This window comes from Myotis daubentonii, chromosome 16 (genome assembly GCF_963259705.1).
Source record: "Myotis daubentonii chromosome 16, mMyoDau2.1, whole genome shotgun sequence".
Classification (NCBI taxonomy): domain Eukaryota; kingdom Metazoa; phylum Chordata; class Mammalia; order Chiroptera; family Vespertilionidae; genus Myotis; species Myotis daubentonii.
The window spans coordinates 24,140,615-24,284,793 of record NC_081855.1 but is presented as its reverse complement, the minus strand read 5'-3'; the positions used below and the strand labels follow the sequence as shown (position 1 = coordinate 24,284,793).

Genomic DNA, 144,179 nt, shown 5'->3' with positions numbered 1-144,179 from the left:
TTTCAGTTACAGAGCTGTATACCCAAAACCATGCATATTGTTCCTTACGGGTCTCTGGCCAGAACTAGGTTACATGGTTACTCTGGTAGGTCCAAGAGAGCCTGGAAAAGCAAGTATATGACTTTCCATCTTAATCACTGAGTGGCAACAGCAAAAACGATGTTTGGAATGACTGTTATAAACTTTGTCTATCATAACAACTAATGAACTAAATTATTTAAAACTAGGGGCCCGGTGCACGAAATTCGTGCACTGGGTGTGTGTGTGGGGGGGGAGTGTCCCTCAGCCCAGCCTGCCCCCTCACACATACTGGGAGCCCTCAGGCGTTGACCCCCATCACTCTCCAATCGCAGGATCGGCCCCGTGCCCAGGCCTGACGCCTCTGACAGAGGTGTCAGGCTTGGACAGGGGACCCCCATCTCCCCCTGATCACTGGCTCTGGCCCTCGCCCAGGCCTGAGGCCTCTGGCCCAGGAATCATGCCTGGGCAGGGGACCCCCATCTCCCTCTGATTGCTTGCTCCACCCCCCGCCCAAGCCTGACGCCTCTGACCCAGGCTTCAGGCCTGGGCAAGGGGACCATCATATCCCCCCAATCCCTGGCTCAGCCCCCCGCCCAGGCCTGATGCCTCGGCCAGAGGAGTTGACCCTCATCACCCTCCGATCACCAATCACCGGATCGGCCCCTTGACCAGGCCTGAGGCCTCCAGCAGAGGTGTCCGGCCTGGGCAGGGGACCCCCAGCTGCAGCGGCCCGGCGATCGTGGGCTCCGCTTTAGGCCCAGGCTAGGGACCCCTAGCTCCCGGGACTGGCAGCTTCGACTGTGCCCAGCTCCCATCGCTGGCTCCACCCCTACTTCCTGCTATCACTGGCCAGGGCGGAAAAGGCACCTGATTCTCCAATCATGGCTGGGGGGCAGGGCAAAGGCGGCCCCAGGGCCGCCTTTGCCCTGCCCCCCAGCTCTTAGCTCCCCCCTGGGTTTCCAATCACTGTCAGTGGCAGGGGGCTTCTTCCTGCTTTCCCTTTCCCCTCCCTGCATTGTGCCTACATATGCAAATTAACCACCATCTTGTTGGCAGTTAACTGTCAATCTTAGTTGGCAGTTAATTTGCATATAGCCCTGATTAGCCAATGAAAAGGGTATCGTCGTACGCCAATTACCATTTTTCTCTTTTATTAGATAGGATATCACTCATTTGTGCCCACTGAGCATTAAATTTAGACTCATATGCTCAGTGCTAAAGTTCACTGCATCTTTACCTAAAAAGAACTTCAATAGCTTTAACGACCCTGTAGATAACCACAAACTAGTTTTCACTATCTTCAAATGTACTTCATCTCACATTATTTCATTACCATTCAAAGATGGTTATGCCCATTTCAATCCAGGGTGTACAACTACTCATAAAGCAACACATCTAAGCATAATACATATTTGACACAATTCAGTAAAGGCTCAAATATATCACCTATAATAAATATGCTTTGGAAGCCAACTGTCATAATTTTTTAAAATTAAGTATATAATACTGTGCAAGAATCAAAGAATTAAATCCACTTAACATTAGTAATTATTAGCAGATAATGAACGAACACTCACTATGCTAGAGTGCTAGACACTATGTTAAGCATTCATTTAGTTATTTCATGAAAGCTAACAATAATACTGTAAGAGAAGGAAAGTGAAGCTTAGAAAGGTGGTTTTCCAAAATCTACACCTACTAAGTGGTAGAGCTGGGATTTTAACTCTAGAATCTGGCTCCAGAACCTAAAGTCAATTTAACCACTATGCTAGATGCAGCCTATTTTCTTGAAAACAAGTACTTAAGACATAAAGTCATTATTAAATTATCCAGAGAGGGGAAACTGTCCTTTGGGTCTGGATTTGGCAGGGAAGAAAAGTACACTAGGGTCGTGTAGAAAATACTTTTTCTCTAGACGAATATAAGGCTTAGGATTTTAAATAATGAAAAAATTCATTATTTCAATATCACTGTCACATTGCTTGCTGATCTTAAAGAAATTGTGCTCTCAACTTCCAAAATGGTATTTTGGAAAGTCAGTAATAAATCAAGTGAAGTAGGCAAAAAGTAAAATGAAGAAAAAGAACTTTCTAATTTAAGTGGGGGGGGGGCGGGGGGGGGCGGGGGGCGTGGTGTTAAGAAATAACTATCCGAGGCCCTGGCCAGGTAGCTCAGTTGGTTAGAGCATCATCCCAGTACACCAAGGTTGTGGGTTCAATCCCAGGCAGGGGCACATACAAAAATCAATCAGTGAATGCATACATAAGTGGAACAACAAATGGAAGGTTCTCTCTCTCTCTTTCTCTCTCTAAAATCAATGAAAAAAAAACCCAAACAACTATCTGATAAGGCATTTTCTCAACTACTGACCCATACATTTTCAAAATATATTTTTGTGCATTCAAGTTTTTCCAAAGACATTGTCCATTTCAATATTTTTCCTTTCATCATTGAATTTAGGACCATATATGATCTAATCCTATACTATAAGGTTCCATTTTAGAGTTCACAGAACAATTACAGAAAAGTTTTTTCCTAAGAATCACTATTATGGTTACTTTAGAATGAAGAAAGAATAAAACACAGAACCTCATCATCCAGTTTTCTAAATCACATGCTCAGATAAGGCAACTTGTTTTAAAAAGAGCAGACTGTACTAGCAGTTTAAATGATATAAAGTCTTGTGCAGAGTACGGATTTAATAAATGTTTGCAAAATGAATGCAATCCAATTAAGTATGGGTGGGGATAGGAGAGTGGGGGAAGAATCTATGAAAAAAGCAAGTATAAGCCCTGGATCTGTTAAAACACAGTCTTCCTCTAAGTGCCTTAAATCACCTGAAAGAACAGATGGAAACAAATCAAAGACTAAGTTGGTGAGCAACATCTCTATTTCTAACTTTCAGCAGACTGGCATCTGAGCAAGCTCATGCAATACCGAGGTCTAGATCATCCTTGTGTCTTTAAAATTGTTCATTTTGCAACACAACTATTGTCTTCTATAAGACAATTTTAAGAACATAAGACTTTTTATTATTAGTTTGTTTAATAAAATTCTCTAATTTTTTTTAAGTCTTATAGATTAAAATCCTACAAAATGGTGCTTAAGTGGAAATTTCCAAAGACTATTTTCTTTCTACTAAAAGCCCTGTGTTTAATTATCAAGATGCCATATCCTGCAAGAATGTTTTGTAGCCAAGTGGAGGAATTCCTGGATTTTTCAGCCACACCTTGCCTAACCAGACTTCCTTTATAGTCTACAGTTCCTTTCAAGTTTAATTAATTGAAAACTACAGAATCAACATTAAAATGCTCAGAGTTGAGAAAGTTGCAGCTTGTATAAAACAGATCTAGAAGATGAATTAAAATATTGTACTCATAGAAAGTTTGGTGTATTTTTTTTTCAGTACTCTCTTTAAGAAGAAATAGTTTGTCTCTATTTTATGACAGCATTCAATAGTAAAAACTGTAATCAAAATGCAACCAAAGTCTGAACCAAAGGCCTCTTGTTACATGTGAGTTCATTCAGTTGCTTTGGAAATGCATCTTTTCAAAGCTGCATTCAATTTCAATTTCCAAATGCTTGGTATAGCTGGGTTACACAAATCATTCTTCTCACCTATTGTTTCTTTGTACAAAGATACATTTAAACCCATGAATACATTCAGCGTCCTCAGATTCTCTATAGTTAAAAAATATCTGTCGATTTCTATTTTGCCACATGATTTATAGTCTTGATCATTAAAAATGTCAACATACTCAGTCTGATTTGACTATAAAACTAAGGTGACCACTTGCAATGACCTGTCCTTCCATAGCAAAACATTCAATAGATTAATATCCTGCTAAGCATGACCTAGTAAATGGATAAGCTCTCAAGGAAAGGGGATTTTTAAAGATTACAGTTGCATTAATCATTCTGCATGGTGCTCCAGGGTCATTACAAAATTATACACAACAAACATACTTGGCATAGAGATTAACAACTAAAGCAGAAAGTCTCTAATTTAAAAAAATGAAGGTATTATTGAGTACAAAATTAAAAAAAGAGAAACTCCTGAAATAAGCTATTCATTTGAACTATATTGTCATAAAGCAAGTATCTTCCCCACCAAATCTGTATTATAATGAAAAATTGCTTAATAACCAAATAGCAACCCTAAATAACCATCATTATAAAAATGACTAATACTTCATAAGTGCATGTTTATTTAGTGCCAGGCATGGTACTAAGGCACTCTCTCATTTAATGCTCACTTCTATGAAAGTACTATTTATTACTTCTATTTTACAGATGGGCAAACTGAAGCATGGAGTAATTGAGTTGTCTGAGTCTAGTAAATTGTAAAGGCAGTATTCAGATTCAGGCAGAGAGTTCCCAAACCACCACTACGCAAGACTGCTTCACATTGCTATAGGTATTTTTGAAGGCCTACGAAGAAAGAAATGAAAATACTTTCAGGGCTTCAACCCCCATGTGGACTATACTAGAATCATTGGCAGACACTATTTTTATTCTAAACCACAACTGCTTTCTCAAACTCTAAAGAATAAATGAGCTTCCTTAATAGATTAAGATAATATGTTATGAGAAGCAAACATGTGGTTTAATTCTTGTCTGAGACATGCTAAATATTGTAATTGTGAAGAAAAGGCTCTCTCAAATTGTTGTTGTTTCTATAAAAGTGTCTAAAGCAACAAGTAGAGAATCACTACTCCAATGAGGAAGTTGCACAGAGATGTCTTCCCTTAAACTTCTATATACATAATTTCATACATTCCCCTCTCTGTCTGAATCAGTAAAAATGAGGTTGTTGGGTGTTTTTGTTTGTTTTTTCCCCTTTAAGCAGGGAAAGGTATGGAGGTGGGAGAGGTCAGGGGCAAGGTAATACCTACAAACACACACTTTCCAAAGAGAAGCTTCAGTATCTGGCTGCCATACCTTAGACAACACTATCTTACAACAATCACACCATAGATGAAGTTGGCTTCTGATTGTAAATGAAAATGAAAGGATTAATATTTAGAAGTAAATAACGTATCTTGCATTTTCTTAGCTGAAAAGATCTTTATTTCTCCATTTTTCCCAATTAGTCTGTTCCACATTCCCGGCCATTATTCTCTGTTGCACTCACATTTTAGGTTTGATTTTACATGCTTAGTTTATGGCTGTTTTTCCCCGCCAGACCTGTAAATTCCAAGGCAAAGATGATGCTTTATGTAATCCCACAGTGCTTGAGAGGCTCTCAACAAGCTTCTGTTGAACTGAGTTTATCAAGCACTAAGACAAAAGCAGCAAAATTACTCAAGTTGCAGTAATTTCAAATTAAAGCAGGACAAACATGAAGCAACATGGTTAATAAAATGGAAACAACTCAAACAGCACCTAGACATAGAGACTAATTCTAACAGCTGGAAGGTAATTTAGTCTTGGAGTGTGGCAACCAAAGCTTAAATCCCAGCTCTGATACTCCTAGCTGGGGAAGTCTAAACACCTCTCTGAAAATCAATTTCTTCATCTGTAAAATGGGAACAATAATAGTATTCCTTCAAATAGTTGTGATGCCTGTTTAATGCCAAACCCACTGTCTACAGCATAGCAAACATGCGAAACATTGTAGCTACTAGGACAGTTATACGTGCCCATAATCACAAATTTTAACAAATTCACTTTAAAGGAAAGCCAAGAGAACACATATACTGTATTTAAGGTAAAAGAAGTGCTTAAGTTACAATTCAGAAAAAAAATTTTTATTTCTACAGGCCCCTTTTCTGCACTTTACGTGGCATCAGCACTGTACTGTTTGTGGCTCCCAGCATACATCACGTCTAGCCCTGTGCCTTAAGCTCATGTTTCAGAAATGCTCTATTTTCAAACTAATACCACTCAATCTTTAAGGCTCAACTCAGAATCCTTGTTGACCTTCTTTCTCTTCCTCAAGGTTTATATAATTTGTGATTACTACAGTGTATTCTAACTACTCATTTAGTACTAATCTTTCTTCTCATATGCTAAGCTTTCTGAAGCCAGGGTCTAACTGACTGCTTGATCATCAATCCTGGTATGAATTAAATAAATAAATATCTTCAGAGTCAAGTGTAGCACGGGATACAAAAAGATACTAAATTATTATTTTTTAAATTGAATCACACAGCTCCATAAAATCTAGGCTGGACCACAGTACACTACTTGTCACCAATTATTTGTAAGCATAGCCTCTCCCACTCAGTAAGGGAAATATTTCCCGTCTCTCAGGAAATCTAGGGAACCATGAGACCTTTCAATACATTTCAGAGCCAAGATCACCTCACCAGACATTCTCTGGACAAACAGGAAAATAAGGGGCACTGTGAACAGCAGCTGTGTTGCTCAGCTGGGCAAGAAAATGCAGGGCAGTTTGTTAAAGTATTTGAAAAGGACTCAGTGCTGAGAACCAGTGGAAGAGAATGGATGAGATTACTGCACAAAATAGCACTCATTGAAGATTAACAAGAATCTTTAGATCTCGCCCATGTGCACCTGGCTTCTGGCATATTTTGAATTAGGTAAAGATTTTTATCAATAATCATTTTGTTTGGTTTTGTCTTTAAAAAAAAAAAAACTTTCCCTACTACTGCTAGGTTTTTTGAATGCATGAATGAATGAATGAATGAATAAGAAACATGCACCTGTGAATGCCTACAATGGGCCAGGCACTGTGTAGCCAATGACAGCAGGCATTTCATAGAAAAGCAGTAAAGCCCTAAGCTGCTGGAACCAGGAATAATATTTAATGGTGCTACATAGGAAAGAAGTGTGGGCTCTGCACAGTGGCTTTTTTTCAGACTGGGCATAATCTAGAACAGTGATGGCGAACCTTTTGAGCTCGGCGTGTCAGCATTTTGAAAAACCCTAACTTAACTCCGGTGCTGTGTCACATATAGAAATTTTTTGATATTTGCAACCATAGTAACACAAAGATTTATATTTTTGATATTTATTTTATATATTTAAATTCCATTTAACAAAGAAAAATCAACCAAAAAAATGAGTTCACGTGTCACCTCTGACACGCGTGTCATAGGTTCGCCATCACTGATCTAGAATCTGCTCCCTTTCACTGAAAGCAGATAGAAAGGAGGAGAGACCCGAAGATACCTTTTGAACACCAAAGGCCTGCTCTTCCTCTGTACTTCCCAGTCACTTGAGTCAAATTTTAAAATCTAAGCTATTTAGGTTTATTTCCTGGCCATGTCACTTAATTAATACTAAGTAGTACCTGCTAACCTAACTAAACTCCTGTGGAAATAGTAATGGAACTTCAATAGAACACACTCTGGCTTATACCGCAATTTAGTATTTCCCAGAGGTGGAATTGTACACCATTAGAAAAAGAAGTGACTATTTCATAAAATGAACTGGGACAAGTTGCTAACTATTTAGAACAAAATTAATTTAATATTTACCTCATACCATGCAATAAAATTAATTCTGGGTGATTAAAGTTAAATACAAAAATTAACCATAAGACAACTTCAGAAAATACAGGTGAATATTTCTCTACCCTATTGATGGAAAATTGAACTAAGAAAACAATGTGAAAATCAAACACACAAAAAAGACTTTGGAGTGATGGCATTAAATTTTTTAAAATATCTGTACATCAAAATAAATATGACAAAAGCAAACAAAAATAGCAAATGAAAAACTGAGGCAAAATGTGCAACAAAACAGAAAAAGGTTAATATTCTTAGTATATAATGAATATATACAAATCAATATGGCAAAAATATCCATGGAAAAAGTTGGGCTACTCACATCAATGACTTACAAAACAGGAAATATAAAACATATATAATAAACATTTGGAAAAATGTTTAACCTCTGATTTTAAAAATGTAAATTAAAACAGCAATAAAATACTAGTGGTTAAAAGAAAGGATTCTAGGGTCAGATACTATTCCTATAATCTTGGGCAATTCATTTTACTTCTCTGAGCCTCAATTTTCTTTGTAAAATAGATATAATAATAATACCTACATCATAGGAGTGATGTAAAAATTAAGTAATATAATGCATGTAAGGTACTCAGCACAGTGTCTGATGCACAGTAAATGTTCAATAAACAATGGCTCTTATGAGAAAGAAAGTGAGTGATGATGATGATGATGATGATACTCATGGCTGGTGAGGGTACAGTGAAGCGTACATTTTTATATATAGCTTGTCAACAAAACTTGATTCAACTTTTCTGGAGAACAATTTAGCAATACGTATCAAAAATCTTAAAGGGGCCCTGGCCAGGCAGTTCAGGTGGTTAGATCATCCTCCCAATATGCCAAGGTTGTGGGTTCAATCCTTGGTCAGGGCACACACAAGCATCAACTAATGAATGCCTAAATAGGTGGAATACAAATTGATGGTTCGTTCTGTCTCTCTCTCTCTCTCTCTCTCTCCCTCCCTCCCTCCCTCCCTCCCTCCCTCCCTCCCTCCCTCCCTCCCTCCCTCTCTTTCTTTCTTTCTTTCTTTCTTTCTTTCTTTCTTTCTTTCTTTCTTTCTTTCTTTCTTTCTTTCTTTCTTTCTTCCGTTCGTTCTCTCTCTCTCTCTCTCTCTCTCTCTCTCTCTCTCTCTCTCTCCCCCCTCTCTCTCCCCCTTTCTCTCTCTCTAAAACAAATTTTTAAAAGTCTTAAAGATGGTCATATTTTTGGGCTTCTGGAAACAGAACAATGCTTAAAAACAATGGAAGAACTCAAAATGGAAAAGATTGCTAAATATGGCATTATCCATCCATCCATTGATCCATGTGTCCAATACTTTTGGCCCCCTGGTGATACAAAAATATGCACAAATAAACCAAGTCCCTGGCTTAAAGGTTAGTTGGGGCGATAAGCAGTCACACAACCAAGTATAATAAAGAGATAGGAGCCACAATGGGTAAGTAAGGGTGCTATGGTGTGCATAGAAGGAGCACCTTCCATGGTCTGGGAATTGAGTCAGGGAAGCTTCCCAGAAGAAGTGACAGACCTGGGACCTGAAGGATGAGTAGGAATTAGTCATGTAAAGAGAAGAGGAAAATGTGTCCCAGGTAAAGGAAACAGTGTGTACAAAGCCTAGAGATAAAGGGGAGCATGACATGTCAGCTTGACTAAGCAGTGTGCAAGGCAGGGACTTGGGAAGAGACAAGGCTGAAGAGATAAGTAAGGTTGGCTCATTGGAAGTTTTGCTAGCAAAACTCTGTAGCATAGACTTTAGTCTAAGGGTAATACAAACAATTAAAAAGCAAATAGTTTTAGTAAATACAATAGAAGACTCATATTCATAATATATCAGGAGGGTATATAGATTGCCCCCGGCATGTGTGTGGCTCAGAGGTTGAACATCTACCCATACACCAAGAGGTCACCAGTTTCATTCCAGGTCAGTGCACACTGGGTTTCCAGTTCAATCCCCAGTGGGGGGGCGTACAGGAGGCAGCCAGTCAATGTTGATATTTCTCTCTCATTGATTTTTCTCTCTCTCCTTCTCCCTTTCTCTCTCTTAAAAAAAGAAAAGAGGGTATATAAATTGAAAAGAATAAACTCATAAAACGGAAATACAGGATTGCAGTGAAGATTGCAGTCCGTAAACTCTGTTTAGTAAACTCTGTAAGTTTACTAAAAATCAGCTGAATTATATACATTAAAGCAGTTTTATTTTAGGGTTTGTAGATTATATTCAATAAAACTATCTTCCAAAAATTTTTAATAGAAAGGCCTAATAAATATCTGAAAAACATTCCATCTATAATAATAAAAAGGTAATATGCTAATTAGACCAGACGTCTTCCAGACGTCATTCCGGACATCCTTCCTGACTAAGCGGGGGCTGGAAGGAAACCAGCCCGGGTCCCGGTGCCTGCGGGAGGCCTGAGGGAAGCCAGCCCGGGTCCTGCATGCCAGAGGGAAGCTGGTGAGGCAGCCTGGGTTCCAGGTGCTGGAGGGAAACCAGTGCTGGCAGCCAGGGAAAGGAAGGCCTGCTCTTGCACGAATTTCCGTGCATCAGGCCTCTAGTCTATAATAAAATACACCAAACCAACTATCTTTATCCTCAAAAATTACTAATGATTAAAAACAAAATGAGAATATCCAGTGTTAATACAGCTAGGAGAAATGAACAGTTTTATACTATGCTGGTTAGAATAAATGTTAATTGGAACAGCTTTTCTATAAGATATAAATATGTAATATAATAGAAGTTTTTAAAATTGTTTATACTCTATGATCCAGTAATTTTATTTCTTGAACTCTTAATAAATGTTCCAAAATGCACCAAACCGAAGTGGCTCAGTTAGTTGAGCATTGTCCAGTGCACTGAAAGGTTGCCAGTTTTTCAGTCAAGGCACATACCAGGGCACATTCCCAGTCTTGGAGCCTATGGAAGGCAACCAATTGATCTCCCCCCTCCCCTCCAACTAAGCATGTCCTCAGGTGAGGATTGAAAGAAAAAAGTTCTACAAACTCTCCAAAAATTTATCTGGAGTGAAAAAAAAACCCCGAATAGCTGCAGCAATCTTGAGAAAGAAAAACAAAATTGGAGGGATCACAATACCAGATATCAAGCTATACTACCAAGCCACTGTTCTCAAAACTGACTGGTACTGGCACAAGAACAGACATGTAGACCAATGGAACAGAACAGAGAACCCAGAGATCAACCCAAGCCATTATGCTCAATATTTGACAAAGAAGGCAAGAGCATAAAATGGAGTCAAGACAGTCTCTTCAATAAATGGTGTTGGGAAAATTGGACAGATACATGCAAAAAAATGAAACTAGACCACAAACTTACACCATACACAAAAATAAACTCAAAATGGATAAAGGACTTAAACGTAAGATGGGAAACCATAAAAATCCTAGAAGAAGCCATAGGCAGCGAAATCGCAGACGTTTGTCGTAGCAGTACCTTCACCTTTATCTCCTAGGACAGTGATGGTGAACCTTTTGAGCTCGGTGTGTCAGCATTTTGAAAAACCCTAACTTAACTCCGGTGCCGTGTCACATATAGAAATTTTTTGATATTTGCAACCATAGTAAAACAAAGACTTATATTTTTGATATTTATGTTATATATTTAAATGCCATTTAACAAAGAAAAATCAACCAAAAAAATGAGTTCGCGTGTCACCTCTGACACGCGCGTCATAGGTTCGCCATCACTGTCTAGGACAATGGAAACTAAGGAGAAAATAAACAAATGGGACTATATCAAAATAAAAAGCTTCTGCACAGCAAAAGAAACCATCAACAAAACAACAAGAAAGCCCACTGCATGGGAGAACATATTTACCAATGTTATCCCTGATAAGGGTTTAATCTCCAACATTTACAGGGAACTCATACAACTTAACAAAAGGAAGATAAACAATCCAATCAAAAAATGGGCAAAGGATCTAAATAGACACTTTTCGAAAGAGGACATACAGAAGGCCAAGAGACATATGAAAACATGCTCAAAGTCACTAATCATCTGAGAGATGCAAATCAAAACAACAATGAGGTACCACCTCACACCTGTCAGAATGGCTATCATCAACAAATCAACAAATGACAAGTGCTGGTGAGGATGTGGAGAAAAAGGGACCCTCTTGCACTGCTGGTGGGAATGCAGACTGGTACAGTCGTTATGGAAAACAATATGGCGTTTCCTCAAAAAATTAAAAATGGAACTTCCATTTGACCCAGTAATCCCACTTCTAGGAATATATCTGAAGAAAACAGAAACACCAATCAGAAAGGACATATGCACCCCTATGTTCATAGCGGCACAATCTATAAAAGCTAAGATTTGGAAACAGCCTAAGTGCCCGTTAGCAGATGAGTGGATTAGAAAAATGGTGGTACATCTACACAATGCAATACTATGCTGCTGTAAAAAAGAAGGAATTCTTACGATATGCAACAGCATGGATGGAACTGGAGAGCATTATGCTAAGTGAAATAAGCCGGTCAGAGAAGAGAAAGATAAATATCACAGGATCTCACTCATATGTGGAATACAATGAACAACATAAACTGATGAACAAAAATAGAACCAGAGTCACAGAAGCATCGAATAGACTGTCCAACCTATGAGGGAAGGTGGGGGGTTGGGGGGAGGAGTAAGGGGGTAAGAGATCAACGAAAGGACTTGTATGCATGCATATGAGCATAACCAATGGACACAGATGGGGGGAGGGGGGAGTGCCTGTGCTGGGGGTGGGGGTGGCCAATGGGGATAAAAGGAGACATATATAATACTATATGTAATACTTTTTTAAAAAAAGAATTTAAATTAAAAAAAGAAAAAAGTTCCAAAATGCAGTTAAATATTTATGCCCAATGATATTCATGTAATGGAATTTACAATAGTAAAACAAAAAAGTTGGAAAACACCAAGATGTTCATCAATAATGGAATGGTTAGAACAAGCTGTAATATAACTACTCAATGCAGCCATTGAGGTGATATGGCAATACATCTATGATATACATCAAACTTAAAAATGTAAATTTATATATACATCAGCAATTCAAATATGTAAAATATATACACAGCTTTATGGCACATATCTTTTATTCTCTTTTTTTAAAATTTTTTTATCGATTAAGTTATTATATATGTGTCCTTATCCCCACATTACCCCCCACCCCCCACTCTCTTTTATTCTCTTTATTGTACTTTTCTGTATTTTCCAAATTTCTATAATGGCCATGTATTATTTCTACAGTTTAAAAGAGTTTCTAAAGCTGTCTTCAAAAATTAAAAAGCATCACTTTTAAGTATTTATGCGTCATATAAATCAAATAGAGGTCCAGTGCACGACATTTTTGCACTGGGGGTGGGGGGGGTCCCTCAGCCCGGCCTGCATCCTCTCACAGTCTGGGACCCCTCAGGGAATGTCCGCCTGCCAGCTTAGGCCCACTCCCCCGGCAGTAGGACATCCCCTGAGGGGTCCTTAGTGCTGCTGCAGGAGCCCGCCACCGCCGCTGCACTTGCCAGCCCCCCTGTGGGAGCACACTGACCACCAGGGGACAGCTCCTGCATTGAGCGTCTGCCCCCTGGTGGTCAGTGTGCAGCACAGCAACTGGTTGTTCTGCTGTTCAGTCAATTTGCATATTAGCCTTTTATTATATAGGATTTCATATTTGCTATGATTTTATTTTCTCTGCTTAGGGAGAGAGGTGTGGGTCATACTTGAAATATATAATTCAACAATATCTTATTTATCCATCATAAACAGGAAATAAGATATATAGTAAATGAATTTCCCAATTAATTAAAATGTATATTTTAAACATCAAAATTTTGGTGAAACTTAGATGAACATCTATCTAAAAATATACTTTACTCAATCTTGACTGTTTAAATCAAGACAAAACAAGATTAAACCTTCTTATGATATTCAGGATCATCAATATGACCACATAATATTAGCTCTGAGGGGATACTGAATGCTAGGTGGGTAGTTGGCCTTACATTAAGTACTCCGTAACTGCTTTGTTTTTTCCTTAGGACAGCTATCTACAGGTTTTCTTCCTCCTCCCTTGCTGTAAAACCATCAGTTATCATTTCCCAGAACTATAAGGAGCCTGTCTTTAGCAGCAGTGCCACTTCTCATTCCTATTTTATAATCTTCTGAGAGTAAGGACATTAAATGCCCAAGGCTTTAAATAAGGGTATTACCTAAAAATGATCTGCACAGAGTTTAGGTATTCAAGATTACAATATAAATGAACTCCAAAGAGAGTGTGATTCTTGAGTGTATCTCAAGTCTTGGTTCCTTTACTATACTGGCAGTCAAGTTCTCGGGACCAGAAACTAATGCTGTTTCTCTTATCACACCATGGAAAGAGATGTGACCAAGAGCCAAGGGACTTAGTTCTAGTTCAGGTTCTTACACCAACCAGTTTTATAACCCTCAGCAAGTCTTTTAACCTTGGTAACCTGTCTTGCATAACTTACAAGGCTGCTCTAGAAAGTTTTAGATCATGATCACAAAAACATTCTGAGAAATATAAAGCACTACAGAAGACTAAAAGATTTTTGTAGCAGTTCACTGTGTCTGTATGGCAGCGGCTCTCAACCTGTGGATCACGACCCCTTTGGAGATCGAATGACCCTTTCACAGGGGTCGCCTAAATACATCCTGCATATCATATATTTATATTACGATTCATAACAGTAGCAACATTACAGTTATGAAGTAGCAACGAAAATAATGTTATGGTTGGGGGTCACCACAACATGAGGAACTGTATTAAAGGGTCGCGGCATTAGGAAGGTTGAGAACCACTGCCCTAGATCAGTATAGGTATCCATTCTGAAAATTCATAGCAGAAAGAACAGAGGGAAAGAGATAATTCTTAAATTGCCAATTAATTAGGACACACTTATGATCTAGGAATAACAATATATTCCTAGAGCTGGCATCTCTGATTCCTCCTTCCCTATACCCAATCAATCCCCAGGTCCTTTGTGTCTTTTCCACAATCCCTCAAATCTGCCCCTTCCTTTCCATTATCACTTCACATTCCCAATTCAGGCCTTTATTATCTCACACCTGGGCTACTGTAACATCCTCTAACTCAGTGGTTCTCAAACTTGGCTGCACATTAGAATCACCTGGGAATCTTTTTAAAATCCTGACTTCTGGGCCTCATCCTCCGGAAATTCTGTTTCTTTGTTATGGGGTGGGGCCACAACATTAGTAACAAAGAAACAGAATTTCTGGAGGATGAGGCCCAGAAATCAGGATTTTAAAAAGATTCCCAGGTGATTCTAATGTGCAGCCAAGGTTGAGAACCACTGCTCTAACTGGATCCACTCATGGCCTCTCCCTCTCTCCAATCCTCCTAGCCCACAGCTTCTAGATTGATTTTCTTAAAACACCAGTGATCATATCTGCTCAAAAACCCCTGCGGACGTTGCATTATCTTCTCCATCAAGTTCACACTCCTAAGCCCAGCAGTCCCTGTGCAGCCCTAGCTGCCTCTTCATCTTTATTGCCTATTACTCTTTCCAAATTCTTCTTCAAATGGGCCTAAGTCCTTCAGATATGCCTTGTACTTTTCTGCCTCTAAGTCTTGGTGTATATAGCTTTTCTCCACCTAGAATATTCTCTACTTTCCAGCTTCCAGCTCAACCTATAGAAATTCAGCCCATCCTTCAAGGGCTAATTCAAGAGCCAGATATTTTGTATACCTCCCTTTGATTACCACAAAGGAAAAAGATGGCAGATTCTAGTTGGACACATCTGGGTTTAAACTACAGATTCAACAGCGGAGTGTCGCTGAGCATATTCCTTATTTGCTCTTTGCCTCAGTTTCTTCCATCTGTAAGATGGGGATAATAGCAATTTCCCTTGGGCATATTGTGGAGTAAATGAGTCAGTCAATCCATGTGAAGCACTTGGCATGATGTCTGGCATAGAGAAAGACGCAAGAGATTTGGAGATTGATATTACTTTTGCCATTAGTGAATTTATCTTCATCTGAATCCAGACAATACTTATCATTACAAACTGACTATTCATGTACATACAGTATCATTTCCCTCACTCTCCTCTATCCTCTCCCCTTTTTTCTTCATCCTATCCCTGATTACATGATCCTGATAAAGTGTATCTCTTATAAATATTAGTATCTATAATAGTCATTCACACCCAGTAGGTGATCAATAGATTTGTTTAATCCCTAATGAAAGAATACTGAAAAACTGACACTATTAAAATTTTAAAATTCCTATAGTAAAAACATAATAAAATGCTTACTATAATTAATTTAAAAATATAAATTTCCAGCCTTACAAAATTAAGTTTCTCCTTTCATGACTCTCTAGATTCTTTTTGCTCATTTTTAAAAAACCAACAACTCAACCTATTCATACAGCAAAAGATGCAACAGGAAATATATGCAATTTAGACAGCATCCTGAAACACAGGCTAGAATACAGCGACCAGGAGACGACTCAGCTGAACTGAAATGGGAAGACAATTTAAAGGGAAAGGTAATTGGCTCATCAGTCATGTTAATAATGTTGATTGTTTCACACACACGCACATCAGTTCCAGGGTTCCTTTACATCCTGTGCCACATATAAACAACTGAAATAACCAGGCTAGTATAGAAAGTAGATGTAGAAATATCAGTCATTTAGCTCAGCAACTGAGCTTACCACATGACTAATTACTTATGTCAAAAGTGACTATTAACATACCTAAAGACTCTAAAATAACCAAGTTTGGCTAATTAAGTCATATCAAATGGCATGAATTTAATCATAGATGTGGTTTTAATGTATACTAATCATTCACCTCAAGAAAAATAGTATAAGTTGATGTACATATATTATGATAGCATAAATGTTTTCAACAATGACCAAGAAAAATTATGTCACTATAATACTGGTTTCTAGTTTATTTGCATGATTCTACTAAGCTTCAGTTGCTTTTTAAACAAAATCAATCCTGGCAACCACTATCCTCAAAGAGTTCACTAGTGGAGTGAATTAAGATGGTCTGATAGTATGTTAGTGACTTTCCAAAAACTGGCATAAAGTACCACATATAAGAATAAAGTATTGTATATTCAATTTCTATCCCTATGATACTTGTCTTCAGAGGACCTTAAGTTGTTGTCTACCTTTGAAGGGCAATTATTTTCAAATCACAGAACCTTTGAAAAAGCCTTAGAAGTCTCCCCATTTCAGGAATACTTTCTATCACCTCCTAGGCCAGTGGTTGACAAACTGCGGCTTGCGAGCCACATGCGGCTCTTTGGCCCCTTGAGTGTGGCTCTTCCTAAGCCTTAGGAGTACCCTAATTAAGTTAATAATAGTGTACCTACCTATATAGTTTAAGTTTAAAATATTTGGCTCTCAAAAGAAATTTCAATCGTTGTACTGTTGATATTTGGCTCTGTTGACTAATGAGTTTGCAAAAGGCCTCCAGACTTTGCTTGAATACTTTCAGCAATGGGCACTCACTATTTTGCAAGGCAGTCCACTTCATTGTCACAAAATTCTTGCTTACAATCATTGGAAATGAGCCTCCCTGAACTTCTACCCAAGGATCCTGCTCTCTGGAATAACACTAGGGAAATTAACCTATGAAATATAATCACTTCTAGAATTAGGATATATTTGTCAATTAGATCACACAAAAATGCAAAAGAAAGCTTAAGGGGGGAAAGAAAGAAACCACCACTGTATACAAAATTTTGCAATTCAGGAAACTATGTTAAAATTACAAGCCAGTCAACATATAAACATAACAGTAAGCCGATTTTTTACAGTGGAAGGTGGCACAGTGTTTATTGCCTATCTTTTTGCAACTTGAAACTACTAAATCCACCAGCACAGTTTAAAAAATTACAGTTCTGTAGGAAGTTCAAGACGGTTTTCCCAATTGCCCATAGTTTCATTCGGTCTGCTTCCCTCTGAAACATCTGGATTACTTTTCAATGAAAGATCCCATTTCGCCCAGCTGGTGCAATGTTTTATTTTGAAAAAAATAAGTATTTTCAAAAATAAAGCCTAAAAGAATAGTGTGCGCAGGCGTGGGGGTGGGGTGAGGAACGAAGGCAAAGAAGGGCCCAGCAGGAAAAGGCTGGTTGCTGGGTATTTTCCTGCTGGAAGCATGCCTCACTGGCATAGGCATCTGAACTAACGAGCCATACAAACGTGACCCAAGAATAAGAACGATCGTGAGCAGTGAGTGTAAGGCATAAATGTCTGCAAGATGTAGAGGAATTGGCATCGGTCATCCTGCAGCCCCAGATGCTTTGGGGATCTCCATAGAGGAAAAGAGGAGAAGTTCAAGAGGCAGAGACCACAGCCTGCTTCTTGCGGGAGGGAAGGAGGGAAAAGACCAAGGAGTAACTACCGCTCAGCAGTCCAAGGAAGCCGAACAGCACAGAACACGGGGAAGACGGCAAGTGGCTCGGGGAAGGCAGGCAGGGAGCGAGCCTGAAGGCGGGTGCGCGGTGCTCGAATACGGGTCCACGAAATGCGTGTGGGTACGCGGCCGTGGATGGATGTTAAGGAGCCACGCCGGAGTCCCACGGTCCTCTCCCTGCAGCAAAGCAACAGAGGGAAAAGGAAGGGGGAGGGTGAAGAGCCAGAATGACTCATTCCCGAAAGGAAGTGCTCAAGCCGTAGGAAAGCATGCCGCAGGGGGCTTCGGGCGATGGCGGTTAGAGCGCGGTGCCCAGAGTGACGGGGCCCCAAACCAACGTCCCGTCGCTCCTGCAGCTCGTCTCTAAGATGGGGGGTGTGGGGGGCTCGCGGCCGCCGAGTGCCAAGGCCTGGGAAGCGGCGCGGCGCGTGCGCAGTGGCGCTCGGCGGGACCCGTTGAGGCAAAGCGGAGCCGCAGTGACAGAAGCAAGCGGAGCAGCCGCGGGGCGAGACTCACCGAGGCGCAGGGGCTGGAGGTGGTGCTGGGGGTAGGCGATCGCTGGACCGTGACCAAAGCCATCTAGGCGCTGCTGGGTTGTTCCGGGCAGGGCATTCTCGTCCCGAGTGTGAGGGGCGGGAGGGTGTCGGAGCCGGAATGGGGAAAGGAGTGCGGGGTCGGGGAGAGGGGGACAGGGAGGAGGGGGAGGAGGAGGCCGCGGGAACGGCCGCAGGCTCCGCACCCACCGCCGGCCTCTCCCAGGCTAACGCACCGAACCGGCGGCTGGCGGGCGGACTGACGGGCACGGGCGGTTCGGCAGCTGCGGGGCACAATGAGCGCTCCCAGTGCGCAGGCGCCACCTGTCAGCAACCGCCTCTCCCCTCGGCGCGCGCCGCTGCCGCGCGCTAACCCTTGAGTTGCCGGAAGCCGCCGGGAGTGTGCGCCGCCGGCCGCCGCCCCCTCCCGGTTTCCTCCCTCGCGCTGGGCTCGCGTCCTCGGCCCGCGGCGGGGGATGGAGTCGGGTCGGGTGACGGGACCCGGGGCGGGGGCCGCTGGAGTCCCAACTCCCCACAGATAACCATTTTATGAGGTGGGCGCACAGCTTAACCGACCTGGGGGCCAAGAAACTGAAGGGAAACCCTGACGCCGGCACGCTTTCCGGTGGGAACGGGCTCCGCGGGACTCAGACCCCCGTTCTGAGTGGGGGTGCGACTTAGGAGCCGGACACCCTTCCGGCGGGAGCAGGGCTCGCGTTTGTCGTCCCCCTTGGGCCCGGGCTTGCGGGCTGTTTCTCAGCTTTCCCACCCTTCGGTCTCAGAGCCCGGGCATGTTGTCTGACGAGTCTTTTGGAAAGAAAGATGTTTGACTATTCCCTGGGACGCTTCGCGGCGCCCCCTCTCTCCCCCTCCCCCCATGTCCTCGCTCCCTCGGGCCCCTGTGTGAGGACTCATTCATTATTCCTGAGGTGCGGAGAGGCTGGGCTCAGTGCTGAGGGTCCAACCTGCCATTTACCTGCCGCCTGCTTCCTGCTGGGAAGACATTGAACAGGATGTGCTTCTGGAGGTTTCTTCGCCTCGTTTCTAGATTTCATTCTTTCGTGGACACGTGTGAAATGGAGATGAACTATTCTAAAGGAATCCGTTTCTAAAAGAGAAGCCGTCCGCAGCACCTTCAGCCAAGGAGATAATGGAACATCAAGATTAAAAAGGGGGGAAGAATGCACTGTGCAAATACCGTTGGTCACCCAGAGAGCACTGACAGAGGGGTTTCTCAGTGTGAGTGGATGCGCTGGTAGATACCAGCAGACACAGCAAAGCTGCAGAGAACGCATTCCGGAGTTTGCAGTCACTGAAGCCCACCCCCTCCCGTTTGCCACTCAAACTCTAGCAGCGGTTCTCAACCTTCTGGCCCTTTAAATACAGTTCCTCATGTTGTGACCCAACCATAAAATTTTCGTTGCTACTCCATAACTGTAATGTTGCTACTGTTATGAATCGTAATGTAAATATCTGATATGCAGGATGGTCTTAGGCGGCCCCTGTGAAAGGGTCGTTGGACTACCAAAGGGGTCGCGACCCACAGGTTGAGAACCGCTGCTAGGGTCTCGTTGTTGCTTTCACTCTGACGGGGCTGATGAGCGCTTTCTGGCTTCTGGATGGGGACGTGCCACGGGAGCCCCTGCGTGAGCCTTTGTTCTCTCCCCGGGGCCCTGCGCTTGACATAATTGGCAGGGAGGTTCCAGGAGAATCAGACCCCAGGGTCCCCTACTGCACTGTCCTATGGAGAGGAAGCGTGCTACAGAGAAGCCAGCTGGTCGGCTTTTGCCCCCTGGTGGTGGTCAAGGATGCCTGCGAGACAAAAGTGAAGATGTATGATTCACAGATTCTACTACCTTGACTTTTTCCCAGAGCTACCTGGTAAACAGGAAAAGAGTAGATAAAAGTTCAGAAGTAAGAACTCTGAATCAGAGCTTCGAAGACCAAACAGGCAGCTGTATGCAGAGCCAAGCGATATACATAGCTGGAAGCTGAATGAACTCAAATGAAACACATGTGGCTTATAAACCAAGGAATCATTCTAGAAAAAGTTACTCAAATCAGTAGGTCTTAGAAATGTGCTTATATGTTCACTTTCTTACTGTCTCAGAGACAGCAATACTACTTTTGTGTAGCAATATAGTCTTAAGGAATTCTTTTGGAAGATGAGAGAGACAATTTCATTAATCGTACAGTGGGAAAGAGCACTGCCATAGGCTTCTAATTCCAGCTCTAAAACCTTAAGCAAATGGCTGAAACTTTTTGAGTTTTCGTTTCTTCATTTCTACAATGAAGCTCTAACTCACAGGATTCTTGTGATCAAATGAGATGGTGTATGGTAAAGTGCAGTATAAACTGCAAAGCCTTATATGTAATTAAGATCATTAGTCTCTAATGTTTGTTCCAAGTTCAGTTAGCTTTTGCTGAGTGTACCCTATGTGTAGAAAATAGCATCTAACAAAAAGGGAACAAAAATAACTATAGAGATGATTCATGCCTTAATAGTAGGAGAAGTAGATTCGTGGTTAGGATGTCTCATCTGTAGGTAGGCATAGAATATTTTTATACAACATGTCTGAGGTGATACAACCTGATCAAAATTGGGATTATAAATTCACATTAAGTTTGTATCAGGAACTTAATTTATGAATTTACAGGGGAAGTATCTCTTCCTGGTATATGAGTTTTTAAGAAAACGAAGATTTAGAAATTATTGGTGCATATTCTTTAGCTTATTAACTCTTAATTGAGAAAAAATTGAATGTGTATTATATGTAGACACTTTTAAGAACAAAATAGGAGTCTCTCTACCTCTCTTAACAGCCCCATAGCCTGTTAGCTGGGGAAACCACATCAAATAATGACACTAGGGTTTAGTGGTAGTATGGCTTGTCACCACTGCTAGTCCCCAAGAGAGATATGAAATGTAGATATGTACAAAGTGTTTTAGACACACAGAGGAGAAGGTCTAGGCAAATGTGGGCTTCATGATACTGGATTTAAACTTTAAATTTTAAAGCTTTGGCTGCAGATCCCAATATAGTTGCTTTGTGAACTGAGCTGGATCACATGTGAGCATTGAAATCTATGCTCTCTGCCCCATTTATACCTATTTTTCCTTGGGCTCAACCCTGGTTCCTATTTGGTCTTCGGGTGATCTGAGAGAGAAGGTCTCTACTTCAAATAGAGAAAAAATCCTAGAATCCTCTTACTATACTGGTTGAATTCGAGAAGAGAAACCAAGAGCAATATTCCCACAAGCGTGTGCCAAAAAGATAAAAGTCCTCCTACTTCCATTAATAGTGCCTTTATTCTTCTCACCCATGATAATGACCTGTTTGTGCTGTTGGAGTTCAATTAATCCTTAATTTGTATCATTTCTTCTTTGGGGGTGAAATTATAGGGGAAGTTCTGAAATTCCTGAGACCAGCTGGTTCTTAAGCTTTGAAACCTGATGAAAACTATTCATCATCTCTCCAGAAAGATACACTTCCATATTTCATACATTTACTAAAATTAGTTGAGGTTAAGAATCCTGATCTGAAGTTTAAAGCAGTGCTTCTCAATCTTTTTTCATATCCTAACATCCATAGAAATGATATTTGTGTAGCACACTAGGGTAAATTAAAAAGGCAACTGTATGGGCTGGATGGAAAAAGTTGTTTTCTTTATATTATATAATGAGAAAAATAAGATAAACATATTAAGGATGATAAATATTAATTTTATATATGCTTCTAAATAAATTATTCTAAAAAATTTAGTGAAAAACCTGAGATTGTATCTGTAAACATAACTTTTTAAAAATATTTTTTTACTGATTTCAGATAGGAAGGGAGAGGGAGACAGAAATAGAAACATCAATGATGATAAAGAACCACCGATTGGCTGCCTTCTGCGCACCCCCACCGGGGATTAAGCCCACAACCTGGGCATATGCCAGGAGTGGGCAACCTTTTTATGAGTGTGTGCCCAAACCAGCAAAATCTCTGACTCAAAATTCTTCTGCGTGCCAACCCTAATTTTTTGAGAACATGTTATGCCTACTTGATATCTCTTAAGGTGTACGTATATGTGAAGAACCTTGAAGAAATAATAAAATTCATTCAAGCGACAAAAACACAGTATATGATGGTGAAAAATACATTTATTGTTATTTTTTAAAATTTCTTAAAAAAATAAAATTTCTTTATTGGTTAAGTATTACAAATGTGTCCTCATCTCCCCATTAACCTCCAACCTCACCCCCCCACACACACACACTCATGCTCTCATCCCCCTTTTGTCCTTGTCCATTGGTTTTGCTTGTATGCATACCATTTATTTTTTAATGTATACATGTACACTGATAGTCCAACAGAAAACTTTATGACTCCGTTTGATATTATCAGTGGGACTTTTGCTGCTGCATCACTGATGACAAAGATTTTACATCAGGTTTATATTTCGTGACCTTCAGAGATATGCACGAGCTACTACTTTCATCCATCAGGATACTCCTATTACGAGACTTAACAAAATTCATCACTGAGAACAAAGATTCACAAGCATATGTGGATGAAAACATGGAGAGTAACGCTGTTGCAAAGTTTTTTAAACAGAAAAAATTTTCTGGAATGGCATTCCGAGTCCTCAGTAGTTCGTTTTTGACACTTCTCTCTGGCACTCCGGTCTCTAATCACTTATTTTTTTCAATGTTTTCCAAGCCAACTCTAAGGTCAACAAATTTCTGCTTCCAAATTGAGCTACTCTGAAATTCAATCAACTGCATTTCAAAGTCAGCCATGTCTATCCATGAAAACATTTGTAAGTTTAGTTCCTCCAGTTTCATGCTGTCTGGAAACCTCATGAATTTTGCTGTCTCTTCTAGTTCTCTGAATTTCGCAAATCTTGAGACGAACTGCTCAATAGTTGACTCGATGATGTTTAAAAACAGCTTTTGAAGGCTTTGACAGTCTGTTCTGTCATCTTTTGGGAGGTCTTTGATGTGCCTCTTGAGGTTTGGGGAATATCTAAATCTCTCACCATCCACATCCCTCTTAAAGACTTCCAGTTTCTTTTCAAAAGCCTTTATGTAACCAAACATAACATCAAGTGTCTTGCCAGTTCCTTGTAATTTAACATTTAAGTCATTCAAATGTTCACAAAAATTGTAAATGGAAGATTATCAGAGAGGGTTTCGCGTGCCAGCAAAAGTTACTGGCATGCCATGTTTGGCATGCATGCCAGGGGTTGCCCACCCCTGGCATATGCCCTCTACTAGAATCAAACCTGGGACCCTTTAATCTGCAGGCTGACACTCTATACACTGAGCCAAACCAGCAAGGGCTGTAAACATAACTTTTTAATGTAAGGTTTTGTGATTGAAATAACTATGTAATTCCTCAAAAAGAGAATTTAACAATGACCACTCGGTAGTCATTATTATTATTTTATTTTTTATTGATATTTATGTATTAGAGAGAGAGAGAGAGAGAGGAAGAGGGAGTGAGGGATAGAAACAGCAATTGAGAGTAGTCATGTTGATGAGAACTTATTTTATATAAATAGGTGAGAAATTTAAAACACTTTTCACAATGATTCAAAATTTACAAGTATAAATTATATTTGACTCTGATAGTTCCTTTTTCCCATTTGCTACCTCCTGCTCCCCAGATCCAATTAGTATAATGTCTTCAATGTACTGGAGCAATTCAATGCTGATTGGAAGGCTGAGATACTCTATCTTTTTGGGGCTATAATATGGCAGAGAGTAGGAGAACTGATGTAATTGTAGGGCAAGACTGTGAAGTTATATTGTCAGCCCTGCCTAGTAAAAGCAAATTGCTTCTGGTGTTCCTTGCCAATTTGTATGGAGAAATAAGCATTTTCCAGTTCAATAGCTGCATACCAAATGGTAGGGGTTATGTTGATTTATTCCAGTAAAGATACTACCTATAGAAGAGCAGCTCTAACTGAAGGCATCACCTGATTAAATTTATAATAATTTACAGTCATTCTCCAAGATCCATCCACCTTCTTCACAGGCCAAACAGGAAAGTTAAATTGGCAAGAGATAGATTTCATCACCTCTGCTTCTTTCAGATCTTTATTGGTGTCATTAATCTCTGTAATCCCACATTCTGCTCTCCCAAGAAAGCAATAATTTTTGTTTACTCTCCCGGTATGTGTGTTTGTGTGGGAGGGAGATTTCTAAGGTCTTTAACTTGACCCTTCAGACTATAATGGCCCTTATTCCAGGATCAGAGAGCCAATATGGAAATTCTGCCAGTTATCAGCTATCTATTTTAATTATACATCCAGGAACTGATTAAATCACTACATAGTGGTTCTATGGACCCACTCAGCCCCCTGTGATTCAAACTTGAATTGTGACTCTATCTCTCAGGGGTTGATGGGGGAATAAGAGGGACATTATGTAATACTTTCAACAATAAAGATTTTTTTTAAAAAAAGACTCTGTCTCTCACCTGTCCACCACAAGCCCCCACTTAAACTGGTAGACTGCAGTGGCATTTTGGGCCCCCAGGAATTAACATCAGTTTAGTGCCAATGTTTAGAAATCTCTAAAAACCTGGACATTTCTTTTTCCCTAGCACACAATCATTTTACAAAATGCAGACGTCCCTTGTGGAGAAGACATAGAGGAAGATTTTCAGTGTATATTAATGGCAGTGCTGCAGAATTCTCATTTAAGGGGATCAAGCCTTCCTTTCAATTAAGAGGCTTAAGTTTGGAAACTGGGTAAAAGGTCTGAATTTTCTACTGTGGTGACTGAAGTAATATTTTTTCCACCATATGTGGATTTTTAATATGTGTAGATGATCAATGTTTTAGTAAACTGGCCATCTATTTTATTCCTAGGACCACCATGATAATTTAGCCACAAAGATCACTAAGGGTCAAAATACCTGATTACCACTATATCTATACTTCTCTTTATGGTAAATATACCCACCTTGTCTTTGGTGGTTAAACACTGACATTGACCTCTGATACTTTGAAATGGATCATCCCATCATGCCTAGCTTATGGATGAAAGCTACCATAGAGCTTTCCAAGGATGCAAGTACTCCCACTCTCTAATGTATTTTTCAGTGCCTTAGTAATGTCCCCAGAGTCCTCTAGGGGGATGTACTTGGGGTAGTAGATGTGCAGGTCATATGTGATAATCTATTTCAAAATTCCTATCTCCCTAAGCCTTTAGATCTCTTTATGTTATGTCAGGGAAGTTCTGGTATCTCAATTTGAATAAACATAGGCCACTGTGGAGTCTATGTTTTAGTGAACTCACCAAATGGTTAGTGTCACTCCCAGCTATAAATGCTAACACATTAAATCCTTACTTTCTGGTAAGTGTACCCATAACAAGAAATTCTAACCAAGCCAGTGTTATATTCTGTGCTCCTTGCTTTAACTCCCTTATAATATACTAGCGCACATTCCCTGGGTTTCTGCCACTATGTAAGCCAGTGATGGCGAAACTATGACACGCGTGTCAGAGGTGACACGCGAACTCATTTTTTTTGGTTGATTTTTCTTTGTTAAATGGCATGTAAATATATAAAATAAATATCAAAAATATAAGTCTTTGTTTTACTATGGTTGCAAATATCAAAAAATTTCTATATGTGACACGGCACCAGAGTTAAGTTAGGATTTTTCAAAATGCTGACATGCCAAGCTCAAAAGGTTCGCCATCACTGATGTAAGCAAATAGTGAAAATCTTTTGCTATAAAAGCCATTTCCTCCTGGTCAGACTTTGTATTTACCCTGTTGGAGCATTTTAAGATCTGATTTTAGCTATGATTTTACTAGAAATAAGAGGTGGTTGTTGTGAGTCTTGAGGAAAATGGGCATCCCCCTACAAGGCTATTGCCCAAGATGAGATTATTACAATGTTTTCAATTATGAGGAGGTCAGTCTCCACAAATATGGAGAAAAAACTGCTTCCATTGGCAAAAGAGGCTCAGAGTGATTCATGTGTTTGAGATTATCAGTCTCCTAGTCCAATTAAATGTCACCATTCCAAATTTCAGGGTCCCCCTTCTTACCAATCAGTGCCCCAATTTTCACATAAGTAACGTAGCTAGATTGTGAATTCAATTTATAAGTCTGCAACCCATAATTCTTGATGAACCCTTTATCATTAATTATAAAACCCTTTATCATTAACTAGAGGCCCGGTGCACAAAAATTTGTGCACTCGGGGGGGAGGGGGGTACCTCAGCCTGGCCTGTGCCCTCTCGCAGTCTGGGACCCCTTGGGAGATAACGACCTGCTGGCTTAGGCCTGCTCCCGGGTGGCAGAGGGCAGGCCCAATCCCTAGGTGCAGCCCCTGGTCAGGCTCAGAGCAGGGCCGATTGGGGAGTTGGGGCGCCGCCCCCTGTCATGCACAGAGCAGGGCGGATTGGGAGGTTGCAATGCCACCCTCAGTCACGCTCAGGGTAGGGCCGATTGGGGGGTTGGGGCACCGCCCCCTGTCACACTCAAGGCAGGGTCGATGGGGAGGTTGTGGCGCCACCCCATCATGCACAGAGGAGGGCCAATCAGGGGGTTGGGGCGCTGCCCCCTGTCATGCACAGAGCAGGGCCCATCAGGGGGGTTGGGGCTCCGTACCCTGTCATGCACAGAGCAGGGCCGATCAAGGGGTTGGGGCGCTGCCCCCTGTCACGCACAGAGCAGGGCCCATCAGGGTGTTGGGGAGCTCCCCCCTGTCATGCACAGAGCAGGGCCGATTAGGGGGTTGAGGAGCTCCCCCGTCACTCACAGAGTAGGGCCGATAGGGGAGTTGGGGCTCCGCCCCCTGTCACACACAGAGCAGGGCAGATCGGGGGTTGGGGCACCACCCTCTATCACCCACAGAGCAGGGCCGATCAGGGGGTTGGGGCACCGCCACTGTCACACTCAGGGCAGGGCTGATAGGGAGGTTATGGCTCTACCCCATCACACACAGAGCAGGGTCTGTGGCGGGGGGTGGGGGGGGGGGTTGGGGCGCCGCACCCTGTCACACACAGAGCCGCAGGGTGATCAGGGGGTTGGGGAGCTCCCCCCTATCAGGCACAGAGCAGGGCTGATCTGGGGGTTGGGGCGCCTTCCCCTGTCACAAACAGAACAGGGCCGATAGGGAGGTTGTGGCCCCGCCCCCTGTCACACACAGAGCCACAGGGCGATCAGGGGGTTTGGGCGCTGCCCCCTGTCACGCTGATCCCGGTGCTGGGAGGCCTCTTGGCTCCGCTGATCCTGGTGCTGGGAGGCCTCGCGGCTCCGCTGATCCCAGTGCTGGGAGGCATATTACCCTTTTACTATATAGGATAGAGGCCTGGTGCACGGGTGGGGGCCGGCTGGTTTGCCCTGAAGGGTGTCCTGGATCAGGGTGGGGGTCCCCACTGGGGTGCCTGGCCAGCCTGGGTGAGGGGATGATGGCTGTTTGCAGCTGGTCACACACCCTTCAGGGTGGGGGTCCCCACTGGGGTGCCTGGCCAGTCTGGGTGAGGGGCTGAGGGCCGTTTTCAGGCTGGCGGGTGACTGAAGCTCCCAACTACTCCTTTTTTTCTTTTTCTTTTTTATTCTGGGCCAGCTTTAGCTCTGGCTCCAGCTCTGAGGCCTCTGCTGCTGAAAGCAGGTATCTGGTTTGTTTGGGTTCTATAATCGAAACACTGTATCAACTCCAGCTCTGAGTTCCCGGCTCGCTGAAAGCAGGTTTCTGGGATTTTGTTTAGCTTCTATATTTGTAACAATGTTTCAAACTGCAAGCTCAGAGGCCGGCAAGACAGGCAGGGAACGTTGGAGTCCTCCATCACTGAAGCAAGCAAGCCTCATGTTAGCTTCAAGCTGCCTGGCTGCCATCTTGGCTGGCAATTAATGTGCATATTGCCCTGATTAGCCAATGGGAAGGGTAGCGGATGTACAGCTAATTACCATGTTTCTCTTTTATTAGCTAGGATTATATAATGAATTTGTTACAGTTTTTGGCTTATAGCCTATTTTGTCTCTTTTGGTTTCCATTTGCATGGAATCTCTTTTTACATCCCTTCACTTTTGCCTATATGTGTCCTTTAAGCTGATGTGAGTCTCTTGTAGTTATCATATAATGGGCCTTGTTTGTATAATCCACTGAGCAACTCTATGCATTTTGATGGAGAATTTAATTCGTTTAGAGTAATTATTTAGAATAATTATTAATAGGTTAGGACTTACTAATGTCATCTTATTGTTTTCTGAATGTTTTATAGTTCCTTTCTCCTTTTTGCCTTCCTTTGTGAACAGATAATTTTCCATAGTGGTATGTTTAGATTCCCTTCTCTTTATATTTTGTGTATCTACTATGGATTTTTGCTTTGTGGTTAACATGAGGCTTACATAAAACATCTAATAGATGCAAAATTTATTTTAAGCTGATAACCAATCACACACAAAAATTCTACCCTTTTACTCCCCTCCACACACACATATTTTATATTTTTGATGCCACAATTTACTTCTTTTTATATTGTATATATATTAGCAAATTATAGTAGCTATTTTGTTGTTGTTGTTAATCCTTATCAGAGGATATTTTTCCCATTGATTTTTTAAGACAAAGTAGAAGGGAGGAGGAGAGACAGACAGAGAGAGAAACATGATGTGAGATAGACATATTAATTGGTTGCCTCCCGCATATGCCCCAACCAGGACTAGGAATCAAGCCTGCAACTGAAGTACATGCCCTTGACCAGAATCAAACCTGAGACCCTTCAGTCCATGAACCAATGCTTTATCCACTGAGCTAAATCGGCTAGGGCCTTAGCTTTACTTTTAAGTGTTCATCAAGAAAGGGTTATGTTCAGCCTTTTTTCTTCTCTAGCTATTCTTACTGGATGAGCTACACTAGCAACCTCCTACAAAGACATTTTCTGTCAATACCCAGAGGATCAAGACTCATAACAAATCCAAGTAAATCATATATCTTTTAGTAGTCTGAGTAATCAGAATAATGTATGATTTCTTTTTTATACTATGAAACCCCTTCCTCAAGGATAATTGGCTGCTCTTTCATATATGACTGACAGTCTTGCCAACCAAGATGCCAAATGCTACAATTCACCAATTTACAAATCTATTGGGAGTGTGTGTGGAGAGTCCTAAACTAGATTTACAAAGGCTAGCTCACAGCCTACAACCTAAGTGGAATGACTCTAGAACAGCCGTGGGCAAACTATGGCCCGCGGGCCGGATCGGCCCGTTTGAAATGAATAAAACTAAAAAAAAAAAAAAAAAGACCGTACCCTTTTATGTAATGATGTTTACTTTGAATTTATATTAGTTCACACAAACACTCCATCCATGCTTTTGTTCCGGCCCTCCGGTCCAGTTTAAGAACCCATTGTGGCCCTCGAGTCAAAAAGTTTGCCCACCCCTGCTCTAGAATCTTACGGGTGGGAGTGTGAGGTGTGCAGAATGCTATACACTTTGAGTAATTCAAATGCAAACTAATGCTGGTTAGACTAGACAATGCTTCCATCATTTTCCAGTGGACTTGATTCTGCATAACTTCCTACAAATGAATCATAATACATTTCAGTGGCACTCAGATTCTTACTGGACACTTCTGTCAGGCTATCAAGCAGGTAGCTTAAATGTAATGCCTCCAAACTTAAATTTGTATCATTCCTCAAACCTGTTATTCTTTCCTTTCCTTATTTCAATAAATGCCATCACCATTCACCCTTCTAAACATGAAAAAAAAAAAAAACACTTAGTGAGCCTTAACTAACCTCTTATTTGACTCCTTAGATCCAATTATGCCCCAGTCCTGATCATTGTCTTTGTTTGGGTTCTCTCAGAACAGACCCTGATCTAAAATGTTGAGTATAAGTTCATTTGGGAGGTGGTTCCAAAAAAACAATGGTAAGGGTGTAGGGAAGAAATACAGGAAATGAAGGAAGCTTGCATTATTGAGTATCAAATGTAATATTGGGCAACTGAAGCTCAGTGCCATTGGGTAACTCTGGGAGACAGAATAGAACATACCTCAGAAATGCTCCACCTGTGAGACTATGCAGCTTCCTATTTATCAATGGCTGAGGGCTTCTCCTATCAGATATTAATTTCCAAGTTCTTCTGGCCTGTCCCACATTTGGACTGTCAGGAAGTCCTCTGAGAGAATTGCAGATGCTTGCAACCAGAAGCCATTCGCATGTTTTGTAAAGGTGAAGCTGAAGGGATATGGTTAGGGTACTGACAATGTCTGGCGGAGCCTAGAGTAGAGTGAGGGGTAGTGAGGCATTCATCTCAGGTGCAACATTTAAGGTGCAAAATTTACCTTGATTCTCTTTCCCCCACCCTATTCCTTCACACTTCCAGTCTTTGCTGGAGGAGTTAACTTTAAAAACACCGATTTGATCACATCTGTACTATGTTTAAAAAACACACATACAATAAAGTCTAAACTCCTTACTTTAGCATGAGTAACTATGCAGATTGAAAATTTACCTTTTGTGGACCCTGAGAAAGAGATACCTACTAAGAAGGGCTCCTGGTGGCTTAACTGGGCTTTAAAAAAACCAAACACAAACACACACCACCACCACCACCACCACCAACAACAACAACAACAACAAACAAACAAAACACATACAATAAAACGGAGCCCAGCAGCCATTTCTAACCAGGGACCTCTCATGCAAATAGCTCTTGAGGGAGAAGCCTGCACTAAGTTGCCTGCAGCCTGCACTGAACTGCCTTCCTGAACTGTGTTTCTGCTATCGGAGCCAGCCCTGATAGAGGATTTCCTGGAATCCTATTTCAACCAATAGAACTGAGGCTTCCTCTTCCTCCCCCTCAGTTGGTTGTGCAGCTATATCCCCATCAACATCTTCACCACTGAATCAGAGCAGCTTCATTCTGACCAACCAGGACAGTGTTTTTTGGACCAATCAAACTGTGAAGATTTGGAGTCCTCATTTGCATGCAGACAGACCAATCAGGAACCTTCTATAGAAGTCAGCTCCCCTTTGGCTCTGGGAGCACTTTCCCTTTCCACCAAAGACTGAAGACTATTTTCCTTTTTTGTGCTAAAACATGGAAGACATCCTGCGTGAGCAGAACAGACGAGCAGAGCAAGGCAGAGCAGTGTGGACCAGCGCAGATGGAGCTGACCTGAGCAGAGCAGAGCTGCCTCGCCCCAGGTCGCCTTTGTCCAGGGCCTCTTCTCAGCCATGCTGTTTCACAACTGTGCTGCTTCATAATTGAGCTATAACACTACTGAGCTGTTTTTCAGTGCTGTTTTCACAGCTGTACTGTATTACAATTGAGCTGTTTTGCACTGAATAAAGTCTCCTTCTTTACTGCACCCCAAATTAAAGCTTCCTGTTAGCATTGAATTGGCACCAATGACTATTGATTGACATCTTTTACTCTCATTTTCTGCCACTTTCTTTTATATAACTACTAGAGGCCTGGTGCATGAATTCGTGCATGATCGGCGCCGGGAAGGGACGCAGGAGGTTGGCCAGCTGGGGCGGTCTGGCTCGTCTTGCTCAGTCCCAATCGGCCAGACCCCAGCAGCAAGCTAACCTACTGGTTGGAGCATTTGCCCCATGGTGGTCAGTGCATGTCATAGCAAGCAGTTGAGCAGCCTTAGCATATCATTAGCATACTAGGGGCCCAGTTCATGAAATTCATGCACTGGAGGGAAGAGGGAGGTTGTCCCTCAGCCCAGCCTGCACCCTCTCCAATCTGGGACCCCTCACACAATCCGGGACTGCTGGCTCCCAACCACTCACCTGCCTGCCTGCCTGATTGCCCCTAACTGCTTCTGCCTGCCAGCCTGATCACCCCCTAATCACTCCCCTGCCAGCCTGATTTTCACCTAACTGCTCCCCTGCCAGCCCGATTGCCCCCAACTTCCCTCCCCTGCCAGCCCGTTTCCCCAACTGCCCTCTTCTGTCCCGGTCACCCCCAACTGCCCTCCCCTGCCGGCCATCTTGTGGTGGCCATCTTGTGCCCACATGGGGGCGGCAATCTTTTGACCACATGGGGTGGGCATCTTGTGCAAGGGTGTGATGGTCAATTTGCATATTACCTCTTTATTATATAGGATTATATTTTGATTGGTTGAACGGCTGAATAGCCTACTGGACACTTAGCATATTAGATTTTTATTTCATAGGACTAGAGGCCCGGTGCACAGATTCATGCACCAGTGGGATCCCTCAGTACGGCCTGCACCCTCTAGGTCTGCCAGTTTCAACCTGATCCCCACAGGCCAGGCCGAGGGACCCCACTGGTGCATGAATCCATGCACTGAGCCTCTAGTATGCATAGATCATCTTTGGTTAATCTCTTCCCACCCTCCCCCCTTTCCTTCTGAGATTCATCAGCCTGTTCCATGTTTCCATGCCTGTGTACTGAGCATCTTCTCCCTGGTGGTCAATGTGAGTCATAGCTACTGGTCAAACAGTCGAATGGTCAAACAGTCGCTTAGGCTTTTATATATATAGATGCTCTATTACATGAATGCTTCAAACACTTTTTGAACTTTCATATCCTCTTGTGTGTGTATTGTTCCTTCTGCCTCAAATAATCTTCCCCACACCTTTATACAAAAAGGTCTTACTAGTCCCTGAATACAGCTTGAAAATCTATTTTTCTGTGAAAAATTCCCCGATCTCTCTGGGAAAATATATTATTTATTCCTCTGTGTTTCTGAACATTTTGTATGTACCTCTACTTTTGCACTTTGCAAATTGAGTTGCATCTGTTTATTCACTAACCTGGGAACTCTTTAAAGGCAGGCCTGATTCATATTTTTAACCTCAGTGTCTACCTGCATATAGAAGGCACCCAAAAAAGGTTTATTGAGTTGCATTTATCTGGGTGTTTTCAAACAAAACAGATTTTTAAAGAAATGGAAGGATGCTTCTTAGCAATTTCAGGAGATGGGACACTATAAGCAAAGAAAGCAGTCTGTGAGAATATACAATTGGGACCTATCAAATAAATCTAGTTTATATATGAACTGCTTCAAAAAGGCTTCAAGGCAGCTATTTTTAAGTGTTGGAATCTGTTATCTCCAAAGGCAGTACTTTTGGTTTACTCAACTAAAACATGTGTTATGTTGATAAAAAGGTGAATACTCTAGTACATTATAAGCATAATATTTCAGATTAAAGAGTCCCTAGATTGTAACTGCCCTACAGACAGAGACCATCAATATAAAATTTACTTTCTACATAGCACAAAATAGACTAAACATACACAAACTCTTAAATGAATTTTGGCACAGAAGTCGTTTTGATAATCTGTGGTTGAATCTATAGTCATTTGCAATGAAGTAGGGACCCGGTAATTATCCAATTTAATTCCTTAATATGAATAAATAAAACCAATAAATCACATTCCTCTCAGAATGCCCCTTCAAAAAAAAATGCTCTTTAGTGAGATTATTATTCTGTCAGCCGTTCTCACATGAATTAGGTAGCCATCAAAGTTTTACTTCACCTCATCTTGATTGTTATTTCAAAAATTAATAAGGATGACAATGTTTTTAAAAATTCAATTGCATTACTGTTGCTGGTGGGTTTGTTTGTTTTTTTAATGATAATAGTGATGATTACTGGGGTGAGTTTTCCTGTCTCCCTGAGCACTAGCCTAGCATTAATCTAGCTTTGGTCAGTAATAACAGAAATAACAGTATTACAGTTTGAAAAATTTAACAGTTGAGAACTCATTACCATTCAATAGAATGGTGGGATGTGGTGGGGGTCAGGGGAGATTTTGATCTTTCAGAATACTTTGTGTTGTTTATTAATGTTGTCTTTCTCTCTTTTTGTTATTAATAATGGTCTGGTAATACTTTCCCCTACCATTTGATGATATTTTTTGCTGGTCCAGATGAGTAAGTCATCATCTCAAGAGGAACCCAAACCTGCTCAGGTACCTGGCCTAAATAGATGACTAACCATTTAACCATGAGAGGACTTGAGACTAGTTTTCTTAGAAGAATTGAGATGAAATATCATACTCTATCATTTAATTAATTCTCTTTTTAGTTGAAGTATTCTGCATCAGATTTTAATAAAAATGCAAAAAAAGGGATCAACTAAAAAGCAGTGGCCTGCTTCTAGTTAGTTGATATTCCTTATCCTATATAATAAAAGGCTAATATGCAAATTGTCCCCTTGCAAGTTTGACCGACTGGGAGTTTGACCGCTCATTATAACATGTGCTGACCAATAGGGGGTGGTGCAGAATGAAGGGAGACCCTGGCCGGCAACTGGCAGCCAGGGGAGGGAAGGCCAGCAGCCAAGAGGCCCCAGTCGGCCCTGATCGCTGGCCTGGGCTAGGGACCCTACCTGTGTACGAATTTCATGCACCGGGCTTCTAGTATATTAATGAGCCTGTTACTGTTTGAATTTGTTAATACACTACCTTGGTGTGATTTTATTTGGTATGATGTTTACTCATTATGTGAAAATTTTTAACATAAAAAGCTTGCTATACTAGAGTATAAGGTATTAGTTTATCGACAGTTCCTTCTGGATTACACTTATTAACACTGCTTCCATTTTAGGAAAATGGAGAAGAAAACAAAGAAAAGAAACAGGAAGCAACTAACAGGAATGAGCCTATTGAGGTAGAATTTTCATAAGAAGTCAGATATTAATGCTGGAGAGTAACTTGGACAAATTAATTTTCTTATAAAAGAAGAAAAAGAAAAGATGTGGGTATTCAGACAGATAAATAAAATGGCAAATGGAAAATTAAGCTGACTCCTTTGACTCAGTTGTAGGACGCTTCCATAGATAAATTATTTGTGAAGAGCTATTATGAATTATATATAAATAAAGATTGCTTTCTAAAATCAGAACTATTACCCTAAATACAATAACCACCAGTTTTTAGGGTAATTTCATGATCATTCTGTACTTTTAATGTTAATCATTTAAGTAACTTTGTGTTTAAATAAATACAAGACATATGAGAAAGCATTTTACAGTAAAGGGAGGCAACTGAAAATAGTTATATGGATTCACCATTAAGTTGATTAACATGAGTCTCTAAAATATTCTATTCTTCTTCTTTTAAAAGTACATTGTCAAAAGTACAAAAAGCTATTTTGCCACTATTTAAACTAACCTTTAATTTTCTCAATTAAGATGAAATGTTTTCTTTCACCCACAAACATGGAAGATGATTCCAATAGTAAAAGAAATATTTTCAAAAGTCTGATTTCACTATGCTGTGAATTATGTTTCTAGAAAGTATTGTATAATTGAAATGTTAATGTACATGTAGCATAATATTCTTAGCATATTACTTTGTTAGCAATAGGAATATGTGCTTACACATTGAGCCAATACGTTTTATCTTGTGAATTCAGTAAATAGACTGATTACTATGTTGCTTCTAATATATAGCATTAAATCCTAGCAAAATTAAGTAGGAATGTTTGGCAACTACAAGGTATTTATCTACATTCTTTAATTGGGAGAGTTGATGCAACTTTGAAGAAGAGCAACTCATTTTGAAAGGCTTCTTTTTCTTTTCAGAGTTCACAGAGTTCAACACTGAGTTCTGCATTAGATTTCGACAAAGATGGGGAAGAAGAAACAACAGATGAAATCAAATCTGAAGGTAGAGAACTAGCCATTCCCCTACAGCAGCAATTTTCAATTGGTATGCTGTGGCAGGCACACTAACTAGTGTGCCACAAGAATTTTTAAAACATGCAATACCTGACGATTTAGTTGGGGCACTGACCTCTTTTCCCTTAGATTGTCAAATTTAAAATTTAACAACATGACAATAGCCATCAGGTGTGAATGAATCAAATTGTACCTATATTTTTTTGTCAAATTGGCAAAAATACTTTTGGTGCACTGCAGAATTTTAGTAATTAGCTTATGTGTGTCATAAGATGAAAAAGATTAAAAATTGCTGCTCTGCACAACAGAATTTAAAACTATTATGTAGTTTTTATTAGGGATACATTTCTCAAGATTTTGCCCTTTAAAAATATAATCCTAGGAGTATTTTAAATGCAGTTTGGAAATAGTTTGAAATGTATTCCCTTTAACTTCTATTAATACTTTTAAGGCAATATTATGACTATTCATCTTATACTAAAAGAGGAAATTAGCTAAGATTGGGGACATACCAGAAAACCCATCAATCCTATCCTATCTAATAAAAGAGAAACATGGTAATTAGCGTATGACCGCTACCCTTCCCATTGGCTAATCAGGGCGATATGCAAATTAACTGCCAGCCAAGATGGCAGCCGGCAGCCAGGCAGCTGGAAGCGAACATGAGGCTTGCTTGCTTCAGTGACGGAGGACTCCAATGTTCCCCACCTGCTGCTGCCGGCCTCTGAGCTGCAACTCTAAGCAACTATGTTACAAATATAGAAGCTAAACAAAACCCCAGAAACCTGCTTTAGTCGCCGGGCTTCAGCCAGCAGGATCGCAACATTGTTTCAAATACAGAAGGTAAACAAAGACCAGAAACCTGCTTTCAGCAGCGGAGGCCTAAGAGCTGGAGCCTCAGAGCTAAAGCTGGCCCAGAATAAAAAGAAAAAAGAAAAAAAGGAGCGGTTGGGAGCTTCAGTCACCTGCCAGCCTGAAAACAGCCCTCAGCCCCTCACCCAGGCTGGCCAGGCACCCCAGTGGGGACCCCCACCCTGAAGGGTGTGTGACCAGCTGCAAACAGCCATCATCCCCTCACCCAGGCTGGCCAGGCACCCCAGTGGGGACCCCCACCCTGATCTAGGACACCCTTCAGGGCAAACCAGCCAACCCCCACCCGTGAACCAGGCCTCTACCCTATATAGTAAAAGGGTAATATGCCTCCCAGCATCAGGATCAGCGGAGCCGCAAGGCCTCCCAGCACCGGGATCAGCGTGACGGGGGCAGCGCCCAAACCCCCTGATCACCCTGCAGCTCTGTGTGTGACAGGGGAAGGTGCCCCAACCCCCTGATCAGCCCTGCTCTGTGCCTGATAGGGGGGAGCTCTCCAACCCCCTGATTGCCCTGCAGCTCTGTGTGTGACAGGCTGCAGTGCCCCAACCCCCTGATCGGCCCTGCTCTGTGTGTGACAGGGTGCGGCGCCCCAACCCCCTGATCAACCCTGCTCTGTGTGTGATGGTGCGGTGCCCCAACCCCCCCCCACACACACACACACATGGGCCCTGCTCTGTGTGTGACGGGGTAGAGCCATAACCTCCCCATCCACCCTGCCCTGAGTGTGACAGGGTGTGGCGCCCCAACCCCCTGATCCGCCCTGCTCTGTGTGTGACAGGGTGCGGCGCCCCAACCCCCTGATCAACCCTGCTCTGTGTGTGATGGTGCGGTGCCCCAACCCCCCCCCACACACACACACACACATGGGCCCTGCTCTGTGTGTGACGGGGTAGAGCCATAACCTCCCCATCCACCCTGCCCTGAGTGTGACAGGGTGTGGCGCCCCAACCCCCTGATCCGCCCTGCTCTGTGTGTGACAGGGGACAGTGCCCCAAGTCCCCTATCGGCCCTACTCTGTGAGTGACAGGGGGGAGCTCCCCAACCCCCTGATGGGCACTGCTCTGTGCGTGACAGGGGGGAGCTCCCCAACCCCCTGATGGGCCCTGCTCTGTGCATGACAGGGGAGAGCTCCCCAACCCCCTGATCGACCCTGCTCTGTGTGTGACAGGGTACGGAGCCCCAACCCCCCTGATGGGCCCTGCTCTGTGAGTGACAGGGGGCAGTGCCCCAACCCCCTGACTGGCCCTGCTCTGTGCGTGACTGGGGGTGGCACCGCAATCTCCCCATCGACCCTGCCTTGAGTGTGACAGGGGGCGGTGCCCCAATCCCCCAATCGGCCCTACCCTGAGCGTGACTGAGGGTGGCATCGCAACCTCCCGATCCACCCTGCTCTGTGCATGACAGGGGAAGGCACCCCAACTCCCCAATCGGCCCTGCTCTGAGCCCGACCAGGGGCTGCACCTAGGGATTGGGCCTGCCCTCTGCCACCCGGGAGCAGGCCTAATCCAGCAGGTCGTTATCTCCCGAGGGGTCCCAGACTGCGAGAGGGCACAGGCCGGGCTGAGGGACCCCCCCGTCCCCGCGAGTGCACAAATTTTTGTGCACCGGGCCTCTAGTATGTATAATAAAAGTGTAATATGCTAAGTGTCCGACCATTTGACCAGTCCACCAGTCACTATAATGCGCACTGACAACCAGGGAGCAGACACTTCAACCAGTAGGTTAGCTTGCTGCTGGGGTCTGGCTGATGAGACTGGGTGAGATGGGCCAGGCACACCCTGGAGCCCTCCCACAGTCCCTCCAGGCAGCCAACCTCCCGCGGTCTGTCCCCAGCAGGCTGACCCTCATTGGCCCTGCTCAGGACTGGGCAAGACAACCCGATCGCTGGTCAGGCTGAGGGACCCCACCAGTGCACGAATTCGTGCACTGGGCCTCTAGTACAAACATAAAGTGAGGAGCCATAGTGATTAGGTCTGCATATTGTTTTTCTGTTTTTTCTTTTTACCCCTGTACCTGACCACACATTTATTCTGTTTGACTTCTAGCCCCATACTTAACTGAAATCCCACATAATTATGCAGATTGAAAATGTATTATGATCCAGAAGGCAACAAATAAGTGGGCAAGACATTCATTCCTTTCACTAGTTTGTCTTTTTTTAAAATATATTTTTTATGTTTAATCATAAGTTAAAAAATGAGAAAACACCAAACCTACACATAATGCCAATAACTTTTAAAATCTTTATACCAAATGCTATTAATAATGTTAGTTCTGCCCTGGCCGGTTTTGCTCAGTGGATAGAGCGTCGGCCTGCAGACTGGAGGGTCCCAGGTTCAATTCTGGTCAAGGGCACATGCCTTGGTTGCGGGCACATCCCCAGTGGAGGATGTGCGGGAGGCAGCTAATCGATGTTTCTCTCTCATTGATGTTTCTCTCTATCTCTCTCCCTTCCTCTTTATGAAAAAACTATAAAACACATTTTTTAAAAATGTTAGTTCTTCTAATTTCAGATACATAGTGAAATCCTGTGTGACAGAAATTCTTTACAATATTTTCAATTTGACAATTTCAATTAATTGAAATTCCCTTCAATTCAGTTTACAAGTATTGAGTTTTTAGTATATGATACACTATGCAAGGCTGAATTATGATAATAATTATTGAAGTGTTTTCCAAACTATAAATTGCTATGTATATGCTAGTTATAACTTTTAGATGCTTACTTTTCTACAAAGCGTTTCTCTGTCTTTTTAACCAATTTAAGCAATGACTGACTTTTTCTTCTTATTAATACACATTTTAATATTTACACATTAAGAACCAAACTTTCGCCGAAACCGGTTTGGCTCAGTGGATGGAGTGTCGGCTGCGGACTGAGAGGTCCTGGGTTCGATTCCGGTCAGGGGCATGTGCCTGGGTTGTGGGCATATCCCTAGTGGGAGATGTGTGGGAGGCAGCTGATCGATGATTCTCTCTCATCGATGTTTCTAGCTCTCTATCTCTCTCCCTTCCTCTCTGTGAAAAATCAATAAAATATATATATAAAAAAAAGAACCAAACTTTCCAACATTTGTTCTGTTGTTATTGTAAACTTAGGACAATTTTCACAGCATCACTAACTTTTTAAAAAGTTTCTTTGCAAGTCCCTCTCCACCTGTCTTGCCCTCACCCCATACCAGTCTCTTGGTTTCACTTCCTTCTCACTCCCATACTCTACCACCACTATTTGCTACATATACTTTGCCTTTAATCACTTGGGCCATGTTTATAAATGAACTCTTTCCTTTTAAACATGCCAAACAAAACTGTGATCTAGGTAACTTGTTATAAATTTAATTAGGTGTTCACATTAATCAGTTATGGCCAAATTTGCACCTGCAAAAATTCAAATATGTATTCCTTTATGTAATTTATTGTCTCTCTAGAAAACATATTAATCAATAGTTTTTGGTCTTTCCTGTTCTTATACTTTCAATTTCTGTTATTGCTTTTCCACGTATAGTAGAAGCAGTGATTCTCAACCTTCCTAATGCCGCGACCCTTTAATACACTTCCTCATGTTGTGGTGACCCCCAACCATAAAATTATTTTCGTTGCTACTTCATAACTGTAATTTTGCTACTGTTATGAATCGTAATGTAAATATCTGATATGCTATATGTGTTTTCCGTTGGTCGTGACCCACAGGTTGAGAACCGCTGATTGTGTTTTGTTTGTGTAAGTCTATTCATCCCAGAACATGATATATACTGAAAACATTGCAGTTCCTTGTTGCAATATTAAATGCAATGAAATATACTTAATTTATTCAGTGATCAGTCATAATTTAATATTCTGAACCTCCCTTTGTGAGTGTGTGTATGTATGTGTGTGTGTGTGTATAAGTAAAACGTGGGAGGAGAAACTGTTACTGCAATTTTAACATGTTAAAGGAATGTTTTTATCCTTATTATATATTTGTCAAAATGATGGCATCTTGCCAGGCAGCTCCCAGAATGTGCTCAAATACATATCTTTGCATAGAAAATACTGTGGTTAAATATACCATATGAATTTTTCACTTCTTTGTCTTAATTGTTTTACTTTTTAGACTATGAGTTTAACTTGCATTTTGAGAAATCTTTTTTTAAAAAAAACTATCAATTTGCTCAGCTCTGTTCTCATTACAGAGCCTAAGATTAAACAAAGTTTTGTAGGAAAATGCCTTTTCCTGTAGCTATTGAATTTATTTCTAGTAGTATTAAGTAGTGTTTCTTTTCCTCTGCTTTCACAGTAGTCTTTCTACATTATGTGGAAATGTTAAGAAATCCTGATAAGACCAAGTCAGCTGAGTTTCAGACAGGGTCTGTGTTTAAAGAGAACATCACACACCTAGTTGAATAGCCCCGCTGGGTCAATTTTCACTAATTTAATCAGGAGCCAGACCCACTAATGTTACATGCCTTCTTGTGAAGAAAGAGTCTACTAAGGCTTATTATAATGTGGATTATAATTCATTCCTACTTATGTCCTTAAATAGGGTTGTACTGAGGCCATGCTCAGCAGTGGGCTATGCACTAAGTGCAGGAAATGATAAAAGTCACTTGTAAGGCTGGACCTTTCGACAATATGAATAAGGAATTATTTAGTTGAAAGCATTTATGCCCATAGTGCGTAAATGAATAGGTCTTTGTATGTTAAAAGGTGGATTAATACAAGGGTGAAGGTGTGTATGTTAGTGTGTATGAAAGGCTATTAATTCTATGAAGAGTTTTAGGAAGAAAATCCTGAAATAGAATTTCAGTGCCTAGCATAGTACTAGGCACAAAGTGAGACATCAATAATTATTTATTGAATGAATGTACACATGAATAGAAACATCTGTAAAAGGTTTAGGAATGTCCAAACACAGACCTGCTTTTCTTTTTTTAAAGTACCTGTTTGAAACTATATTCAAATGAATCTGAGTTAATTTTTCCTTGGGGCAGTGCTGTAATTTATGATCCTTGAATTCAGAGGTCACTCAAGCAAAAGACAGTTGTATGTAGGCTTAATCAGAATCCTGACTTATTGACCCTGCTATTGCTGTACCTCCTTTTCCTTTATTGGTTTTATGGCCCTATGAGAGAAGTGTTTGACTAGAGTTATAACCAAACACACATCTATTTCTCTTCTACGTATCAGTGGGGACAATGTAAGCACTAGGATTATTGCTTAGCAACTTATAATATCTAAGAATACTAGGGGAGCACTAATAGGCTGTAACGAAGATAGAGAATGCCCTAGTTCATGTGGGGGTTTATAATGGGTTGTGGCAGATGGGTAGGTATTAATTTGCTATACATCTGTAGCACTACTTTTATTTATTTTTTATTTTTTAAAATATATTTTATTGATTTTTTTACAGAGAGGAAGGGAGAGGGATAGAGAGTTAGAAACATCGATGAGAGAGAAACATTGATCAGCTGCTTCCTGCACACCCCCTACTGAGGATGTGCCCGCAACCAAGGTACATGCCCTTGACTGGAATTGAACCTGGGACCCTTCAGTCCACAGGCCGACGCTCTATGCACTGAGCCAAACCAGTCAGGCTGTAGCACTACTTTTAAAGCAGAAGGAATATATGTCTTGCATTATGCTGGAAAGGTTCGAAGCAGAGAGAATACATTAGAACCTGCACACTTTCAAGAACTGCTCTTACACACTTACTTAAAATCAAAATAGAAACAATATATATTAATGAGCAGTGTTACAAAACAGAATGGATTTCCTTTCCCCCAAAAAAGTGGTCAATTTGTTTCTAAATCCAACCAAGATGTAAAAGGAGAGCATTATACTACCTTCCACACTTCCCCATATTGAAATAAGAGAATTAGCCAAAAAGGAAATAAAAACTTGGGAGGGTGCCGGGAGCCGGTCCATGCTTGCTGTTTCAAGGGACCTGGCATATATGGCATACTGTTCTTAATATGTTTGCTCACCTTCTTGGCACTATGTGTTTTAACCAAGGTCTCTGAGAAAGGTTGTTTCCCCAGGTAGGGATTTTCCCCTGAAGTTAGGGAGGGAATAAAACCTCTTAACTAAGTGCCAGGCGGGTAATTAGTCACTTTAACTACGAACAATCATGCTTAAGCTACATAATCTTTACTCCCTGGAATGGAGATAAGAAATGCCCTAACCTTTGTAATAGAGATTGATAGGATTGGAATCAACTGGTATAAATACAGATGTAACAAGACAGAACTTAGAAGACAGAACCAAGAGACACAGAACTTAGAAGACAGAACCAAGGGAGACAGAACCTAGGCACAGAACCTACACAGAACGTTCTCTAGAGACAGAAGAACTTCGCTGGAGAGAACATGGCAAAAGATCCTGGACAGAAACTGGCCTCAGAACCTAGAGACAGAACCTAGTGAGAGAACATGGCAAAAGATCCTGGACTGAACCTGACTACAGAAATTGGCAAGAGAACCTGACTAGAACCTGGTGACTGAACCTGGTTGGAGATCCTGGACAGAACCTGGCTGGAGATCCTAACCAGAACTTTGCTGGAGATCCAGACCAGAACTTGGCTAGAGAACCTGGCTGGAGAACCTGGCTAGGCTGCTGATCAACTGAATGCTGCCTCCATGTCATTCCTTCTTCGCCGACTCCGTCTACGCCTTTGGGAACCCCTGGACCTGCTGGGGTTGGACCCCAGCAGGAGGGAGGTTCATAAATACTATCTACTATTGGGTATTGTTTAGATTAAATATTGGCTTTCCAAGGGTTTCTTTAGAGACTATTTAGACTTTTCTGACAGTCTCCCAGATGTCCTTATTTTTAGTGATCTTGACAGTGGTCAGGTTTGGATCATCATCCATCCGTGGATCTAAATGGGGAAGGTGCCCTAGCTGGTTTGGCTCAGTGGATGGAGCGTCAGCCTGCGGACTGAAGGGTCCGAGGTTCGATTCTGGTCAGGGCACATGCCCAGGTTGTGGGCTCAATCCCCAGGAGGAGGTAGGAAGGAGGCAGCCAATCGCTGATTCTCTCTCATCATTGATGTTTCTCTCTCTCTCTCCCTCTCCCTTCCTCTCTGAAATCAATAAAAATATATTTAAATAAATAAAAGAAAATAAAAAAATAAATGGGTGAGGTCAATATTATCTAAACCAAATGGGTTAAGAAATTTGGGCAGACAAAAATATCTATCATTAGAGGTCAGCTGGGTGGCTCAGTTGGTTGGAGCATCATTTGGTACATCGAAAGGGTTGTGGGTTCAATTCCAGTCAGGTCATACCTGGGTTGCATCATACCTGGGTTGCAGGTTCAATCCCCAGTTGGGGCGGCTGTGGGAGGTAGCTGATCAATATTTCTCTCTCACCTCAATGTTTCTCTCTTCTCTCTCTCTCCCCACCTTTTTTTCCCCTCTCTCTCTCCTTCTCCCTTCCTCTCTCCCTAAAATCAATAAACATATCCTGGGGTGAGGATTAATATATATATATTTCGGTGGAGAAGAAGTGATCAACTGTGCCACATGCTGCAGAGAAATAGAACATGTGTTAAGGAGTACTATCAAGTATTTTTATAGAATGTCCCTAATTGTGATTGGTCTGAAGGTTTTTTTAAAAACCATGATAAGGTTGGGATTATGGGTTTGGGGAAGGAAGACTACAGAGGCAAAATGCTATTCTCATCACATCCTATCAAGTATATCATATATGCTATTAGCATGACTTTGTACTGTTGATGTTAATTCTTCTCATCTGACTGAGATAGCTTTGTCACGTTTGTCCACTGTAAAGTTACTCATTTCCGTACCTTACTTTCAGGAAAAAGTCACTTATGCACAGCCCACACTTAAAGAGAAGAGCATTATACTCTACCTTTTTGAGGGCACACTTTTTAAAAAATATATATATTTTATTGATCTTTTTTATTAGTTAAATCTTTATTGTTCAGATTATTACATTTGTTCTTCTTTTTCCCCCCATAGCTCCCCTCCACCTAGTTCCCACCCCACCCTCCTCCCTCACTCCCCACCCACTGTCCTCATCCATAGGTGCTTGTTCTCAGTTCATTATCTTGGTCTAATATCTCCATAATACATTTTTAAAATGAAAACATGAAAGAGGCTAGAAATATGAAAGTGGGAAGAAATATATTTAAATATACATGTATGGTAGACTCTCTTCACTGTCCACTCAGCAGACATTTCCCTACCTTTTTGTCTGCCAACTAAACCTCAATATTACAGAAAATGGAAATATCTAATATCAGAAAACTTGACGTAAACCCTGACATGAAGGAATAAATTATGATCAGTCAAAACTAGTCATAGTAGTCCCTTTTCCCTTTACCAGCTATTGGTCTAGGCAGTGGTTGGCAAACTGTGGCTCGGAAAACCGCGGCTCACGAGCCACAGGCAGCTCTTTGGCCCCTTGAGTGTGGCTCTTCCACAAAATACCAACTTCTGCGCATGGGCCACGAAGTTTCAACCGCACTGTACCTGCGCGCCCGCATGTGCTATTTTGTGGAAGAGCCACACTCAAGGGGCCAAAGAGCCGCATGTGGCTCGCGAGCCGCAGTTTGCCAACCACTGCTCTAGGGGCAGACATGTAACCTGATTAGGGTCAATGAAATGTAAAGGAAAGTGTTGGAGCAAGGATCTGGGATCTTTTCTTCAAGGATAATAAAATAGAATCTCAAGAGGAGAAATCCTCTTTGTTCTCAACCCTTTTCTCCTGTAAAGAAGACGTGTCTGGAGCTGCAATAGCTGTTTTATGATCCTGAAGTATAAGCACAAGAAAATGAATAAAGAATAATGAAACAGGCGAGGCACTCCATGAAAAACAGAGTGGCTGAATGATTTCTGATCAAGTCAACAATAAATGTCCTTACGGTTATAGTCACTGTCGTCTGACTTCCTGTTACTTTCAACTGTGTTTGAATACACCATTTAAAGAGATATTTTCCCCTACTAATATTTTAAACTAGCATATATTAAAATCTACTTCTAATATTTCTTATATTTCACTTTTTCCCCCCCTCAGAATCAAAACTGGAGGAGCAGCCAGGGATCTCAACTGTAAAGGAATCTAACATTGAAATCTCAAAGAATGTTGTAATTAGAGAACCTGCAAGTGTGGTTTTCAATGCAGATCAAACTGTACTGGATTCAAAGCTCGATCTACCATGGAAGAAAAATCTCTTTGAACGAGTGGAGGCAAGAGCTCAAGCAATGCAGCAGAAAATATTAGATAAGGATAAACTGAAAAAAGAACTAGAAAAAAAAGCTGAGAAAAAAATCCCTAAGGAAACTTTGGCCAAAGAGTGGTTTAATATTGACAACATGACTCTGAATACTCGTGCATATTTGCTTGACAAACTTCTACCCACCTTAGTGGTTGGAATGGAAAATATGTTAATGCAAGTGGAAAAAAAGAAGCTTTTGTCAGAAGCTGATATTCCAACTAAGTTTGATCCAATTATTTATTTGGGGGAATATTTAATGAGAAATAATCCTCTTTATATCAAAGACTCAGGAATGTCTGGTTATCAGAGGGAGATGAAAAATGTCACAGAAAATCTGAAGATACATATTACCAACACCATCTGCAACAGGTACACCTTGTTATATTTTCAGTTAATGATATAGCTCCTTACACGGGAAAGTACATAGAACAATAATATACTCATACAAACTTAAAAGGACTTCAAATAAGGCAGTTCTCTCTATGGAGCATGCCTGAGCCTGCCTCTCTCTCTCTCTCTCTCTCTCTCTCTCTCTCTCTCTCTCTCTCTCTCTCTCTCCTAAATCCCAAAGGCCCTTCTTTTGTTGTAATTTGTTTCTTGAGCCCATTTCTTCTACAGCTCACTTCTATTTTTAAAAGTATTTATTGAGCTACTACTATGTGCCTCACTATGAGGCACTAATGAAGACTTACAAAGTGTATTTAATCAGTTTCTTGTATTCACAGATTTACTTATCTCACTAGGACCCCAAATGTCCTCCTCTCTTCTGTGGAAAGTAAACCACACGAGTTGAGAGTAGGGACTTTTTCAAATTTTAACTTTTCAGATAAGCAACATATTCACCTGGTTCAATAGCCAAAACATATAGTTATACAATGAAAAGTTTCCCATTCTTATCCTCCATGTACACAGTATTCTACCTCTGCCTTAAATAACTTCTTTTTTTTTAGTTTTCAATGGATCCTTCCAAAGTCCCTTTATACATACATAAGCAAATGCAAATGTGGATACTTGATTTTCTTTCTTTTATATATGAAAATATGTGAATAAGTTACATTTTCCTCTGTTTTTCACCTGCCATTTATCTTTCATCATGAAGATGAGTTTTTTATTTCTACATGGTTGAGTTTGCTTACTTTTATTTTATGGCTTTCATTTTTGAGTCACTGTTGTATTTCAGATATTAAAATAATTATCCTATCTTTTCTTATGAAATTATATTTTAATTTTAAATATTGACCCATTTGGAACTTATCTTAAGGTAAGATGTAAGATATGGATCCAACTTCATCATTTTCCAAATGGCTATGTAGTGATCCCAATAATAATTATTGAATAGTCTATCCTTGCCCCACTGTTTATAATGAAACTTTATTACTAAATTCCTATATATTTTGTAGTATTTTTGGACTTTTCTGTCCTATTCCATTGGTCTATCTCCCTTTTTATGCACCAGCACTCTGCTTTAGTTATTGAGACTTTTGAGTATATTTCAATGAGTCTGACTACTGGCCTCCATTATTTGTTATTTTTTCTGATCACTCCTGTCTGTTCTTGTGTGTGTTTACTTTTTAATATGAACTTTAGAATTGATTCATCTACTTAAAAGGGGGGGGAACACCAAAAAAAACGTTATAGGAATTTTTGTTGAAATCTGATTAAATTTATTTATTAACTTGGAAAAAATCGACACCTCTAATAATGACAAGTGTTTCTATTTGAGAACATATCTTTCCATTTGCTCATCATATTTTGTATCCATCAGTGTTGTCTTAAAATTTTTTATAAAGGTTTGCATCTTTTATTAGTTTTAATACTAGTTATTTTATAATTTTTTGTTGCCATTATGAGACTTTTCCTGTTACACTTCCTATCTAGATATACTTTGAATACACAAAAACTATTAATTTCTGTATATTTTTGTACTTTACTACCTCTTTGAGTTCTCTTATTGTTTATACTAATTTTTAATTGATTCCTTGGATTTTCTAGGGAGGCAACCATACTGTCTACAAGCAATAAGAGTTTTCTTCTTTCTTTTCAATTTTTGTATTTCTAGCATCTTTCTCTTGCCTAATTGCATTGGCTATTACCTCCAATATGAGAGTGGTGATATGGGCATACTTGTTTTGCTTATGACTTTAAGTAGAAATGACTCTTTTATTAATTACTGTTTCACCAAACACACACACATATATATAACCACCATAACTTGACTCCATTTGATCTGAAAAAGATATATTTTATCACATTAGGGAAAATTCACCTAATTTTTATCTTATAAAGTGATTTTTAAAAATCAAGAATGATTGTTGATTTTGTCAAATGCCTTTTCAACACCTATGTAGATGATCATTTGATTTTCAGCCTGGATTTATTCATCATGAACTTTATTAGGAGATTTACTAATTTTGAACTATCTTGTAATTCCTAAAACAAATCCTACTTTGTTGCTATATATTTGGTTACACTGAAACATACTTTCTACTGTTAAGACAGAATAAATGTTTAATTCTTTCCTTTTAATTACAGATTTTCATAATATTCTTTCTTTCTCTTTCTTTCTTTCTTTCTTTCTTTCTTTCTTTCTTTCTTTCTTTCTTCCTCTCATCAATAGTCACCTCCAGTGGCAACAAATAAAATGTTTTTCTTATGTGGGGGAAAGTTATTTTTAGTATCATTATGAACACATGGATTTTAATATATAGCCCAAGTATTTTAATATATTATACTCATTTTTTTCTTTTTGATGCTCAACTTGACCCAACTTTGGCACCTGTGTTTTTCTGACATTGTCTTTGAAAGCTTCATGCATTTTTTAAGGATTCTTAGTTCATTTTGGTGAAGGTCATTCATTGAAGAGCTAGAAACGCTCATAAGTATTGTATTGTCATTGTTTCTAGGCTCTTTCGTGACTAAAATATAATTTTAAAATATTAATAATTTCATGTCAAATATGTTTCAGGGTTTTTACCTAATTCCTTGATTTTATATTTGTATCTCTTTTTTTCCCCTCACACTAAAAATCTTGGTTCCTAACAAGATTGACAGAACTACTTGTTTGCTTTATCTTATAATTTATATAAAATAGCTTCAAAATAATAATACCAATAAGCCTACTAATAATAGAATTAGATTTTATATTTATTTTCAGCCTTGTGGGCCAAAGAATATATCCTAGTAAGTATGTGTATGTAAAAAATAAAACTATTAAAAAACTAGAAGAAACCAGGGATTAAATTCCTGTATAGCCAGAGAAAAGCCTTTGAATCATGAAAATATTGATAAATTTGATTACATAAAAATTAAAAGCTTTTTGATGGAAAATTGAGTCGACTACTCAATTCTGCTTTTAGTCTACAAAAATAGCCATACAATATTTAAATGAATAAGCATGGCTGTGTTCTAATAAAGCTTTATTTATGGACCAGGCTGGTGTTGCTCAGTGGTAGAGCATCAGCTGCACAATTCAGGTCGTGGGTTTGATTCCTGATCAAGGGCATGTGCCTGAGGTGCAGGTCTCACCTCTCTCTCTATCTGTCTGTCTCTCTCTTTCTCTCTCTATCTCCCTTCCACTCTCTCAAAAAATCAATGGAAAAAATATCCTTGGGTGAGGATTAACATAAAACACCAAAGTCTATTTATGGATACTAAAATGTTAATGTCTTGAATTTCTATATGCCACAATATATTATTATTATTGTTATTTAAAAAAATACTTTAAAATATAACAATCTTGGCTTCTGAGTTGTGCAAAACAAGACAGCAGGCCGGATTTGGCCCCCAAGTTGTAGTTTGCTGATCCTTGGTCTAGTTAATATCTTTTAAATTTCTTCCAAATCTAAAAAAGACCCCCAAAACCAATTAAGACACTTGTAATCTCTTCCTGAATCTCCACATTTACCTTTGAATGTATTCTGGCATGGTTACTTATACTTAAATTTATAAAGAAACCTAAAATTCTTTGTGACTTGTTTTGTGTCCTTCCTGTGGTAAGCAACAAATTAGAAACTTTATAATGATAATTTTTTTTGGAATTAGGTACATCTGTTCCTCTGGAATGAAATAAGAGATATTTACAGACCTCTTGTTTTACTTTATGTAGAGACATGACATTTTTGTTTTCAGCCGAAACAGTCTTTCTCAGAGAATGGTTGCCTACCAAAGACATCAGAATTATCTGGGTGATTGGTTAAAAGTAAAGATTTCCATCGTCTTCCTCAAATCTTCTGAATCAGAAACCCTAGGAATGCATTTAAAACAAGTTCTACTGGAGATTATATGAACACTAAATTTTCAAGATCAATCATTTGGCAAAACAAGTTAAGGGAGTTTTAGTACTAGTGAAAAGTTCCAACAACAGCAGGAAGCAGTATCATCAAATTTAATAAACAGCTTAAAGAACACTTGTGTTCACCATCTGTTCTTGCAGAACAATCGATTAGATTTGTATTTAGTTCTGTTTCCATTAAAAAAAAACTTTAAATTTGGGAATTGGTGTCAAGGTTGTAAATCAATATATTAACAAATCCTTTGTCCTGTTAGCGCTGTGTAAATCTCATTCAGTACATAAAACTAGGCATTTTTCAACATTTATAGTAAGGGTAGTAATAGGCATAGTAGGACTTTGGTCTTGACTCGATTGCCAATCAATAGCATGACACAAGAAAATTAGTTCATTTCATTGGTGTTTCTTGAACGAGGAATTTGATATTTAGGGTCATTTGAGGTTTGAAAGAGCCCTAGTTTCTATTGAGCACTATGTTGTAGGAATTTCATGAAAGAGTTAAAATAATCAAAGATCCTCTTTTTTTTTTTTTTCTTTTTTTTTGCCTGGATTGTCAGGATCAGGGCTTCATCTCTCTCTGGTAAAAATCCAAGATCTATAGGTCAAAATGTGACAAAAGCAAAATGAGTGTCAGGCATTGGTAGACTATCCAGAAATCCTAGGGATGCCTTACACCAGCACTATGTCTACTGACTTGAAGCTCGGATACCCAACATCTTTGCAAAAACAGTCCTGCTTTAAAATTCTCCAAACTATATCACTGTTTGTGTTGTTCTCAACCCATTAGAGAGCTTCGGAGAAGTCCATTTTGGAAATGAGAGCTTTCCTTATTTATTTTCAAGAACAAAGACAAAAATTTTACTTGCTTTTTTAAGACTTTATCTTCTGGTGATTATGTTAAAATGTTCACTTTCCTCAGCCTGAGCTAAAGTTTTCATGTGCCTGTTTCCCAGAACAAAAAGGGATTCATCTCTGTTTGGTGTCTAAGGACAATAGATAGAAAAGACACTCTTTACTGATTTGGAACAATTTTTATAGTGGCAGCCACTTTCTGAAAAATAAAATATTATTGCTGTTTGTAAGTTTTACGTATACAATCTTTTTATTGCTTTTCATTAGGGTTCCTGGAAGAGAGGTATAGAATTAAAGTGGACTTTAATCCTTACATGTAATTTTGCAAAACCAGTAAGGAGGCTATGTTTGTCTCATTTTGCTTTTCTTCATATTTTTTTTAGCATCTTTCCCCTCTGATTGTTGGTTCCTCCAGTGCTTGAGAATACATATTCTGAAAGTCACTACTGCCTTGTGAATTGATAATGAAAAAAACCTTGCTCTTAAAATAGGATTACAAACTTTCAATAGCCTGATTATGGTGATGGTTAGACATATTTACACGTGTTGAAATTTGTACAACTATGCACCAAAAAGGTCAATTTTACTGTATGATATATTATTCAAAAGCAAAAAAATTTAAACAGTAGAAATAAGGATTATAGAGGACAATTATTAATGTTAGAATGTCACACTGCTCCAGAAAAGTGGGACCTATTATACTATCATTGTTCTCTCTCTTCTCCACCAAATCATGATACACAGTCCTGATCCTAGAATGGGAGTTTAAATGAACCAGGAAGTAGATCTAAGGGATCCAGGGCAAAAACTTGGATCTTCTTGTGTAGTAGTTAATAGTGATGTGTATCCAGTTCTGGCTTGGTAATGACCTCTGGTCCCTACATCTGTTGCTTATTTCATAATCACTATGTATCTATGATAAACCTTCAGATACCTTCTGGACATTTTCCCTATGAGTCCTCTTTATAAGCCTTTTAACTAATAATGGAACACTTAATCCAGGAAGAGAAAGAACCACTAAGAAACATTCCATAGAAATTACTTTCTCGACCACAGCTACATAAAGGAGATAAATAAGCCAGTAAAAATGCATTAAGCATTAAGGAAACACAAACCAAGTGAAAACTAAAAGGGAAAGAGACACATGCCTTTATTTTGCTTAAATAATTCCCTGCAAATTAACTCATCTGCAGTGTTCAAGGAGCTTACGCAGATTATGTGACAAATATGTTGTGTATGTTTCTGTTGGAATGTGGTATCTGCAAAGGGTCTGAAGGTTTACTTCAAAGGACGTACTTTTTGTGTTTAAAAACACACATACAGACACCAAAATGTCTAACTCATCCTTACAAGATGCCAGCACTAGGGACTTGGCAAGACTGAGGGAATGTTTCATCCTTGATATAGGGCTTTCTTAGTTGCCAGGAGACAGTGACTTCCTAGGCAGATGTCTGTCTGCTCATACTCCACACCAGCTGCCACCTCTTTCCTGAGCCAAACCCTTGTGCTTACATTATGCTAGGAAATCCCATAGATGCTTCTCCTGAAGTAATATTATTAATATTAATCATCTTGACAATCTGTATTGAATATCATATTTTATCAATCCAGTAAAATAGATTATGCCAAAAGTGAGTGGATAGATAAGGAAATGCTTTTTTAAAATATAGTATTTGAATAACTATTATACCCAAATGTATGTGATAGGACTTTTTCCAAACAGGTTCTATGTTTGTTTAACCTTAAGCATAATAATAATATATATAGATTGAGTAGTTCATATTAATTTAGAAACTATACTCTGTTGTATATGTATATATCCCAATATTAAGTACTTAGAAATTCAAGTACTTATACACTAAGAATTTACCACACACACAAGACTAATACCGCCCCCCCCCCCCCACACACACACCTGCAACTTGATGTTGGATGAATTTATAGTTCTTCTTCAGTGGCATAAAACATGATTAATGTTAAAAAGACTAAGGTAGAGCTCCTGAATCAAGGTCTCCCCAGCTAGGGCTGGATATCTGGGATAATGCCGGACAAGCTTTGTTAGTACAGTAGAGACATCTAAGACTACCTAGGATGTTTAGAAATTCCTAGTATTTGCCAACTGTTCTGTTGATTCATTTTAAACTATCCAGTAACTGATATCCTCAAAAGAAGATAGGATTTTTTTCTGTTCAGAGAATAGACTGAAAACCTTATGTGCAACTGACTTGGTTTTTAATGGCTGAAGATCTTATGTGCAACTAACTGCCTTGGGTTATATATCCTCTGCCTTGCTCAGTCCTACACCAGCAAAACAGATGCTTCCTAGTCCTCCAGGGGGGAATATTCTTACTCCTTCCAATACTGAATTGAAACTCAACCACCTCATTAGGAAACAGGAAATCATCACCATCAAGGCTAGTTTCAAAGTTTGGAGGCACTAGATCAGAGGTATCCAGCATACTATGCTTCTTTCCACCTCAGGGTCTTAACATATGTCATCTCCTCTGCCTGTTATCATTCTTCTTCCTCTTTAGCTATCTTACCAATCCTTTAGAGTTCAGCTTAGTTCAAATACTATGTCATTTTAAATTAATTTACCTATTCTAATCTTGCTCTCATTATGTAAGTTTGTAAGTTTTTTGTGTTATTTTTCTTGTGCTTGTTTTGTTTTTTACATACACAAGATTATTAATTTTGGGTAATTGACAGAAACCCAATTTTGTTAATCCCTCTTTGTGTTGCAGTATCAATACACCTAAGGATCTGGAGACACCCAGTACTTATTACACAATATTGTTTACTTAACTGTTCTGCATTGTACCCTAAGCTTTATAATAGCAAAAACATAGTAGGAGCTCAATACATGTTTGTCTTTGAGTGAATAAATGACTGACTTAGGGAGTAAATTGGAAAAAGCTAGAAGAAAGACACAGAATAGAGAGTCAGGCAGAAAAGAAGACAGAAATTTAGGAGAATGCTTTATAGAGAGGGGAAAGAGAGAGAAGTGGAGAGAGGGAAGCAGAGAAAGAGACAGATAAAGTGGCAGAGGGAGAAAGAGAAGTGGAAGAGCAGGAGAGCCAGCAGAGGAAAGGACTGGGGGCTCCGAGATAAGTGGTAGAGGTTTGGCTGCTTAGCAGTTGTATCACAGGAACTTAGCACTTCCTTTAAAATACTAATGAATCTTCCAGCACTTTTAAATCATTACAGAACCTTCTACACTATTAAACCACATTGAAATTTTGGGTTTCAAACCTCAAAGTTTATTTTTGAAGGCTTATTTTCCTAGAGAATTTTGAAGATCTTATCTGGGCACAAAGAAATTACTTAGATTTTAGGGATTGTTTTTTTGTTTTGTTTTGTCTTGTTTTTTAGTATTATGGGTATCCAAATGACCAGTTCTCTCTGAAAAGTCTTTTGCCTTTTAAAGTATATCAGATTACCTTCGTCTTTCTTCTTTAAAAGATGAAGACCTGCCTCAAACATTATTGCAAAACTGTACTTGAAACCAGCACCTATTTTTATTATTTTGAACTATTTTGGTATTTCAATCAAAACCAATTTGGGGGTTTTGAAGTCCTAGTCAGGATGATGAACATAGGAACAATTAAAATCACAATGCTTCCCCCATTTTCTACCTGGGTAATACAGCTCTGTCTGAAAACAAGGATAACTATTGTGCTCAGGGGCTGTCAAAGTAACTCTGGCCAGATAAAGGAATCTGGCAACATACATTCCTAGACAGAAATCAAAAGTTTGGTCCAAGGCATCAGAATTACTTGAGATGCTTGTTGTAAATGCATCTTTCAGGCTCCCATTTTAGACCTTGAATCAGAGTCATTCCACATGATTTCTGCATCAAGGAAAGAGAGACACCCCACCACCTTAAAGCCTTAGTACATTCAACCTTGATTTTACTGTATACTGTATGTGGCAGCTTCTAGGGCTATTCTTAGTATTTCTTAAGTATAGTATTTAGTTGGGTAAAATAAGGCCTATCTCCATAAAAAGTCAAATAATAGAAGACAGCCTATAATTAATGTACTGCAGGCTTGAATCAAGGATAATTTCATGAAGAAAATACAGGTTAAAAGTTTCTATGAGGCTCTGAACTCTTGTGTTCTGCCATTTGAACAATCTGAATCAAATTCAATGGTCTTAACTCAACATGTCTTCTATTTCTACATCCCTCAGAGTATCCAGGATGAAGGAGAAGATTAAAGAGAAACAAGAACAAAGAGAAACCATAAGCCAAGTCAAAGTCCAGGTGGCCAACCTACGGAAACAGGCTCTGCAGGAGCAGTTCAATGAATGGATTCTAGACCCTAAGGGAACGATTCCTATGAAAGTGGTAAGAAAGGGGGTATCTGTGAAGGGTAGGTGGGTTAGGAAATAAGAAGGTGATACTGAGTGGAGTACTAAAATCCTCCCTCTAAATTTTCAGTCCTGCTGACATAAGTCAATTCATGACACTAGTCCATGAGGGTAGATTTCTTTAATTTTCTCTTGAGTGTTTTTTAAAATTTTAGCTAGAGTTCTAAAAATACATTGACTCTGGCTGAGGTTCCTAAAATCTTCATTACAGTCAGGTATAGCTTCCATTTGTTTTTTTGTATATATGTAACTAATTACTTCTGTGGGCTAAGAGACTATCTTAGCTCCAGATGACATCTGTACTCTAAGAGTTAAATATTTTCTTTTAGGTATGTATATACAGATATGAGAATACTTACTGGTTAAATAAAATGATAAGCATATTTTTGGTTCAAAGTGAATTTTTTATTGGATTTATTGGGGTGATATTGGTTAATAAATTTATATAGATTTCAGGTGTACAGTTCTATAATACATGTATATTGTATTGTGTGTTCACCACCCCAAGTCTCCTTCCATCACCATTTATTTATCTCCCTTTTCCCTCTAGTAATCACCATAGTGTTGTCTGTGTCTATGAGTTGTTTTGTTTTGTTTTTTTATATTTTCTTTATTGATTTCAGAGAGGAAGGGAGAGGGAGAGAGACAGAATCATCAAGGATGAGAATCATTGATCCGCTGCCTCTTGCACAGCCCCACTGGGGGTGGAGCCTGAAACCTTGAATTGAATCTTGACCTCCTGGTTCATAGGTCAATGCTCAATCACTGAACCACACCGGCTTGGCTGAACAAGTTTTTTAAAAATTATTATTAATCCCTTCACCTTTTTCATCCAGCCTCTCTACCACTACCCCCCACAGTGAATTATTAAAAAATAGACGAAGGAAGATAAGCCCCAGACTGGGAGAAAATATTTGCAAAAGATATATCTGATAAAGGACTATTATCTAAAATATACAAAGAACTGTTAAAACTTAACAATAAGAAAACAAACAATCTATTAAAAAATGGGTAAAAGACCTAAACTGACAATTCCCCAGAGATATCCAGATGGCAGATAAGCATATTAAAAAATGCTCCACAGCTCTAGCCAGTTTGGCTCAGTGAATAGAACGCTGGTCCATGGATTGAAAGGTCCTAAGATCAATTCTGATCAAGGACACATACCGCTGGGGATTGAGCCTGATCCCAGGTGCTAGGCAGGGCTAGTGTGGGAGGCAACCAATTGATGTGTCTTTTTCACTGTCTCCCACCCTTCCTTCCACTCTTGCTAAAAATCAGTGGAAAAATATCCTCGGGTGAGGATTAACAACAACAACAAAAATGCTCCACATATGTTATCAGGGAAATGCAAAGTAAAACAACAATAAGGCCCAGCCAGCATGGCTCAGTGGTTGAGTGTTGACTTATGAACCAGGAGGTCAGGGTTTGATTCCCAGTCAGGCCATATGCCCGGGTTGCAGGCTCTATCCCCAGTGGAAGTTATTCAGGAGACAGCCAATCAATGATTCTTTCTCATCATAGATGTTTCTATCTCTCCCTTTCACTTCCTCTCTGAAATCAATAAACATATATTTAAAACAAACATATATTTAAAACAAACAAACAAAAAACCAATGAGATACCACAACTCACCTATCAGAATGCCCAAATTCAAGAATACTGAGAACACTAAATACTAAGATGTGCAGCTATAGGAACTTTCATTCATTGTTGTGGAAATGCAAAATGCTACAGCCACTTTGGAAGACAGTTTGGCAGTTTCTTAGAAAACTGAACATAATCTTACCATATGATCCAGCCATCATATTCCTTGGTATATACCCAAAGGAGTTAAAAACATATGTCCATGCAAAAATATGCACATAGATGATTACAGCAGCTTTATGTATAATTGCCAAAATTTGGGAGCAACCAAGATGTCCTTTAGTAGGTGAGTGGATAAATAAACTGTGGTATATCCACAAAATGGAATGTTATTCAGTACTAGAAAGAAATGAGCTATTACACCATGAAAGACATGGAGTAACCTTAAATGCATATTATTAGCTGAAAGAAGCCAACCTGAAAAGGCTACAAAACTGTATGATTCCAACTCTATGACAGTCTGGAAAAGTTAAAACTGCAGGGGTAGTAAAAAGAGCAGTTTCCAGGAGTGAGAGGGGGAGGGAGGGATAAATAGGCAGAGCACAGAGGGTTTATAGGGTGGTAAAACAATTCTGTATGATGCCATAATGATGGATACATGTCATTATACATTTGTCAAAACCCATAGAATGTACAACACCAAGAATGATCACAAATGTAAATGAAGAACTTAGGGTTATGATGTTTTCAATGAAGGTTTATTGATTGTAACAAATGGACCACTGTGGTAGGGGATGTTGATAATGGGGGAAGCTGTATACTATGTGGTAGCAGGCAGAGAGTATATGGGACTTCTCTATACTTTTTGCTCAATTGTTATGAACCTACAAATGCTCTAAAGAATAAAGTCTACTTTTAGGAGAAACCAAGATGGCGGCATAGGTAAACACTGAAAATTGCTGCCTCGCACAACCACTTCAAAAATACAACTAAAAGACAAAACGGACATCATCCAGAACCACAGGAAGGCCGGCTGAGTGGAAATTCTACAACTAGAAGGAAAGAGAAAAGCACACTGAGACTCAGAGGAGGTGCGGAAGTAAAGTGCATAGGTACAGAGGCGCACGTGGAAAGGGCTGGCAACTGAGGACGCGGTTGTCTTTTTCAATCGGGAGGGAGTCTCAAGCTCCTGACTGCTCTGAACTCCAGTTCCGGGTGAGTCTCTGGGGACCCAGACTCATAATACGGGGAGAAACTGGATTGTTTGGCATCGGTCGGAACTGGAGGGCAGCTTTCTCTCAGAGGTGCTTGCAGCGATTATGGGGACACTGAGACATGGCCTATTAGGGTAGGACTGAGGAGCAGCCATAGCTGCTTGCTCTGCCCTGTTGAGACCCGGCCCCACCCAGCTGTGAGCAGAAGCTTTTGAATATGAAAGGCCCTGGCCCTTTGCAACCTGAAAATTACCTAACAAATTGCAGCTGGGTCAGAAAGACCCAGAACTTCCAAAAGAAGGCCCAAGGCCACACAGCAGCTTGCACTGCTTCACAGCTGGGCTTCATCTGGGCACCCCCAAACCTCAAACAAAGAAGAGGAATTTGCAGATCTCTCCTTAGCTCCTGCTGGGTAGCCTCAGACAGAGGCTAAATTAGCACCTCCTTAGAGATCCAAGAGCCAGTGTACCCAGTGGTCTGAGTGGGACCATCCAGATTACAACTCCTCAGATCCATAAGGGCCATACTCAGGAGGCAGACTCAGTGAGCACCAAAGCCCCACTGAAGCAAGTCTTGCCCCAGAAGAATGTCTCCAGCACAGAAGTTCTCCCACTGCAGACACAGCTGATTCTCACAGCCAATTGGCCTGGAGGTCAATTTCTCCCAGTGATACCTACAACAGTCAAGGCTTAACTACAACAAGACTGTGCACAAAGCCCACAAAGGGGTGCACCAAGAGTGTCCACCTCAGGTAATTGGGGAGGCTGAGCCACTGGGCCCATAGCACAGAAAGCCACTCCATCAACACAGGGAAGCATAAAAAATGTGGAGACAAAGACACAGGTCACAAATGACAGAAATGGAGGAAAGCAAACTACTGGATATAGAGTTCAAAACCACAGTTATAAGGTTTTTCAAGAATTTTCTAGAAACCACCAATAAATTTAGTGAGACTCTCAAGAAATCTAGTGAGACCCTCAAGGTTTTGAAAAAGGACCAACTAGAAATTAAGCATACACTGACTGAAATAAAGAATATTATACAGAGTTCCAACAGCAGACTAGAGGATCGCAAGAATCAAGTCAAGATTTGAAATACGAAGAAGCAAAAAACACCCAACCAGAAAAACAAAAAGAAAAAAGAATCCGAAAATATGAAGATAGTGTAAGGAGCCTCTAGGACAACTTCAAGCATACCAACATACGAATTATAGGGGTGCCAGAAGAAGAGAGAGAGCAAGATATTGAAAACCTATTTGAAGAAATAATGACAGAAAACTTCCCCTACCTGGTGAAAGAAACAGACTTACAAGTCCAGGAAGCGCAGAGAACCCCAAACAAAAGGAATCCAAAGAGGGCCACACCAAGACACATCATAATTAAAATGCCAAGAGCAAAAGACAAAGAGAGAATCTTAAAAGCAGCAAGAGAAAAACAGTCAGTTACCTACAAGGGAGTACCCATATGACTGTCAGCTGATTTCTCAACAGAAACTATGCAGGCCAGAAGGGAGTGGCAAGAAATATTCATAGTGATGAACAGCAAGAACCTACAACCAAGATTACTTTACCCAGCAAAGCTATCATTCAGAATTGAAGGTCAAATAAAGAGCTTCACAGATAAGGAAAAGCTAAAGGAGTTCATCACCACCAAACCAGTATTATATGAAATGATGAAAGGTATCCTTTGAGAAAGAAGAAAAAGGTAAAGATACAAATTGTGAACAACAAATACACATCTATCAACAAGTGAATCTAAAAATCAAGTGAATAAATATTTCTGATGAACAGAATAAACTGGTGAATATAATAGAATCAGGGGCATAGAAAGGGAGTGGACTGACTATTCTCGGTGGGGGGAAGGGGTGTGAGGAGTGCGGGAAGAGACGACAAAAATCGTACACCTATGGATGAGGACAGTGGGGCGGGGGGGTAAGGGCAGAGGCTGGGGTGGGAACCGGGTGGAAGGGAGCTATGGGGGGGGAAAAGAGGAACAACTGTAATAATCTGAACAATAAAGATTTAATTTAAAAAAATAAAAATAAATAAAGAGAAAAAAGAATAAAGTCTACTTTTAATAAATGGACCAAGAAGAAGTCTGAAATTTTTTGTGTGTAATTGAAGAATAAGAAATTTTAGAGGATTCTGTGGATTGCCAAATTGTTTGCCAAAGGTGCCTTAGCTCCATCATCCCCCATATCTAAGGGTTGATAGAAATGGCCCTGGAAGGGGCAAAATGGGATCGTCCTCAGCATCCTAATTTTTACACAAAAAGGATGGGAATCATTGAGTACATATATGTGAACTAATTTTACATATCTATAAACTAAGTGTTAATTATTACTATTCCTGTCCCTGGGTGTAAACTGAAAAATTACAGATGGTTTTAGTCTGAAATACTAAGTATATGGTAATTGAGAAGTAATACATGATCTTTTTGATTTATAGATTCAGAATGCTCTTCATGATTTTTTTCAAAATCCAGATTTCAAGCTTGGTAAGCATGCCAATTACTACAGTATTTGTGTTTTTTCCTCTTTTGGGGAGAAGGGAAGGGATGCTGAATTAAGATGAAGAGTCAATATTGAGATGAATATTACTCAAAGCTCTTACAGAAGTATTTGAGCTTTTTTCTGCTCTTTCAATTTTTTTTTTAAATCCTCACCTGAGGATATTTTTCCATTGATTTTTAGAGAGAGTGTAAGAGAGAGGGAAAGATAGAGAGAAATATCGATGTGAGAGAAACACATCGATTGGTTGCCTCCTGCACAAGCCCCAACCAGGGCCCAGGCCAGGGAGGAGCCTGCAATTGAGGTATGTGCCCTTGACTGGAATCAAACCTGCGACCCTTCAGTTGCAGGGTGGTGCTCTATCCACTGAGCCAAACTGGCTAGAGTTTTTTTTCTCTTTCCAGATGGAGAATGTAGAAAAGCAGAGAAGCAATCAGTGATTTTCAATTCTTTTAGTCCAGTGCCCCATTTTATTACAAATATTCTGTAATACCCCTTTAATTATCCTGTCAAATTCCTAGAAAACATTACTTACATACACAGAATTTTTTAAAAAAGGTATGTCATAAATGTGATACAAAGAAATAAAAGATATAAAAATTATATGCACTGTATTTCAATACATAAATGCTAGGTTATAACTTCATTATAAGATATAACAGAGTGGTAACATTTGTACCTCCTTATAATTAATGTTTACATGTAAGAAAAGTAGCCCGGCCAGCATTGCTCAGTGGCAAGCGTTGACCTATGAACCAGGAGGTCACAGGTTGGTTCCCGGTCAGGCACATGCCGGGTTGTGGGCTCAACTGGGCGTGCAGAAGGCAGCCAATGATTCTCTCTCATAATTGATGTTTCTATCTCTCTCTCTCTCTCTTTCCCTCCTCTCTGAAATCAATAAAAATATATATTAAAAATAAATATAAGAAAAGTAAAAATTATATCCAATCAACCATTTCTTTGTATTTGAAATTTTGAAATAGGAGCCAAATGAATGTACTTGTATACATTCCATGGGTAGTAAAATGGGAGAGCTATAAAACGCAGACTGACAGGTGTGTTATATTGGAATTCAGATACAATGTATGATATTACCTCCCATTACATAATTTTCTGAATAGTGAATAGCTCTTGGCAAAATTCCAGAATGAAGTAGAGTATACTAGCAATCCTCTCTCACATTTTCACAGTAGTTACATTCTTTAAAAATTCAACAGCAAATATATGTTCTCTGTTTATATGCAGTAAAATGGAGTTAGGTTCTAGACTTCAAATAATTCTAAGCAGAATTTTCACCTACTTGCATTTCTAGCAGGAGGGAGGGAGTCTTTTCTTTGCAGGAATTGCAGGAGTTCTGCCCCTACTCCTAATCCTCATCAACAAAAACTCACCTACACATTTCCTCCATGCTCACTGGGGAGGAAGGAGACAGTACTATACCTATGGAATTTTTAAAAATCTTTTTTTATTGATTTCAGAGAGGAAGGGAGAGGGAGAGAGAAACATCAATGATAAGAGAGAATAAATGATTGGCTGCCTTCTGCACGCCCCCTACTGGAGGTCAAGCCCACAACCCAGACATGTGCCCTTGAACCCAGGACCCTTCAATCTGCAGGCCGACACTCTATCCACTGAGCCAAACCAGCTAGGGCTACACCTATGGATTTTGATGCTTTTGCTTTCAGAAAGGTATCCTTATATGAGTTTGTGTCCTGACATTTACATAATTTATGTAAATCAATATGTAATTGATTGATTTTTGACCACTTTATTACATTAATAACAATAGATTGTCTGACATCTGTTCATACTTTTTAAAACAAAATATGCTTTACAACCTCCCAATCACTGTTCCCCAAACATGATTTGGACGTTGTTGACAGCCTTTTCTCTTTCTACCTTTTCATCCTATCCAAAAACTATAATTATTCAGTCAGCACAACCTCAAGTCCCCTTTCAAAAAAAATTTAAATGACTTGTTTTATTTAGTTGGTTTTTGAAGGGGCACAAAAGGAACGAGTTAAGAGAGCTGTATTTGAGATTGTGATAAAATGAGAGAAATTTAGAACGCTCTAGTTGGCATTGATGGTTTCTTCTCTCACCTCCTATACTACATAGTATTAATTTTCTGTGCCATTTATTCACTCAATATTTACTGAGTCCTCACTTAGTTCCAGATACTATGATGGGGTAGAGAATACCAAGAGGACTAAGATATGTTCCCACTGCCGTTAAATTGCTCAAAGTCCAGCCAGCGGACTGACACATATACTTAATAACAACTGTTACTAGTAGAAACCTGTCTGGCTTGTGTAATATTCCAGAGCTGTGGGAAGATCTGGGATGGAGATAGCAGCATTTAATACATACGCTTTACTAAAGCATATACAGTCCTTTTATGATAATAACTGAGATATGTGTGTATATATATATATATATATATATATATATATATATAATATGCAAAGTGTCTCCTTGGGAGTTTGACCAACCGGGAGTTTGATCGCTTGCTATGACATGTGCTGACCACCAGGGAGTGGTGCGGAATGAAAGAAGGCCCTGTCAGGCAGCTGGCAGCTGGGGAAGGAAGGCCCCGGCTGGCAGCTGGCAGCTGCTAGGGACCCTCCTCATGTATGAATTTCATGTACTGGGCCTCTAGTCTTATAATAAGCAGTTAAACAATCAATAGTGACTAAAGAATATTTTTATGCATCAGCCCATGATTGGCAGGAGGAACTACTGTTAGAAGTAGGAGAGGAAGCCAGTGTATTGATTTTTTCACCTTAAGCTTTCACACAATTTTCACTTTTGTGTCTTGGTAAGGTCAATAAAGATCACATAATTGTCACATTAAATGGAAGTTTAAAAAATCTTTATTTAAACTAACTGCTACATTCACCATTATTTAGCACTCTGTTATTCATGAAAATTTTTTTCTTTGCTTTTGTGATATTATTCTCTCTTGATTTTTACATCTATCTGTGATCACCCTTTAGCCGATGTTTCTGGTTCTTCTTTTCTTTGCTTTAAATGTTGTTTTCCAGAGTTTCTTTTTTGGCTTTATTATCACTTTACACATTATACACACTTTTCTTATTCAAACCCATGACTTCTGTTAATGATTCTCATCCATGTTTCCATCCCAAACCTTCCCCCTGAGTTCCAGATTCTATTTGAAAAGATTTGCAAGGTAAGTGGTTAAGTGTGCAAGTTGCAGATCAATATGATCATATTTATATACAGAAAACAAAAGATATGTGTATGTGTAGTCTTTTATACTATCAGTGTGCATATTTGTTTCTGCTTTATTTCAACCTCGTCATTAAAAAGGTAGGCACATTCTTTTCAGTTTTGGGGTTGTTTGGTTAAATAAAATAATAATTTTATAGTAATTGGAATGTTACCCAACTATATATCTTTTACTTTATTGCAAATATTGATGAACATTAATTAAGAAATACTTTTATGTTCTTTTAAAGCACTATGATATGAATAAAAAATATGAATGTATTGTAACCACACTAACTAGCAAATAACCTTTATTCCATAATAGAAATACTTTGCAAACAGTTGGATATTGCTGACTCAATGGAGCAAAGATTGAACAAAATGGAATTTATAGAAGTAAGAAGTTAAAGTATTCATTATTTGACTCAAATTATTTTGCCAGTTTTGGTGAATGTCACATATACATTAACTTAGAATTAAATTAAATGGAAACATAATAACTTGTTTTATTGATTCTAAGATGCACATTTTGAATATTTTAATGCCTCTGAAATTATGGTTATGTCTTATAATCAAAGGCATCTTACAATTTCTTTCAATCAGTGGTATTCATGATGTGAAAGTGTGAAAAATTCCATTGACACCTTTGGGTAAGATAAAGAAAACCCATCTTCTTGTATTCAGTGAAATCTGGTTATACAAATAACAATGAGATCTAAAACTTACCTATGGGCCAGGCACATTTTTTAAAATTAGGAGAATTACTTATTATCAGAGCAATGTGGTAAAAATGAACACCTGGTCTTCCCAATTGGCAGAGAGGGAAGTCTTCTTTAGCAATGTCTGTTAAAATGTAACTTCTCTGATTCTTCCATGTTATTGGAGACCTCTTCATATTTCATATTTACTTAATTGTAAGATAACTTTTCTTTTTGCACTTCTAAAATCAAAATTCATCTTACAGGTGATGGAGATGTCTATGGCCTTGGTGATGATGATTTTGGTTTATATTTATTTTCCATAAGAGGGAAAACACTTTATTTTGAGGTATGGTTGACATGTAAACAGCTGTACATATTTACATAGACACACTTGAATTGAATATGTATAGCTTTTAATATGTCAACTATACCCCAATAAAGTTTTTTAAAAGATGTATCTTATAATCAATGTAGATATTTAATAAAATAATATTTTCCTCTCTTCTCCAACCTTCCAAATCTGTTCTTAAATCAATAGTCTATCTTATAATTGGTGATTTTTTTGGTAATTGAAAAAAATGCTATTTGTACTTGATAAATAAAGCACCTAATATAAAATGACAAAAAGATGGAATACTACGCTGCTGTAAAAAAGAAAGAACTCTTACCATTTGCAACAGCATGGATGGACCTGGAGAGCATTATGCTAAGCAAAATAAGCCAGTCAGCATATCACATGACTTCATTCATTTGTGGACTGTAATGAATATTATAAACTAATGAACAAAAATAGATACAGAGACAAAGAAACATTGAACAGACTGTCAAACTTCAGTGGGAAGGCAGGGGAGGAGTAGGGGATGGGGGAAAGAGATCATATAAACATAATCAATGGACATGGACACTAAGGGGGTGAGGGCATGTGTCAGGGGGTAGGGGTGGCTGTGGGGAAGTCAATGGGGGAAAAGGGAGACATATGTAATACTATATATAGTACTTTAAACAATAAAATAAAACTTTAAAAAAAAGATGAAATTAAGAGAATTTTTAAAGAATATCTGATAATGAAAGTAAGCAATAAACAAACAAAACTGAGCAGATTTCAAGATTAAAAATAATCTAGTAGAACCAAGACTTTTTTATATTTGTAAGTGTTAAAGCTTTCTATTTGTAAATTGTAAAATTAATATAAAGGTGATAGGACACTTTAAAGCTTTATGAGTTTATAGAAAATTATAATCCTATATAATAAAAGTATAATATGCAAATCAACTGAATGGGGGAACTACCAGTCGGCAGGGGGCGGGACTGGCAAGCAGGTGGCGCCAGGCCAGCCAAGGCACGTGCCAGCAGGTAGAGGGAGGGGACGGTGATGGGGGAGGGGCGGCAGTGACCAGTGGTGGCAGAGGGGCAATGGGGCGGATGGGGCCAGCTGCCATCCCCTGATGACGCACAGAGGGAGGCCAAACTGCAGCTTAGGCCCACTCCCTCAGGGAGCTGTCAGTTGGACATCCCCTGAGGGCTCCCAGACTACAAGAGGGTGCAGGCCAGGCTGAGGGACCCCACAAGTGCATGAATTTTTGTGCACCGGGCCTCTAGTAGAATATATAAAAACTAGTTGCCTGGTGCACGAAATTCATGCACATTAAAAGGGAATTAATTAGTGCTCGCTTTGGCAGCACATATACTAAAATTGGAACGATACAGAGAAGATTAGCATAGCCCCTGCGCAAGGATGACACACAAATTCGTGAAGCGTTCCATATTTTTTTTAAAAAAGGGAATTAATTAGAGGAAATATTTTAATATTGCTATTTGCCCTTTCTCTATAATAGAAGTGTCAGAGATGAAAGAAAATTAGTAAAATGTAAGTGAAAATCTCCCTCCTGTCAGAGTCTGGGCACGCCGCAGGACCCAGAGTCAAGTCCCCGCCCACCCGCATGCACCTTGAAATTGCGTGAGACCCAGACCCAGCCGGTCCCACCCTGTCAAGCCCCGCAGGGCAGGGGGCATGACCTCAGGTCCCCCCGTCCGGGCACCAGGGTGGGGGGCACAGCCTCAGGTCCCCCGGACGAGGCGCGAGGGCGCAAGGGCGTGAGAGTGTGACAACCATTTGCATGTTAGCTCTTTGTTATATAGGATACATTAGAAATATAAAGTAAATGAACAAAAATTTGACAATAATTGTGGCAATATTAAAACTGTTTTTGATAACAGCTCTATCTATAATAATAAAAGCATAATATGCTAATTAGACTGGATGTAATAATACTTGATACAAACTCATTAGCATTCTACATAATTCCTTTGTGGATATCTATTCATCTATCTATATAATTTTGTTTTAATGGGTGGGTTGGGCTATTACTATTAATTTTACTGATATTGCTCAACTTCTCTTCCTGAAATGAAAACAGCACATGTTCAGGTACTTTCATTATAGAGAAGAGCTGTTACTTCAACTAGAAACCAAGAAAGTATTTCTTATATATAAATATTTATTGAACATATTTGATTATCTAATCAGTAAATTATTGAGCCATCTTATATGATATGACCTAGAAGTAATATTTGGGACAATTGGTTTTTTTTAAGGGACAGTTGCTTTTAAAAAGATTTGTTTTAAGGTTATTTTGTCAGAACTCGTTCAATGAAACGAAGAAAATGAAATAAATGGCAGGCTTAAAGTCAGTATGTTGTGCACAGGTGCCACCCAGTGGAGAAACTATGCCATGCAATTGCTCCGCTGATAGTCTGCAGTAGTTTCTGATTCAGTAAGCCGGAGTAGGGCCCCCAAATTCACATTTCTAACAAGCTCTCAGGTGATGTGGTCAAGGGATCCCACTTTAAGAGCCATTGATCTCATTGGGTTTTCCTTCTAAATATGTAAGTCAGCTGAAAAGACTTTTATCCTATAAAGAAAACTTTCTTGGTCGATTTTTTTAACCTAGCTCCAAAGGAAATAAGAGCATTGGCTACAGAAAACTATTACATGAAATATCTAAGCTCTGCAAAACAGCATCCTCTTTGTGACTCAGTAAGGGAGCTACTATAATACCCATTTCACAAATGAAGAAACTGGGAAGTTCAATGATTCATCTCAGGTTACTCAGCCAGTAAATATGGGAACTGGGATTTGAACCCAAACAGGCTCCACATATGAGTTCTTAACTACTATTCTTACTTCCCAAGGTAGCAGATGACCTAAACTGTGCTCATTGATCCATCAACAATAATGATAATTAGGTGGTTTGGTCAGCTAAGTAAACTAAATATTTAGAAGAGCTATTTTGCTCTGCTTCAAATTTTCCTCTTTTAATCTCTAAGCCAGTTGAATAATGGTTTATGATTCATTAGCATAGATTAAAGCCTATGTACCCCTTACATAATGCACTCTAAATTTGCCTGATAATACTGAGGAAGTAAAATATCAACTATTCCCTTCATTTCAAAAATCGTCAGGGAAATATATCAACATAATGTTTCATTTAAACAAACTGTATTAGTTACTATTCTTTAATTGCATGAAACAGAAACCAACCTGAGCTAATTTAGCTGAAAATGAAATGTGCAGAATCCGAGGGCAGGAATATGATCTGGCCTCATGAAGAGACTCGAACAGGGACTTGGAAAACTTTTCTCTCTGCTTTCTGATTTACCCATCTCTGTGTACAGACTTCCTTGGTATTTCCAGTTCACATGGAGTAATCTGGCCATCTACAAATTCTTAAGCTTAATTTATAGATCCAACCTCTCTCAGAGACCAACTGGCCATTCCCCACTCCAAATTCCAGAAACTGAATGGCTTTGTTTCGGTGAAGTACCCTCCCCTGGTCCAAACATGTATGGCTAAGGAAGTAGGATAATTCGGTACAAATTTGGCTACTGTTGTGCTTGGGTCAGAGGAGGGAATCATTGACTGTGAATTGGGCTAAAACTTCAAGAGGAGTCCAGTCAGAAACTCTTCCAGTGCTTAATCCATTTCTCTCTATCACGAAATATTACACTCAGGTGTAGATCAAGAATGTAATGTTCTTGACCCATCAAATTAGCAAAGATCTGGAAGGCAATACACACTAATGGTGAGGCTGAGGAGAAACAGTCACGCATCTGTTCGTGGTGGGAGCACAAAAGGGTAGTTACAAGCCTGACCAACATGAAAACCTACCAAAAATACAGATGCATTTACCTTCTAAGTTAGCAATCCCACTTCCAGGAATCTATTCAACAGGCGTTAAGAAAAATGGCCCAGGTCATAGGACCTGAACAGACACCTCTCCCAAGAAGACACACAAACAGCCAGCAGATATATGAAATGATGTTCAACCTCACTAGCAATTAGGGAAATACAATTCAAAACTACAGCGAGATACCACCTCATACCTGTTGGAATAGTTATTATCAACAAGACAAGTAATAACAAGTGTTGAAAGGTTGTAGAGAAAAGGGAACTGCTAGTGGGAATGTAGACTGGTATAGCCACCGTGGAAAAGTAGTCTGGCAATTCCTCAAAAATTAGAGCTACCATTTGACCCAGCAATCCCTCTCCTGGGTATATACCTGAAGAACTCGAAAACATGTACTCAAAAAGATCTATGCACCCCATGTTCATTGCAACATTATTCATTGTGGCCAAGACATGGAGACAACCAAGATGTCCTTCAATAGAAGATTAAATAAAGCAGATGTGGTACATATACACAATGGAATACTACTCAGCCATAAGAAAAGACAAAATAGTGCCATTTGCAACAACATGGATGGACCTTCAGAATGTTTGTTAAGTAAAATAAGTCAGGCAGAAAAAGCTAAGAACCATATGATTTCATTCATATGTGGACACAAACAGCAGTGTGGTGGTTGCCAGAGGGAAGAGGGTGGCGGTGGGGTGAAAGGGGCCTAATAGATGGTGATGCAAGATGATTTGACTTTGGGTGGTGGGCACATGGTGTAATATACAGATTTTTTAACATAGAAATCCACACCTGAAACCTACATGATCCTATTAACCAATGACAATCCAGAAATTTAATAATAAAATAAATAACTATTATGAACAAAGAAAAATGGCTCAAGATCATATGAGTTTGGAATAGTGGTGGTAGAAATGTGGATTCCTCAAGATAAAACAATGTGCCCACTACATTTAAGCTGGGTCTATATAATCTCAAAACAAGTCAACCATGGACTGGTTACCCGAACACCAAATATTGATCCTTCAACTTTTATATCTGCATCCTTTTCCATCTTGCTAAGAATTTAGTGTTTAAATTGAACATGATAAGAAAAGGGGCATTTGTCCCTGGACTGGAAATTTATATAGTTTTTTAAAATGGCCCAGTATCATAGCTGTTTCAGACTCTACACTTTCAAAAGGAACAGAAAATCATAGACAAAGAATACCTTATTGCAATATCAAAAAAAAAACCCAAACAAAACAAACACCCCACCTACAATCTCCATCCCTTACACTCTAATAATTAAATGTAGTCAGTTTTGGAAAACAGACACTCTTATATGCCATACATCAAAAGAAAAGCTGCATTCAATTTTTAGAGCTAGTAATTTACAGGCAACATTCCATGACTGCTGCTATTTCAAACAGTAAGGTAAAAATTGTGTCCTATATAGTGCTGATGTGAGCTAAAGGGAAATTGCTTCCAAAATATCTAGTCCCACTGGTGTGTGGTGTTGGGGACTGTATTGATCAGCTCCCTCTGCTGCACTGCCTGTAGACTAGCACTAACATGAAATGCTTTATCTAAATGACAAGCAAATGAGATGGGGGAAATGGCAGCCATTAATTTCATGCACTTCAACTGAATCCTAAGAAAAACCCAAGGAAAGAGCACAGTTTTAAATCGATCACTTTTCCTCTTTCTCTCTGCAGTACATCTCTTCGCACATTGCAGACTTGAAAAGTGAAATATTTGAAGAACTCCTTAAGCACCTTTGCCACAGTGCAGATGAATTCCGGGAGGTCATAAGAACGGATATGCGGAGGCAGATGTTTGTTGAACTCTTCCTGCACTGTGACAGTGGGAAGGTAGGGTAAGACCCTTAAAGCCATGTTTCTTAAACTATTTGTTATAAAGGACCAGTTTTTAGTTTGTTGTTAATGGTGATGTTTTTAATTTCCAATTTGCTGTGGAATGGTACTCAATGAAAACGGATTACTAAGCAGGGAAAAGGACATACAAAATACAACTCGTTTTTATTGTCAGGTTCAACTCTGATTTAGCATCTGTTACTTTCTCAAATTTGCTAGATGCTATTTTCAATTTATGTATACTTCTCACCACAGACTTGTACCAGCTTACAGACCACACGTTGCATGGCACAGCATTCCACAGCATATAACTTATCTCTAAATCTCTTTCCCATTCTCAAGAATGGTTGCTTAAGATTGTTTTTGCTTGCTCTCTTTTCTGGTGGCTTCTTATCAAAAAAAGCTGCTGGGAACAGGGAGTCTACTACATCTTATTATATTACTTCTGTAAAAGAAAAGTTTATATCAAAAAGTATTTCTAAGAGTGGTACGTGGGAGGATATTGGTGTGCTAGGATACCAAATGGATTTGCAGAATAGATACTAATTTTACTGATATATATTTGTTTATGAACTTTGTTTGATCCCCATGTTCCAGAAAAGATTGCAACAAAGGAACACGTATTAAAAGTAGGATGAAAGAAGTAAAAAATAAGAGAGATGACAGTAACTGAAGCTAGGAATAAAGCCCCAAATGCATATTTTACTGGCATAAATATTTGTTCTAGGTTGCCTACAAGTTTGAATCTAAGCTTCCTAGCCGTGAATGTGAAAAGGGAAACATGAGCAAACATTCTATCGGCGTGTTTAAGATAAATGCAAACTGATATTAAGAAGAAGTACAGAAAATTGGGGTTCAAAGTCAGCAGTTCCTCCCACAAGTACTCACAAAGGGACTTTATGTGTTGAAGTGAAGGTCCATTATGCCAGACGTATAATAAATGAAACAATGATTTTCTTGGGGAAATTTCTTATAACCACCTTAAGTGTAGGTAAATGATACCACACCTGACTGCAATTCAGAAAAAGCAAGTCTTGAAGGAGCCAATATATTGCAGTCTAGGCTCTCAGATCCCTGCTAATTTGGCTTAGGTCAGGAATATATATATTAAAATATATTTTTATTGATTTCAGAGAGGAAGGGAGAGGGAGAGAGAGATAGAAACATCATCAATGATGAGAGAGAATCATTGATTGGCTGCCTCCTGCACACCCCACACTGGGGATTGAGCTTGCAACTGGGCATACACCCTGACCGGGAATCGAACCGGTGACCTCTTGGTTCCTGGGTTGACTTAAACAACTGAGCCATACCCGGCTGGGCAGAAATCTGTATATATAAAAGCCTAAGCGACTGTTCGACCAGTAGCTATGATGCGCACTGACCACCAGGGGGCAGATGCTCAACACACAGGCATGGAAACATGGAACAGACTGATAAATCTCAGAGGGAAGGGGGGAGGGGGGAGGGTGGGAAGAGATTAACCAAAGATCTTATATGCATACTAGAGGCCCGGTGCATGGAGTTGTGTACCAGTGGGGTTCCTCAGCCTGGCCTGCAAGGATCGGGCCGAAACCAGCAGTCCAACATCCCCTAAGGGGTCCCAGATTGTGAGAGGGTGCAAGCCAGGCCGAGGGACAGCCCCCCCTCCCCGAGTGCATGAATCTGTGCACCAGGCCACTAATCTATAATAATGAAAGTGTAATATACTAATTAGACCGGACATCCTTCCAGACAACCTTCTGGATGAAGCTGGGGCTGCAAGGGAAGCCCAGGTCCTGGGCACCTGCCAGCGGCCGGAGGGAAGCCCGGTCCTGTGTGCCAGAGGGAAGCCGGTGCTGGTAGCAGGGGGAAGGAAGGCCTACTCTTGCATGAAGTTCATGCATTGAGCCTCTAGTATATTTTATAAAATCTGAAATGTCTATGTGTCCTGTTGAATATTGCTTCTTTTAACGGAACTTATAATAAGTATTGGTGACATGGAGGTCAAGATTTTACTCTCCAATAAATGCCTGGATACCAACTATTCATAGTTGGCTGGTTTAATACCAATTCATGTGCTATAACAAACATAGCAGGATCATATTTAGAGACATGAACTCTTGCATTTCTTCCCAGTATTCAAATAGAAGTTATGTGCTGATCTTGTAGGTAAGACAGATACAGTTTAGAATAAAGCAGTTTCTGAATATTTTAACCAGTAGCTGAGACAAGAGTTCAAAAGCCTGTACTTTCACTTGAAAATCCTGGGCTCCTGGAAAAAAAAAGAGAGAGAGAGAGAGAGAGAGAGAGAGAGAGAGAGAGAGAGAGAGAGAGAGAGAGAGAGAGAGAAAGGAAGAATGCAAAATATGACATCAAAGCACTTTTTCTATCACTGGGAAATTGTGACCAGCTGATGGAAGGAGGAGGTAGTAGAGGGGATGTGACTAGGGGTTTGAGGTTGTCTGGGTCCCTAAGTCAGAGTTAGTATCTGATCCCCCACCCTCGAGCCCCAATCAGGGCTGAAGGTAATATTATAGACACTTAGAAATTCTAAGTAGGTTGAGGAGAAATTTAAGAGCAGCAGGGCTTATGCTTCTTTTCCTGGGTTTAGCTCAGAGACTGCAAGCTTCATAGAGAAGTCCTGAATCCAACATGATACTAAAGAGGGAGGGTAAGTGCTGCAGAAGAGTCTAGGTAGGTGGGCCTGAGGTTAGTCCCACTCCTGTGGCTAGAGGAAAGGTGATGAGTATTCCCAAATACCTGTGTGTGAAGGGGAGTGGGTGTGCAAAGGTGGCAGTAAAAGTTCTCTGTGTACCTCCAAGAAGACACCCTGGCCGGTTAGCGCATTGTCCTGATATGCCAAGGTTGTGGGTTTGATCCCTGGTCAGGGCACATATAAGAATCAGCCAATGAAGGCATAAATAAGTGGAACAACAAATTAATGTTTCTTTCTCTCCCCCCTTCTCCCACTTCCTTTCTCTCTCTAAAATCAATAAATAAAAAGTAAAAAGAAAAGATAATGCACATAGTATACAATTCATTAATTGTCTTTCTATTTATTTATCCTAGGGAAATGTTTATACATGTACACAGGAGATGTGTATAAGGACATCCATTATACACATTATTTTTGGTATCAAAATACTGGAAATAATCTAAATGCCCATCAAAAGAAGGATTTTTGTTTTTAAAATTGCAGTTTTCATATTATAGAATACCATACAGTTAAAAGAAATAAAATAATATTTCTTTATATACATGAATCAGATCTCAATGTTGTGTAAATAAGAGCAATTTTAAGGATAATTTAAATGCTTATAAAAAGGTTCTGCCGAAACTAGTTTGGCTCAGTGGATAGAGTGTTGGCCTGCGGACTGAAAGGTCCCGGGTTCGATTCCGGTCAAGGGCATGTACCTGGGTTGCGGGCACTTCCCCAGTGGGGGATGTGCAGGAGGCAGCTGATCGATGTTCCTCTCTCATCGATGTTTCTAACTCTCTATCTCTCTCCCTTCCTCTCTGTAAAAAAATCAATAAAATATATTTAAAAAAATAAAAATAAAAAGACTTTCCTAGTATTGTGAACTGGCCTGCACAACTAGGAAATTCTTTCTTAAAAAAATAATAAAAATAAATAAATAAATAAATACTTATAAAAACGTTTTTTTAAGCAGGGGAGCATTTGAGATCTTGTTTCCTAGCATGTCATCAGTTTGGCTCAAATTAACTCTTTATAAAAAAAATTTTTTTAAATGTAAAAAAGGATACATGTACTATGATATCAGTTATATATATCTGTTTGTTTGGTTGGTTGGTTGGTTGGTTTTGTTTTGTTTGTTAATCCTCCCCCAAGGACATTTTTTCCATTGTTTTCTAGAGAGAGTAAAAGGGAATGAGGGAGAGAAACATTGATGTGAGAGAAACACATCGATTGGTTGCCTCCCGCATATGCTCTGGGGGCCAGGGATAGAATCTGCAACCCTTTGGTCTGCAGGCCGATGCTTTAACCACTGAGCAACACCAGCCAAGGCTCAGTTATAGATTTTTAAAGTACATACAAAAAATGTTAACAATCATCATTTCTGGATGCAGGGAATACAAAGTGTTAGTTTTATCATTTTCTTATTTTTTCTGTAATTAACTTTTTCCCAAAACAAAAATGTGAAAAAAGAACAAGTAGGGAGCAGTTAATTGTCCTAAGTGTCATACTTAGATCAGATTAGATGAGAATTGAACATTGTACATTGGATTAAACAATTACGTCAGTAACAAACATTTGTTAAGCATGTGTTAAGTGAAAGGCATTTTGACATGTCACAAAATGGGAAATAGAGTATAAGCCTAAAGAGGTAAGGTATAGCTTTCCCAACTTTGACTTTGCAGATTTTATTTATATGACGATGGTAGTGATGAATGTTTCAATAAGCCATATTCTGTCTACATAAAAATCTCAAATCTCTTATAACACCTAATTGCCAACTTTCTGCTTAGGTAGGGTTTTTGGATCGGCAGAGGACATTGGCCTTGCTGGAAACATTCTATGACCAAAGTCCAAAAATGCTTAGACGTTTACTCCGAAACCCAAGACAATGTAAGTGCCACTCAGAGGGAGTATGCTCACACTGAAATGATGAAGTACACTAATCCTATCTAATAAAAGAGAAAAATGGTAATTGGCGTACGACGATACCCTTTTCATTGGCTAATCAGGGCTATATGCAAATTAACTGCCAACTATGATTGGCAGTTAACTGACAACAAGATGGCGGTTAATTTGCATACGTAGGCTCAATGCAGGGAGGCGAAAGGGAAAGCAGGAAGAAGCCCCCTGCCACTGACAGTGATCGGAAACCCAGGGGGGAGCTAAGAGCTGGGGGGCAGGGCAAAGGCGGCCCTGGGGCCGCCTTTGCCCTGCCCCCCAGCCATGATCGGAGAATCAGGCGCCTTTTCCACCCTGGCCAGTGATAGCAGGAAGTAGGGGTGGAGCCGGCGATGGGAGCTGGGCACGGTCGAAGCTGGCAGTCCCAGGAGCTAGGGGTCCCTTGCCTGGGCCTAAAGTGTAGCCCACGATCGCGGGGCCGCTGCAGCTGCGGGTCCCCGCTGCCCGGGCCGGACGCCTAGGCCAGAGGCCTCAGGCCTGGTCAAGGGGCCGATCCAGTGATTGGTGATCGGAGGGTGATGAGGGTCAACTCCTCTGGCCCAGGCATCAGGCCTGGGTGGGGGGCGGAGCCGGGGATTGGGGGGATATGATGGTCCCCTTGCCCAGGCCTGAAGCCTGGGTCAGAGGCGTCAGGCTTGGGCGGGGGGTGGAGCAAGCGATCAGAGGGAGATGGGGGTCCCCTGCCCAGGCATGATTCCTGGGCCAGAGGCCTCAGGCCTGGGCGGGGGCCAGAGCCAGTGATCAGGGGGAGATGGGGGTCCCCTGTCCAAGCCTGACACCTCTGGCGCAGGCGTCAGGCCTGGGCAAGGGGCCGATCAGGCGATCGGAGGGTGATGGGGGTCAACGCCTGAGGGCTCCCAGTATGTGAGAGGGGGCAGGCTGGGCTGAGGGACACTCCCCCACACACACACCCAGTGCACGAATTTCATGCACCGGGCCCCTAGTCTATATGTATAAAAGCCTAAGTGATTGGCCAACTGGCGGGTAGCTATGATGCACAATGACCACCAGGGGGCAGACTCAATGCAGGAGCTGCTAAGCTTTGGTGACTTGGCAGCTACGGTTCTCGGCAGAGAGCAGGAAGCCCGATTCCAGGGTGTGTCACCCAAGAACTGCCCTCTTGCAATCCGGGACCCCTCGGGGGGTGTCAGAGAGTCGGTTTCAGCCCAATTCCCGCAGGCCAGGCCGAGGGACCCCACCGGTGCACGAATCTGTGTACTGGGCCTCTAGTATGATAATTCAAGGCCATTCTATCCCTGTGGAATTTCTTCACATGTCTCTCTTAGATCATGATAGCTATATCTAGTTGTTCTTCCCTACAAAATTCACTCTTTATCATGACTAGATGTATTTTTCACTACAGTTCAGTACTAAAAGTTGTCAATCCAGAACTCAATTTTAAATGTATTCAAATGCAGAAATGTTTTAGTAACAATCTGAATGTTGCAGAAATTTAGTTGGTAATGGTAATTCCAGTTTTAATGTCCAATTTAGAATTCTAAGATTTTGAAGAAAAATGTCCCCTTCTCTCAAGCATTTTTACTTGTACAACTTTATTGTACACATACAGTGAAATTTTTATATTACCAACCAAAACAAATAGGAGTAGCAGTTTTATTTTTATTTTTTAAAGAGAAAGTCATTGAATGGATGGGTTTTCCAAAGAATGTCAGTATCTTATTTCTGTATGATAATTTCTTACTTGGATACCTAAAAATCTGTGGATGATGTACATAGACTATTCCCTTAAACCCATGGGAGTCACAATTTTATAGCTTAAATACTAAATGTTTTAGAAGGGAGAGGCGATCTCTGGCATGGTCCCACTCTTTGTAGTCCGGGTCACCAGTGTTGTTTTGGTGTGGTGTTCTTTTTTAACAGTGGGATTCTGCTGAATGCTATTCAATCTTTCCCTAGAATTCTGAGCCAAGTATCCACATAAGTTGTTGAGGAAAAGAATCAAGGAAGGAAGAAAGAAAGGTAGAGAAAAAGGAAAGGAGAGAAAATGAATATTGGAAAAAATAGCACAGTGAAAAATTGTCATGGATAGAGACATGCTTTTATTTTGATATTGCAGATATTTAAAAGGCATCTGAGGTGGAAGACATGTGTCCCCTTCCTCATTCCATGCTAGCCTCATTGTGGGAGGACTGAAAGTAGAGAATAAGTTGTATTTGTCTTGGCAGTTTAAGCAACCCCCGCAACTAGCAAAAGAGGAATCACGTTCATTTTCAAACCACAACTTTTAGGAAGGGATACTTTCTAATATATAGTAGTGAGCATCTTTTATGTTCAGTTGGATACCTTTTTGGTTTTTATTGTGTTGCAGGGAAAGGTAACTGACATTTATTTAAAGTAATAGGCCTATATTATAATCACTGTGCTCAATGCTTTTTTGCATTAACTTACTAGTTCTGATTCTGTATTATAAGATCAATTGTTTAGGTAAATGCTTTGTTCTTTTGCATTAGGGCCACTCATTGAATTTGAAGAGATAGAGTTGCCTGAGTTCTGGGGAGACATGGATAATCAGAAACACATTTATGAAGACTTTGACAATGTGTTCTTAGAGATGAATGCATCATTGTCTGAAAAAAATGCTAGTAAAAAACAAAGTAAATTGCTCAAAAAACCAGAAGAGCTACATAAATATGATAAACATAAAAAATCAACACTATTGCCGAGCCTACCAGAACAGCAGAGGGGAACAATTGCAGGACAAGACCCAAACAAAATTTTAAGTGAAGATCTAAACTCAGAGTCAATAACAGCACAAGGACAGCAGAAAGGGGCAACAGTGCGACCAGGATCACGCAGAGGGTCACGCAGAATGTCAGTAATAGAAGAACCACAAAAAGATTCACCTGCAGAACGAGGATCACGCAGAGGATCACGCAGAATGTCAGTAATAGAAGAACCACAGAAAGGGTCAAAAGAAGAGCCAAGCAGAGAGCCAGTAGCAGAACAAGGAGTACCTAGAGAGGCAATTGTAGAAGAAGAATCACTCAGAGAGTCGGGAATAGAAGGATCCAGCAGAGAGTCAGAAGCAGAACAAGGAGTACAGAGAGGGGCAATTGCAGAAGAAGGGTTTAGAGAGTCACGAAGAGGATCACGCAAAGGATCACGCAGAATGTCAGTAATAGAACCATATAAATTGCCCACTGAAAGACTAGAATCACCCGGAGAGTCAGTAGCAGAACTAGGATCACAAAGAGGGTCAAGTGATGAAGAATCTCTTAAAGAGCCAATAACACGAAGAGGATCACGCAGAGGATCACGCAGAATGTCAGTAATAGAAGAGCCATATAAATGGCTCGCTGAAAGACAAGAATCACCCGGAGAGTCAGTAGCAGAACCAGGACTGCAAAGAGGGTCAACTGCAGAAGAAGCATCTTCCAGAGAGTCACTAACATCAAAAGGGTCACGGAGAGGATCGCACAGAATGTCCTTAACAGAACCGCATAAAGCGTCAACTGAAGAACTAGAATCACTCAGAGAGACAATTCCAGAGGAACAGGACATAGCCTCAACTTCACAAACAAGGGAAGGTAATATCTTAAAAGAAAGTGAAAACATCTAGGGAGGTTAATTCCTTTGTGCACACTTAAATCCTTCCACAAGAATAGAATACTCAGGAGCAAATATATGAAGGGAAACTATTCATGATTTCTGAACTGCAAGAAAAAGATTAGTATGAAGTAGAAGAGATAATCAGTTCTCTGTTTTGTGGAGTGGTTTTTATTTTTTAAAATATATTTTTATTGATTTCAGAGAGGAAGAGAGAGAGAGAGAAACATCAATGATGAGAATCATTGATCTGCTGCCTTCTGCATGCCTCACGCTGGGGGTCGAGCCCACTGGGGATTGAGCCTGCAACCTGGGCATGTGCCCTGACTGGGATAGAACCATGACCTCCTGGTTCATAGGTCTATGCTCAATCACTGAGCCACACTGGGCAGGCTGTGGAGTGGTTTTTAAAGTCTTCAGAAAATACTCATTTCAATTGGGATCTTTTCTGATATATCAGATCATGCAAATCTCAGACATATTTTGCTACTCGGCATGAGTCTAGACCAGCCGTGGGCAAACTACGGCCCGCGGGCTGGATCCGGCCCGTTTGAAATGAATAAAACTTAAAAAAAAAGACCATACCCTTTTATGTAATGATGTTTACTTTGAATTTATATTAGTTCACACAAACACTCCATCCATGCTTTTGTTCTGGCCCTCCGGTCCAGTTTAAGAACCCACTGTGGCCCTCGAGTCAAAAAGTTTGCCCACCCCTGGTCTAGACCTTGACCAAGCAATTAAATGCAAACCATAAAGACTCTATTATCAGACATATGTAATACCTTAATCAATAAAAATTAAAATTAAAAATAAAAAAAATAAAAATAAGACTCTATTATCCATTTACCTTTTATTCTTGTGGGGTTTTTTTATTTTATTTTTTTTTATTTTTTATTGCTTAAAGTATTACAAAGGGTATTACATATGTATCCATTTTATCCCCCCGCCCTAGACAATCCCCTAGCCTCCCCTATCCCCCAGTGTCTTATGTCCATTGGTTATGCTTATATGCATGCATACAAGTCCTTTAGTTGATCTCTTACCCCCCTACCTCCTGCCCCCCAACCCTCCCCGGCCTTCCCGCTGCAGTTTGACAGTCTGTTTGAGGCAGCTCTGCCTCTGTATCTATTATTGTTCAAAAGTTTATAATGGTCTCTATTGTCCATGAATGAGTGAGATCATGTGGTATTTTTCCTTTATTGACTGGCTTATTTCACTTAGCATAATGCTCTCCAGTTCCATCCATGCCGTTGCAAATGGTAAGAGTTCCTTCCTTTTTACAGCAGCATAGTATTCCATCGTGTAGATGTACCACAGTTTTCTAATCCATTCATCTACTGATGGGCACTTAGGCTGTTTCCAGATCTTAGCTATGGTGAATTGTGCTGCTATGAACATAGGGGTGCATATATCCTTTCTGATTGGTGTTTCTGGTTTCTTGGGATATATTCCTAGAAGTGGGATCACAGGGTCAAATGGGAGTTCCATTTTCAGTTTTTTAAGGAAACTCCATACTGTCTTCCATAGTGGCTGCACTTGTGGGGTTTTTTTAGAAAGTGGATGGGAGGGGGCAGAGACAGAGTGAGAGAAACATGATGTGAGAGAGACACATAGATTGGTTGCCTCCTGCATGCACCCCGACAAGGGCTGGGGATCAAGCCTGCAACAAGGTATGTGTCTGTGTCCTAGTTTGGAATCAAACCTGGGACCCTTCAGTCTGCTCTATCCACTGAGCAAAACTAGGAACCCACTTGTAAGGAAGAAATCTGGTAATGTTGCACATAGAAATTTACGTTGGACCTCTGAAATGGCGGTAGAAGCCATTTTGTTTTAAATGTGGGGTCTGATATTAGAAACCACTTTAAAATTTTTCTTTTATTTCACCTATAAAATGGATCTTGATTTTTCAGTTGTATATAAGATATATTTCTAGAAAAGTTTCTGAAAGCCATATTTAAGACAAAGGGCACCCTGCAGTTCAAATTTTATTCTGCAGAAGACATTTTTCCTCTGAATTGCCAATTTATGACCTTTTCTTTTAAAAAAATTGTAACCTTTTAAAAAGCCAGTCTCAATACCACTGAAGACCTCTGTTAGGCATAATTTTTTAAAAAATTCTGCTCTTTAATTCTACAGTCCCAAAGAAAACTTGTAAGAAATGGGTAATTTGAGTTTTAGATTCTACACTATCATCAACTAATTTGAAATCTTTTTTTTTTTTTAGTATTATGCTTATTTCTCCATAAAACAGAGCTACTAATTTCTGGCTCTCCTTACATAAGGATGTAGCATTTAAAAAGTAGTGAGGTTACTATTCAACCAGATGTTATGTTAGTGAGGTCTTAATTTTGGCTATGTGTAACAGTGTTCCAAAATGAGTGTCGGAAAAACAAAACAAATAAGTGTCTAAACAAGAAAGGGGTGTCTTTCTTTCTCACATAAAAGTCAAAAGTTCTATGACAGCTCAGTCCCATGAAATCAGCAGTGGCTCAAGCTCCTTCTATTTCGTGTCTCCTCCAACCACATGGATCAAGATGGTTCACTGCCATGTCTACATTCTGACCAGCAGGTGAGGGAAAGGAAAATGGATAAGCATCACATCACTTCCCTGAACATATCATTGGTCAGTATATAGGGATAGAGTGAGGGAGGTTAGGAAATGTAGGCCTCATTTTGTGTGGCCAAATTGGGGTAAATAAATAGCTTTTGTCAAAGAGCTGCTCTCAACAACTAGAGTTATTAAGTTCTATCACTATGGTTGATTATGACACAGCATATATGGGAAAGTACCTGAAAGAAAGTTTTTGGTGGTCTATATGCAAGGCATTTCGCTTATTCATGAACTTAAGAATATGTAATGTCCAACTCATAGGCATTTTCTTTTGTACCTTTTAGAAACTGCAAAGAAGAAAGTTGAGAAAGACAAAGCCTGTGAACCCAAGTCCCAAAACATAGAAGGAAAGCCATGGCCAGGTAACTCACTTACCCCTCCTTTCATGTAGAACAAAAACATTGTGACAGTGAAGTTAAATTGCCTATGTTATGTGGAATGTGTATTTTATAGGTGAACTTTTGACTTGTGACTTGAAGAAGTATGTAAAATGCGAAGATGAGGAACAGGCAAAATTAATCTATGGTAACTCCAGATTCACAGGTACATATCAACAACAAAATTAGAAAGAATAGATCCAAGTCTGATTGATGAATTTAACTTATTGTGGTGCCCCATGATAAAGACTGGACTTAGATAAGACACAACACCAGGTGAACCTGCATTGTTTTGTCCCTGAGCTGATGGATCTAATTATTTACAAGATGGCCCAGCCGGCATGGCTCAGTGGTTGAGTGTCGACCTATGAACCAGGAGGTCACGGTTCAATTCCCAATCAGGGCATATGCCTGGGTTGCAGGGTTGATCCTCAGTGTGGGGCATGTAGGATCAATAATTCTCTCTCATCACTGATGTTTCTATCTCTCCTTCTTCCTTCTTTTCTGAAACCAATAAAAATATTTTTTTAAAAATAAAGATTTACAAGATGAGTATTTTAGCGGTAGTATGCATGTGTTATTGGTGAATGTTCTTCTACTTAAAAACAAATGCATTAGTATACAGTTTTTTAAATCATTAAATGGCCCAACAGCTGCTTTTAAGCTATGATCAAGGTATACAAAAGGAATCAGATATTAGATATTACTACTCAATAGAAATAATTTCAGCTTTCCTCTCCCTGGTAGTTTCACATCCAAACATGTGAAACAGGTGAGAATATAGATTGTTTTTGAAGACTTACAAAGAAAGATCTATTCAACAGAGAGAGCAAAGAGTAGCTGTTATTTAACAGTGAGTGTTCCAACAATTACTCATATTTTACTACAATGCTATTTTATCATTTTTACCTTTCATCAACATATAGTAGGACTAATTAGATCAGCATTATTTTCTTTCTTTTTTATCTTTATTGTTGAGAGCATTACAGATGTCCTCCTTGCTCCCCACCACCCAGTTCCTACCCTACCCTAGGCCTTCACCACCCTATTGTCTGTATTCATGAAAACAACAACAACAACTATGGGAACCTAAGACAGCCACTAGACGCTGAAAGATTATTTTCTTCCTATCTGAATTTAAAAAATTCAAGTCTGGGTCAAATAATAAGCTTTTTATCCTCAAAATATTTTGGTGGAAATGTATGGCATTAGTCAAGCTCTTATACCCTGCTAGTTCATGTTCTTGTTCTCCTTGTCTTATTTCAATTTTGCTTTACTATTTGGAAAATAAACTGCATGAATGAGTATTTTTTAAGTTATATCAAATCTCTTATCGAAGTCATAAGGGCATGAATGATTAACTCAATGAATAAATTAAACATAAGTCATTGGGTTAAAATTTTATGAAATGTGCCTCATGTTAGAACATTGAACTTCATGATAAATATAGTAAAGACTCACTGGGGGAGGGGTTGTAATGGTGGTATTTACAGACTTATTTAACTGGCAAGTCCAGATTGCAGCTGGCTTCAGGCACAATTGAATCCAAGGCCTCAACAATAGCAGCAGGGCACTGTCTTTCTGCCTCTCGGCCCTGTTCTCTGTGTATGACTTTCAGTTCTAGGTTGTTTTTTCCATACTATGACAAAGATGTCCGTGAGAGTATCTCTAAGCCTACATCCTACCAGTTCAGGAATCAAGAGTACAAAAAGAGAGGTCCTTCTCCCAATTGTTCCCCCGAAAGTTCTGGGTTTAAATTCTCATTGGTCTATACTGGATTACATTGCTGTTATACATAGATCATTGGCCAGACCTATGTCACATGGTAATCCTTAGGGCATGGTTGGGGGAGGTTAAGTACCACTTGACTTAACTAAACATTTTACTGGGGAAGAGATGTTTTGTCAAATAAAAAGGAAATGGTGCTGTCCTCATGAAGGGAACATGGATTTCTGACAGGAAAATAGTAGCAGATGGCCATTATAATACATACTCATATATTTTCCTTAATCTTTGAGAAAATTGTCCATTTTACTGTATGTTTCCCGCTTTATAGACCTACATTCAATTATCAGAAATATTCAGTCTTACAAAGAAGTGAAAGGAAGGAGTGCCTTCAATGGAGTTTCCCTTAATCTGCTCCAGTTTGTGCAACTCCTAGAGACATTTGTTGGTGAAGATGCCCCCTTGAGTACCAGTGAGACCCTCACCTCCTTTTTCAAGTGGGGCTATGCTGAAACAAAAGAAGAGAAAATGAGTGACTTGGAAGAGGTGAGTAATACTGTTTATCAATGAAACAAGTGAGGTCACTATTATTAAATTTGTCAACCTCAGTAGTTCCTAGTGTGGCTCTTCTTTAGAAATTTACAACTACATGTGCCACTATTTCAACAATCATGGCCATTAAATATTTTATTTTATTGTCAAATAAAATGAGTTCACACTCCAGAGAACTCATTCCCCTAATAATATCATGATTGATGATGGCAGGAGATGGTTAATTAGACAGCTTTGTGTGGTTTTTTTCACTGAAGCTTGAATAGCAGCCTTAATGGAGCAAATATGTGTATGAACAAAGATATAACAAAGGTATCGCATGCATGTGTATCTGTGTGAGTGCATTTACAAATGCACATACCTAGGGTTCAATTACAGCTTGAATATATATTTTTGTTCATGTGCACTGCATCAGGTAGTACATATTTTGTAAGAACTTACTACTTATTTAGGCATAGGTAAATGCACACACATTAGCTGATATAAACAATTTATGTGCTCGTATATGAGATATGTAAATTAGATTCACCAGGCATATACAGTAATCTCAGCAGCCTTATGAATCTTCTCAACTTAATTCTAGAGGTGATATCCCTTTTGCCTCAACTGCAGTTCTCCCATTTAACCAAAAGGTATATATTCACTTTGTTTCAGAAATTAAATATATCTAGATATTACTGTCAAATTGATATAATTAATCTAATAAAAAGTATAAAACGTAATTAATGCCAGGTTAGGTCAATGTTAAATACAAAAAAATATTTTTTGAACACAGTCATTTTTTATTGTTTGAACACTGCCGTTTATCCCCCTTCACTACAAAACAAATGCCACCAAGAAGCAGGCAGAGTACCCCATGTGTTTATCATATTACTGAACAAGCAGCGAGGGAGTGGAAAGGAATGAATTAAAGATTCTTAAAGAGTGTAGTCTTCTTTCTATATTAATGTGTTTTAATCCAATGCAGAAACAGAGAAGTGGTAGTGAGAGGATTAAAATTAAATGATTCATTTTCCCATTAATATCATGCTTAGTCCCAAAGTAAAGCTGTTTTTATAAAAAGTGCTGCACTTTTTTGGGAAGAAACATAGGATGCCAGCTAGCAGAATAAACAGCAAGTCTTCTGTGCTTTGTTATCTGATTTGTATCCTAGGCTATACAAAACACTTCCCAAATTCGACGGGGACTTCTCCTAGAAGCCCTCTTTCAGTTGTGGGACAGTGATGGCTCAGGCTTCCTAGATCTGAATGAAGTTGATGAACTCTTGTATACATACAAGGAGGGAATGGAAAAAGAAGCTATGAAGACAGGTAAAAGTATAATAATTTTCTTATTTAGGCTAACAACTTGGTTTCAAGTTTCCTGGTAGTATGACATATATACAATTAAACACTGGTTGTTCTAAAACCATGAGATATTACCTTCTCACTTGCTAGTATGGTGACTAATTGCTCAGGTTTATTAAGAGATAACTGACTTATAACACTGTATAAATTTAAGATGTACAACATGTTGATTTGATACACTTATATATTGTGAAATTATTCCCATAGTAGTATTAACACCTCCATCGCCTCCCATAATTACTATATCTTTTTTGTTGTGAGAACATTTAAGATCTTAGCAATTTTCAAGTGTATAATACAGTATTGTTAATTATAGTGACTATGCTGCACATTAGATCCCCAGAATTTATTCATCTTATAATGAAACTAGAGGTCTGGTGCACAAAATTCGTGCACAGGTAAGGTCCTTAGGCCTGGCCAGCGATTGGGACCAATCAGGGCCTTCCTTCCCCCAGCTGACGGCTGCTGGCCAGGGTCTTCATTTCTTGACACCCCCTGGTAGTCAGCACACATCATAGCGAGTAGTCAAACTCCCAGTCAGTCGAACGCCCAAGGAGACAATTTGCATATTAGCTTTTTATTATATAGGATTTTGTACCCTTTGACCAACATCTCTCCATTTTCCCTACCCCTAGCTCCTGGCAACTACCATTATACACTCTGTTTTCATGAGTTTGCCTTTTTTAAATTCCACATGTAAGTGAGACTGTACAGTATTTGTCTTTCTCTGTCTGACTTATTTCACTTAATATAATGCCTTCACAATCCATCCATGTTGTTGCAAATAGTAACATGGCATCTTCTTTACCCATTCATCTGTTGATGGATACTTGGGCTGTTTCCATGTCTTGACTATTGTGAATAATTATGTAGTTAACATGGAAGCACAGATATTTCTTTGAAATAGTGATTTTGGATATATACCCAGAAGTGGAATTACTGGATCATATGGGTACTTCTATTTTTAGTTTTTTTAGAAACCTCAATCTGTTTTCCATAGTGACTATACCAATTTACATTACCATCAACATTGCAAAAGGGTTCCTTTTCCTCCACAACTTTACCAAAACTTGTCTTTTATATGATGGCTGTTTGAACAGATCTGAGGTGATATCTCATTGTGATTTTGATTTGCATTCCCTGATTATTGATATGTAATATCTTTTAATCACCATTTGGTCATTTTCATGTCTTTGGAAAAATGTCTTTTTCGTTCTTCGGCCCATTTTTAATCAGATTATTTTTTTTGCTATTGAGTTGTATACATCCCTTATATTTTTTTTGGATATTAAACCCCTTATTAGATATACTAGAGGCCCAATTCACAAAGATTCGTGCAAGAATGGGCCTTACTTCCCCTGGCTGAAAGCACCACCTTCACTCCTGCTGGCCAGAGCTGCCTTTCCGCCTTTGCTCCAGCCCAGAACTGCCTTTCTGCCTTCGTTCTCACCTGGAGCTGCCTTTCCACCTTCCCATGCTGCTGAGAGGCTGGAGTGGCTGAGGCAGTGCGGAATGCCTGCGTTGTTGTCCTGCCCTGCCCCCAGCCACTCAGCACCTGTGTATGCAAATTAACCCACCATCTTTGTTGGGTTAATTTGCATACTTACTCCTGATTGGATGGTGGGTGTTTGCGAAGGTATGGTCAATTTGCATCTTTCTCTTTTATTAGCGTAGATGATTTGAAAATATTTTCTCCTATTCTGTAGGTTGTCTTTTCATTTTATTGTTTCTTTTGCTGTACAGAACCTTTTTAGTTTGATATTGTGTCACTTATTTATTTTTGCTTTTATTGCTTGCATAGTATGGCATTTAAAAATTGAAATAATTAAATTTTAATGGAAAATAACAATTGTTGGCAAGGATGTGGAGAGACTGGAACCCTTGTGCCTGGCTAGTGAGAAAGTAGAAAGTGTCAGAGCAATCAGGAGTGGAATATGTTGTAGAGTGTTTTGCCCAAACCTTAGCTCTAATGGTTAGATTCTTTCTGTGTACTTGAGTACGCTCAGTCTTGGGGTTAAAAGAAAAAAATCCAAACAATTCCACAGTTCTGCTTATTTTCTCTTTTTGTTGTATCTCTCTGCCTTGACAAAGTCTGATTCACTTCACAAATCTGGCTGGCTTGCAAGTGTCTCCTGAATTTACTAACTCAACTTACTCTTCTAAATGACTTTCCTCTTCTATATTATACTTTTCTCTTCTGATCAATTCTTCCCAATCAAGAGCTGCTAAAATTCCTATTCTAGTATAATTCCCTCCTTCATTTGATTAGATCCTAGTAGAAATGTTTATACTCCTCCCTGGGTTTAAGGATTTGTCTAATTTCTTTGGCATACCAGATTTCTAACTCTTAAAGTATATAGTGCACAGCAGAAGGAATGATTAGAATTAACATTCTTCTGCCCTAAGTTTATCCATTGTTATGTGTTTTTAATTAACTATGTCTTTTGCAAACTTTACATTACACTACACTACTTTCTTAAACTGCAACCAAAAAGGATTTACTTAATGAAGTTTTGAAAGGCATAATGAGGTGATTTTATAATATGGGCAAATTTCCTAACACAGAACCATGTTCTACAGAGGAAAGAACATTACGCAATGGTCAGGAGTGCTAGGTTCCAATACTGGATCTTTCACTAAATGGTCATGTGAGCAAAGGCAAATTATTGAATCTCTGTAGATCCAGGTGTCCTCATTTGTAAAATGAAGGAGTTAGACACTATGAATTCTGGAATTTCAGAAACCTCAGGATAATTTTATAAGGATGTTCCAATATATATGATTGAAGTACAGCAATAGGGATAGGTAGAAAGCAAAAATGTAATGGGTTAAGCCAAGCAAATAAAAATGAAGAAAATAATGAGGAGACAGAATCTGCTGCCAGAAGAAAATGTCTGCAAGCAGGAAGAACAAATTATTCTCTCCAAGGGTAGACTCATACAAAATGACTCTCTCTGAACTCATCTTGGTAGCCACCAAGCCTATGGAGATAACTACTGAACTGATGGTCATATGGAAGCTGAAAGGCAGATTTTGTTTCTTAAAAAAGGAAAAATTGTAAAATTCAAACATTAGCTAATAACAGATTGGAAAACCTTTAGACAGCTCTTTTTTTATTTGTTTGTTTTTTCTCTGCCCTTCTTATACAATTCTGTGTCCAAGATTAAAAATTGGGGTTTAAATAGGATAATGTCACAGAATTAGAAATTCCTAGAAATGTTTCTGCTGGTGTCCTCAAAATGGAAGTTTTCTATATGGAAAGGGCAACTTGAAACTTTTACACTGTAATTTTCCCTTTTTATTCCCATGTAATATAGCCTAATCTTTTGAGCAGAAATATCATATATAAAAATCTGTAGAACATTTGACCTGTCTACACTGTAGAATTTAAGAGAAAAAATTATCTTCCTCCATTACTTCCCATGAAATAGCTACTAACATTTGTTGGATATGCCCTTTAGTTTTCTATTAAATGATAAAATTTGCTTTAATATATACATTGCTATTTAAGTAGGGCATTTAACTCTCTTAAAATTATAACATTTTGGTGAGTCATTCTGTCACCAAATTCTCACATTTATTTAGAAAGTCTCATTGAAATACTCAGTGTTCCTTAAAGAAACTGAAATCTGGACAAGTGATTAGTGTAAAATTATTACTGTTTCTTCACCCTGGAACGAGGAATCTTTAAGAAACTCCGCAGTCTTTTCTTGCTTTCTATACCTTGCCATTTATTCAGATTGCAGGCAGATTTGTTTGTAATTTTTACTTCTTTTAGGTTTGTCTAGTATTTCCTCATGATTACATTTAGATTGTTCATTTTTGGCAGGAATGTCATGTAAGTGATGCTGCGTTCTTCTCATTGAATGCTATCAGAAATCTCATGAGAAGATATCAGTCAGGCTCCTCCATTTTAAAGTTACTCTTCTTTTCCTTTGTAATTAATAATTATTTTGCAACTATATAAACACTCCATTTCTTGTCAAACTTTTTGTTTATTCATTCATAACAGTATATATTCAGTTTTTCCTATTTTATACAGTAAATTATAATCCAACACTACCATTATAACGCTTATATATTTTTATATTTAACCCATTGGAGTCCTTTCAAACTGTCTCCTATGTCCTCCTCGCCCCTCCAATATTTTATTATGAAAAATTTAAAACATACAGCAAAGCTGGAAGAATTTTACAGTGAGTATCTATATATCTACTACCTAGATTTCTATCATTAACATTTTACTAAACTTTTTTATTATCTATCTATTCATCTCTCCATCTTTCTGTCCTTCCATCTACTTATTTTTGATGCATTACACGTAAATTACAGACATCCATATACTCCTCCCTAAATATTTCAGCATGCATATCATTAATTAGAGTTCAATATATGCTAACAGTTTCTTTTTCTTAACAAAGTGGTTTGACAAAAATGGACATTAGTGGTTCATGTGATGGAAAAGTCCAGGGCTAGTTCAGGACACACCAGATTTGGGAGTTCAAATAATGACTTCAGGGCAGGTATCTGCTTCTTTCTCTTCCTCTCTCTTTCAGTCTGGTCCTGTTCTCTTCTATGTGTTGACTCCACTTTCACACACTCTTTCCCCTCATGGTGATCAGATTCAATCTCACATCCCAACAGGTTTATTCAAATTAAGTGAGAATAAGAAGGAAAATGTCCTCTTCCTAATAATTCAAGTAAAGGGTCTGGCATTAGTCTGGACTAACCCAACTACTCTGGTGAGGGAAATATGATGTCCTGACTGGCTTAGAGCTGAGATGCATGCTCCACCTCTAGGACCTCTACCAAGTGGAACCTCACTCAAACATATGACCTGAGGTTGGAGTGGACCAGTTTCCCTAAAGCAAAATCTGGAATACAATTGCTAGGAGAAAGATGAGTGGATGCTAAAGAGCAAAAATCATATAATAAGGTGACTAAAAGAGGCAGTATTTGTTAACTGTCAAATAATTAATATAGTATGAATGTTATTATCTTTCAGGTGGAAGCCTTCTTGAATTTTAAAGAGGAAAGGTGCATACTCTATGACTTATTAATTTATAATAAATATCAAATAAACTTACACATGTGCACCAAGAGACATGTACAAAAATGCTCATAGCACTGTTCATAAGAGCAAAATATTAGAGACAACCTAAATGCCCATTGATAGAATAAATAAATTGATGATGGTATACTTACAAAATGACATATTATATAATAGGGAAAATGAGTAAGTCACAGCCACAGGAACAACATAGATGTATATGGTAGCATAATGTTGAATTAAAAAGCAAGCCCCAGAAAAGTACATATAGTATGATGTCCTTTTTCTAAAGTATACAAAAAGATAAAATGAAACCACATATGGTTAGAAGTACACGTGTGTGTGTGTGTGTGTGTGTGTGCACGCGCGTGCGCGCGCGCGCGCACACACACACACACACACTAACACTATTGGGAAAAGAAAAGGAAGAAAAAGATAAAGCAAAAGCAAATTTTCAGAATACTAGTGCGGGGTTGTGTATAGGCAGGGAGTGGAACAATGGCAAGGGCATAAAAGAAGATGTAGGTTATTAGTAATGTTTAGGTTTGGTAGTAGATCGTGATTGTATGCTAAAAAAAAATAAAAGATAGATGTGGGTGCAGAAGTGTGCAAAGCATAGTCAGGGATCGTGAATAGAATGGGGATACTGAAATAAATAATTCCTATATGGTATTATGGGCAAATATTCTTGGAAAATGGACTGGATCCAAATATACTTTGAACCAAGAAATTGCATAATTCAAGTTGTGTTTTAATTTAATTTCATAAATATGTATTGAGCCTTACCATTGGTAATCCACTTATAAAGTGATTAATACTGGTTTAGTATTTTGGAAGCAGGAATGGTGAGGACGATACATTGTCAATGACTGACAGGAGAGAGTTAAGTAGTCTATTGGAAATGGATGGGAAAAGGTAGGGTGGAATGAAAGTTGACCCTGGAATTTTGCCTAAGTGGTAGACTTAAATAAACAAAACAAAAACAGGAAAGATGACACAGGACTCGTCTTGAGTTTATCATAGTAATTCACTGTGACATGTTTCGTTGGGCTTAGATGCCTTTAATATACCTGATTTTCCATTGGGGGAAGGGGCGACAGTTGTCAAGAGACTTCAGTTTGCTGTAAGAGGAGAATGAAAATTTCTTCCACAGGTAAATGAGCTTTTGGTTAGTCCTTGAGTTTTGTGTTTATGTCTTTTAGCTAAATTACACATCCAATTTCCAAAGCCACACCCTGGTCAAGAAGTGAGGTTGTCTTCAAAACAGTTTCAGAAATACATAGAATTGGTTGTATCTGAACTCAGGGGCAATGAATACCAGGTTCTGGAAAGCCTGGTGGAGTTTCTGATGACCAGTTTAGAAAGAAGCCATTTTGAGGGTCTGAGGAACAGTGCCAGACGGAAGTGGCTGCACCAAATTCAACATGCTGCAGAAACAAGTGGGGTATCCCTGGAGCCAGTGTACACTGAGACTTTTAAGGCCCTCACACAGGTATGTTTTCTAAAATGATACATAAAAAGAAAAACGTCCTCACAGTAGGTGATATTCAATGGTTGTAAAGGAGGAGCGCACTAAATTCTCTTAAAATTTGATGGGTATTGCTATAGATGTTTTCTCTCTCTCTCTCTCTCTCTCTCTCTCTCTCTCTCTCTCTCTCTCTCTCTCTCTCTCTCATACATTACAATGACCCAAAGCCTAGGGAAGATGCAACTGGAATGACTGCAGGTTGGCAAGGCAGACTCAGAGAGGAAACACATAAAAGACAGAGTTATGTCTTGGGATTTCTAATTTCATTTGTGCTGAGACTCAAATAAACCTAGAACAGAAAATAGACTGATATCAAAAAATACCAATAGGGAGATGTGGAAGGAGGTCAAACTATATCTCCCTTGCATGATGTTTTGAGAGTCAGTTCAAAAAGGAACTATTTAAAACAAAGTTATTATAAAGTGGAATCCAACACCACACAATTTTTCATAACACTGCCTAGAAACCAGCTGAGACTATCACAGAATCCTGTCACTTAAAACACATGACCATCATGGGCCACTGTCCACAGCTTTGGCACCCCCTCAAAACCTCCAGCTTGCTGCTCCTCCCAGATAGAAATAATAACATAGCTATCTTCTGCATATATCACAGATTCCTTTGATCCAGGGAACCTGTGTTATTCGGCTCAGCTAAATAGCAACACTCGATTATTGGAATCATGTCCTGAATGGCTGAAGTTTCCAATGTAGTCTGAAATGGTATAACTAGGAATAGGAGACCAATCAAGAAAAATAACTATTATTCCAACTTGCTTCAGAGATCTACAGTATCCCAAGAGAAACCTCACTATATTTTTGTTACTCTATAGATTTTTATGTAGAAAAGGAGAAATAAAGGCAGAAAAAAAGGCATGAAAAGTAAACCTAAATATATAGAAAGATGAGACAAATATCAAGGAATGTGTCTCTCATATCCCCCAACTAATGGATGTGTTCAGTATATGTATTAACACATAATATTCTTGGTAACATAATATTTTAGGTATAGAGAATTTTCAGTTATTTCAATAGAAATAGTAACTGCATATAGTCTGCAAAATGAGGCCCCAAAAAAATCCTTTCCTAAAATGGCATAAATCAAATGTCATAGCCAATCTATGTTAAGAATTCCTTCAGAGTGTTTTTCCACGTTCACATAATAGTAGATTAAGGTTAAGAAATGAGTAAAATGAAGCCATTTTCTTGCCCCAGCTCTCTAAAATAAATACTTTTAATGGAATACCAAACAATCTGACTATAGTTCAAAGGGGTATAAGTTTTTAAAAATATGTATATTGGTTTGAAAGAGAGAGAGAGAGGAAGGGAGAGAGAAAAAAACACACATCGGTTTTGTTGTTCCACTTATTTATTCATTGGCTGATTCTTGCATGTGCACTGACCATGGGTTGAACCCACAACCTTGGCATATCAGGACAACACTCTAACCCAAGCATGTCAAACTCGCAGCCAGAGGGTCGGCTGCAGGCATGTGGCCCACCGGCCACGAGTTTGACATGCTTGCCTGAGCTACCTACCAGGGTCAAAGGGATCCAAGTAGTATTTTTATTTTATTTTATTTTTTATTGACTTCGGAGAGGAAGGGAGAGGGAGAAAGGGATGAGAGAGAATCATTGATCCGCTGCCTCCTGCATACCCCACACTAAGGACTGAGCCTGCAACCCGGGCATGTGCCCTGACTGGGAATCAAACCATGACCACTTGGTTCATAAGTCAACGCTCAACCACTGAGCCACGCCAGCTGGGTGGGATCCAAGTTTTAAACCTCTAAATTTGAGTAGACTTTGAGATTTATTTATTTACTTACTTACTTACTTACTTACTTATTTTTAGTAAACCAGTCTAATTGGCATAAAGTAAATCCATTACACTCACTAAAATTCAGGTTTGGGGGACAGCTGTGGAGTCAGTGTACACTTTTCTTCACTGCCCATAAATAGTAATATCTTCATTATTTATTCATGAAAATGAAATTATTGGGGTCAAAGGCACAAACTGGCTAATGAAGGAAGATGTGATTAAGAGAATGGCTATTGGCAAATACATCATCAGCAACATTTTGCCATAGGATGCTCAAGTCCATGGAAATAAGAAGATCAGTGCTCATATTTCCCTCTTAGAAGAAAACCGACTACTGCCTCATAGAGGGGCTGTTCTATTAAGGAATGTAGCTTGTACTTTAGATGATGCTCCATTTGTACTGAACAAAGTGCTCTACAGGGACATGAAGGGAATCAGGTAAGAATTTCTTGAAAAAGTTGATTTTACCCTCCTTTTTTAAAAATATGTTTTGATTGATTTTTAGAGAGAGGAAGGGGGATGAATAGAGAGAGAGAAACATTGACGAGAAAGGAACATCATCTACCAGCTGGCTCCTGCATGCCCCCTACTGGGACTTGAGCCCACAACTTTGGCATGTGCCCTAACCAGGAATCGAACCAGGGACCTCTTGTTTCCTGGGTCGACACTCAACTGCTGAGCCACACCAGCCCGGCAATTTCACCCTTCTTTAAAAAAATAATACAGTGGGGCCTTGACTTACGAGTTTAATTCGTTCGGAGACCAAGCTCATTAAGGAGCTCGTTAACTCAAATTACTCTGTCAACTCAATGCAAAAAATCAGCCGAGAGACAGCTGGTATCTCAAAAAACTCCTTAGCCGGGACACTCGTAAGTCGAGTCCCCACTGTAATTCCCTTTCTGAAGTAAATTAGCATTGAAATCCTAGCTAGCTGCCCAAGAGAGAAATGCCTCAGGTCACCAATGCTTCTAGAGTGGAGATGACTGGTTTCCAGTCTCAGGTGATTTCACTTGATCATTTCTAGAGTTTACTTAGGCATTGATTGGCCATGTAGGGATTCTGCTTTACAATATCAGCTCAATTATTTCTGCCTGCTCTTTAAAGTATGTCTCCTGCATCCTGATTACATATGTTTTCTCTGTTATGATCTAAGCTTGTTTTTTAAATCTTTCTTTCAAGTCAGACTCTCCAAACTGGTAATTTTATGAGTCCACTTCTCTGACATGTAATGCCAATGACTATGAATGGAGAGTTGATCTAGTTTCTACATGGTTTAACCGAAAGCTCCTCCTGTGCCTTTCTCTCATCCTCCTATTGCTATTCCTTAGCTTTACAGTAATAGATAAAGGGAAGCCAGTTCATGTCCCTCAAGTTCAGCACCACGGGAACATTTTCTTCTGGAACGATTCCCGCAAGGAGAATGATAAAAATGGATCATTCTTGGCTCTGCCTCTTCAGAATGCATATATGAGGATCTTTGGGGTCCTGGCTGTTGACACACTAAGAGATCCCCAGAAAATAAACATCTTCTTGCCTCATGAGATCAAATTCTATCAGGTAAGTCAGAGAAGGATTCTTCCATAGCAATGGTAGGATGGCTTCTCCTTTTTATACTTTTTACAAAGCAAAACCTGAAACTAGATGAGGGTAGAGCTATATCTGTAGATAGGGTTGTCATATGGTTCCAGTTCCCTGTGTGTATGTGTCAGTATTTTGAGAGGTCCCGCATTACACATGGAAGAACTGTCAGCTTCAGTTGCACAACTATGCTTCAGAATCTCTGGGAAGATTATTAATGTGTCCCATTGCATAAATCACAGAAACAGAATTTTATACTTTAGAACCAAATTCCAACTATTAGACCATTACGACCCACATAGTCAGAATGAACTTTTAGAAAGAACATATTTATGTTTTATGAATAGTGGAACCTAGAAATCCTTTGCTTTTTCTACAAATGGTGCTAAATATGATATGTGATCCCATAGCTCTTGATATCAGTATTATAATTTTTGAGGATAAAGAATGAAGAAAAATGCTTAAGTTTTAGGCACTTTTAAAACTATACAATAACTGGATCATTTCTACAAACATTTAAATTTATGAATGGAAATTGCAATGGAGGAAGACTGAAAGCCTTTATAGAGGCAATAGACTATATACTATAGCGGCAATTGGGAACTTGCTCTGCCCTTATCATTTGTTTCCCTGTAAGCCCCTGGCTCTTCATATTTATTTGCCATTATTTTAAAATTTCTCTTCCCACTTACTGGGTAACTGGAAAGTGGTAGAATCTTTTTTCTCTGGACATCTTTTAAAGAATAAGATTCATTCTCATCTGACATAATGATTAGAAGATATTTAGAAGCAAAATGGAGGAGTATGGAGTTATCAGTTGGTGAACTAATACACAGCCTTGTTAGAGAACATGTCAAAATGAATTATAAATAGATTCTCTAGTCCTTGGAGGTAAAGGCTCCTTATTACTTTAGATGCCTTGGGTCCTAATATAAAGTACATATATACATATTTTAAAACTATTTTTATCGATTTCAGAGAGAAGGGGGAGGGAGAGAGAGATAGAAACATCAATGATGAGAGAGAATCATTGATTAGATGCCTCCTGCACGCCCCACACTAGGGATCAAGCAGACAACCCAGGCATGTGCCCTGACTGGGAATCAAACCGTGACCTCGTTTCGTGGATTGACACTCAACCACTGAGCCACACCATCTGGGCTACATATATTTTTGAAGACTTTGTGGTTCCTAGAGTTTCTTGACAAGACCACAGATGAGTACTAAGGACTTCCCATTGCTTCTCTATGGAACAGGATCATTTTGTGTCCATAAGAAGACTGTACACGTTGCAAACTTTGGAACCCAGCACATCCTGTTCTGCTGATCTGATGACAGTAGCCATGTAAAGATACAGACATTAATACTGCATCAGATCAGGGCACTCCTACCCATCTGCCCAAGGCTGGCATACATCTTGGCTTTTAAACATTTTTTCTCATTTCAAATTTTATTTTGTTCTTCTGACACTATTTTCTGATTGCATATATCACAAATTTCACTGGATGATTATCAGGAAACATATAAGTTATGTGGATATTATGGTAGATTTCTTTTTACAGCTCTGACTTCTTGATGATTCTTTTTTTCATAGTAGAAGCCAGAGCACTGCCTTTTGAGAAGTAATTTGTAGGAAATAGATTATCATTAGTGAAAAACATAACCCAATGGATACATTACTAATTATTTTGCTATTTTAAAAAGAAAAAGCAATTAAAATATTCTGTCTCTACAGGGTGTTGCCAATGTCTTCAGCACTGCCTATCACTATGTCCACAGCCGGGAGCACATCCTGCACGTTGTGATCACTGGCATCAGCTGGCTCTACGACAACATACCAGACATTAACGCCATCTCTACATACTTTATTGAGCCTAGCCCAGAGCAGGTGGGCAAGGCTGGGCAGTGTTAGCCCTTCCCAGGACAACAGAGTTTCTAGATGTTATTGTCTTGCTGATATTTTAAAACCAAATTTAGTGAGCTATTAGGCTAACTGGGGACATAGTTCCCATGGCACAAACTCAAACTGTCCACAGTTGAGTGGCAGGAATCCATCCCATACTGCCTTAGGCAAAAAGGGGAATTCCTTGACTCATGTGACCGAAATGAAGAAAGGACAGACAGCAAGGTGGCTTCCGAGATGACCAGATCCAGGGATTCAATGCCATCAGGGCTCTCTCGGGTTCTTCTCTCCCCAGTTCTCGTGTGGCTTCCCTCTGCACTTTGGCTTTATACTTCCAGCTAAAGATGGGCTTTTTCCACAAGGCAAAGCCAGCTGCTTAGTAGCTTGAAAAGAATCTTTCCTTTCTGTTCCAATTTGGAAAACCCAAGAAAGCAAACTCATTTTGACCTATCCTGAGATGTGCCTGGGATAGGGAACTTTTCTACAGTGCACTTGTAACATCAGAAAAATAATATAAACACGGCATTTTATCACAATTATTTTTAAAAATATGCTTTTGGATTTAAATAAGTCTCATATTTTGACATTTTTCTCTTGGGAACACCTCATTCCTTAATGGTACTGAGTAAGTAAAATGTCACTGTACTGAAAACTAAAAATCATCTAAGCTTTTCTAATTTTTTCCTACGTATCTGTCCCCAAAAGCTTTAATGAGAATATGAAGTCTAATTGTTCTTCTCCATAATGAAATATCTTCCTCTTTTCAAGGGTTCAGACTATGTTTTACGCAATATGATGGTCACAGGGCCCCTAGGTCTAACAGAAATCCACAAAAATCCCCCTACCGTCTTCAGGAAGACATGCATCTTCAGGTATGAGAGGCATCTTCATGTCTGTTTTGTTTGCTTGCCAGAGCACACAGCCGGGTGTGATAGATCTGAAGACACAGCTTTTGCCTCCTATTAGTATACAATGACTCTCATTCTGATTGGATTTTAGAGACAATCTCCTGACTGCATGGGTCATATGAACTCCTTTCCCCCTCAAGTCCTTTTTAAAACAAATCTCATTGGTGTTTTATATTAAAATTGCATGTTGTTAAGCATGATAGTCTTTTATTTTCTATGATTTTCTTGTAAACAAGGAATTAAATAAAACCCACTATGATTATGACAAATACATCTACACCACTTATCAAAATTCCTCATCTTAATATTAGCCAGCTTGTGAACAAGTATATTTTATTTAAAGAAGACAGGCTGGGCAAAAGAGGACAGGAGTCAAAGAATGTTATCTTCAATAAATACCCAGTTCGGGGTTACTTCAACTGCCTCTCACCTGTGGAATACAGGAACACTATTAAACTGTGGACAGATGCAAAACATCTTTACTGAGAACACTCCTATTGCAAGAGGGGGCTGACTGCTTCTTGGGGAGGGTCAGTGTAGCTGAGCAGCCAATAACCTATCTAGCCTGAAGGCTAAGTTGATATTTAAGTACCTATTTAATTAAATTTTAGTACCAGAATGTTCATTAAGTTAGAAACTCTTTTTCTATTATTATTTCTATTTCTATTCACATAATTATTCCTTGTGGTGTTCAAGAGCTTTAGGGGAGTCTTTGTAATACCCAGACTCATTTAATGATGCATCAGTTTAGCATGATGCATCATTACTATTGTTATAAAGTCACACAGTGGTGGGAGTAGCAAAAGACAGAATCTTACCTGTCATTATAGGGTTGGTATTATAAACTGTAAGTGTGCTTTTTTTTTTTTTTTTTTGAGGCAATGCAAAGCACCAACATTTTTACAAATACCTCAAAAGAATGACATCCCAGTGTAGATGGGGAAAGAGGAAAGGAGATAAAAAGAGATGTGTCCATACCTTACTTTGCCACTGCATTTCTGTGAAAACCTCTGGTCTCTCACTGAAGCAGATGCTGTTGATGCCCAGCCCAGATCCCCCATGTATCTTTCGCCAGCTGCTGCAAGTGCTACTGCTAATGACTCACACTGTAGCTTCCTCAGGAGAAGTGCCCTTGAGAAATGGGAGCTTCTCACCAGGAGGTGCCTACCAGTTATGTAAACACTCTTCCCCACCCACAGAGCAACTTAGAGCCAACCACTGACAAAGACCTCTTCCTTGCATCCAGGTGGGACAGACTTTGCTTCCCAGAGCTCCCCTTGGGATCAGGCCGAGGATAGACTTTACCTGAAATCACATTCTTATGTAGCTTTTTCCCCTTCCCTCTCCTGCTTTCCTTAGACCCTCACAGGTTTCTCCTGAGAGCGTTCCCTTAACAAATCATTTCCCTGTCTCGGGTGCTGCTTCTAGAGAACCTAACATGCATCATTCCTTCAGGCATTCCTCCAATACTTCCTGGACAGCATGTAAACAAACAAAAAAATGAATACCTTTCAGATAAGTATGAGTCCAGTAAAGACAATAAAGCAGAACAACATGAGGGAGCGTGACTCAGGCGCTACTACTTTAGATTACACGGGTGGGGAAGGCTTCTCTAAGAGGAGATGAGTGAGTGAGCTGAGGGAGAGCTCTGTGGAATCAAGAGATGAAGTGGTCCAGGCAGATGAAATAGCAACAAGAGCTGGTAGGCTGAAGTGTAGTAGGCACAAAAGAGAGTGATTCAGTATGTTTGGGTGGAATGTGATGAACAGGCTGATCTTCGATACCCTTATGCTTATTTGGTTTTGATTTCAGGGATTTCCTTTTTAAGTGTACAGACAGTTCAGAAGTTCTTTTGGCCTCTGTCTGTGGAGAAAACCACATTGCAATTCCACTTCGTGAGAGAACAGGAGAGGCTCTGGGGGCTCTCGATTTTAACATTGGCAAGAGGAAGATGTTGTTTTATCGAGAATTTAAAGATCTACAGAAAATGGTGAAGGTGACCCAAGCGGCCTGCTATGAAATACTGGACGAGTTATCTGGAGAAAAAGAGAAAAATCGTATCTTAGGTATTGTGAATGTGGTGACAGCCTAAATTTATGGGTTTAATTAGTTTTGGGGAAATCACAGGCAATGCAATGAAGGATGTTTTCTAAAATGAGTTGTTGCAATATACAGATTTTCCTCATGAAAGAAATACCCTCATGCAGTCTTGGACTGATGAGTATGAGCGATAAATTAAAGGGTAAGGAATTGCATTTTCTTGGCTATAATCACATGGTTTTAGAATTAGAAAGCCTCCTAAAGGCAATATAGAACTAGCATTTATTAAATGCCCCATCATATACCAAGCACTTTAAATATGCTATTTCAATTAGTCCTGACCATAACTCTATGAGGTGAATGGTGATGCCTCATCTTATAGGTGAGAAAGGCAAAGTTTAAAGAAACAAAACTACTTGCACCAAATCACAGATAGCAAGTGGTGGAGACTGGATTTACACTCAAGTTTGGGTGCTCTTTCCACTATATTACATAGCGTTAAGTCATCAGAGCATCTGATTTTACAGATAAAGAAGCTAAAGCCCATCAGAGTAAAGGTCCAGTAGCAAGCTAGGGACAGAGCCAAGACCGGACCTCAATCCTTGTGATTCCACATCCATCAGGCTACTCCTGATACAGTTTGGGCAGAAGGGAGGAAGAAGGAAGCATGGAAACCTTTGACTACCTAGAAGAGAGTGAATGGAAAGAGAAGAGTAACACAGCTTTCTAGCCATTACATAGGGTGGGGAGGGATATGAAGAAAGAAAAAAGAAGAAAATTCATGTCTTGTGAGTGTTCACTATGTATAAGGCCAAGATTAAGCACTTTTACATATATCAACTTTTCTTCCATGCTTCATTTCTTTAATCATGTGGTAACAAAGATAACAGACTTACCAATATCATTTGGATGTGCACTTATTTTTGTTTAAAGTATTACATATGTCTCCTTTTCCCCTTGTCAACCCCTCCCCGGCCACTCCCACCCTCCAGGACATACCCCCACTGCCCCAGGGTTGGTATCCATTGGTTATGCTTATATGCATGCATAGTAGTACTTTGGTTGATCTCTTATCTCCCGCCCCCACCACCCCCACCCCCCCACCGAGCATCCCCTGACTTCCCTCTGAGCTTTGACGGTCTGTTTGATGCTTCTTTGTCTCTGGATCTATTTTTGTTCATCAGTTTATGTGGTTCTTATATCCCACAAATGAGATCATGTAATATTTATCTTTCTCTGACTGACTTATTTCGCTTAGCATAATGCTCTCCAGGTCCATCCATGCTGTTGAAACCATCTGGACCAGGGCTTTAGTTTGCTGGAAGATTTTTTACTACTGCTTCAATTTCATTGGTAGTTATTTGCCTATACAGGTTTTTTGGTTCTTCCTGATTGAGTTTTGGAAGCTTGTATTTTTCTAAGAATATGTCTATCTCATCTAGGTTGTCCAGTTTGTTGGAGTAGAGTTGTTCGTAGTATTTTTTTACAATCTTTTGTATTTCTGTGGGGTTGTTACTTCACCTCTTTCATTTCTGATTTTGTTTATTTGGGTCCTTCTGTTTCTTGGTGAGCCTGGCTAGAGGTTCATCAATCTTGTTTATCCTTTCAAAGGACCAGCTCTTGGTTGTATATTGATCTTTTGTATTGTTCTTTTTTTGGGGGGGGGTCTCTATGTTGTTGATTTCCGCTCTGATCTTTGTTATTTCCTTCTTCCTGCTTACTCTGGGCTTTTCTTGTTGCTCTCTTTCAAATTCTTTAAGTTGTAGGATTAGATAATTTATTACCATTTTTTCTTGGGGTTTTTTGGTGTTTTTTTTTTTTGTTTTGTTTTTTTGAGGTAGGCCTGTAGAGCTATGAACTTTCCTCTCAGGTCTGCTTTCACTTTGTACCATAGATTTTGGATTGTTGTCTTTTCATTGTCATTTGTTACCAGGATGCTTTTTATTTCTTCTTTGATCTCTTTTATAATGGTAACCCAATCAGTTTAATAGCATGCTATTTAGCCTCCAAATTTTTGATTTTTTTCCCATTGTCTTATTTTGTAGTTGATTTCTAATTATATGCCATTGTGATCTGAGAAGATGCTTGATATGATTTCTATCTTCTTGAATTTGAAGAGACTTTGTCTATGTCCTAAGTCCTAATATGTGGTCTATCTTTGAAAATGTCCCATGTGCACTTGAATGTATATTCTGTAGCTTTGGGGTGAAATGTTCTGAAGATGTCAATTAATTCCATCTGATCTAGTGAGTCATTTAGGATTGCTGTTTCTTTGCTGATTTTTTGTTTAGAGGATTTATCCAGTGGTGTCAATGGGATATTAAAGTCCCCTACTATGACTGTATTGGTGTTGGTCTCTTCCTTGATATCTTCCAGAAGTGTTTTTATGTATTTGGGTGCTCCTGTATTAGGTGCATATATGTTTACTAGAGTTATATCCTCTTGTTGAATTGCTGCCTTTCGTATTATGAAGTCGCCCTCTTTATCTCTTGTTATGGCCTTCACTTTGAGGTCTATTTTGTCAGATAAAAGTATTGTTACCACAGCTTTTCTTCCATTTCCATTTGCCTGAAAAACTTCTTTCCATCCCTTCACTATCCATCTGTGTGAGTCCTTTGTTCTGAGGTGGGTCTCTTGTACACAGCAAATATATGGGTCATGTTTTCTTATCCATGCAGTACGCTGTCTTTTGATTGGAGCATTTAACCCATTTACATTTAAGGCTATTATTGATAGGTACTTATCGCCATTTCTATTCTTTATACCTGTGTTCCTTCTTCCCTTTCTATTTCTTCTTTTTACAGAAGTCCCTTTAGCATTTCTTAAAATTGCTGGCTTGGTGATAATAAACTCCCTTAGCCCTTTTTTGTCTGTGAAGCTCCTGATTTTACCTTCAATTTTGAATGATAGCCTTGTTGGGTATAGTATTCTTGGATTCAGTGCCTTGCTTTGCATAACTTTGTATATTCCATTCCGTTCTGGCCTGATTATATCAACTCATTTAATGTCCACACTCACCAGAGAAGTAGGAATCAATCCCATTCTGACAGAAAAGGAAGAGGAGGTTCAGAGAGACAAAAGAATAAGGGGGAGAGTAGATATTCAATCTAAGATCTAATGTCAAAACACGAGTTTCCTTTCACCTTTCCTCAAAGCCTCTTCCTGTGCATTTTACCAGGTGTAGTTTCATTTCTGCCTTTTGATTTCATGACTAGAAAAACTAAGATTGTTTAAAACTGTAAGATATGATCTTTTTTCTAAAAGAAGTTTATTATATTATGCTCAGAATCCTCTGAAAAAACATAATGTATGTATAAACAACCATGTGGGATATAATTCTGTTATTCCAGAGATTGAAAATGCAGGAGAAGTCCAGCAGGCAGGAGTTCTCTTCTTCCGAATCATGCTGCAAGAGCTGCAGAAAAGCCTTCAGCAGCTTACCTCCACGGACTTTGTATCACTGTTGCTCTATGATTACCGTTCTGCAGTACAGTCAAATCAATCTCTGACAGCCAGCCAGTTACACGAGTTGGAAGCCAATGCAAAACTAATACCTGACATCCTGACAGCGGTTATCTTGTTCATTCATCCAGAGTTGGAATCATCACATGAATTAGAAATTTGGGATAAATGTAAACTGGTAAGTTCTTTTGAAGTATTCTTTTTATTGAAAAATAACCCACACAAGTTTAGGCATGCAAATCATAAGTGCACGAATCATAAGTGTACAAATGCAAGGATTTTTACACAATGAACATTTGTAACCACCTAAATTAAGAAACAGATCCTAGGGGCATCTCAAAAGCCCTCCTTTGTACTGTCTCCCATGACTCCCTCTCCCCCCACATCCACACACCTAGGGTGACCAGAAGTCTGACTTCTAATACCATACGTTGGTTTTGCCTGTTTTCTAATTTATATAAATGAAATTATACAAACTGGTGAATTGGGTACTCTAGTTCCACTCGCTGGTGATCCCATAATTTTTGTTCTTTATTCACAGTACTTTAACAAACACTTAGTTGAGAGTATTTGTGCCTTTGATCCAACTGCAAAGAATGTAAAAGTTAATTTAAAGCTCATTGGTAACTATCTCAAAGGTAAATTTCTATTTAATTATGGGCTAAATCAGGGGTGGGCAAACTTTTTGACTCGAGGGCCACAATGGGTTCTTAAACTGGACCAGAGGGATAGATGGAGTGTTTGTGTGAACTAATATAAATTCAAAGTAAACATCATTACATAAAAGGGTACGGTCTTTTTTTTTTTTAGTTTTATTCATTCCAAATGGGCCGGATCCAGCCCGAGGGCCGTAGTTTGCCCACGGCTGGTCTAAATTGTACTAACAACAATAAAACACAGTTGCAAGAGATATCTGAATAAAGCAAGTAGCTCACAAATTCAATTTTAGGAAAAATAGTTCTGAATATAGTCTCCTGAAAGGAGGGACACTGGCTATAATCTATGCATTCCCCAAAGTGACTGCCTCTGCCACCCACATGAGAATTCAGAAGCACATCTGTCTCCCACTCACTTTTTGGAGGAGAATCAGCAGGAATCTAGAGCAGTGAGGCTCCCAGGCTGGAGAAGGTGATGAGCTCTTTGGCCATGGAGAATTAGCCACATGTGAGAGTAAATACTGGTATACTGAGGCAGGCAAAAGTAGGTCTACAGTTGTTCATATGGGAAATACAATAATTACAATAACAATACAAGAATAAACTCTGCTTTGTGTACTCACAACTGTAAACCTACTTTTGCCCCATGCTGTACATATGCAAGCACACATTCCTTCATGGGTGCGCATTACCCGAATGGAGACCTCAGGTCACTTATGTGAATGGAACAGTAAGGAATAAATTTAAGGTTTGTTCCTTTTTGTTACTCATGAAAAACTAGTATTAGTTGGGAAAACGATTCTGTAGAAATTGTTCAGTAAACCTGTCCCTCCCTTTCCTCTTCCCCTCACCTACTTTCTGTGGAAATTCTAGATCAAGTCAGAAGGATTTCTGCACTTCTGTGATTCTTATATTAGGCCGAGAGACTCAGAACCAGAGAGATTCCTAGGGCGAGAGGAATGAAAAGGCAACTCAGAGGAAGACAACCACAATCCTCAGGGTGTCTGTGGCAGTGGACGCATATAGTACAGGGGGAGCACATAGCAGTGAGCTGGAGCGCATGTCTGAGAAAGGAGTTGTCTAGCATAGGAAGACGGGATACTCCCAGAAGTTTGGGAGTGCTAGAAAATAAGAGAAAACACAAGATTCAAATAAAAGTTACCATGAATTAGTGGGGATTATGAGCGACATCGTATTAGGAAGGGCCTCGTGGGTCTGGGCTGACTCAGGAGAGCCTCTGGATTCATAGGTGTTACAGGTCTCACTTCTTCTAAGGAAGTGATTCAAGGGAAACAATAACAGTAGCAACAACAAAATGATTACTTGTTCATCGTATACATGCATAAACTAGGTCCACATTTGTTCACTGTTCACTGGGGACTTAACAATCCCGAAGAAATGTTTTCTATGTTAGTTCCTCATTGGTGCTCTTCCCTTTGGAGTAGATTCAGTCCCCATTCATGAGCCCCAGGACTCCCTGCCCTCCATGTGTGACCAGTTTGTCAAACTGACTTTCTCCTTGAGCCCTTAACCACTTTGGTCCCCATCCATATTGCCAGACTCTTGGCCTAGATCCAGACCCTGCTGCCAGGGTCACTTGTGTCCTCTCAGACTGATGCTCCCTTTCTTGGGTGAGGACTCAGGCTCCCATCACTGTCAAATCCAGTCCCTCTGTGAGATGGGATCTGGAAATGAGCAGCAGGCCCCTCCACTCTCTACCTTGCAGGTGTATCCAGGAATTGGCTCTCAGCCCTTAATAAGCCTATTCCCAGACAAAGGCATCTTCTGTGGAATTGTACCAATGTTTCAAGGGACTCTCTTAAGGCCCACCTCTGATCTGCATGTCTTATATAACCCCTTTGTTTCAGAAAACATGCTAATTTCTGTTTTCTCCGCTTGCTGCCACTTTGACCTGTGCTAGCTGATTTCTGGAGCACCCTTGATCTCCAATGATCCCCACCACTTTCTCTTTTCCAACAGTGTCCTCAGGTGGCAGGAATACTAACAATGCTGGATTCAGCCAGAAACCAATATTCCCTAGGCTACCCTACCACCGGCACCAAGCCTTCAGCATTATCATAGCCTCTGCAGCAATCAAGACAGTTCATCAGCCACCCAGATACCAACCCTCTCTCCTTCAGATGCAACTGTATTCTAAGCTCCCCATTTGGGGAAAGGAAGCAGAACTCTTTGGGGCCCCTTTCTCTTTGTGCCAAAAAGAAAGGAGTCTTCTGGCATCGGATTCTGTTGCTCAAAGTTTATTGAATCTTCTAGCAGCATTAAGTACGGCACCTACTCAACCACCCCACCCAGCATGAAATGCTACCAATAATATTTGTACAAGTTCTCTGGATGGGGAGGGACTGTTAGCATAGCTCCTAAGCCACCAAGCCTTCCAAACTAATGATTTTGCCAGAAGACAGAATTAGGGCTGATGATGTACCCACACTTTCTTAGGGCTTCTGCTGTCAACTCTTACTTTTATTAAGATAATGACATAACAGGGTTTTCTCTTTTTATAGTTGAATAATATTCTATTACCTATGCCTCATTTTTATTCATCTGTTAATTAACACTGTTTATACGTCTTCTCTATTGTAATGCTGCAATGAACAAAGGAATGCAGATATCTCAAGATAGTGATTTCATTTCCTTCAATTGTATACCAGAAGAGGGGAATTGCTTAACCATATGGAAATTCTACTTCTAATGTTTTGAGGAAACTCCATACTGTATTCCAAAGTGTCTACATCAATTTACATTCCCACCAATAGTGCACAAGCGTTCTCCTTTCTTCACATCCTTGCCAACACTGATTTCTTGTCCTTTTTATGATAAACATTCTAACGGGTACAGTGTGATATCTCATTGTGATTTGGGTTTGTATTTCTAGAACGGGGTGTTTTCCGGTGGAATTCCAGGCAGCTGTGTCACCTCTAGATGAGGCAGTCGTCTATGAAGGAGCAGTATGCTTATCCTCTCAAGTCTGTACCACTGTATGTGAATGTTACTGACATACTTCCCTGTGGGGGACCCAGTGACTCCACTGGCCACCCCGACAGCTATACATGCAGTAGCATATCAATAACCTGCTACCCTCTGCCTAAAGTACTCCCAGTAGTTGGCCTCTCCTACCTAAAGACCCATGACCTGACTATCTTCTCAAGAATCTGTTCTCCCCACTCCACTTTCGACCTCTGTGGCCAGCCTGGCCTAGTCTTTCTGTAAGGTGCCCCATACCTGCCCCATGTTTCCCTCCCAGGGAGTTTGGACAGATGTTGTCTACTGGTGAATGTTCTCAGACCCAGGGGGAAGAAGAGCTGTCTCCTAGTAAAGCCAGAATCACTCTGCTGTCTAGAACCTGTATTTCTCCCAAGTGGCCACACTTCCTTCCCGCAGGGAAATCCAAAAAAAAAGAAAGAAAAGAAAATCTGAGGCTCTCTGTCCACAGACACTGATCTCAGCAGGAGTTTCCTAGGCCCTCTACTTTTTCTGCAAGTCCCAGGGTTCCCCTCGGCCAAAGAAGCCAGACCCGGTGTGATTATTTATAAGGATGATTGTCACCACTTGGACCTAGCATTGTTGGGTGGTAGTCCCTTCCGGGGCTTGCTGGCTCCTACTTGTAGGAAAAGAGCTGCTATCACAGTTAGACCCAGGTTTAACAGGAAGCCTAGAATGTGCCATTTATGAGTTGCTCATGGATTTCAGGCTCTAGAGAAGGAAACATCTGTTCGGTGTTAGAGCAGATTCCCTTTGTCCTGGCAAGAACCTCTTCAGGGCCCTTTTAATTAAGATATTAGACAAGCATTCACTCACACACTGTTCAGGAGACTATTTGGGGGCCTGGATGCTTGACCCATTTCCCGTGCAAGTAGACTCCTTCCATGGTCAGTCCAAGTCATCTGGGAATAAAAAGAAAGAAGAAAACTGAAATCAGCAATTTTCTTTCTGCTCTTTATCATGCCTTTTGATTTTGAAATTTGAAGTTTTCCAACAGTAGTTACTGAATTAAAAAAAAATAACTAAAATTGGTTTTGTCTAAGTAATATCATTGCTGGTTTGATATCTGATAAAGACTGTTAAAAATCAGTTTAATGAGAACTTTTTCTATTTAAGGCAAGCATATTTTTCAGGTTCCTTTGACACTCATAATTTTTTATTTTAGTGATATTAAAACCATTTTTTACCCAAAGGACTATAAAAAATGTATTTTTTATTAAAGTTCTTAAAAAGGTCTAAAAGAACTAAAAAACTTCTAACAGAAAGAGTCAGTAGCCCATCTTTCTTCTCTTCTCACTCACCCCAGGTCCCCTCACTAGGGGCAATTCTTTTTTGCCCATTTAACTGTTTCTTCTGGCAATAGCACATTTCAATATTTCTAGTTTTTGTAATATTGCTATCTTTAATTCATCAATTTTAAACCTTGTCAATTGATTTTCTCTTTATAGATGAAAGTTTAGTTGTTACACCACCATTCTCTTACCCTATCCTCCTGATGTAGTTATATTACAAATGGGGATTAAGTCAAAATGCAATGTTTACATGATTTTGCCAATACAAATATTATCCACAACTGAGCACTGCAGCATATTGATTGCTCCTTTTTCACTTTTAATTTTTCATGAATAATTGCATTTTATTTTTTAAATTGCTTAATTTTATTTGTACTTCTTGATAATTCCTACCCCTTCCATTTATCTCTTTATATAATTTCCCAAAAGGTTACATTTATCAGGTAATATTTTTAGTTCTAATTTTTTTTTGAGCCATTCCTTCTAGAGATTTTAATTTTCTTTCTATCTGGAGTCTTCCTGCACCCCCGATCTGCTACTCAGCTGCCTTCCTGATATTTACTTTTCTGACCCCATAGAAATTTATTTTGCCATTCTCTTAGTTCATTCTTTCTTGACCTACTCCTGTGTTTTGAGACAGCATTTTTCCAGTAGTTTTCTGAGTTAGAGCGCATGATTGGTAAATATTTTGAGACCTTTCATGTCTGAAAGTTTGCCAGGTAATAATAATTTAGAAGACATTGCTCATTGTCTTCCCGCCCCCCCCCCCCCCAGAAATTGAGATATAATTCAATTACCACAAATTTCACCATTTTAAAGTGTGCCATTCAGTGTGTGTGTTTTTTTAGTATATTCATCAGGTTGTGTAACCATCACCACTATCTAATTTTAGAACATTTTTATCACTCCAAAAGAAACGCAGTGCCCATTAGCAGTCACTCTCCCATGCCCATCCCCATCCCAGCCCCTGGCAACCACCAATCTACTTTCTATCCAGTTTTGCCTATTCTGGACATTTCATATAAATGGAATCATACAATATGTGGCTTTTTGTATCTGGCTTCTTTCACTTAGCATAATGCTTCAAGTTTCATCTATGTTCTAGCATGTATCAGTACTTAATTCCTCTTCTACAGCCAAATAATATTCTATTATATGGATATCCCACATTTTACATATCTATTTATCAGTCAATAGACATGTGGGTTGCTTCTACTTTTTGGCTATTGTGAACATCAGTTTACAAGTTTTTGTGTGAGCATATATTTTTAGTTCTTGTGGTTATGTAGCAAGGAGTGGAATGCTGGGTCAAATGTAAACTCTATGTTCCTAAGGAAATGGCTCCAAGGTCACAAGAAACTTGGAATCTTCCAAGATTGCTATTGAGACGTCTGTATCCTTTCTGATTTGATTCTGTGCATGTGACCTTTTTCTGTGCCACATATCCCTACCCCCAAAGCTGTAGAATTACTTTTTATCTCAAAGACTGCCAATTTCATAATGATGTGCTTTTATATGGATCTGTTTCCATCCATTGATATAAGCATTCACTGGGCCTTTTCAATTGTGAAACTCAGGTCCTTAAGTCCTTGATAATTTCCTCCATGGCATCAAGGTTGCTACTTATGACTGTGGAATTTGTACACTGCACAAAGGTGCTCTACTGAGGAGGTGGGAGGGGGCTGAAATCGAACCAGGAGTCCATTCATTAAACTGTGTGCTTTAGCATAAGGCCACATCTGCTTGTATGAGGGGCATCTCTTTCTTCACACACCTTTTTCTGCTCATCAAGCTATGTGCTCACAGACTGCATTCTTCTATGGTGGGTGTCTTTTTCTCATTTACACAAAGATGACCTAGAGGTTGGTGGTGGCCCTGCCCTCTTTTCTGTATTGTGTCTTTGGAATTCCTATTGTTTAGACATTGGATCGCCTAAATTTAGTCTCCCAAATCCTTGTATTTTTCCTCCTATTTTGCATCTTTTTGTCTTTTTTTCACCACTTTCTGAGACATTCTCATTCTTCTAATCCTATTGAATATTTGTTTCTGCATGCTTTAATGTCTAAGAGCTTTGTTGTTGCTGTTCTTTAAATACTTGCTATTACAACATCTGTTCTGTTTCTTGAATGCAATGTCTTCTCTCTCTGAAGGTATTAATGATAATTATTTTTTAAAGTTTTCTTCTCCCTGTTGTTTCTCCTCTTTCCTTCTGTTTCAGTGTCTTGGTGTCTGTATGCCAGCTTCTTTACATCTCCTACACATTAGGCAACTCCTCACCCCAACCCTAGAAACTTTTTCCTCAGAAAAGGTAACATAGAAAGTCTCTGACCTAGGGGGCATCAGACACAGCTGAGAAGGGAGAGTACCAGAGTGAAAACAGGGAGAGTATGAGTGTGTCTACTGAATACTGAGACACCTGTAGGCTTTCCCCGCTAAGCTCCAACAAAAAGGAGCAAACAAAAGGCACAAACAACTGATACCTACACCACTGAAGTGCAAGAAAATAGTGCAGGACTTTTATTTGTAATACATTTATCCCATCAATGTCGGATTTCTATTTTTTACTGTTTTAAAATAAATAACTTATAAATAAATATACATATATTTGGATCATGTTCAACATCTGTTACTGATAGAGGGATATGATCTAAGAATTTAAAAGCTGCTATATTAAAGTATGAATTTTTATAAAGATAAACTGCATTGATTTCAATTTGTACATAATCTGATTTATGGCTACATCATTTTAAAAAGCCAATACAATGTGATATTGTGCAGAAGTTGTGCTTACAATAAGAATGAAATTAATGCAAGAACTCAATGTTCAGCCTGGAATAAACTTCCACCCAAACTTTGATAACTCAAGAAAAAAAAGTGGAAGATTTAACTTAATCCAGTGTTAAAGCAGAGATCCATAAATGGAGGTTTAATTAGAAATATCCCATATTATTCTAATGTTTTAAGCAAAATGAATTTCCTATGTAATTAAAAGTTTGATTAAACTTGAATCTTTTGAAATCAATAGGTTTATAAACAGATTCAAAGTTTGTCTCAGCAATTATTTTAGCTCAGATGTCTTCAAATAATTTCCTATAACCCTTACCAATGCAAAGCAAAGCAAAAAAAAAAAAAAAGGCACAACAATTTCTTATGGTTAGAAAAGGAAAAAAAAAAAAAGTAGTATGTTTGCTTGAAAGAATTGTAAAATCTGTGCAGCTACTGCAAAGATCTGGCATCTATCCACCACAAGAGAGCAGCAGTGCTCAACCACTGTTAATGGGAACCCCACAAAGCAGCAATTTCCAACCCGTTCCTGTGCCACCACACACTGGTGTGCCACAAGAATGTTTACAACGTGCAATACCTGACTATTTAGGCAGGAGCACTGGCCTCTTTTCCCTCAGATTGTCAAATAAAACAATGACAACAGCCAACACAACAGCTTTCAGGTGTGAATAAATCAAAAGAATACCTATTTTTTTTTGTCAGGTCGGCAAAAAATATATTTTTTGGTGTGCCACAGAATTTCAGTAATTAGTGTATGTGTGCCATCAGACGAAGGAGGTTGAAAATCACTGCCACAGGGCAATGGAGGCTTCATTCGAGGAATAAATTAAAGCCAGCTGTTCCTACATCAATCTCTCACTGGAAAGGGCAGGAAACAGAAACTATGGCCCAGACAGGTTTGGAGCTTCTGTCCCTGGTAACAAGACAGGAAATAAGCAACAGGGGCTTGTGAAAGGGAGTGACCTCGCTCCCTATTCTCGTGTCCTTGAATCACCATGGCGATGGCTGACTGGCTTAATAATGGTTGCAGATAGGAGTCTATTCATTTGGATGTCAGATAAGAACACTGTGGCAGGCATCAAAGAAACAGAGCTCTTCATGGGGATTGAGGAGGGGGAGAATAAAAGCTGTGGGGAGCAGGAGAGCTGTCCTATGTCAGAAAATCAGTTAGGACTGGTTTTAAAAGTATTCTGGGGTGAACTTTTATTTAATTAAATTCATAACATTAAGATAATCAGAGTAATCTTTGCAGCCTATAGCATTACTTTGTTTCAGGAACTAATAAATACAAAAAGGGATCAATTATAACAAAACGCACCTCAAAATTGTACATTTGTACGTTGATTGGTCTAGTATTACCCATAACATGAGATGAATCAAGTACATTTCATGTGCTCTCAGGACCAGCATTTGTTTTTATTCATAATTGTCACTCATGTTACTGAGTTATAATCTGAAAAGACTTAGTATTTGAAAAAACTAACTTAATTATTCCATAATTGAATGTTGTTTCAAGTCAACATTTATTGAACACTTATAATTGGGAGAAGACAGTGCCTGTGTGTGTGTGTGTGTGTGTGTGTGTGTGTGTTAAAAGAGAATTCTAGAACATTGTGTCTGCGTTTTAAAGTCAGTTTTAAAAAAATTTGAGACTTGTGAATGTTTTCCACATTTTATGTGCCTTCATGTTGACAGATGATGGGGAAGTAAAATATGTTGTCTTTCATTTAATAGATATCCATAAATAACAATTGTCATTGTTAAAGAGCTATGGAGAGCCCTGGCCAGCATGGCTTGCTTGGTTGAGCATTGTCCCAGGCACTGAAAGGTCACTAGTTTGATTGCCAGTTAGAGCATATGCTCAGATAGTGGGTTCAATCCCTGGTTGGGAGGCAACCAATCCACGTTTCTCTTTCTCGCTGTCTCTCTGACCCCATCCCTCCCTCTCTCTCTAAAATCAATTTTTTTAAAAAGAACTATGGCCCTGGCCAGTTTGGCTCAGTGGATGGAGCGTTGGCCTGCGGCCTGAAGGGTCCCACGTTTGATTCTGGTCAAGGGCATGTACCTTGGTTGCGGGCACATCCCCAGTGGGGAGTGTGCAGGAGGCAGCTGATCGATGTTTCTAACTCTCTATCCCTCTCCCTTCTTCTCTGTAAAAAAATCAATAAAATATATATATTTTTAAAAAAACTATGGATAGGAAATATTTAAAACCTCTTATTCAATTATAAATATTATTTATGGTTTATTCAACTCAAATCAGCAAACATTGTTGAGTTAGGCATAGACCTGAGGGTGGGAGGCATCTGAAAGAAGGCAATTAATATATATATATATTTTTTTTTAGCAACTACTCTGTGTCAGATTTTCACATATCTTTTCTCATTAATTTTCATAACAATTCTGAGGTACTATCCCTGTTTTATGGAAGAGACAGGTTCAGAACAATTAAGTGACCTGCTCCAGGGCACAAGACTAGTTGGGGTAAAGTCAAGATTAGAACCCATGCCCGGCTAATGTGGCTCAGTGGTTGAATGTCAACCAATGAACCCAGGGCACATGCCTGGGGCTGTGCAGGAGGCAGCTGATCCAATGATGTTTCTATCCTTTTTTCCCTCTCCATTCCTCTCTCTGAAATCAATAAAAAAATATTTAAAAAATAATTGGAACCCAGATATGTTCAACTCTACTGTATATTCTTTCCATTAGACCAGCGGTTCTCAACCTTCTGGCCCTTTAAATACAGTTCCTCATGTTGTGACCCAACCATAAAATTATTTTCGTTGCTACTTCATAACTGTCATGTTGCTACTGTTATGAATCGTAATGTAAATATCTGATATGCAGGATGGTCTTAGGCGACCCCTGTGAAAGGGTCGTTCGACCGCCAAAGGGGTCGCGACCCACAGGTTGAGAACCGCTGCATTTGACCATTCTATCTGACCATTAGTCATTGACTTCTGGGAAAAATTAACTTTTATAAATGGCAGTTTAATGCTTTTCAATTTTACATGAATCTTAATGGTATGTAGTGATTCTATATTTTAAAGTAATTTTAAATTAAGAAATATTTCAAACATAGAAGTTTGAGACTAACACCTGTAGTCATTATGGACCCATATTCTATATCCAACCTTAATATTATGATGTTTGAGTCAGACTTTTTTAAAAAAAGAAAACATTATAAGGCCCTGGCTAGTGTTCTCAGTGGTTAGTGTCAACGAGAGCACAGAAGGGTTGCAAGTTCGATCCCAGCCCGGTTGGGGTGGGTGTGGGACACAACCAATCAATGTTTTCTCACATTAATGTCTGTCCGTCTGTCTGTCTCTCTTCCTCTCCCTCCTTTCCTCCCACTCTCTAAAAATCAATGGAAAAATATTCTCCAGTGAGGATCAACAACAAAAAACATTAAAGGAACAGTTGAGACTTTCTACCCCTCCCTGATCCTATTTTCTTCCTCCCTAGAGATAATACTATTATGAATTTGGTATTTATTATGCATGATTTCTTACTTTTACTACATGCTTATGAATCCATAAACAATATAATATTATTTTACAGGTTTTAAAACTTTTAAAAATTGTATCCAAAGAACATATTATCCTACAACTTACATTTTGTGCTCAATGTTTTGAGATTTATCCACATGATATATATAGCTCTAATTCTTTAATTGTTGTTAAATGCTGTGTAGTATTTCATTAGATGACTACACCAAAATTTTTTAATTCTTAGATATTTAAACAAGATCCTGCTATGGTTTTTACTCCAAACATATCTAATGAACTTTCATCATAATAATGGAACTTACATTTTAATTTAAAAAGTGCAAAACTATTCACACTAACTTTTTTTTCCCCTTTGGTGCAGGTCATTCCCGAATCAATGTGTGGAAATTGCATAGTATTGTCATGGAGTACCTATACCATTGGTCACACATCTGTTTAGCTCTCATAGAACTACAGATAAAACTAAATGGTGCTATTATACCCCCATTGCCCTCAAAGACTGACTCCTGTGTGTATGCCAAAATGCCAGGTGCAAGCTTGCTAGGTAAATGCTAATGGAATTGGTGCTGTATTTAGAATATCTTTGTTATGTGCAGTTTTGTTAACTATAAAATATTTTCAATTGGAAGAAAATAGACATATAGACATATTCTGCTACTAGACACTTGCCTCAGCACTTTTTAAAATCAAAAGTGCTACCTAAGGAGAAGTTAGATCTAAAAAATATACAGTTAAGGTAGCCATAAACAAATGCATGTTATAGAATATATTAAAAAGTTTCCTTTCAATTTTAGTTTTTATCTGCCATGGGACTATTATGCTTGGCTGAAGAGAGTTATTTTCATTCTTTTAAGGTATAAAGTAAAGACCGAAGATTCAGAAAATAAAATGGCAGCTTTTACATCAAAAGAGGACCAAATAATAAAGATTTTTAAGAAATGGACTGGGAATTCTTTTTCTAATTTTTCAAAGACTAATATGAGTACTACCATTTCTCCCTCCTCATCACCACACACACACTTACCTTAGTAACAAGTTATTTCAATAAATAGAAATCCTTGTGGGAAAGTGTTTGTCCAAGACTCATGGAAAAGAGAAAACACCTTTAAAAAAATAACAACAAACCTCTTAAGTTCAAGAACTACAAAAAGAATTTATATTTACTTAAAGATTGTTAGTACAGCAAACTTTACTGCTCTGTTGTGAGATTTCATCTTTGCAATAAAATATCTGATGACAGTCCGTTTTTAATAAAATTTTGGGAAATTAAACTTCATTTTTTTTATTTGGTTGAAAAAAATATGTTGTGTTCCAAACATCTTATAATTTGAGGTCCCTGTTTAACCTTTTCTGATAAGATGGCAGTGTTATTACCAGTCCTCATCTCTTGAATGATCGCATGCCCAGTTTTAACCTATAAGCCTCTTTTGTATTAGAAAGAGGGCTTTTCAGGACATTTGCAGCAACATTTCTAGGAACAAGGTTCTTGAAGATATTAAACTGATAGCCCCATATCCTGAAGGCTTCAGAACAGCTTATAAAGAGTTCACTGTGAATACAAATGGTATTTTAGGCAGCAAGAAGGGCAAATTTGTATAGAATGCTACCTTTTTAACCACTATCCTGGGATTAGTTAACTAAAGGGCATTTTGTGTAATGATAATAAATATATTAGCATGGTGCTTTAACTTGTTTGAAGTATTTTCACATACTAGCTCATTTTATTGTCCTGATAACCTGTAAGATAGGCAGGTTATTATCTCCATTTTATAAATGAGAAAGTCTCTAAGAGTGAGTAAGTTACCTAGGTCACAATAACTAGTAAGAGACAGGGTAGGGTTACTACCCTTGCCAGCACCCAAGATACCTCACTAACACTTTCCACCCTTTACTAGGCTAATAATCGTGCATTCAGTCTTTTGGAAATTACTGTAAAGTTAAACAACTAGCAAGGCAGATTGGTTGATAAAAACATCAATGATGAAAGAGAATCATTGACCAACTGCCTCTTGCACACCCCACACTGGGAATCAAGTCCTGGGGATGGAACCTGCAACACGGTCTTGTACCCTGACCGGGAATCGAATGGAGGCCTCATGGTTCATAGGTCGACGTTCAACCACGGAGCCACGCCAGTAGGGCATAGAACTTACTTTTTAGTGAAGATATTTCTTATACTTAACGAAAGTTTAGATATCGATTTATATTTAAATCTGTTTGACTAAAGTGATTTTCAGTAAGTGTGCCACAAGAATTTTTAAAACCTGTGTGCTACAGCACATCAGTTGATGACTTAGTGTCAGATACTGCATGTTTTAAAAATCCCTGCGACAGCCCTAGCTGGTTTGGCTCAGTGCATAAAGTGTCAGCCTGCGGACTGAAGGGTCCCAGATTTGATTCCAGTCAAGGGCACATGCCCGGGGTTATGGGCTCGATTCCCAGTGGAGGGCCTGCAGGAAGCAGCCAATCAATGATTCTCTCTCATCATTGATGTTTCTATCTCTCCCTCTCCCTTCCTCCCTGAAATAAAAATATATTTTAAAAATAATCCTTGCAACAGACCAGTTGAAAACTGCTGGACTAGATAGATTTACTTATATTTACTTCTAATTCAGAAACCTAGACTTGAATAGTTGAATTTTTATTGACTCTTTCTCCATAGCTTACAAGTAACAATGACACTGTATGTTATAGACCAGCAGTTCTCAACCTGTGGGTCACGACCCCTTTGGGGGTCGAACGACCCTTTCACAGGGGTCGCCTAAGACCATTGGAAAACACATATATAATTACATATTGTTTTTGTGATTAATCACTGTGCTTTAATTATGTTCAATTTATAACAATGAAAATACATCCTGCATATCAGGTATTTACATTACGATTCATAACAGTAGCAAAATTACAGTTATGAAGTAGCAACGAAAATAATTTTATGGTTGGGGGTCACCACAACATGAGGAACTGTATTAAAGGGTCGCGGCATTAGGAAAGTTGAGAACCACTGGTAGACAATCCAAATCAACTGCGCTATCCAGCCAGGGCTATAAAGTTTTTTTATACTATAAATAAAGTGATATATTTTTACTTGAAGGTAAACTGTGATAAATTAAAGATGTATACTGGCATTTGAATGAATCATTAGTACCATTATTGCCTTTCCTTATCAGTCATGTTTGAGAGAAGGTCGTCCTTAAGTCAAAGTAATGGCATTGCGATCCAGTTTTTACTTGAGAATAAACTGATGATGATAGGAGAGATTCCATTATTATGGAATAAATATGAAGATTTTACAGGGGGAGAGGGGGTTATTTTTTTAATGGTATTGGGGTCAATGCAAGAGGACATAATAATCCTAAATGTTTCAACATACTTGAAACAAAAACTTATTAAAAGAAATAGACAAATCTAGTTGGAGACTTAAACATCCCTCTGTAGAAATTGAAAGATTTTTTCGGCTGCAATAAGACTAGTTTGGAATGGGCCAAGAGTGAGTGGATCCACAGTTAATATGACCAGAATTTTTTTTAAAAAAAGAGTATGGTATATGATTTTGATTCCTATACCCATTGGTACCACGGTATTATTTAGCAATCTGGTTCTATGAGACACTATGAAGATATAGATTTTCACCTTCTACCAAATTACCCTGAGCCCGAAGTACTCATACTGAACAACTCATTTCTGGGCCCCATCCCAGAGTTCCTGATTCAGTAGCTCTGGGATAGGACCCGTTAATTTTTATTTTGTATTTTTTTAAAATATATTTTATTGATTTTTTACAGAGAGGAAGGGAGAGAGAGAGTTAGAAACATCGATGAGAGAGAAACATCGATCAGCTGCCTCCTGCACATCTCCCACTGGGTATGTGCCCGCAACCAAGGTACATGCCCTTGACCGGAATGGAACCTGGGACCCTTCAGTCCACAGGCCGACGCTCTATCCACTGAGGCAAACCGGTAGGGCTGTATTTTGTATTTTTAACAAATTCCCGGATAATGCTAACCTGCTGGTCTCGGGACCCTGGGAACCACTGGCCTAGAATTTTGTCATTCTTTTCTTCCCACTGATTTCGAAGCAGTCAGTCGGTTTGCAAATTAAACCGAAGACCAAGGGACTAGAAGATTCCAAAACAGCGTTTGCATCCACTCCAAAGAGACTCAGCGGCTAGGGCTACGCGGATTCCTGGCCGCCCAAAGTCGCGCGAGAGTTTACGTGACTACGTCAGCGTCTGCGTCAGCGTCACGTCGGCGTCAGCCACGTTCAGCGGAGACCGGAGCAAGATGGCGATTCCGGGCAGGCAGTGAGTGATGCGGGAGTTAGGGTTAGGCTGGGGAGTGAGAAACCACGGCGACTGTGCCTTTGGCCGAGGAGTCAAAGCGCGCTGGAAGTGAAGGGGCTGTCTCGTCAGGGATAGAGACGGGAAAAGCGATAAATCCTGAGGAACACACTCCCCCTCCCCCCCCCCCCCCATATTTTCCAGGATGGAAGGAAGCCCGAAGTTTGAGGGAGAAACTTGTGAGGAAATAAAGGAAGTTAGGCTGAGGGGCAGAGAGCGAGACTTTTCTATTTTCCAAAAGCTCGGTCTGAGGCCCCTCAGTCTTGCTTCCTACCCCGCGCTTGAGTTTCTCCCCGTTTGGATGCCTTGAGGGGCAGTGAGAAGAGACCACCCCTGGCTTCCTTAGCGGGCCTTGTTCTTGCCGCTCAAGTCCCGGTTCCCGCCGTCCCTTCCGGTTTTAGGAAAATGTGCTGAGAAACCACAGGAAAGGGTAGGCATATAGGGACTTGGGGTTTGCGGTGCCGCAGGAGACAAATGTTGTACGTTCTTGCAAGTTTTAACGTTGGATGGATAACCCGTGCTTCTGGTGTGGCTTTCTGGGATCGCTGCATCTTAAAGGCCAAAATGTGAGGAACTGAGTGAGTTGCCTCTGATGGGAGGGTGCGCCCAGATACTCCAATACAAAGCGAGGGAGCTTACTGAGGTGTAATGAGAAGTTACCCTATGGCTACTCGGGTTTTTCAGTTCATGTAACCTTTTGAAAAAGTGTGGGTGATATTATCCGATCAGTAACTTCTGTAAAACGGTGTCAGTGCACAGTAAGGGCGGGGGGGGGGGGGGCGTGGATTTACTTTCTTGGCTCTTGTTAGACTAAAAGATAATTGAGAGTGTTTTTATTTTTAATGGACATGAACTGAGCTTTCCACTAACATGTTCTATTAAAAACCTTAGTCGCATTTTACCATCTAAATCATTTCTGTACTCTTCAGTTACTTCTCTTCTTGGATTAAAATGGTATTTGAGTTTGGCTTGTGCCTACAACTAAGCACTTAGAGCAGCGGTTCTCAACCTGGGGGTCGCGACCCCTTTGGGGGTGGAACGACCCTTTCACTGGGGTCGCCTAAGACCGTCGGAAAACACATATATAATTACATATTGTTTTGGTGATTAATCACTATGCTTTAATTATGTTCAATTTGTAACAATGAAAATACATCCTGCATATCAGATATTTACATGACGATTCATAACAGTAGCAAAATTACAGTTATGAAGTAGCAACGAAAGTAATTTTATGGTTGGGGGGTCACCACAACATGAGGGACTGCATTAAAGGGTTGCGACGTTAGGAAGGTTGAGAACCACTGACTTAGAGGAACAGTTATAAAATCTTAGCACCTTAGAACTTTGAGACGCCTGAAGATCGGAAACTTGCGTGTTCATAGACATGTTTTGACTTGGTAGCTCCATCTGGAAGAGGTAGTGAATGTATTATGTTTTAACGTTTAAATATAATAGTGTAATTTCTATTTCAAAAAAAAATGCAGGTATGGGCTTATTTTGCCAAAGAAAGCACAGAAGTTGCACCCTGTTTTGCAAAAACCATCAGTGTTTGGGAATGATTCTGATGAGGAGGAGGTAAGGGAACCTATGTTTTTCTACCAAATTGTTGAAAATGTGTATGTTTTTTTAAAATTGAAGTGTGAATTTGATGTCTTTGCTTGTCTTAGTTGTTTGTCAATACAGTGTATCTGGAGTATATTGTAATTTACAGAATTATCAAAAGGAATAAAGAAAGAAGCTCTGCTGGTGTTCTTCATAAATGATACATGAATAATCTGATCCCCCCCAAAGCTACAAACTTCACTTATCTTTAAGCAGTTACACAGTCATTTTAGACAGCTAATGCTGATGTAACAAAATTGTGTGTGTAAACCACCCTGAAAATAAACTATTGCGAAGTCACCAATTTCCTAGAAAGTTTTATTGGTAAAGTAGTTTTAGGAAACTATGTTTGTGGTTATTCAGTCTCTACTAAATGTAATTGCTCAGTTACAATTATGGTAGTGTGTAATGTTACCATAGCTAGTACTACAATAATATATATATATATATATATATATATATATATATATATATATATATATATATATATATATATATATATAAAAGGCAAATATGCAAAATGTCCCCTTGGGAGCTCGACCGGGAGTTCAATCACTCGCTATGACGTGCGCTGACCACCAGAGGGCAGGGGGCAGCGCGGAACAAAGGAAGGCCTCAGCTGGCAGCCGGTAGCTGGAGAAGGAAGGCCCTGGCAGGCAGCTGGAAAGCCCCGATTGGCCCTAATCACTGGCCAGGCCTGGGGATCCTACCCATCCATGAATTTCATGCACCAGGCCTCTAGTACATATAATATGAACATTTTATATTTTAGCAGCCAAAACTGTTTTCTTGTGAAATCCACAGTTTATAGTAGAAGCAACCCCAAATGTGTGCTTATGTAATACTTAAGTCATTTTCTATATTTCTAAAAGACCTTTGCATCAGTTATACTGGTACTGGCTTTGTTCTGGCAGAAAAATTACTTCTCTTTCAATTTTTACTAATTTAACATATTTGTTTCTTGTTTTCTATTAAAATTTATTCTAGATGGTTCACCTTTAAAAAAATTGAGATATAATTTACATGTAATAAAATATGTGGCTTTTAAGTATATAGGTTGATGGCTTTTGACAAATGTATATGCCCCACTGAGGATGTAGAGCAGTGATGGCAAACCTTTTGAGCTCGGCGTGTCAGCATTTTGAAAAACCCTAACTAAACTCTGGTGCCGTGTCACATAGAGAAATTTTTTGATATTTGCAACCATAGTAAAACAAAGACTTATATTTTTGATATTTCTTTTATATACTTAAATGCCATTTAACAAAGAAAAATCAACCAAAAAAATGAGTTTGCGTGTCACCTCTGACACCGCGTGTCACCTCTGACACGTGTGTCATAGGTTCGGCATCACTGATGTAGAGCATTCCCCTCCCCCCTGAAAGTTCTTTCATGCCCCTTTGCAGTCAGTCTACTTGCCCACATTCTGTCCTGGACAGCTATTTCATTCTGGTTTTTAATTTTTATTATTTATTTATTTTTGGTTAATCGTCACCCGAGGATATTTTTCCATTGATTTTTTAGAGAGTGTGGAAGGGAGGAGGAGAGGGGGGGAGGGGGAGGGGGAGTGGGAGGGGTCACCAATTTTTGTTGGTGACTTTTTTGTACTAAATCTTAGTTTGTATTTTTTGTTGGTTAGATTAGTGGTCAGTTAATAATTTGACAGAAATTCCCCTAAATATTTGCAACTAATAAGTCTCCAGTCTGCCAAAGGGGTCTGCTCATGTTAAGACATGCCTTCAGTATACAGCCAGGTATTTTATAACTTTGCCTTAGCCTTCACTTGTTGCTTGCGCAGTCTCAAGTTCAAAGGAGAGTTTAGGGCCATCTCAGGCCTTTCCTGGTCGCGCGCGTAAAGGTCTGTGTGTGTCTGCTGCGTTCATGGCCCAGAGCTTTCAAAGCCCTCGGTTCCCTTAAACCAGCGGTTGCGACCGCTGCATAGGAGGCTTATTCTTCAGCTTTAATATTAAAGCTTTTGGTTCGCCAGTTTTTTGCCTCACTTGTTAAAACTGTTATCCACTGCCTCAGGCAGCCCTGATGCTCAACAATTGTCTTTGATTGTTTTTGACAGACACCCCCCCAGGGAAAAGCCTGTTTTACTTGGCAGCTCTGTCAAATAAAGACAGCCTTGTGAGTGGCGTCTTCCAGGGAACCACCGTGGCAGTCCAGTGATAATTCTCCAGGATAGCTGTTTTGAGGGAACTCTTAACCCTCTCCAGTGGCTGCCAGACTGCTGGTTTCTACCATGTTTGTGGTCTGCTGTTTTAGGTACCATGACTCTCAGGAGGGGATGATGGAAATAGGACAAGTTAAAACCACAAAATTCTTACTGAATTGTTATTCTTAGTAAGAAAACTGTCAGGATTTTTATTGGAGTTGGAATTTATAGATTAGGAGAGAATTTTTATTTGTCTTCTCATTCATAAAGATTCATGTTTATTTGCTCAGGTGTTTTATATATCTTTTAATATAGCTTTATAATCCTATATAATAAAAGGCTAATATGCAAATTGTCCCCTCGACCAGGAGTTTGACCAGGGGGCGGAGCTGGCCGGCCACCTGCCCACAGCCCCTCCCCCCAATTGGCCCCGATTGGGGCGGGCCAGCCGGACCCCACCTGTACACAAATTCATGCACTGGGCCTCTAGTTTCTTCCATAAAATTCACTTACATCTTTTGTTACATTTATTTCTAGGTACGTTAGGGGCGATCAGGCAGGCAGGCAAGCAGTTAGAGGCAATCAGGCAGGCGAGCGGTTAGGGGCAGTCAGGCAGGCAGAGTGGTTAGGGGTGATCATGCAGTCAGGCGAGCGGTTAGGAGCCAGCGGCCCCAGATTCCTATGGGATCGGGCCTAAACTGGCAGGTGGACATCCCCCAAAGGGTCCCGGATTGCAAGAGGGTGCAGGATGGGCTGAGGGACCCTTCCCACCCCCCACCCACCCCCACACGAATTTCGTGCACTAGGCCTTTAGTGATATAAATAGAAGCAGTGATGGAAACAATGTTGTTATATTCCTGACTTTAATGGGAGTTGCTTATATAAAGTTTCACAATTGCAATGTTTGCTATAAGGTTTTACTACTATTTCTAGCTTACCAAGAATTTTTTTATCATAAAATTAAATTTTAATATTTTTAGTATCTGTTCATGTTAATTTTTTGAAATTAAACCATCCTTGCATTTCTGTAATATTTGTTTTTATTTAATTTGATTCATTGCACTCTACTAGTTCTTTTACCAGTGCTTTCCATTTTTGAGATTTTTGGCTTAATTTCATTGTTGAACAGTTTTTTAACGTGCTCATAGGAGCATTATTTCTTAAGTTCTTGATTTTTAAGGAATGATTTCCTGTTGCTTTCTCTTTTTTTAAAGTCTTTTTATTGATATTTTTAGAAAGAGAAAGGGAGAGGAAGAGAGATAGAAACACCCATTGGCTACCTCCTACTGGGAATCGAACCAGTAACCTCTTGGTACACAGGATGATGCTCAATCCACTGAGCCACATTGCCAGGATGCCTGTTCCTTTTATCACCTAAATATCTACTTGCATGAATGTAGTATTTCTGGGATAACAATTTATTTCAATATCTTGTAGACATTAGTCATTTTCTCTTGCACTGGATATTCTTATGAGGAAGTACAGTATTTTAGTTTTTTAAATCCTACTTCTAGATGATTTTTTTAAATTGGCTTGGACAACTGATATTTTCTTTATATCCTTTAATTTTATCTTTATGTCCTTTAAGTTACATCTGTCAGTGCCTTTAAGTTATATCTGTTACTGCTTTTCATTTCATAGAAATTTATCATTGCATCAGAATACTTTTTCTGACACATTTGGTGGGTTATCATTTTGGAGGAGTATCTTTGTCTTCAGATCTTGCATTTATTCATTAGTTCATTCAACAAATATTGATTCCCTGCTCTGTGCCAGTTGAACAAAAACAAAGCGACTGCCCTTGTGGAACTTACATGCTAGTGGGAGGAAGGGAGGTGACACATAGTTAGCCTAACAGATAAGTAAATTAAATGTTAATTTAGAAAATGACAAAGACCAAGAACAAGTAGACCTGGGTAGGTAGAATGATACAGTTAAACAGATATTTAGGGAAATTACTCAATATTTGTCTCTTGCTCGACATTAACCATGATTATGTTAAATAAACCTTTATCAGTATTTCAGTTATGTCTTTTCTGTTGCTCACTGTTTCCAGTTTATTAGCTGTAAAGGTGTTTCAGTCCTCATCATTTTCTTAGGAAAAAGCTCTGCACCTCCCTTTCCATCTCTTTTATTATTCTATTATCATTAATTCATTTAATTCATGGTCTTATTTTAAAAGAGTTTGATAGGGAAGATAGGGAAAGAGATGGAGATGATAGTTGAAGGAATAATGACAGTTGGTGTAATTTTTTGTTGTTTTCTTAGAATAGAGGCAATTTGTGCATGTTGAAGCTAAAAGGGAAGATGGTAAAAGGAAAGGAGAGATTTTACATCTAAGAAAACTAAGGTAATAGGAAATTACAGAAATTGGTCTATATCACACACAGAGTACTTAACACATTGTATGCGGGAAACGTGTTTACACGTTTTACGTATTTATACGTTCTACCAGTGTAGTAGAGCGCGGGACACGTATTAATACGTTTTTTATAGACTAGCGGTAGAATGCGGGTAACGTATAAATACGTAAACTAAAGTTATCGTAATTTTACTGAACGTTGCCATTTGCGCAAAAAATTAGCAAAAATGGCCCACACCACCTGTTAGCGCACGATAAAAACTACCCGCAAACAATGTGTTAAGTAATAGAGATAGAGTTTGAACCCAGAAGATCTACCTGATTCCAGAGTCCATGCTTTTAAACATTATAATATACTAGAGGTCTGGTGGACGAAATTTGTGGGGGGCGGGGGGGACTACCTCAGCCTAGCCTGCACCCTCTCGCAGTCCGTGACCCCTCGGGGGATAGCCGGCAGTTGGATATCCCTTTCACAGCCTGGGACCCCTCGCTCCTTACTGTCCACCTGCTCGCTGCTCCTTAGTGCTGCCATGTTGAATCTGCCCCCTGGTGGTGGTTCCACTGTTCGGCTGATTTGCATATTAGGGTTTTATTGATATAGGATTCCCTTTAAGAGGCAGTTTGTAATGGAATTTTAATAGCAAAAGGGTTAGTTGGGGGATTAGCAAAGATCAGACAAACTTCAAAGAGAGATGGTTTTTATCATGTGAAATTACACATTCTGTCATCTGGTGTCTTAAGAATATTTTAAGACTAGAGGCCCGATGCACGAAATTTGTGCAAGGGGCTCGGCCCCTACCGCGGCCGGGGCTGCCTCTGCCTTGGCCCCTGTCGCCGTGGCTTCATCTGGAAGGTCGTCTGGTCTACTTAGCATATTATGCTTTTATTATTATAGGTGGGACTACTAATTTTCAGCAAAGTGAATATTCTGTTCAAAAAAAAAAAATTTTTTTTTTTTAAATATCATCCTAAAAATTTTCAGTAGGGGTGTTACTACTTCCAGAGAGCCATTAAGAAATTTGTGGAGTGGCTTTGGCTTTTACAATTATTGGGAGTGAGTATTGTTGACACCAATTTTGGATGTGGGCCAGTGATGGTAGGTAGATATTCTCCCCATCTATATAGGTAAAATTCCTCTGAATATGTATACAGATGAAAAGCTGTTTATAATTTTATGAGCCTAGGACCTAAGTTCTTTTTACACAGAAACTCAAAATGTTTTGCACATTTTATTTTTATTAAAGTATTTTTAATAAAATAATATTTAAAATATCTTTAAAAATATTGTGTTTTGCATGGCAAAACGCAGGCTAAATTTTCTCCTAATTTGACTATCTTGTAGATTGAGGGACGATTATATCTTACATTGTTTGGAACTTTACCAAGAGTTTATTTACCATTTAAGAAAATTGGGTCACTGTTACCAGTGTCATTTGTGGTGCTTGAGTCACCAGTTCTGCAGTCAGCATATGTATCTTTAGCATTAATGGTGGTTACAGTGCTTCTACACGGTAGAAGAATCTGAGAATTTACTGTGTTCTAACATGGTTGAGCATTTACATGTTGAAATACAGAGTATATTATTCTAATACAAATTACTTTCCTTTTATATCTTCAGGTGTATGTATGTATGTATGTATGTATGTATGTATCCAAAATGGAATGGAAGGAAGAAATATATAATTTCAAAATTTTTGTGTAGAGAGTTTATATAATCTGTGTATTTCATTTCAGTATAGATAAGGGATATTAACAAATACTTTCTGTAAAAGAGGGATATTGAGTATGATGGAGAACTATCATTCTGTGCCTTCCCCTGATATAATGGCTCACTTATTATGTATTACATACATTTCCATACGTATGTGGGTCTGTTTCTCTGGAATTTGTATTCTGTTTCATTGATTTCTGTCTCTAATCCTGTATTTACATTTCCAACTTGGAGCAGAAATGAAATCTGCTATATATCTTTTCTCAGGAAGGCAGTATATAAAGACCCACTTGCATTGCTGCACAAACCAGTTAATCTGTCTTCTCTGACTTCTGCTCTTTGTATCACTTAATTCAGTACATGTAGTGCTCTGGGAACCTTTCCCACCTTTTTATAACATTCATCCTCTGTGGGCATTTTAGTTTCTTGCCTTTTATCTCCCTCAAGTTCCAGTCCATTCAAAATAGCCCTTCTTATTTTCTAGCATGATTATGGATTTATTTTTTGTGATTTTGAGGGTTTGGAGGAGGAGGAGATTTCAGCATATTAATTTGCCAGCTTAAGACAGAAGCTTTGCATTGCTTTCCTACCTTTAAGATCTTTAGTGAGTTGTTTAACATCTCAGTTTCAGTTCTGTATCTTAAAAAGTATTTTATAATATCTAATATAAAAGTTTATTTTAAGGATTAGAGGTAGTATATCCTACAGCACATAGCACAGAGTAGAAGTGTAATAAATGGTAGCTATGTTGCTACAATAAAAGTATCCTCTCTGTATGCAATAACTCATCAGTCATCTGAAAGTTTCATGTGCTATCTCCATCCCACTTTGTGTTTGACACTTATAATTGGTAGCCTGGCTTTTTTTTGATTTTTTTAAATAGAATCTTAATCTCCATTTTGTGTTGTGGCCATTATATTAGAAAAATTCCATGAAGAATTGCCACTTACTATGTTGGGAAGGAATGTGAGTAGAGCAGGTTTGGGTTGAGAAAGGGACTAAGAATGAGATTGCAAGAAAGCACAAATACTGGAAGAAATGATCAACTTTTTTTTTTACCATATACTTTACATTAGAAGTGCCTGTTTTAGCCCTTGCATTAGAAACAATTTCTATAAATAAACTTCATTTTCTTTTTTTTTTAAATTCCATAAAGAAGGCAGTAATGACCATAACTATATATACACACATATATACATACACACAGACATTTTATTGATTTTAGGAAGAGGGAGAGAAACATCCATCTGTTGCCTCTGACATGCCCCAATGGGGGATTGAACCCTCAATCCAAGTAAGTATAATTCCCTGACTGGGAATCGAACTTGCCACCATTTGGTGTATGAGAGGATGCACCAACCACTGAGCACACTGGCCAGGGCAACTATAATTATATTTTTGAAATACTTTTTATTTGATTTGTATGCAATCTCAATGCACCCAGTTGTTCATCATTTTTAACTGACTTGTTTCTGATTAGAAGATAGTAAAAGCTTTACCTTAAAATTTGCTGTTTAAAAAATTAGCTTTTGCCCGGCCAGTGTGATTCAGTGGTTGGGCATCAACCTATGAACCTGGAGGTCACGGTTTGGTTCCCAGTCAAGGCACATGCCTGGGTTGCAGGCTCAATCCCCGGTGGGGTTCGTGCAGGAGGCAGTTGATCAGTGATTCTCTCATCATCGATGTTTCTATCCCTCTCCCTCTCTGAATCAATAAAAATACATTTTTTTAAAAAATTAGCTTTCTAATTTTCCAAAACAATATCCATCTTCCTCATATATTGACAGGCTTTGATATTGCCTAATCTAACTTTACCATAAAAAATCATTTAAAAAAAGTTCTTTCTTTATTTTCATGTTTTAGTGTGTGTAGTCAGACAAAAAGCAATAATCCTCCATCTCATTCTTGGATTTATAAAATAGATCAGATCACTCTCTGAAACAAAATTACTTTATTAGTTTAGTAATAATTTGAGTTTACTTTAAAGATAAGAAGCAGCATTTGGAAGGAGATTCATTTCCTGCCTTTGGGCTTTATCTGCAAGAACTACATCTTCAATGTCAAGAGATTGTATATTTATAACTGAACTCTAATAAAGTCTGTACTGGGGACTCTGCACACCTGACTTGGTCATTGTGATTATATATTAGGTGCCAAACTGTTGCTTGTCTTTTGAGAAAATACCAAGTGTATTTCATTAAAATTTGACCTCTGAAGGGAGGATTACAAGACCTTTGACTGTTGATTATAAGTGCACTAGTTATTACCAACATGGTTAATGATGTTTTTGGAAATAAAGTTTGGGTTTCTAAGTGTATTGTAAGAGGTGTCATTGATTATAGTAAATATGTTTTCACTGAATCTTATGAAATGTTTTTCTACAATTTTTGACTGATTTAACATAGGAAGGATATTGAGAACCATGTTCTGAGTTTTTTCCCTTTAATCCATATCTTAACACTATATGTGACTGTTAAAGAATTATTTTCTTTATGAGCAATCCAAAAATTACTCTCTTTTTTATACTCCTTTTTTTTTTTAATATATTTTATTGATTTTTTACAGAGAGGAAAGGAGAGAGACAGAGAGTTAGAAACATCGATGAGAGAGAAACATCGATCAGCTGCCTCCTGCACATCTCCTACTGGGGATGTGCCCGCAACCCAAGTACATGCCCTTGACTGGAATCGAACCTGGGACCTTTCAGTCCGCAGGCCGATGCTCTATCCACTGAGCCAAACCGGTTTCGGCTATACTCCTTTTATGCTTCTACTTTTTGCTTTGTTTTTTCATCAGAGAAAACTGTCATACAAAACATCAGTGTCTTTAATTTCACCCTTGTTTTGTGTGTGTGTGTACTTTTTTTTTTTATTGATCTCAGAGAGGAAGGGAGAAGTAGAGAGATAGAAACATCAATGATGAGACTCATTGATCGGCTGTCTCCTGCATGCCCCCTACTGGTTATCGAACCTGCAACCCGGGCATGTGCCCTGAGACCTCCTGTTTCATAGGTTGACACTTAACCACTGAGCCACATCGGCTGGGCTTTAGTCATCTTTAATAGTCATTGTCACAGTTCCCTCAATTAGAAAACTGAGAATTAGCTTCAAAAGGAGATAATCCTCCCTGAATTTTTCAGCTTAGGTTCAGAGTGACCTCTTTATCCACTGATGATATTGCAACTTCAGGGATATAAGTCTCTGAATAGGATATGTAAAGTTACTCTACTCCCTCCATTATGAACTTACCCTATAAGAAGTAACATCTGATTTTTTTCAAAGGTCAGGCTTATCATTCTAAACAACTATAAAAATGGAAGCATAGCCTCTTGAGATGTCTCAAAGTATACTTGATGTTGGAGAGGCCCTTCCCAGTCTGCCTATTTATTCTACACTATATGAAATTAAAAAGTAATAGCCTTGTGCTTTATTTTTTCAAGTTCAGGTTGAAGCAACCAGTTTTAAAGTGACAGCAGGTGAACTGTGACAGATTGGAAGAGGAGAGATGGGCCAAATAATAAAAACAAGAAGTAAAAGTCCAGCATTTGGAGACTTACTCTTCTAGTCAATCCTGAGGATATTACTAACTCAGTGATCAAAAAATATATATATAGTTCATTTACACGAATTGGAAAGACATAAAAATATGTTGAGAAGAATTTCATGAGATGTTTATTAGCATATTTAATATTTTAATGTTTAAAATTGATACTCTAGTGAAAAATGGGTTATATCACATAATTAAAATTTTTATTAATTGAAAAATACAGTAATACACAAGTAATTCACTTAGCGTAGCACCTGCCTCTGTAAATGTTGGATACTGTTTTTGTTACCAACCTCTCTTCCTCTTGTTGGAGTCAATTTACTGTCTAAAATGTCTTTAGTCCTTTGCTTAAACACTTTTTTTTAATTCCAAGAAAGGTAGGGAGAGAGAGAGAAAAAAAAAAAGAACATCCATCAGTTGCCTTCCCTACATGCCCTGACCAGGAATGGAACTGGCAACCTTTCAGTGCACAGGATGACACTCAACCAACTGGGCCACTTGGCCTGGCTGCCTGTACACTTCTTTTAATAAGTATTCTGTTACTTGTATAGCCTTTGTGTATTAACTTTATCTCCATGGTTTTAGGGAACTAGAATTAGATTTGTTTATTTTGTTACCTTTGTTGCAGTGGAAAACAGGAAACACCAATTGATACTAAACATTTGAAAACAGTCCTATAGTCCTACAGCTGAGGCTTATATTTTTAATTAAAAATAAATTTACTAGTATTACTATTTTTTAAAGATAATTTACACACCACAACATTTACTCTGTTCAAGTGTACATTTTGGTGTTGGTTAGTATGTTTACAAAGCCTTACACGTTTAAGGAAACACTTTTACTTAACGTATGCTAATTATATTTCTTTTCTTAGCTGTAAGACCTTACTTTTGTCCATGTGGTTACTATTTCCTATTATATTCCTCTTGCCTTCTCTTAAATTCTTTGATTCAGGTCTAATGTCATATCTCTTTAGGGAAGGCTTTCTTGATTTCTCATACATTTTGTTTCCCTTTGCTCCCACAGCCCTTTTTTATCCTTTTATTGTGTTGCTTATCACGTTTATATTATAATGATCTCTTTAGTTATTTGTCTTCCCTTTCAGACCATTTATCTCTCAGGACAAAGACTGTTCTTGTTTTTCTGATATCTTCAGGAGCTAGAACAATGCCAGATATGGTAGGCGTTTCAGTACATATTTATTGAATGATTATAATCTCAGATAGTTTTGGCTGCCCATAAGCCTTAAATATATACTAAAAGCTTGATATACTATATTTAATGGTGAATATTAAAATAATGTGCTTTTTATTGCTGGGGATGATACCAATTTAGTGTTGGAAGGGACCAATCCACCCCCACCTAATACACACGTACACACACATTCACATGAACACACAAAGCAAATTGAAATCCATAGAAGTTGACTGACTTAGTAGTAAAGTTGAAGTTGAGACTAAAAAATCCGTTACCTCATTTGTCCTGTTCTATTCTGTTTTGTACCCCATATAGCCTAATATGGTAAGTTACAATGAAAATTCATTTGTTTCCAAAAGTGTGGGAGAAAGGCCTTGATAATGTCAATTCATAATACTACCTTTGTATTTTTAAAGCTAAGTAAGGAACCAGTTGCCAACCAGAATTTTAGAAAAGACGTATTAAACAATGACAGCATTTTTCTGTGTTCTAGACCTCCGTGAGTGAAAGCCTTCAGAGGGAAGCTGCTAAAAAGCAAGCAATGAAACAGGTAAGGTCAAAGAGTGACTTAAATGTAATTGGTGAAGTAGATATTTCAGCTCACATTTTTAAGTATCAGTTTTGGTATCTAGGTGCTGAGACAAAACAGAATAGGTATGTATAAAGAAATAATTTAACCCTAGTTGGCTTGACTCAGTGAATAGAGTGTAGGCCTGTGGACTGAAGTGTCCCAAGTTTGATTCTGGTCAAGGGCACATGCCCGGTTGTGGGCTCAGTCCCCAGTGGGGGCATGCAGGAGGCAGTTGATTGATGATTCTCTCTCATCATTGATGTTTCTATCTCCCTCTCCCTCTCTCTCCCTCTCTGAAAGCAATAAAAAAAAATTTTTTTAAATTTTAATTTGACCCTTGTTTTTTTTTCCTGTTTTTTTTATTGATTTACCTATTTATTCATAGGTAAATGTTCAAAAACAGCCTACGCTGGCCAGGCTGTTTTTGAAAATATGTTAGGACTAGAGGCCCGGTGCACAAATTCATGCATGTGTGGGGTCCCTCAGCCTGGCAGGTTGGCCTAGGGGTGTGGAGGTGGGGACGGGCGGGGGGCGCGGCAGGTTGGCTGTGGGATCGCACTGACCACTGGGGAGCAGCTTTTGTGTTGAGCATTTTCCCCTGGTGGTCAGTGCACATCATAGCCACTGGTTGACCAGTTTTTCGATCACTTAGGCTTTTATATATATAGTTGTTTGTTGATTTACATTGATTTCTGGGTTTTAGAAATTTTAAAGGAAAAAACACAGCTCAGTAAGTATAGAGCCAAGCTTCTAATTCAGGCAGCCAGGCTCCAAAATTGATGTTCATATATTTTGTCTTAAAATGTGATTGATAGAAATTTTTGATAGATTTCTGATTCTGTCTCAAGAAAATTACTTCCACTTTTTTGTGCTGTTAGCTAGCTAGTTCATAGTTTTGAAAAATGTTTAATTTTTTCTTTTAAAGACCAAACTGGAAATCCAGAAGGCCCTTGCAGAAGATTCCACTGTATATGAATATGATAGTATTTATGATGAAATGCAGAAAAAAAAGGAAGAAAATAATCCTAAATTGCTTTTGGGAAAAGACCGAAAGGTTTGTAGCTGAAAATACAAACTTTCTTTGACCTTGACCTGCATTGTATATCTTAATCTTATTTCAGCATGAAGATGGTCTGAGAAAAAGCTTTTAGGCATTTGAAGTGTGAAGTGCCCCTACTTCAGATATTATAGATTTGAGTTAGGACCCAGAAGCCCTACATTGATTCAATAGGAACAAGTGAAATATCTAACAGTTTTATAAATTTTCATTTTTGCTTTTTTAAACCTTTGCGAATAATTTTTTGAAATATTTTTCTTAGAAAGTTTTTGTTCTGCTTTTGTTCATGTTTACTTGTATTTTATCATCCTCTTATTTTTTATTGCTTCTTACCTCATAACTGAATCATCTACACATATCATGATCAGATTTTTATTTTGAAAAAAAAAAAGGTAAGGGGATTAAAATAAGTTCATATTTTTATCTTATTCTTTCATAAGCACAGACTGATTTTTAAGGATCTTTGCATCTTACAGTATCTACAAATAAAGTAGTGTGTAAAATTATGTTAAAGCTACTATTTTAAATAATCGTATTACAACTAATGTGAAAAGCTAGCAGGAACCTTTCTGGTTCATGTATCTGTTGAAGAAATATTAAAAGAATACTAGTAAAAATGGTGACAGAAACAGTGGTGGAAAAATTATTTACTTTGTTTTAGATTTTTAAAAATAATGATAAAATAGCACTGTGAATATTTTTTATTGGAAAGAATTTTCATTTCAATCTTGCTAATTTATATTGATTTTTGCAATGATGATAAGCCTGTTTATTTGAACTATTCGTTTTTTAAATGAATTCTTGATAAAAAATAGAGTATTGACAATTATCTTTGACTTTTTCCTAAATAATCTTGCTTTACCCCTTAGCCCAAATATATTCACAACTTACTAAAAGCAGTTGAGATCAGAAAAAAGGAACAGGAAAAAAGAATGGAAAAGAAAATACAGAGAGAACGAGAAATGGAAAAGGGAGAATTTGATGATAAAGAGGCATTTGTGACATCTGCTTATAAGAAAAAACTGCAAGAGAGAGCGGAAGAGGAGGAAAGAGAGAAGAGGGCTGCTGCACTCGAAGGTGAAATGGAAGAGGGCAGGGGTAGAAGGAAACAAGCAGCAGAATTCTGCCCTGTGGTTAGCCATTGGTTCTGTCACTGAGCCCTTTAATACAGTTCCTCATGTTGTGGTGACCCCCAACCATAAAATTATTTTCATTGCTACTTCATAACTGTAATTTTGCTACTGTTATGAATCGTAATGTAAATATCTGAAATGCCATATGTGTTTTCCAATGGTCGCGACCCACAGGTTGAGAACCGCTGAATTCTAGAACAACAGCAAACTTTCCGTAAAGCACCAGATTATGAACATTTTAGACTTTGTGTACCAACTACTCAATTCTGCCTTTGTAACACAAAAGCAGCCCTAGACAATACATAAACAAATGAACAGGGCTACATTTCAACAAAAATGTATTTACAAAGATAGGCAGCTTTGGCCTGTAGGCTATAGTTTCCCAACTTTTCTTTTTAATATATTTTATTGATTTTTTACAGAGAGGAAAGGAGAGAGATAGAGAGTTAGAAACATCGATGAGAGAGAAACATCCATCAGCTGCCTCCTGCACACCCCCCACTGGGGATGTGCCCGCAACCAAGGTACATGCCCTTGACCGGAATCGAACCTGGGACCTTTCAGTCCTCAGGCCGATGCTCTATCCACTGAGCCAAACTGGTCCCGGCCCAACTTTTTTTTTTTTTTTTTAATATATTTTTATTGATTTCAGAGAGGAAGGGAGTGGGAAAGAGGGAAACATCAGTGATGAGAGAAAATCATTGATAGGCTACGTCCTGCACACCCCTTACTGGGGATCAATCCCGAAACCTGGACATTTGCTCTGATCAGGAATTGAACCGTGACCCCCTGATTATAGGTTGATGCTCAACCATGGACCCACACTGGCTGGGCTAATTTCCCAACTCTTGATCTAGAGAATAGTTTACACACAGTGTATGTTATGTACTGTATGTCCATAAAACTGAGTTGCATTTTTGCCTTGTTGCCTATATCCTCACTTTTGCTTTCCTTCTCTTAGCACGTTTGGATGTAACCAAGCAGAAAGATCTCAGTGGATTTTATAGGCATCTATTAAATCAAGCAGTTGGTGAAGAAGAAGTCCCTACATGCAGCTTTCGTGAAGCTAGGTGAGACATGGCATACGGAATATTTAAAAGAAAGATACTGTTCATGATCTGTGGTTGAATCATTTTAACCCTCTGAAACAGTGGTTCTCAATCTTCCTAATGCTGCGACCCTTTAATACAGTTCCTCATGTTGTGGTGACCCCCAACCATAAAATTATTTTCGTTGCTACTTCATAACTGTAATTTTGTTACTGTTATGAATCGTAATGTAAATATCTGATATGCTATATGTGTTTTCCGATGGTCGCGACCCACAGGTTGAGAACGGCTGCAAGATAAGAATTGCAGCATTGCATATTGTTTTTTTGTTGTTCTTTTTTTAAATATATTTTTATTGATTCAGAGAGGAAGGGAGAGGAAGAGAAACATCAGTGCTGAGAGAGAATCATTGATTGGCTGCCTCCTGTACACCCCCTACTGAGCATTGAGTCCGAAGTCAGGGCATGTGCCCCAACCAGGAATTGGACCATGGCCTCCTGGTTCATAGGTCAATGCTCAACCACTGAACCATGCTGGCTGGGCTGCTTATTGTTTTGTCAGCCAAACCTGACTTAATTAAACGAATGGCTAGGATTTTACAGTTTCTTAATTTAAAAGATATTTAATTCAACATTGTGTTGATTCCGCAATAATTCTACTTACATGTTTAGGTAGAATATAAAAAGAGATGTGGTTTACTTTTATAAATAGGACCTAGCTTCCATAAAATGTAAAATTCACATCTTAATGGCTAGAAATACACTATCTAGTACGTAGCTACTAGTCATGTGTGGTTGTTTAATATTATAAAGTACTAGAGGCCTGGTGCATGAAATTTTGCCCGGGTAGGGTCCCTAGGCCTGGCCGGCGATCAGGGGCCTTCCTTCCCCTGGCTGCTGGCTGCCAACTGGGGCCTTCCTTCGTTTTGCGCCGCCCCCTGGTGGTCAGCACACATCATAGCAAGCAGTCAAACTCCCGGTCAGTCGAACTCCCAAGGGGACAATTTGCATATTCGCCTTATATAGGATTAAATAGGAATGCTAAAATGTTTATATCATAAGTATATAGCTGAAGGTAAAAGGGAGAATTAGTCCTAAACTTGTATTTAAATAAACTTTTTGGGAACAGAAACATTCAGATAAGAGGATCTGAGTCTTATGTTGCTGGGGAAAGGAGAGAGGCAGGAGAATGGAATTAAGGATTAAGAGAGGGAATTAGGTTTATACTTCCCACCCCCCAACTGCCAGGTTTTGATTTAAAAATTGATGAGACTTATGAGTCTAAGAAGGTATATTTGAAGATTGAGATTTAGTGTTCCTATTATTAGAGTTTCATCTGAAATAATTGTGAGGCCAGCCATGAAACTCCATAATGTCACTTGATAGTTACACTTCTCAGAGTCTAATAGAATTCCTAATTAGTGGTGAATACCTTAGCCAAGACAGTTGTACTAGCAACTCCTAGAGAACCATAGTTGTTGCTCTATTAGTATGATTAGTAAGTGATAAGAATGAATGTGTTGGTTAATTAACCATGCTTATCAACTGGGAAAATTCAGATGATATAAACAATTTTAGTGTTGCTGTTTGTAATGGTTGGATGGATTCACATGTTTTCATTTTGTGGCGATAGGTGCCAAGGAGTATTTCAAGATGCTGGTGCCTCTTTAATCATAAGAGGGTTTATTTAGTGATATTTTGAATTAGATTTTACCACCATTTTGCTGTGAAAAATTTTATCTTCATCTGCTTGCAGGGCTCTTCTTAATTTTTATAGAAATAAAAATAAAAATCCAACAAAGAGCCACAACTTAAACTTCATATTGTGAAAATACTAAGATCCAAAATATATCTTTCTTTTCCCAATTATTTATTCTTTGTCTATGCTTAGGATAAATGAAGGCCTTGTACACATCCCTGCCTAAAGGCTCTGGTGGTCCAATACAAAAGGCCTTATTTCTTTTTCACTTCTACCAATATTGAAAATATTCTAAATTGTTAGAAAATGCTAATTTGCAGGTGTTTACAAGGTAAATAGACATCAGCATCTTTTTACATTTGGATAATCAATATGCATATATAATTACAGTTTTATTGATTTAAATATTGAGAAAAATGTGAACACTTCATTTGCTTACTATAAATCATAATGTGGCACTTAGTGTTATATTATTTTTTTATAGGTCTGGGATAAAGGAAGAGAAACCGAGGGGTTATTCTGATGAAGTAACTTCAGAGAACAGAATACCATCTGAGAAATGCATTCTCCAAACTACTGTGAAAGTAGAGGAAAACCCAGATGCAGACAGTGACTTTGATGCTAACAACAGCGAGGATGATGAACTGGAAGAAAATAATAAAGTGAACTGCAGAAGGGAAAAGAACATAGAGACCACTAAGAATGACTCCAGGCATCACAGGAATCAAACCCACTCACGGTCATCTAGCGAAGAAAGAGAACATGGTACCAAAAGCCACACAAAAAGTTCCAAGTCAAGAGGACATGAGAAACGGGAAGATCAGCACCAAGAGAGACAATTCAGGAACCAGGAGAACTATTATACTGACCGTGATTACCAAAAAGAAAAGAAAGATTCCCATAGGCACAGAGATGCCAGTCATAGAGATTCCCACTGGAAGAGGCATGAACAAGAAGATAAACTGAGGGGAAGAGACCAAAGAGAAAGAAATGACAGAGAATGGAAAAGGGAGAAAGACAGACAGAAATATCCCACAAGAGAACAAGAAAGAGAGAGACATCGAAATGATCATGACCGACACAGTGAGAAAGGAGTAGAAAAGGAAGAGAAAAGCAAAGAAAAGGAAGAACATACGAAAGCAAGGAAAGAAAAATATGAAAACAGAGATAGAGAAAAACGAGAAATGAGTGTTCAATCTTCAGAAAGAAAGCGAGACAGAAAGGAAAACAGCCCGAGTTCTAGGGCAAAGGATAGGTTTCTTGACCAGGAGAGATCCAATAAAATGAGAGACGTGGAAAAGGATAAAGAAAGTAACCCAGAGAAACTCTCTAGTTCTGAAACATCACCGGGCGCAAAACACAGAACCACTGAGGAATGCCAAGAGATGGGCAAAGAACAAGAGAGGCCACACGAGACTGTGAACAAGTTTGCAAAACGGAACAATGAAGAAACTGTAATGTCAGCTAGAGACAGGTACTTGGCCAGGCATATGGCACGGGTTAATGCTAAGACATATATTGAGAAAGAAGATGATTGACTTGGTGGAATATGCTGTGTGAACACATGAAAGGAGTGTTAATAGTGGTAAAATACGTTTTCAAAATTCATTATTTGTTTAGGGTTAAGTCAAAAGTCAGTCTTTTTTTCTTAAATGCTTGACTGAATCAATATATAATATTTACATATCAATACCACATTCTTGGTTGTATTTAAGCAGCCTAAAGAGTGTGCTAAGTCCCGTCCCGGTAGATACTTTATGAGGAAAATTGGCTCTGCTATAACCATTAAAAGATAATTTAAGCAACTCTCCTAATGTTGGTTTTGTTGCAGGAGCTGTTTATTTTATAAATATTGTGTTTCCTATAAAATTAAGTGAATTTGAACATAGAGAATATTGTTATACTTTATGTTTTGAAATTTGTATTAAAATATAAAATATGGGCAGATATATATCTTGTTAGCTTGAGCATATTTGGCTTAAATGAGAATAAAAATGGTGATATGTTTGTACTTCTAATTTATGCTCTAATTTTAAAAGAAATATCATTTGTACACAATTGCTCCCCATTCCCCCACCGTTAAAAATTACTTTCATTGAATTCTGTGACCTCACAAGTGAGTAAATTGGTTGTGTATATAAATCAGTTTTAGCTAAGTGTGAAAAGATGGAGACATTTAGTCCAAATGATATTAGCTAAAGATCCAGGTGTCTATTTATGAATGTGTTGTTTTATATGCTCTAAAATATACAGCTTATTACAACTTCCATTTATGTGTCAAAACTGAAATCTCTATGCTGTCTTTGAAATTTACCATTTAAAATGAAATATTATAGCCCTGACCGGTTTGGCTCAGTGGATAGAGCATCGGCCTGCGGACTGAAAGGTCCCAGGTTCTATTCCGGCCAAGGGCATGTACCTTGCTTGCGGGCACATCCCCAAGAGGAGGTGTGCTAGAGGCAGCTGATCGATGTTTCTCTCTCATCAATGTTTCTAACTCTCTATCCCTTTCTCTTCCTCTCTGTAAAAAATCAATAAAATGTATTATAAATAATTTATTCATGGGAAAAGGATGAATGGTATGGAGAAAATAGTTTTCTAACAATTCTTCCCATTAAGAAAGTGCTATTTGCCCTGGCTAGGTGGCTCTGTTGGTTGGAACATTCTCCCATACACCAAAAGGTTGCAGGTTCAATCCCCAGTCACGGTGCTAAGGGAGGCAACTGATCAATGTTTCTCACAGAGATGTTTTTCTCTCTCCCTCCCTCTGCCTTCCACTCTCTAAAAATCAATGGAAAAATATCCTTGGGTGAGGATTAACTCAGCATGCACAGAGGGTTGTAGTATAATATAACTATTAAAAAGTTTGGGTGAGATCATTGAAGACCATGAGTAGCAAGCTAAAAATCTTCAACTTTGAAAGAGAATGTGGTTCCTTTGTTAGGGTTGTTAAAACTAGAGCCATATGTTGGAAAGATTAATTTAACCATAATATACAAGATAAGTGTAGGAGGGAGAGACTAGTCTGAGGGATCTGGTAAAAAGCTGTCGATTTCCCTTTCACAGTAAGTAGTTCCAAGACTCATAAAGTAGCGTGGATGGTTTAGCTGGCAAAAGCTATAATAGAGTTGACCCTTGGACAACACAGGTTTGAATTGTGTGAGTCTGATTATATATAGATTTTTTCAATAAATGCTGTAAATGTATTTTCTCTATGATTTTCTTCCCCTAGCTTACTTTATTGTAAGAATACAGTATATAATGCACATAACATACAAAATATGTGAATTTTCCATTTATGTTATTGGTAAGGCTTCCGGTTGGTCAACAGTAGGTTACCAGTAGTTAAATTTTGCAGGAGTTAGAACGGATTTTGACTGTACAAGAGATTGATGCCCTTAACACCCCTCACCCCTGTGTTCGAGGGCCAACTATTTCACTTTTTTAAAAAAACATATTGTTACTGATTTCAGAAAGAAAGGGAGGAGAGAGAAATAGAAACATCAATGATAAGAGAGAATCATTGGTCAGCTGCCTCCTGCATGCCCCACACTGGGAATTGAGTCCATAACCCAGGTACATGCCCTCACTGGGGATGGAACTGTGACTTCCAGGTCCATAGGTTGATGTGCAACCACTCTGGCCAGAACAATAGTATTACTTTTATTAACTAAGTTTGGCGTAATTCAGGGAGAAGCAACAAATTAAGGGTTTCTTCTCCTTCCCCAGATATATAGATGTTTTTGCCTTTCACATTCATTCACACCTTTTCTGGGAACAGTGCCGTGATTTTTCCTTGGGAAAGTACCCTTAACTACTCTTAGTCTAGTGATCAAATGGGGCTGAATAGGCTCCAAGTATGTGACTCAAGCTAGGCCAATTCTGAGATTTGACAGAACTTAAAAAGATGTTTTCCACTAGCATTGCTGATAGTGAAGATGAGGTAAGTCCAGAGTTGCAAAGAATGAGAGTCTGGCTGCCTGACAGAATAGAGCCAACCAAAGAAAGCAGAAATAAGAGAAAGATAAAGACCTACTGATTGCTTTTGAATCTCTGGTTCTAGTGGGGCATATATATTTTTTTTAGATACTTAAACCAATACTTTTCCTTTTTCTCTTGGGCCAGTTTGAATTGGATTCCTGCTACTATAACCAAAAGCTCTATCTCAGAGTAAGAGTCCACATATGATAAATCTGCCAAGTTACAGAACATTCTTAATCTTTTAAAAATTGTAGTATAGCCCTGGTAGGTGTGGTTCAGCAGTTAGAGCATCGGCCTGTGCACCTCAATTCCTGGCCTCAGTTGGGGCTTGTATAGGAGGCAACTGATGGATGTCTCTCACATCCATGTTTCTCCCCCTGCCCCATCCCTTTCTCCCTTCTACCCTCTTGAAAGCAATGGGAAAAATATCCTTGGGTGAGGTTTTAAAAAAAAAATTTAGCATGCATAAAGAAAGTGCATGTATCATGAATATATAGTTTAATGGATTTACACAGAAGAAACCTCAAACCCCTTCCCAAACTATGCCTCCACCCTTGACTTTTAATACCACAGATTTTGTTTTCTAGATAGTATAGTATTTATCCATCTATTGATGGACATGGAGCTTATTTTCTGTTTAGGGTTATTATGAATAATGCTTTTAGGAACATTCTTGTACTTGTCTTCTAGTGTGTACATATGTATGTTTTGATTGGGTAATACCTAGGAATGGAATTGCTGATCCATAGGGTATACATCAGCTTTAGTAGATACTGTGAGAAATAGTACCAAAATATACTCAAAATGTATGAGAGTTGCAGTTGCTCCATATTCTTGCTTATACCTGTTAATTGTTTATCTTTTGTCATCTTGTCTTTTTTTTTAAAATATATTTTTTATTGATTTTTTGCAGAGAGGAAGGGAGAGAGATAGGGAGCTAGAAACATTGATGAGAGAGAAACATCGATCAGCTGCCTCCTGCACATCTCCCACCGGGGATGTGCCCACAACCCAGGTACATGCCCTTGACCGGAATCGAACCCGGGACCTTTCAGTCCGTAGGCCGACGCTCTGTCCACTGAGCCAAACCGGTCAAGGCTGTCATCTTGTCTTTTAATTTTAGCCATTCTGATGGATGGGATGCTGGGGTTTTTTGTTGTTTTTAATCCTCACCCAAGGATATGTTTTAATGAATTCCAGAGAAAACAAACTAGAATGACCGTTACAGTTTGGTGTTAGAATTGGAGATAATGGTGTGAATTCATTGTTTTCATGATAGAGAAATAATTATAGATGCAAATGAGTGTACGTACTAGTACACACACACACACTTGAGTTCTGTCCAGTGAGAGGATTTGGTATGAGACACCCCAATAGCAATGAGCATAACCTAGCACCTAGACCAGTGATGGCGAACCCTTTGAGCTCGGCATGTCAGCATCTTGAAAAACCCTAACTTAACTCTGGTGCCGTGTCACATACAGACATTTTTTGATATTTGCAACCATAGTAAGACAAAGACTTATATTTTTGATATTTATTTTATATATTTAAATGCCATTTAACAAAAATCAACCAAAAAAATGAGTTCGCGTGTCACCTCTGACACGCGTGTCATAGGTTCGCCATCATTGACCTAGATTTTGATTTATAAAAACATTCTTCACTAAAAGGAATCAGAGCTTCTTGGAGAAGTGACTGTTGCAGAGAAAGTATAAGATGATACTGAAATATCTTACTCCAGAAGGGAAGAAAGTTTTCCAAGAATTAGGGTGACATGTCAAAAGGACAAAAGCCAGCTTGAAAGGACTCTTACTGGCTAAATATGGGACAATTTGAGCATTGAAATAAATTATAATAATAATGGATTATAATCCACTGAATAAGAACCTGTAAAAAAAATTAATGTTTTGAAAGTTAGATGAGAAACAGGATATTTGCACAGTTTCAGAGCAATCCCTTCAAAATACGAATTAATTACAAAAAGAAAAGAATACAATGGAAAGCCTGGCAGACACTATCTTAAGTAATTGAAGTTAACATTACCAGTATGGGAATAAATCACCCCCCTCCACTGATATTTCTGCCAAATCACAGCCTGAAACTAATCATGAATAATCAATTATCAAATCATATTGAGGGGCATTCAACAAAATAAGTGGCCTGTAGTTTTCTAAAGTGTCAAGTTCATGAAAGTCAAGGAAAGACTAGGAAACTTCCAGACTGAAGGAAACAAAAGAGACAAACTACATGAAAAGTATGATTCTGGAGTGGATCCTTTTGCTAAAAGGACAGTGTGGAATGGGATCTGAGATTAGATGGCAGTAATGCATCAAAGTTATTTTTCTGATTTTGATGGTTATGTTGTGACTAGAGGCCCAGTGCATAACATTCATGCACTCAGGGGGCGGGGAGGGGCGGGTAGCAGTGGGGGAAGACCTTCAGCCTGGCC

The 144,179-nt window shown here is 39.1% G+C and overlaps 3 protein-coding genes and 1 non-coding gene across 21 annotated transcripts in view; 3 read left to right on the top strand and 1 right to left on the bottom strand.

Annotated features, from left to right (window-relative positions):
- SSH2 (slingshot protein phosphatase 2) overlaps positions 1–18,754 on the bottom strand; it is a 223,231-nt gene extending 204,477 nt beyond the window's left edge. For 9 of the 14 annotated variants that reach the window (XM_059669270.1, XM_059669278.1, XM_059669272.1 and 6 more), the window contains exon 1: positions 18,430–18,753. Coding sequence is in view for 6 of the 14 variants with exons in the window: in XM_059669263.1 (XP_059525246.1) it covers positions 18,430–18,492 (63 nt within the window). In the remaining 8 variants the exon portion in view is untranslated. Of the gene's footprint in view, positions 1–18,429 lie in introns of all 14 variants that reach the window. The other 5 variants (XR_009449134.1, XM_059669262.1, XM_059669275.1 and 2 more) reach the window with 3 other exon arrangements.
- A 15,569-nt stretch (positions 18,755–34,323) lies between these two features.
- Positions 34,324–116,229, top strand: EFCAB5 (EF-hand calcium binding domain 5). Its single transcript, XM_059669749.1, has 23 exons — positions 34,324–34,365; positions 35,003–35,065; positions 35,982–36,108; positions 45,968–46,538; positions 55,501–55,657; positions 60,928–60,997; positions 64,543–64,613; positions 70,809–70,964; positions 75,438–75,537; positions 78,078–79,154; positions 82,072–82,149; positions 82,241–82,330; positions 84,221–84,435; positions 85,595–85,751; positions 92,040–92,329; positions 94,454–94,623; positions 95,514–95,742; positions 97,499–97,651; positions 98,435–98,538; positions 100,387–100,640; positions 103,965–104,254; positions 104,618–104,714; positions 115,682–116,229. The coding sequence occupies exons 1-23, from the start codon at positions 34,324–34,326 to the stop codon at positions 115,873–115,875; spliced, it is 4,755 nt and encodes a 1,584-aa protein (XP_059525732.1). The 3' UTR covers positions 115,876–116,229.
- On the top strand, positions 66,582–66,688 carry LOC132219509 (U6 spliceosomal RNA). The gene has a single exon (XR_009449500.1). It is a non-coding gene; the product is annotated as a U6 spliceosomal RNA (small nuclear RNA).
- Positions 116,230–119,565: 3,336 nt separating the features above from the next.
- Positions 119,566–140,302, top strand: NSRP1 (nuclear speckle splicing regulatory protein 1). 5 transcript variants are annotated; one of them, XM_059669260.1, is made up of 8 exons: positions 119,630–120,089; positions 121,147–121,237; positions 132,147–132,220; positions 132,732–132,788; positions 133,735–133,863; positions 134,736–134,943; positions 135,961–136,069; positions 138,210–140,302. In XM_059669260.1, the coding sequence occupies exons 3-8, from the start codon at positions 132,209–132,211 to the stop codon at positions 139,282–139,284; spliced, it is 1,590 nt and encodes a 529-aa protein (XP_059525243.1). In that variant the 5' UTR covers positions 119,630–120,089; positions 121,147–121,237; positions 132,147–132,208; the 3' UTR covers positions 139,285–140,302. The 5 variants fall into 5 exon arrangements, with proteins under 5 accessions (XP_059525242.1, XP_059525240.1, XP_059525243.1 ...); XM_059669259.1 differs by lacking the exons at positions 119,630–120,089; positions 132,147–132,220 and adding an exon at positions 119,566–119,623 and having other exon boundaries at positions 138,231–140,302; XM_059669257.1 differs by lacking the exons at positions 119,630–120,089; positions 132,147–132,220 and adding an exon at positions 119,566–119,623.
- The last annotated feature ends 3,877 nt before the right edge of the window (positions 140,303–144,179 follow it).

Excerpts from the sequence above, each read along its gene's own strand:
- EFCAB5 (XM_059669749.1), top strand. The coding sequence starts at position 34,324 with ATGAGTAAGTCATCATCTCAAGAGGAACCCAAACCTGCTCAG. Across the intron at positions 36,109-45,967 it reads ACAGCAGCAATTTTCAATTG|AATCAAAACTGGAGGAGCAG; the intron begins GTATGCTGTGGC and ends TCCCCCCCTCAG. Across the intron at positions 104,255-104,617 it reads TTTGGGATAAATGTAAACTG|TACTTTAACAAACACTTAGT; the intron begins GTAAGTTCTTTT and ends CTTTATTCACAG.
- NSRP1 (XM_059669256.1), top strand. The coding sequence starts at position 120,134 with ATGTTGTACGTTCTTGCAAGTTTTAACGTTGGATGGATAACCCGTGCT. Across the intron at positions 120,226-121,146 it reads TGCATCTTAAAGGCCAAAAT|GTATGGGCTTATTTTGCCAA; the intron begins GTGAGGAACTGA and ends AAAAAAATGCAG. Across the intron at positions 136,070-138,230 it reads TGCAGCTTTCGTGAAGCTAG|GTCTGGGATAAAGGAAGAGA; the intron begins GTGAGACATGGC and ends ATTTTTTTATAG.